Genomic DNA, 144,179 nt, shown 5'->3' with positions numbered 1-144,179 from the left:
ACAGATTTCGACCAATCAGAGACCCGGAATTCCGGTGCGAATGCGAGGATAATCTTTTTAAACTCGACGCTAGACATGTCTCTGAATTTTGCTAGTTCCTGACCCGTATTGAAATGAAGATGGGAAAACGTGCCCTTATTGTGATACTATATACTTTAGCGGACATAGTCTTTACCATATTTTAGAGGGGCATGAAAGATTTCAGGTTAGTTTTTTGGTGTCAAACGTGAAGGAATATTTTTGAATACAATACCGAACTTCGAGAGGGATTTTGATATTCTATATTCTTCTTTTCCGTTTATTTTTATCATGAGCATATTTGCTTATGTTTTCTCTTTCAGTCGATACTAAAAGTGTCGAAAACTGACGAGAAATACTCGTTCTACATGGATTTATTCATGACCATGTATCTGCTCATTACGTATGCAAGCACCGCTCAGCCGTGCATACGACTTGAATAAATACGTGCGTTTTCGCTCGCGCTGCGGACTGACTGTGTATGAATAGAACAATGGTGGTGGTGGTGGGGGTCTGGGTGTAAGGTGTGTGTCCAGCTTGCTTTCCCTCATGTTCTAAAAATAAAACTTATGTCATGGCATTTCCATTCACGCTGTCTGGCTCGAGTCAGTGGAAAATATACAACATACTACAATGTAGTACTTGGTGTTGAGCAAAGTGCTTGCACTATATACATGCTGTTGATGGAGACTGTATTTAAACTTCTATTTGTGAGTGGTAGCATTTCTTCTCAGCAGTTCTCTTTCATTTGAAAAAAAAATGGTAGTGTGGCTATTAAAAAGAGTCTTATAGGACTTTGATTAAATCCTTCCATAATGTAAATCATGCTGTACAATGTACATACCGTAGTACAGAGTTTTTGTCCAAAGTCCATACAACCTCCACAGCTAGTGGAAATTTGTGGGGCAGTTACAAGGAACTGTGTCTGGTGTTACATTCAGCGGTTGACTGTTACTTCGATATTGTCATTTCTGTGATGTGAATCAAAAGGTCATTTCCTTGTTCCTGTGACCTTATAGGTAAAGCCAGAATGCTAATTCATCTATACACATGAAGAGAATGGAAATTTGATAACTCATCCACTACTATAGCCACACAGATTTAGTTCATGGACTTTGGCATTCATGCATATCCTTTCTTCGTTCATGTATACATGTTTTGATTACTTGTATGATTGTGTATTTATACATTTTTTTTCATTGAATTGCAGATATTTTTTTTTTCATTTATCTATTTTTGAATTTGTTTATTTTTTATTGTAGATATGTAACAGCTGAACAGCTCAGCTCTGGAGCTTTGTAGCTTTTATTCACATACCCCCTCAGAGAGTATCTTTCTCATGAATATCAATGTTTCAAAGTGCATTGGCCACGCTTTTTTAATTTCTTGAGTGCATTGTTTGATTGCATTGAGGTTTTAGTCATTACTAGCTCTGTTGTGTTTCATATTGCTGCGTTTACACCATGTTCCTGGCAGCCACAGCAGTCCCATTTGCCCAAAACATGATGCGCCATGAGTAGATGGACACTCTCCTGTTATCCCCTCTTAGTATTCTAGTCTTGTTTGTTCCAGTCCTTGCTACAGTGAATATTTAGCTATCAGATGCAGTTCTCATGGCATCTGGTCAGGCTAGACTATCAATATGTCCGTCATGGCCTGGAGTGGACTGCCTCCAAGTTTTGTTATGGCCTATTACGCGTACGTGCTGTCGTGTGTGGTTGCGTTAATTCCATTTTATCACTGCATACAAGGTTTCTCATTAGCACCTGGGCTGTGGCAAATCTTTGGACAGTTTAAAATTCTGACACGGCATCCAAGGCAAGCACGGCCTGTCACGTTTACCTATCCTGTCTCACCGCATTGCCTCACATCCATCCCGTTTTGTTCATGGTGGCCTGAAATGTGACTGCCATGGCTGCCAGGAACGTGGTTTTAATGCAGTATACGAGTCAGTAGAGGGTGTGAGAGTTCAAGTAGACATGGACGAGGAGCTGGATGTTGCTTTCTTTTTAGATTTGATACCTTTAAGAAGTACACTGTAACCCTCCTTTGTTGGCCTTCTAATACATGTATCTGCTGGACATAGTTCATTGAAAATTCTAGTTGGTCTCAGAATTGCTTGGAGGTACTGCTCAGACTACAATTGCTGCCTGTACAAACTATTACTTCTCCCTCCTTTCATTATTTACCTTCCTCCCCCCCCCCCAACAAAGGCTGAAAGGGGTATGTTGGAATCAGCATGTGATCAGGCAAGCGTTCAGTCTGTTTCAGATATTTGTGGATCCAACTACCAGTATCTTTAGTTTTCACATGATTAAAACAATATTTATTTGGCACACATGTTGAGCTCAATATGAAGTTGTGCATGACACCTTTTTCAGCAGTAATGGAAAGTGCATTGCCATGGTAGCAGAACATAATGATCCTCAAATTACATAAAATGCATCCTGGGTATTGATATTCTTCTAAAATGCGGCACACATAAGGACTGTGATATGTTGGGTAGGACATTTTTAAGGGTAGCATATTAAAGTGTTTTGCCATGTTAGCAGCGCATTATGGCACCAAAATGTTTCTTTTAGACCTCTTGTAACACCATTCTTTAAAACCTGCAAGGGAGATTCTGTGATTTACTGACAAATTGTTTTTGGCAAACATCACAAAACATAGCATTCTTTATGACTGTGCATTATGTAAACACATAGCAAAGCTATGAAACCAAAGTAGAGATTGACATTTCTCAGGTATTCATGCAATGTTTTCAACATTTTTACCAGTCCAGACTTGCCTTTTCAGATATTAATGATGTGTGTAGAGTCTACTTTGATTGAATTAAACAAGGTATGAGCACACAGATTCTAATCTTCTGTTTAAGTAGGCATCATTATTGTACTGTGAGATGACTGTGAGTGATATAGAACATTATTTTTTGTGAGCACTGTCAGGTATATGCTATTGAATTACAATGTGTATTTTACAAATATTGTTTTTGGATAATTGTCAAACATAGGGGGTATTTACAGAATTTGAAATGGTCTTAACTCTCTTTGCCAAGTTTTCTTTGTTCCTTCCAATTTCTACCAGTCCTGTGTTTTTATACAGGAACTAGTTTCTAAAATCGGGGTGTAATTCTCCTGTGGTTATTTCCATGTAGAATCAAGCTCAGTGTGGTGAGCATTATTCTTACATCTACATGAAAGAATCTAGTTTGCATATATGCTGTATACCTACATGTAATTCTGATCAATACAAACCAGAGAAAAGTTGTGAATTTTCAAATTCAGTGATGTTCTGAACTGTTCATCTGGTTTTGAATGAAATTTTCACTGTGTGATGGGTAATTTAATGCTACTGTTTAAATAGTATAGTATAATTATGTTTATCAAAGTCAACATGGAATGGACTAAAGGTTCTTTGTTCATGACTAGCATTTATAGATTTTTGTAGGAGTTTATAAGCTCAAGTGAGAAAGCAATGCATGGGAAATGTTGTCTGCACACTCGCCAATCCACTAGAATAGCAGTGATGATTGAGGGAAAAAGTATCTCATGCATTGGTCAAATGAACACATAAACATCCATCAGCTTGGTAGGTATCGTTCAGTGCCAGAGCCTGGTATGCTAAGGGTTAAATGGGAAAACAATTTGCTATGGATAGGGCGGTTGCATATTACAAGACCAGACTTGTTTTTCTTTACCAAGTACAGGGTTTTCTGTGGTTAAAAGCGTGTTGACTTTTATTCATTGGGCCAGGAAGATGGAAGGCAAAGGAAGAAAGATAAAATAAGATAAGATTTAAAGTATAAGTGTGATTGATCCAATTCAGCTGCTCAGTGTGGTACTATAAAAGTGGAATTTTATTGCAAGTAATTTTGATGAAGATTAATTTTTGCATGTTTTTGATCAAGGAGAATCGAGATATAGATTACTATTTGATATAACGGGAAAAATTGTGTGCTTTTATTTTTTTTGCATTTCATGTTGCATAAAAATGCATGAAAATTTCCACTTTTGCAGTAAGTAAATATATAATGCATCAATTTTCTATTGCAGTGGCAGGACATACATAAGGTATTTTGCTTAAGCAAATTGTTGGACATGATATTTTGAGGACTAAGGCAAATCATATTGTTCGTAATGTGGTCATATATCATACCATTTGAACTTATCTGCCAGATGGATATTGAAGACTTCTGTCTTGAGAACAAAAAAAGACAAGAAACCTTGGTATGTTGCTGCCTGCACAATATGTGACCGTGCACCTCAAAACGAACATAAAGTCGCACACCCTGATTTTGCGTGAGGACTGAAAATAAGTGAAATGGGTCAACCTAGCCGAACTTGACTTTTTCATATTTTCTGAAAGAGCGGCCTTCTTTTACATTATGCTAAAATTTGGTATCATAAAACAGGCAAGAAAGTGTGTTTTTTTAGCAGTTTATCTCGAACATTTTTGGTAGAATAGTGTGATTAGGTGTGTCTTTAGAATCCCTTTTTCATTTCTGAAAAACCTTGTCCACACTCTTCACTTTCAACTCTAATAACTTTTGAAAGGATAGTGCTACTGCTTTGAAAGTTGACAGTAATTATGGACAGAATGGTCCGAATTCACGAAGGTGGTCTAAATTTAAACCATGGTTTATGCAAAATTTTACTGCGTAGATATGATTGATAGATTGCGTACGCTAACAGGCATCCAGTAAAAATACGGGCATTGATGCGCGCATGTATTGGTACGCCTATTTAACGCTTATTTTAGACCATGGTCTAAATTTGTGCCATGGTTTAAGTTTAAACCACCTTCGTGAATTCGGGCCAATGTGTTAATGAGGCATGCTTAATTTCAGTTTAATCTGATTATCCCTTCATTGTTGTTACTCTGGTGGTTTACTTCCTGTTTTTTTTTTTGTCCCATTCATCGCACAGCCAGCACGGTTTGGTGAAGATGAAGCACTTGCATAGACACTGTACTTCAGAGCCTCTTTCTCAGTTCACACTTTTCCTGAGTTTGTGCTTTCTTTCCAATATTTAGATAGGTTAGGAGAGTCCATTTGATTGGAGTTATACATCATTTTAAAGCTTAAAGTCTGCTCTTTCAGAATATGGTCTTAACTAAAAATTAATGTCTGGCGACTTTTTGTTTGTTTTGAGGTGCAGGGTCACATATACTGGTAAAGCTCATTCATTAGTTTGCCCTGAAAAAAGAACACGTTGTTTAGAAACCAATTTCGACAGTATAAATTTCAAAGAATTTCCGGGGGAGGGCTTACAACAGAAAAAAGCTCAATGTACCATTAACTGCCTGCACTCAGCATATCACAAGAAAAATATACCATAGAAATGTTCACAAATCATTGAGGAAAACATACAGATCTGACTGAACTCTTTACTTCAACATTCTTATTCTGCAACCCAAAGCTATTCAAGGGCAATCACTCCCCCCCCCCCCCTCTTACTATACAAATGTAGCCTTGTGAAATCTTCATGTTGCCTTGTGCATAGGAAGTATCTGTTGTGGATAGGTTTTGAAGGTTGTAGTGAAGCATGAAGGATTTTGACCCTGGGCGGTACTTCATGGCACATTTTTAGGTGAGTGTGATAATACTGATTGTGCTCAATTAATGACCCTAGAATTATTGTTATTCTTTGCATTGGTGACAGACCTGGCATGCTTATTTCAGAGTGCATAACTTTGGTGCATATTGAACAACTTGTCATTGTACAATAGTTAACCCATCGAGGACGAGTCCCGAGTATACTCTCCCGAGTACACTCGGGCAGGTGTCTATGGGAAATGCATGTTGTAACAAAATCAGTCTGTCCTCAACGGGTTAATAATCTTTGCCAGAATACCACCACATAATGCTATTTGAGAAATGAATGTAAGTTTGTGTGGTGCTTCAATGCCAAAGGCAGACTAAAATATTGTGTTTGAATGACAAAAAAAAAAATAATAATGATAATCATGATAAATAAACCCTACTCTAGTTCTTGGATTAAGATGATGAAATACTGTTATCAAAATTTTTAGCATGATTTTTGTTTGACACTGCATATTTTTACCATAAGAGCTAACATGATAATGATGAATACGTTCTGGCTGTTTTAAATGTTATGCTCTGCAGTATACATCGTTGCATTGATCATTGATTGCGATCATTTTTACATGTACAACCGCTATTAAACAAAGCAACATATTTCATGATGAATAAATAAATTTGAATTGCAATTAAGCCCATGTGGCTGACAGAACTTGAAATTATTCTATGAATACAAGTGTATTTTGTATTCATGAGTTTCATAGAACAGATTTTTAAAGTATATTTCTTTTTCTGAAATTGGCAGTTTGGGATCATCAAAACTACAATGCACTTGCTCTCAAACTGGCTAATTGTGAAATTCCTTTCTCACATTGTGCCGATTGAATGAAGTAATAGCTAGTACTATCTGATTTGTTTGTAATACAGCCAACTCCCATTAGAATGGTGAAGGTAATTGTGGCAGAACAAATAACGTACATTGTATATAAAAGATGTACATTGTAGATTTATGATTTGGGGACCTGCATTATACATAATTACCTCCAAATGAAAAGGTTATGTTTTCATCAACATTTGTTTGTATGTTAGTGTGTCTGTGTGGCAAAATAACTCAAAAAGCTGTTAATGGATTTGGATGAAACATACAACTAAAGGTTAAGAATGACACAAGAAACAGCTGATTAAATTTGGTGGTGATCCCGGAATTTTTATGGATTTTATGAAGGATTTGCGATATTTTGGCAGGTAGGGTCAAATGAACTTATCTTTGTATGAGTTTAAGCTGCACATCTTTTGAGGTTTGCATATACATGCACTTGTAAAAGTGCATGCTTTTAATACAGTAGTATGATAGTATTTTGATCTTCTTGGTCATTGCACAGCATTGCTGAAATATACTTTAAGGATCAGGAAGAGGTGACTTTCAGATTCTCAGTACAGTTGAACCTCTATTATCCGGCCTCCCTTTATCCGGATCTCTCTATTATCCGGACGCAATCTCGCCGTGATTTTTTTTATCTTTTTTTAAGAATTACGGGAGGAAAGGGGGATTCCCAACTCCTTGAGAACTCCTACACAAACACACATGAATAACATATACTTGATACATTTCTTAATAATTATTTAGGTAAATCATCCCAAGAATTTATAAAAGAAAATGATTTCATTCTTGCAAACACGAACCTCTATTTTGGGGTCTGTTACTGAGTGTAACAATGAAAAGGTTGCGGTATACACATTACTACATGTGGTACTACAATGGGCTACATCAGTACATGTGTACATGTATAAAGCATTGAGTCTCCCGTATCCGGCCAAATCCCTTATCCGGATGAGCCCTGGTCCCGACTTGTCCGGATACGAGAGGTTCAACTGTATTTGAGAATACGAGACTTTGCTATGCAGATTGTATCAACAGGAAGAATAAAAGGATCAGAAAAAAAAAATGAAGGGTGTCTAATGGGGATTTTGATTTGTCAACAACAGACTGGTATGCCATTGATATCAACCTTAATATTAAAAAAAGTGAAATATAGACATAAAGTGCTGACTGTAAGAACTACACTGTAAAGTGTAGAACCAAATGCTATGAAGATTAAATAACTTAAACACATGTGTTTTAATGCATTTGCTAAGCTATGACATCTCTTGATGAATGTTTTTCAGTGATAAAAAGGACTACAACCAATAGCTGTGGTTGCAACTCCCCTCTTCATTTCTAATCTATCAATTAAATGACATAATTTGTAATAAAAAAGGTCTGCTATGATTTTGAAGCTGCAAACACACTTTACTGACAAGTCTGTGAAGCATAACTTCTCATGATGAGTACCATAAAACATGATATATTCGCGGCGTGAAATTTTCGCGAATTGCCAATGGCATTCAATGCATGTATTGTAGACAAAAACTTTCGCGTGCATTTTAATTTCGCGAATTTTGGCGCTCATGAAATTCGCGAAATTAAAATGCATGCGAAAATTCCTTGTTTTACAGTACTGTACATGCTATATATTTCGCGAGTTTAAATTTTTGCGAATCGGCACTTCCCGACATTTTTGCAAGTGGTTAAATTCGCAATCAGGGAGTCCTGTACGTACTGAACTGAGAAATGCGCGTACGTCACATTCATATTGGCTTTATAGAGTCAATATTTTTGTGTGTTTTTAATTTCGCAAATAGGAGTTGACTCGCAAAATATTTGGTCAGTATTCCAAAATGTCCTTTATTTACCTTCTAAAAGGTAGCTGAGTCTACTTCATGAAGTAAATGTGAACATGGAAACATGATTTTAAATGTTGCCCAGATTTCAACATCTTACTTATTCTTAGCCATTACTTTCAGCCACTAATGAGCCCTACACATTACCTGCAAAATCCTTCCTACAGTAAGTTGAAAAGGCACCCATATTCAGGGCCATTACTCTGCCATACAATGATTATGAATGCATACCAACAATGATTAGCTGTTACCCACTGTGTTTGGATAGTTGAATGTTGCAAAACACTCAAAGCAGGCAGTTCATTTGTTCTCTTTGTTTCACACACACACACACACACACCAATACCACAAGACAGGAGAAAATTGATCTTAGACCCCAAACAACATCAACATCAACAACAGTAGAAAGCTTATCTTGCCCATTCCAAAGTTCAGAATGGATATCAGCTATTGATAATCCAGTTTTAGCATGCATACAGTTACCTTATCTGAACAGGATTTGTTTGAATGACTACATTGTCTGGCTCTGCTCTTTGTTTTTTTAGGGGATTTCCCTTTAACTGTATGGTCCTGTCCTTGCACAGCACTCTATATTGATTCACTTGTAAGCTGCTGCTACTTTATGGTGCCCTGTACAAGCTGACAGTAAGGCCAAAAAAAAAAAATTGTTGCATTGGCGTAACATGAGATTTTCAAATAGGGTCGGTCGGGCGGATTTTTTTTTTTTTTTTTTTTTTGCTACCTGCATTTTACGTGTAAAACTCGTGCTCAGCTCAGTAAACAGTTACAACTGCTGCACCGAATGTGCTGTGTTCATCTATTCTACAAATCATTTATGAGGCCGATATTACTGGAATTATACCCCTTCACAGAATTTAAAGATGTTGAAATCCCTATCCTGAATGTATTCACTTCATATTTTACTATTTTGACTTAGATAAGATAGATGCAAATTGACCCATATGTACGATCTTTTCATCGCACACGGCGATCTCTATTACAGTCCCACATATACAGATACACATATACAGATACAGTTCTCCACACAAGAAACCTATGGCAAAACTGTACACAATACATCGCAGTCTGAATGCTACGTATACACTGAATAAATCTTGTTAGAGTACGTGTCCGTGTTGGAAACACATGCGAGGCGCTAGATCTCTCCCTCGTACATCCGATATCCCCAGAGCCGTTTCCACTTCCGGGTTTGTGCGATCGCGATCGCAATCAACAAGATATTTGATATCGATAGCAAAAAAAATAATAAAAAAACATGGGGTCGGCGGAATTTTTAGGGTCGGGCGGGTTACGCCAATGCAACAATTTTTTTTTTTTGGCCTAAGGTTGGATTTATTCATATACTTATTTTGTATGGTATTGAGTCTGCAGCATACTTCCTCAAATTTAGCTAGACAGCTTGAATGAAAAAATTGCATGACGCACCCTATCAAAACTGAATGTGTGACTGTCCAGCTGGAATGCTAATCTCAACACAATCAGGCATGGAAAACTGGTATGATTAATACACAGAGCACATGACTGATTACAAAACTTCTTTGCATTGAATAGGATACAGATGGTTGTGAATCAACAGACTGTAGAAAATTCAATTTTAAACAGAAATACTGAATTATATGTCTGGTTATATAGGTTGTACAACTGTAGGTTATAGTAGGTTGAGTGTTTTAGTATACTTTCAGAATTTCTTGTATCATCTGAACATGGATAAAATCTTTACACCTCTAGCAGCTAACATCTTTACACCCCTAAAAGCCGGCAGACTCTGTGTGTCTGCATGTCAATAAAACATGATCATGTGGCACATTGTTATTCATACCATCATGCATCCATATAAGCTTTAGAAAATGCCTTTGATATCGGGCTCAGAACTTTGCTGTAGATACCTGTAGCCATTGATCAGGATACTGTAATTTGTATTCTCCACAGGTGAATGATATTTAAACCAAATAGTGCATGAAGTTCATTGTAATTTCATCAAGCAATACATGCAGCATGTAATTAGAAATGGTATGGTTCACACCACTTGACTCTTTCTCTTTATCTCTCTCTCGCTGTTTATTCCAGTCTTTTTTTTTTCCAAGTAGACAATATCTTAGTGGTGCAAATTAATAGGTGTTGTGTTTTGTAGTAATCGTTTTAGTGCTGAATAGCTCCAATGAACCAATGTGAATAGCATCAGAGTGTTTTTTTGATCGATGACTTCCTCTTATATTTGAATAGGATTTCTCTTACTTCAAATGAGTCACGAACAGTAATGTGCTTTGTACGTATAGCCTGAGGGTAATTGTTGAAACTGAGAATGTGTCTGCAAGCAGTGAGGTAAATGTTATGGTGGAATTTGATGAAGTTATAGAATGAAGATGTGATACCCCTCTGTCTATTGTTTTTTCAGTTTTTGTTGTGCTTTTTTTGTGCCTTGATCTGTTTGCGTAGAATGACTAGTCACTTGCAATGTCTACAATGTACATGTAACATGAAAAAAAAATCCTGATTAAGTACTGCAAATTAAATGTGCGAAGTGTTACTCAACTCATGTACAGCAACAAAAATCTTCCTTGTAATATCTGGCTTGTTTCTAATAATATTCAATTAGCAGGATATGCATTCTGATATTTAATTTCATGGTTGACTTCCCTCTTCATTCAGTGAAAATCCACTTGTTATGTGGGCGTAATCAATTCTAGGAAGAATGAAATGTGGAATTGAATATACTTCAGTTTTGTCATTCTCCCCATAAATTTACATAAAAGAATGCTAAAGCATTTCAGATCCTTGATTTGGAAGTGGATTCATATTTCATTTGCTTGGAATGTTGTTTTGCTCTCCATCACACTAATCTTGCATTTGTTTGTTCTGATTAAAATCTCAATTCCTCACTATATTATGCACAATTATGCAAAAATAAAAACAAAAATACAAGGCCAACAAAATGGTAGATGTTTTATGAAAGCTTGAAATATTATGGATTATTCAGGTTTCACATGTCTTTACAGACACAGTGAAGCATTTATTGGTTGCAACCATATATACCAAGTGGCTTTTGAATGGGGGATGATGTGACCAAAATGCAACTCTCCAGTTGGTTTAAAATGTAAACTACACCACACAATTCATGCTGTTGGTCATTGACATAGCAACTGCACAATCCTTTTTCATCCTGAAAATTATTGATAAGCCATTGCTATACAACAAGGTATGTATGTGAAGAATACTTGTTTTTCTCTTTGATTTTATGGCAAACAGAAATTTAGTGACAACAATATGCAGGGTAATGTGAAACTGGTCATGCCACTAAGTTGTTACACAATTGGATCATTATTTTGTTACTTTTTGAAAACATGAACATTGTTGACATGTTTCCCACATTGTGTATTAGCATACATTTTCCCCATAACACTTTCTTTGAGTTATTTCTGTGGCTTTTTTTTTTGTGTGTGTCTTTCAGCTTGAACCTGTGACAAGTCTTCTAGTGGAGGAAAGGCCATATGAGCTGTGAAACTGGAAAGGGAGATGAGGAAAAGCAGCTGAGTAGACTGATAGTTTCCAGCCATGGTGACAACATTAAGTGACATGATACTGTGGCTGACAAAAGAAAAGTCAAGAAAATTAGAATAACTTAAGCATCTCATTGCTTTGCGGTCATGATTATGATGGACTTTAATACAGCATGATAGTTCATTATAACTGCCTCACACATTCAGCTATTGTAAATGTGCAACTGGCATATCTTGCATTTTTTTGTAATTTAATGGCAGTGACTTTTGGTTATATTTGATATCATTTGATTGCTCTGGCGCTGGTCCAAGTAGGCTCATCATTATTCTTTTATATTGGTCTTCTATCTGTTTGTGGGTTTCAAATCTTGTTCATGCAGGGACTCAAATACAAAAGTACTAGGGACATTCATGTTTTCATCAATATAACTGAGGTATAGTTTGACGGGTAAATGATGTGATAAGTTTTTTTTTTTTTTTTTAAACCAACAAAAGTCCAGCAAATAGCACATTCACTTTGAAAGATTTCATTGTTTACATACTGACAGCTATCAAGCAGAATCTGGGTAGAGTGCAATTTTCTTCCACAGATTGACTCAGATACACATTTTGGATAAAATAATATAGAATAGAATAAGAAAGCAAAGTATAGTTGAACATTATGATATATAGGCTGTATACTTTTATTTTATATATTTTCATGAATTAGCAATTTAAATCCCAACAGTTTTGACATTAGGTGAAATCTTCATCTCACAAGTCACATATTGAATTGCATTGCAGGTCTTACCTTCATTCCCCCCTTTTTTTTTAAATGAAAGGATGGAATGGTATTCTGTATCCTTCACATCAAATGATTGAAGTTTGGTTTGGTTTGGTTTGGTATGGTTTATTAAATGAAATGTTCTCGCAGCCAAAAGGCTGAATTGCAACATTTGTTCACACAATACATAGTTGATTAAAAAAAGAAAGTATTTACAATTTTCAAATCATTCATCACTATTTAAAGAATAACAATTAACATCATTTACAACATTATTCATTATAAAGTATACATACATTCACTACATTCAACACACTGTACGTGACGAATAAACATAAACTGATTACATGGGACCCATGCGGTTACTTCCTTTCCTTACATTGTGTTCACATCTTTCCCCTCCCTCTCTCTCACAAACGCACACGCACGCGCAGACACAGGTACACTCATAAACACATACACACAATCATCTCTTCATCACATCCAATAAGTGACTCTCACACACATAAACATATACAGACACTACAAATTCTCATTCTCCCACCACACGGCATTACTGATTATAAGTGTACATTCGTCACACTTAAACTGCGTTTTGATCACATAATGTTTACAAACAGTCAAATGTACAATGTAATAAATGTTTACAAATATTGATCGGAGTACAACAAAATTATAGATTCTGCATCACAAGTGTTATGATAACCTAGCGATTCATGATTTTTTTTTTTTTTTGGGGGGGGGTAGGGGCTTGAGAAGCAGAATCAGTGAATAGAAACAAAATAATTTTGTACACCAACCACAGAAACTCTGAGACAATATCATCATCACCTCATGTGATTTGCATTACCGTGGTTCTAAGCTGCAACTTTGTACATGCGTATATCCAAATTTTATGAAAATGTGAAATTTCAAACTTTCTTGTATAAAGTCAGATCAGACTCCTATCACTCTGTATATTTTAACCCATACAAACATGAACAAATTCAATTTCAGCCTGAATTGACCTTGCACTTAGATTTGTAACATCAAACTTCATCAAACCACCTAAGAAAATCAGTTGCAGATAAACAGTTCAGAAATACTGACATAGTCTCCCCCCCCCCCACCACACTTGAAAATGTGTGAAATATACGTAGCTTGGTATGTGAAGGTACACTTACATATTGGACAAGAGTAAATAAGACACTAGTACTATTGCAGAATTTTCTCTTTTTTTGTGAATAGATATACTGAAGTAAGTTAGAATTATTGTAATGAATGCAATTGATTAGAAAAGAAAAAGAAAAAAAGAAAGAAAGAGAATGACGACTGTTGACTTTCCACCATTATATTTCTGCCTGTAGCATACCATATTGTGTATGTTGTAGCTTATTTGTGCAGTCATGTCATGCAGACAAAGGAACATAGTTTACATTACTTTTTTCATTAGTCAAAGGGATGGAATTGTATTTGCTCAGGTGAGGATTTAGATTTTAACTTTTTTGTGAGATGCCTATAAACCACTCTGTTAGAGGTTAAAGATGATACAATTGTAAAAGGAATTTGAAGTCTAATCGATGAAAATCGGTTTTGAAATGGCTGAGATATCACAAAAAGAAGAAGAGAGTAAATCAGAGCAATTCTAATAAAAGATGGGAAGGAAAGAGTAAAACAAAGTGATTCTAATAAAAGATGGGAAGAAAAGAGTAAAACAAAGCGATTCTAATAAAAGGTAGGTCATACCTTATATTAGGATTGCTTTGTTTTGGGTATCTCAGCCATTTCAAAAATCAATTTTCATCAAGTATACTTTGAATTCCTCTTAGAATTATATGCTTTTTCATATTTCATTTTAAGTTTCTCTTTATCTCACAACAAAAAGTTGGACCCCAAATCCCCATTTCAACCAAAACTGTACATCCCTGAACATGATTTTATGAAGATCATTATAGAAATGACTGATGCTTCCTTTGTACACCTGTAAGTTTAATAGAAATTACATGTTAAACATCTAAACATTCCGTGCTAATAATACTGTTACCATGACAGAGCAGCAATTTATTGAAATTATTTTGTTAGTTTCCAGTGCTTTTATTACTATTAAAGGTATTGTTTACCATTGGGAGCAGAGATTTAAAAAAGCGTTCAAGTCATCAAATTTGATACATATATGTAGGTCAATTGCATCACAAAACATCCTACCATGATATGAAATTTCTTAATGAAGTCTAAACTTTAATGAGATACCACTATTTTTCTTAATAAACCATAACTGTAGTTGATTATAGAAGCAATATTTATTATAACTGTTGTTGAAATTTGTATATTTAACAATACTTAACAATAACCATACAGAATGACATTTTTACATTACCTGGTAGTTGTTTCTGTCCCTAAGTCACATTTAGAAGTATTTTGAAGCACTAAAGCTGGGTTTTTGTTTCATCTGGATATGGTATATTATGCCTTTAATATTATTACGATTCCTAAATTCTTAAATTTTGTATAGCAAATCCTAAAGGCTCTCTGTTCATTTTATTCATTTTAAACTTGTCATAGTTTGATCCTTTCATGTGAGGGGAACATATTCAGAATACTTCTCTGTACTATTAACTGCACTATGCAACCAAAGTAAAATTAATTTTGAAATACATTGCACCACTTTTGTATGAGTTTTATTCTAATGCAATTGTCATCTTAAATATGCTTGATTTTTATTGTAGGTAAATTTGGTAAAATATGTGTATTCATTGAATTGTTTTTTTTAAACATTTAATCTAGTGATGGTACAAAATGTATAGATATATACAATGCAAGAGATGAGTTTTGAAGGTGGATGTTGAAAACAGGCAGGCCCTTGTTACCATGATAATATGAACTCATATTAGAGAATAAATGATACCATGTCGAAGAAAGTTTGTATTTGTGGTCATCAATATGAGATCAAAAGGTCGAGTGATTGCTGACTTGTGGGTGATTTGTGTGATAGTGTATTATCATGTAAGATTAAGCTACAAAATAGCCCTTTGTTTTAAAAGACATACCTCAGGAGAGACAATCTGATAAGTATTTTGAAGTTATGATTACATGAATTCCTAAAGTCCTGTTACAACAGACCAAAAGTTGTGACACAATTTTTCATAGAATTTGATTTGTGTTTTCATACACAGGTGGTTTGACAATCAATAATGACCTATTTTGACAAAAAAAATAAGAATAATAAATTATGATTTCTTATTTTCCCCAGTGTCACATCGTAAAAAGAAAACATACACTCTTCTTATTAGCGAAGTAATGAAATGCATGCCAAGTAATTGTATGAGTGAAAAAATAAGTCTTTACAGAATGATATGACAGCCACGTGTCTGAGATGATTACCTTGACCAGTTCCCTACAAGATTGTGAAACCTCCAGACTTTATATAGTATCCATGAGGTTCCAATAATGCATTTAGTAAATATGATTCATACATTCACCTAAATAATTTTGTTTTAATGTTTTTAACTTTTGACATTTACTTCATTTATTACCTGGGAAAAGTCTTAATTCTATTCATTCCATTTAATTTTTCCATGGCCAGAAGTTTCCTTGAATGAAATACATTACTATGTATCTGGGGATAGATTTCACATATTTTTGTCTCTTTTTTTAAATCTTCAATCTTTCTATCTCTACCTATCTATCTATCTATCTATCTATCTATCTATCCGCCTATCTGTCCCCTCACTGTCTGTCTGTCTGTCTGTCTCTCTGTATACATATTTTTTATCTATCTATCTATCTATCTATCTATCTACGTATCTATCTATCTATCTATCTATCTATCTATCTATTTATCTAGCTATCTATCTATCTATACCTACATGTATGCATTGAACCATATACACTGTAATAATACTTGTCTCAGACACAGTGCTACATCCAAAAAAGTAAAGAGCTTTGACAATGCCATTCTCACGAATATCCCACCAATGTTTTCTGTGAAAAAAAACAAACAAACAAAGCAGCAACACCACTTTTGTTTTCATCGTAGCCTGGACATAATTATTTCCCATGGCATGCTGTCCATCTTCCACTTACAAACTTGCAGAGGATGTACATGAAGGGCACTGTGTAAAACAATCTTGAGTGCCTTGCTCACCAAATTACATGCGTGTTTGTGTTTTTGAAGCTCCTTGATGTGTGATAGCTTCATTATAGATTGTTGATTTTGCAAAAAAAAAAAAAAAAAAAAATAGCACCAAGATTATATGCTCCAAAAATGGTCTGAAACGCATTGCAATTTATGTTGTGGGAGGGGCGGGGTCATGTCATGGCTCTAAAAATATTTGACTTGTTGATATAAGGCACTGCATAGGATTGGTAGTTGAAGATTTGGAAAGGGGGATCAAGGCTAGGATTGAATTTCAAAAGAGCACTGAATGACCTCGACTTGAAGCTACAGATTTATATTGTCAAATACATACCTGGTACTTGCAGCTCCAATTATCAAAGGCTCATCATGTGGATTTTTGGTCATTTTCCCCCTCTTTCTCGCAACGTCCCATGAGCGAATAGTGGTTTGGGAAGATGAAGGCTAGTCTTTGGGAGGTGTTGGTGTGCCATGTAGGGCAGTGGAAGTTTTATAATGGCCTCTAACTGACCCAGAATAGCAAATTAATGTCTCACAACTCAACTACCCTCCTCTAATATTGTAAACAAACAATAAGAAAATAAAACTCAAGCCAGAAGAACAAAAAACAAACTCATAAACAAACATGAACCCAAATCTCCCTATGCTTTCAATTCATAGCCAATATTTCTCTAGCTCTATGATTCTATTGGTAATGAGTGATTAACAGAAAATGTTCTGATTGGTGGTTCTTTTGGTCCCAGGAAGGGGATGGAGTGATTAACTGGGGTGCAAACAGCTAGAAATAGCTCAGGTGTTATTGTCCTCCAAGAAGGACTTCAATTGTTTAGAACTGACAATTTATATGCATAAGGAGTGCATTTTGGGATGATTTTTAGAAAGTCAGAGAAGGTCAAAACAAACATAACGTATCTATCACCAGATTTACAGCTTGGAGCTATATATAGCTCCTTACCATACAGGGGGAAACCCCTTCTCCCACACCCACCCCCCCCCCCCCTCCAAAAAAAATCCCCCAAATCACACACCTTTCTGCTTTGCTACTCTGCTATAATATGAGAGTGAAATGAATTTTCAAATTGTTGAAGCCGTAATATACAGACAAAAATAAATGTGTAGGCCTAAGGCGAAGTACAGTAGATACTGTATAGTGTAACATGACCATGGGTACTTGTCACCTCCCTGGTACTTGTACACAATGTAGGTGCCATGCCGACTGTAGGCCTACTGCATTTATCGACCATTTTGATAACTTGTTCAGCTTGAGCGGTCCGTCTTCACCTCCCAAAATTGTTTGCGGACTATTTCATTGTATGAGGGGTGAGGTGAACATCTCTTTAAAATGTAGAGAACAATTTACGTGACTCTGATCTAAGAATAATCATAAATGACAGAAGAATGTCGCATTTTTATCACATTTCATGGAGATAATTCATAGAAAGATAATGACAGTGTCCACAAGCGCCTCACTCGGAGACCACCCCTTGTCACGAATCGATGCGCCCAAACAAGGAAGTGCTAACTTTTTACACCCTCTTCCACACGGCAAAATCCCTGGCCCTGATGCGGACTCAGCTCAGTGGCGTTATCTGTATCCATGACCATAAATTGAGTGCGTGAGGGAAACTAGGAAATACTATGTGGTAAAAGACGACTTGAGCTTGTCACCGAATGTTCCCCATGCCTGGATGTTGTTAACTCGACTTTATTTGACGCTCTGCTTTTATAAACGCGAAGACCACCAGACTACCAACGTGACCAAGGACAATTTTCGCCATCCGAACTTTCAAGAGTGAACCATCTCGCTGGCGCTGCTGCAGCACTCAGCTCTCATATACCTCAGCTCTCTTATGATACGCAGACCAGCAAGGTGAGGAAGGGCGGCCACCACAGTAATTATGCAAGCACAAGCAGACGACTTTTCCTAACTCACACTGAACCTCCTGCTGTTGGAAACTACGGGATTATTTCCTTAAGATCATCTCGGCCGTGAATATATAAATACGTAAGTTTTGTTAGCGAAATTCAAAAAGGATGGTGCGGTACCGAAATGTCCTCCCGTAATTTCTTATCCCTATGCACCGGCATTTTGCACCTGAGCCTCCCCGGTCCTTGCGGCGTGGTGGTGGCGACTGGTGAGGGATCAGCTAGGAGCTCTGGGGTGCGGCTGATAAAGTCAGCCTGTTCTGCCGTGTCACACTGAGCTGCGCGAGTGGTCCAGCCATTTTAAACTCTGTTCGATTATGTGCCATGGTGTAAACCCCCTGTGTGCCACATTATTCTCAGATAGCAATGTAGTCATGCTTTGGGGAAATATCTGTTTTTCAAATCTAGATTTCATTATCCTGTTGACATATATTATAAGAGCAGAGTTGCAGATAAAATGGCTAACTTTTAATACCATACTTTGAGTTTTAAAACTGTGATGACAAATCTATGGACTTGTTTTTCTTTCAAAAAGACCAATAGCTATATTATTGTAGAGGCATAAGTTTTGCACACAAAACAGTGACTGAAAATTAGAATTTTTTGTTGTAAATTCATTAGGGAACACCGCTTGAATATATTAATTTTATAATCACTACCTGGCATTTAAAATGCAAGCATCGATATGTGCGACAGGAATATGGAATCGCGAACAATGCGTTCATTGTGCTGTTATAGTGGCATATAGTACACTCCCATTATAACGAACACGGTTGTAACGAAATTCCGGTTATAACGAAGTAAAAAATTGGGCTGCAATGTCATCCACTCTATGTATTTCTATTGTTTATTTATTCGGTTATGACAAAATTCCGATATAACGAAAGAAAACTGCCGGTCCCGAGGACTTCATATATAACGGGAGTCCACTGTGATTGGTGATATATCGATCGGTTTGGTTGGGATTGTGTGTTTGAGCAGCATATGAGAACTTGGCATGCGCCTTCAACTAAGTCGGGCATGCGAGCATGGCACATATTTATAAAAGTTAAGCGCTGGCAGGCGCCATGGTCAGGGAGGTACTGTGAAGGCCCCCTTCCTGTCCACAAGTCATGATGGTACACGTTACCTTGGACATTTACCTTGTACTGTAGTACTCGGTAATTAACTTTTGTTAGCTACCTCATTGTAATACAGTAGGGCATACTGGTATCAATTTAGTCACTTTATTATTCCTTGCAGTTATACATAATTCAGGAAACTTTTTTCAATGGCTAACTACGACATTGCCAGGTTACATACTTTCTTGAAGTAGCTAGCGGAGTGCGCTCTCAGTACTGTACTGGTACTAAACTTTTCCCATCTGCTACGACAATGAGGGGAACCAACATGTGCTACAATGTATGAGCTCCACTCAAAGTCACATATTTTTTTTGTTTTGGTGAACAGCGTGTACCCACTCTACAAAATTCATCTTGCAATGTGGAATTTCAGTACAAATAGAAGAAAAGCTAATAGTAACTGGTTAGCTTAAAGTATACTAGTAAATGGACAAATCTAAATTGGTAAGATTATAATGATAGTTATTCGGTTGATGAAATTCTCGCATCAAGTTCTTTTTATTGCAACTGATTGAAGATTTGCCCTTCATCAACGCAAACCCCTGTATTAATCCTTTTTTTTTTCTAGTAGTATACATAGCAATGCGCACAACGAAAGGAGTGAGGCTCTATCCAATGTACCGATATGCCAGGTGATTTCTTTTGTCATGGCTACTACTAAATCACTGATCAGGGCTTACTTATGTAGATATTTATATTGGGCAATTTGTCAATCAGTTCAAATAAATATTAGTTATTAGTGATTGTCGAAGATCTGATGACTCAGAAGTGCCACATGCACAGTAGTGTATATACATATGCCTGACCTATATGTCTGTCATTTAACAGAGGAATTATATATATATATAATAACAAAGCAAATATAAACCTTTAAATATTGTTATCGTATGAATTCATGTCAAGCTGAACAGAAACTTTTTTTTCTCTCTCTCTAGACAGTGCATGTCGTCTATTCAGCCCCTGGGTTCTAACTTTGAAATTTTGGTGAGCCCAAAATAAAATGATGCAGCATTAAAAACAAACAAACAATCTTAATATTAGTATATATTCGAGCCACTACAAGACAACCTTTTTGGAAGTTTGTTAGATGAGACCAAACATAAATTTTAGTGACCTGACTGTAGAGCCACAGCTTAACTGGAAAGTGTAGATGGAGCTATGTACAAAAATAGTATGTACATAATATGTACCAATATTCTACACTCTCACGCACACATAATTTATCATATGGGTACATTATATATTTTTGAAAAGCATATCTCAGAATTGCACCCACATCTGAAATATGAAATCACTCTCCCTGTTCTGCACTGAGTTTTTTGCCATGCAGTCTTCAATGAACTTCCCATTAAAACATTTGCTCTTGTTCGTCAGATAACAATTAATTGAGCAGTTTTATTTTTGCTTATCTCAAACCATTTATTCTCATGTTAGATTTATAGGCCCATGCTTAATTTGCTCGAGTGTGCTAATACCCCAGTGCCTGTTTAAATTTTGTTTTTTATTTTTGTTTGTTTCCATGACTCACAATATACATGTGCAAGTCAATTTATCACAGCCATATAATGTACAGTACATAGCCAAACATGTTCTTTTGGCAATTTGAATTGACTATACAAACTTCCCTGCAGAAGAATCATTAGTTTAAGACTTTGCATACGTTGTACAGTGGCCACATTTTCCATTTACAATATCATGGGCATTTAGATTGTATTGAACAAGAACATTGTTCACCAAGACTGGAAATGTATGTTTACTCATAGAGTGCTCATAATTGTGTACCGGATTCCAGGCTGTTACCATGGATGGTTTACTTTGGCACTAATATTTTATGCTGAAGTTTCTGGTTTGTTTGTTTGTTTTGTTTTGTTTTTGTTAGTTTTGGTAGCCTTTTGAGCACCAACCAAATTTACTATCAGAGTAAAAAAAAGTTACAAATCACCTTCTGTTTGCTGCACTCATTTACATGTCTTGCTGAAATGCAGTCAGTAAATCATCCAAACGCTCTTGGAATAATGTGATGTCTGCATGTTTTAACATATGTTATAGGCCAAATGTTGATCTGATGGTATCATACTGGCTGCCAACCTATCCATAGCAATTGTTCATTTACAGGGGACGTATTTCATGTTTCCAGTCAATGACCACTTTATGCAAGTCTGACTCGTCTCCATGTTAAGAGGTGTACCAAATCAAATAACATATCATCACAGACAGTATGAACAGTAACTCATACCCAGTCTATATTATAGTCATTAATAACTTTAATTGATAATGATTCAGTGTAGTACATATTCTACTTTTTTTTTTTCTCTCTCTCTTTCTAGAGGTTTCATCAGATTCAGAACAGGAGATAGAATGGAGATGACACAACATTCATCAGAGACGACACTGAGATGGCTCCTCTGCCACTTGGCCATCCTTACACTGGTGCTTCAGGTGGTGTCCTCAGCTCCAGTCTCCTCCTATGAGGTGTCATCCTTCGACAGTCCCAAACCCAGGCTGCCTTTCAGACTCTTGGCTGTAGATAACACTACTGGTGATGTCTACATTGGAGCTGAGGAGGAGATTTACCACCTTGGATCAGATTTCATCTTGAGGGAGACTGTTGAGGTTGGAGTATGCAATATACAGGGATCTGACTATATTGGTGAACAGGACAAGAACAGACTGCTTGTCATCGCACCTGCACCTACAGATAGACTCATTACATGTGGAAGATGTGATGGTTATTGTGAAATGAGGAAGCTATCCAATATCACTGATGCAGAAACATTCTATACTGAGAGTGGGCAGATAGTAGTCAAAAGAGAGGATGTGCCATTTGTAGGACTGGTACAAACCGTTGATGTCAATTCTGAAATGACTCAGTACCTCTACACTGGTATTAGTCACACTGAAATATCAGTCAATACATATGTTTCAAAGTTCGACTTCAAGAAATTTATTTCAACACAAAATGTACAATCCACCTCCATAACTCCTGCACCTCCTGCAGGTCCTATATATGTGCAAGTTCTTCATACTCCTGCTCATATCTATTATATAATACAACAGAAAGCATCAGCACCAATGACATCTGTTATAGGTCGCCTTTGCACAGACACAGTTGATCCAGACTTTGAGTCCTATACGCATATTCAAATAGAATGCAAGGACCAGACAGGAGCAAACTACAACGTGATCCAAGCAGCTCACATTGGTCCTGCAGGATCCCAGCTAGCTGACTCCTTGAGTATCAATAGTAATGATGATGTCATGTATGCTGTGTTTACCAAGGAGAACTCATCACCTGTACAGTCTGCTCTGTGTCTCTACGAGATGAGTGATATCCAGGAGGGATTCACACAAGCTGTAGATGACTGCGTCAGATGTGCAGTAACGAATGACTGTGATGGAAGATCAGTTGACTACTTGCGAGAAAATAAATGTGGTGTGGTAAGTTCGAATTCGCTAGTATCATCATGCATTCTGTATTTACGTACTTGTTATATGGGAGGGATTAGCATGGTATGAATTGGGGCTATGGGTCTTCAGTTTGATGTGAAGTACAGTAGTGAATGAGATACCAGAAATCAAACACATATTCCAGAAATAATCAATGATATTTCTGCCAACAATCAACACATAATTGTGTAATAACTCATTGTATCAGCACATCGGCCTATAAATAAAAACTTATCATAGAACCGTCAAATGGTCTACGGAGACTCCAACTCTCCTGCTTTCGACGAGAGATCTCCTGCCGAAAGCCCACTTTTTCAAAATCTCCCGTTCTCCCGCTTGAGATTTAGTTTCTTCCGCCCTGGCTCTGTGTCTCCCGTTTGAAATGATTTCTTACTATTTGTCTTCGTATGTTGAAAAATATGCCTTAGATAGCACGAGAGAGCATCAAGAACCCTAATTATTAGACCCCAGCCACAAGGAACTTTGCGCTCGTGGTATATGCGCTTCGCACACATCAAGTTGGAGTCTCCCGTTTGCTAGAGGTTTCAGGCGGGAGAATCTCATGATCAGAAGGTGCCTAGGGTTGGAGTCTCTGGGTCTATCAATGTCAAGGAATAACTTTTAGGGGTTTTGATTATGATTTTTGTTGAGCCCACCGGAGGTGAGGGATGACTAAGGGATTGCATGCAGCGTCTGTCTGTGTCCGTCTGTCCGTCTGTAACGCTACAAAAACTTGAATAACTCTCTTACTAAGGACTTTAATTTCAATCAGACTTGGAGGGACGAGTGGCAACTATACATAAGTTCAACATTTTACCAAACACGAAGGTCACCTCAAGGTCAAAGGTCACAGGTAGGGGTCAATGAACTTTAGGGCGCATTTCAATTATGGCTCGTAACTTTTGATGTATATACAAAATAAGTCCATTTGTGACCAAACTTGGATGGTAGATGGCCCTTGGGGAGTTGAAGGTCACCACAAGGCCAAAGGTCACAGACAGGGATCAACAAACTTTTAGGGTCCAATGTTCAAGTTTTTTACGGTGCATTTTGATTATACTAGTATGTCTCAAAACTTTTGATCTTGATCTGTTTGTGACCAAACTTGGCTGGTAGATGTCCCTGGGGGAGTTCAAGGTCACCACAAGGTCAAAGGTCACAGACGGGGGTCAACAAACTATGTAGGACCCAATGATAATTTTTTATGGGGCGTTATGATAGGCCTTATGGCTTATAACTTTCGATCCCTATGTCCGTTTGTGACCAAACTTGGACGATAGATGTCCCTTGGGGAGTTCATTTCATTTCATTTCATTTTCATTTTATTTCAACACGGTAAGGAAACTTCCTCAGCCATCGGCTGTTATTCTGCAAGTCCGTGCATGTATACAATATAACAGGACGAAAACATGGATTCAGTAACAGCATATAACAATGATTTTATAAGAAAAAAAAAATCACAAAGAAAGAGAAAAGTATATCTACATATAACAGCACATGAAAAAAAATACAGACATTGACAAGAGATTCACATAAAACAAATGTCAATAGTACTCATTGTGTGACATAATAGGAAACATTATGATAATTGATATAATGTAATATGACAGTGGATATCAAACTACAGCCACTGCTGCTGTTTCAAATGAAACCTGAAACTCATAATCTTGATATTATCTGGGAGATATTCAACACTTTACATCCCCTGTATTGTAAACTAGAGTTGAAAGTCATCACAAGGTCAAAGGTTACAGACGTGGGTCAACGAACTTTTAGGGCCCAATGCTAAAGGCGAATGGTCCAGGTGGTTTAGTCAAATGCGTACGCATACGCATGCGCAAGTTTCTTATAGAGACCTACAGTAGTATACGCTATCGACTCCTCGAGTCCGAAGAAGTCTGATCCACTGTAGTCATGCAGTGGTCCGATCACAGTTCGGCTCATAATTTGGCTGAGGGATGGTACAGCTTTACTCTTGTAATGCCATAATAAGAAGCACATGCAAGCACCATGTCGACTGCGTGATGTGCAGAGAAGACAACGAAGGCAACGTTACCTAAAACAACACCTACACGCTTTACTCTTGATGACAGCTCAACTTTGGCAATCTTCGTACACTGTATCAATGCCAAAGGTGATCGGCAGTATCATCAACAGTGCCCTCTACACCACTGGGACTCTATAAATGCGCACTTACGGCGCGTTTCACTTTTATGGCTCATAACTTATGGAGTTAAAGGTCACCACAAGGTCAAAAGTCATCATGGACGTCTTTGGGCAATCCCTGCACACCTCACCGGGCAAGCCTTGCTTGTGACTTGCAGGGGACAATTTTTGCTACCACCCGGAAGTCGATCCTCACAGATAGCATGCATCCGACAGTATCTAGCTAGCATGTACGTCTGGGGACCGTTTCATGAAACTTTTTGTCAGTGATTTACACTGACAACTGTTAAAAGCTACTGAAATCCTTGCGTCTGATTGGCTGATAGCAAATTTGTTGGTGAAAACCTCCGACGAACTCGTTGATGAAACGCCCCCCAGATCGCCCTTAGTTGCCAGGAGGTGCACACACAAGTCCAATTTACCTGCAGCCATGTTTGAGATGCTCAAAACTTGTTCCATGTGTGTCGTAGGGATTACCAGCAGATCTCTAGAGGTCCATGCAGACAACACCAGTAGGTAGCCTGTAGCTACCTCAAGTCACAGGCAGTTAACCTGCTTGAAGTTACGAGTAGTAAGTTGAACGACTCGATAACTTGTCATATGTGTGGACATTCTACAAGCATAATGCAGGTGTTTTACTGGCAAAGGTGGTGCCGATCGATATATACTGTTATAAAATGGGTTCAAGAATGTAGCCAATAGGAAGCGCTGAAATGAGACACACCTCCTTCCTTTACTTCAGTACAATTGCACTGCCTGTAATCCTATGGTAGATTGCCGATCGTCTGTGCGCGCGGCGGCTCCTTTGATGAATTGCGTGCATACGCGCTGTCAATCCTGTAAACAACTTCTAGTTCGGGCTGCCGGCCGGCCGGCCTGTCTTCCCTTGTGCATAACATGTGTGGCGTACGTACGTATACTCTACACTTTGTACAGTACAGTAGACCAAGCGTTATGGGACCGGACGCGTACATGGAGTCACTTTGAAGAGCAAATCCAACGATTTAGCAGGTTAATTCTCACGCGGTTTTCAGAGTATATTGTCTAGTAGGCCTATATGAGGAGTCTATATCAAGTCTTTAAGGTAAAGGGTGCATATTCTATGTAAAATAAGTAAGTTTTCATGCGGGAACTTAAGTGTCCGGAAACCCAACCCCCCATTATACTTATACTGTATGTGCGGGACTTCCACGAGTGCGACGTGCGTAAATGTTTGGGACGAACATCTTCGGACGTCTTGACACACAAAGGTACTTGAAAAACGCTGAAAAATGATGTTAGTTTTCGAATTTTCGACCCATTTTATAAAACAAATGATGCACAGGATTATTTCGTGGTGTTAGTGGAGGCGTAGCTCACTCTCGGGTATTTACAATGTAGTGCAACATGCACTCGGCACCACGCCTACACTAACACACTCTATCCTGTGCATCATTTGTATACTAACATCCGTGTAGCTGCATGGTCAGTTCAGCAAGCTCTACGAGCAAATTGTGTGCATGACATGCTGAAGGTCAGTTACTGCCTACAACTTACAAGTTCTGCTGGTTAGTGGTTGAGAGCCAGCTGCGGCCAAGATAATTCTTCGGGACCTCTGCCATATAAAAGTTCTTCATGCACCACCCATGCATGTGCGTGATACGCAGGTCACACAGAATGCAATTAATGCACGCTTGTGAGAATTTAGAATGTATTAGTAGCACATGTCCAGCAGGTAGGACCCATGTGAAACATGCCCAAATCCTAATGTCCACTGGTCAGCAAATACAGTATTGTCCTTACCTTGGCTGCGGGTAAACAGGACCTGCATGCGCAACTCTGGGCAACTACCAGTAATAATTGTATGTGAGGTACTGTACGTCATGTGCGGCCCAACTGCGGGGGCCACCGGGTAGCAAAAAAATTGTACATGTACTTCGCAAGTTACACGTACACAAGGCTTGCCTGGAAAAGGTGCGACAGGGCCTTAACACATCTTAGGGGGGTCATCCCATGAGCTGGATACGGTACCGATTAAACAGGCCCAGTACATTGTAGCTGCAGACACTATTGAAATGAAGAGTTTAATTGTTCGCAAAAACTGATAAATCCATTTTTTTCAATTATTTTAAATCACAATAAATTCATTACACTCCATTGGTGTAGAACACAAAAGATGTAGAGATCATGTTATGAATGTTGGTTACCTACCTGCGTAACATTGAAGGTCTAATCTTTAGAAATCTGAGCAAAGAGGACAATTAGAAATGTTGTACTTTTCAATGTGTTTTGCGGCAAAAACCGATATGTCCACTTCTCATTTTGTTGCAAAAGCTGATAAGTCCATCTCCCATGAAAAAAAAATTGGTGCATTGCAAGTCTTTTCAAGTTTTTAGCAATGCTCATGAAGTTTAAAACACACACATTGGCTTTGAGATTGAGATGTGCAAAACATTTCATTTTTATGCCTCCGCCACGAAGTGGTGCCGGAGGCATCATTTTCGAATGTACTGAGTTGCACGTTGGCCTTTGGCAAATGTGCAAGTCACGTACATTCTTTCATGGCTCAAAAACTGTTGCCATGGTAACAGCATATTATGATGATTGATCGGGAAAATATTAAGCCTACGGATCGAAAAAGTTCCTCATTTATCGAGCGAAATGCGTACAAAGCTGGGCACACAGATATCAGTGTCAGGATGAAGATGTGCAAGACATTTTTCAAAATCCTGGAAACTGCATTGCCATGGTAACAACACATTATGTTAATATGTAAATGGCATATTATGACAAATCGGGAAAATATTGTGGATCCAGAATTTCCTCATTTCTTCAAGCAAAATGCTTACAAACTGTAGTACACACACATTGGTGTGATGGTTGTTGAGCCCACCAGAGGTGCGGGGAGACTAAGGGTGGGATTTCACGGAGCACGCGAACGATTTGCGAAGGACGCGAATGACAAAATCCAACATTCGGAAAAGTTTTTCTCCGAATGTTTTCCGACAATGAAGCCGAAAATTATTCTTGCGCAATTTGTGCGAAGTTCCCACGACGTATGTGCGACTGTCGTGTGTATCATTGCTAAAGTACAGCATGTTACGTACACGAAGAACACGCGACGGAAATGCGAACAATGAAACATTTTCAATAATCATGGGAGAAAATGTATCAAGGAGAGGTGGAAGCAAGAAAAAAATCAACTCAAAACAGCTTTCTTGAGTTGATTTTTTTTTTCTTTCCTGTATTTCTCCTTTCTTTTTCTCTCATTTCTCTATCGTGTGTTTGCCTACATTTTTCCCCCCTAGGACGTATCTCCACTAGTAAAGCATTTGATTTTTTTTTTTTGCAGTTCCTCCAACACATAATCTCTATAGTTCAAATGAAATTTACATACTTAAGATTGATTTTAAGTGTATTCTGCAATTTTTTTTTGTATATCAAATATTCTTTCTCTTTGCTAGTCTTTAATTTCTTTTGTTACTATACAGTCAACCTCGGATACCTCGAATTCGTCGGGACTGAAGAAAATGGTTCGACGTACGCGAATTTCGAGGTACGCGTACGTCGAATTTTCTTCGACTTATCCGATGTTTATCGATGTTCAACATGGTGTCTGTTATAGTGCCTACTGATTGTTTGCATGCTTGTCAATTGGAATTGAATCAACTTTTATATGAATGAATTGAGTGAAAATCGGAAATGAAATCAAAATTTCAGAAATAAAGATTTTGGTGGCCCGATCGCGCCACACACACACACACACAAAAAGTTCGATGTTTGCCTTTACTTTTGAAAATGAACAGCGGTAACAATCGGCTCCGTAAGATGCTAAAATAAATGTCAGAGGTTTGCGTTTAATTGTGGAAATGAATTACGGTAATATTCGACTCGGTATGATACTAAAATAAATGTCGGATGTTTGCTCATACTTTTGGAAATGAATAACGATAAGACTCAGCTCCGTATGGTGCTAAAACTAATGTCAGATATTTGATTTTGCGAAATGAATAAGGCTAACATTCGGCTCCGGAAGACGCTGAAATAAATGTCGAATTTTTGCTATGACGTTCGGAAATGAAAAACAATAACATTAAACTCCGTACGATGGTTAAATAGATGTCGGATGTTTCCTTATACTTTTGAAGGGAAATAGCAATAGCATTCGGCTCCGGAAGATGCTAAAATAGATGTCAGACGATCGTTTTTATGTTCGGAAGTGAATAGCAGTAATATTCTGCTCCATCGTGTCCATACGGCGATGCTAAAATAACTGTCTGATGTTTGCTTTTAAATTTCGAAATGAATAACAGTAACATTCAGCTGCGTTTAATGGTAAAATTAATGTTTGATGTTTGCTTTGACATTCGGAAAAGAGTAACAATAATATTCAACTCCTTACGATGATAAAATAAATGCTGGATGTTTGCTTTTACGTTCGAAAGAAAATTGCAATAACATTTAGCTCCGGAAGATGCTAAAATAAATGTCGAATGTTTGCTTTGATGTTCTGAAATGAATAACAATAATATTCAACTCCGTACGCTGATAAAATAAATGCCGGATGTGTGCTTTTACTATCGAAAGTAAATGTCAATAAAATTCAGCTCCGGAGACGCTAAAATACATGTCGAATGATTGCTTTTACGTTTGGCATGTTTGGAAGTGAATAGCAGTAACATTCTGCCCCATACGATGATATAAATATTGGATATTTGCTATGGTACATTTCGAAATAAATATCAGTAACATTCAGCTATACGTTTGATGGTCCAAAATGTCTGATGTCTGCCTTGACGTTCAAAAATGAAAAACAGTAACATTCGGCTCCGTGCGATGATAAAATAATTGTCAGATGATTCATTTCACTTTCGGAAGTGGACAGTAGTAACATTCGGCTCCGTTCGATAATGAAATAAATGTCGGATGTTTGAAATGAATAACGGTAATATTCTGCTCCGTACGATGCAAAAATAAATAACAGATTGTTGCTTTAGCATTTGGAAATGATTAATGGTATTAATCCGCTCAGTTAGATGCTAAAACAAATAGCGGATGTTTGCTTTCACGTTTGGAAATGGATTAGGACAGCATTCAGCTCCGTAAGACTCTAAAATGAATGTCGGTTGTTTGCTTTTACATTTAAAAATGAATAACGGTAACTTTCGGCTTTTTACAATGCTAAAACAAATGTCGGATGCTAACAAATGTCAGCAAATGCTCCCATTTTCTCATTTCAAACGTATGTTTTGACCTCCTAAATATATAGGCATCAACTTTTATAATAATCTCTACGCCTATTTGTCAAATCTTAAAACACAGAGTGAGATGATTGAATTTTCTATTCATTTGTTTTAGACATGGGCATCTGTATCACTTCAATGATTTTTCTATGTTTAGTAGGACCGATTTAGTTTTTCTAATGTTTTTCCTGATTTTTTTTTTTGTGTGTCACCAGATTTTACTTTCGACCACCAGAAAATAAAAATCAATGATATTGGTGGCCCGATAAAAGTTAGTGCGGAGCCCTGTGTATTCTATTCTTCATTGTGATCGGCGTATACTTCCAGATTTTCATAATCGCATTGCTGAAAAAAAAAAGAAAGTTTCAGCGCTTGCGTTCTCGGGGAAGAATAAATGAAACAAACTTCGTGAAAGGCAAAAAAAAACAAGTTTTAAAAAAAGGCACTATGCCGGAGATTGATGTTTTGACAGTGGAGCGTGATTAATGGCAAAGATATAACTGTCAACGTAAGCAGGTGCGCCACGACGGTTGAGAAATCTACGCGCACGGTATGGGTATATCTCGATCAAAAATCAGAACACAGTGGTTAGAGAAAAGCAGATGATGGGGCAGCGCGTAGTGCTATCGTAAGCACTCCATTGGCACGGGTGCTATGTGCATACCATGTACGTGTGTTGGTAGGTGTTGGGGATTTTTCTTGTCAGCTGTGTATCGGGTATTTCTTAATTGGTCGCGCGATTGTTCTGGTCTCAGAATATTTACAATCGAGGGTAAAAACATTTGTGACATGTCTTCGCTGTCCACGCGCGCTTAATCGGAGATGCTGAGTGATGTTTGCAATTTCGATTCGAGCAACATGCTGGGGAAAAACAATAAGTTAATTAAGATCGGGACAGTAGATTTCCCTTCGAGGTAACCGAACTTCGAGTTATCTTTTTCGAGCTACGCGAATTTTAATACACGGAAGCTCCGTAGGAACAATCGGGACTTTCATTTTGCCCCCGAGGTAAGTGATATTCGGCTTATCCGACGTCGAGGTATCCGAGTTTGACTGTAGTTGTTAATAATTGTTTTATGTTTAGATGTATGCTACGATTTTTATTTGTAGAAAACATACAGGGCATACACTGTACATCCCCCAAACGTGCGCTAAACGTTTGCGAGAATGTCTCAAAAGGTACGTGAACAGTTTGCTATTATGTCGTAAAATGATCGGAAAAACTTTGCAGATTTCGCGTAACATACGCGAGACATTCTCCGAAGTTTCGGAGTCTGTTTGGGGTTTCACAAACATTTTGCGAACATCGCGCGTGTCTTGCGAAGGTCTTGCGCATATGACGAAGCTTTAAAGACACTTTCCAGAACAAATCACGAGCAAATCCCGACTAAGTGTGCGGAAAAGGTTCGCAAAAAATTTCAAACTTTTTTGAAATTCTCGCCGAAGTAAAAACGACATTCGCGAACAATTGACGACGCTTCCGAACCCTCACGTTTGTTTGGCGATCTTTTGCAGACTAAAATGCGAATGCTGGATTTTGCCATTCGCGTCATTCGCAAATCGTTCGCGTGCTCCGTGAAATCCCACCCTTAGGGATCGCCTGCGGCATCTGTCCGTCTGTCGTCCGTCCGCCGGTTGTCCGTCTGTAACATCACTGCAAAAGCTTGAATAATTCTCTACTGAGGACTTTCATTTCAATCAAACTTGGAGGGAAGAGTGGTTATACAGAGTTACACAATTTACTGAACATGAAGGTCACCTCAAGGTCAAAGGTCACAGTTAGGGGTCAATGAACTTTAGGGCACAATATTGAGTTTTTACGGCGCATTTCGATTAAATATGGCTCATAACTTTTGATGTATATATGTCTGTTTGTGACCAACTTGGATGGTTGATGTCCCTTGGAGGGTTAAAGGTCACCACAAGGTCAAAGGTCACAGACAGGGGTCAACAAACTTTTAGGACCCAATGTTAAGTTTTTATGGCGCGTTTCGATTATGGCTCATAACTTTTGATTCCTATGTCTGTTTGTGACCAATCTTGGATGGAAGGCCTTGGTACCTTAGATATCCCTTGGGGAAATGAAGTTCATCACAAGGTTAAAGTTCTAAAAACTTCACAGACAATGGTCAACGAACTTTTAGGGCCCAATGTTAAGTTTTTACAGCGCGTTTCGATTATGGCTCATAACTTTTGATCCGTAGTTATGTCCGTTTGTGACCAAACTTGGCTGGTAAATGTCCCTTGGGGAGTTGAAGGGGTTAGGGTTATAGGGTTAGGGAAGCAGGGCACCATGTTTTGAATGTGTGGAAACTGCGTTGCCATAGTAACAGTATATTTTATTTCTTGCTGTCTCATTTTCGTCCTGGGTTGGATGAAAGCTGGGCAGCCTCTAGAAGCTTACTGTCATACAAGATTATTTAGATAGCACACAGTAACCACGATGATGGCGCTGCAGCCTGCATGCTTATAGTGAAATCTGTATCGTGTGTGTACAGTATGTAGTCCTACATAGTTACTGTACAGCGTGCATGACACAGCATAATTAATGAAATCACCTGACACATATCAATTTATGACATGCTGATTGGTTAATTACTGTAGTGTGGATTTATCAGCTTTTGCAACAAAACAAGAAGTGGACTTATCAATTTTTTTTTTGCCACAAACCACTGATTTTTAGACTGAAATAATCCATAAGTTATATTGCATTTTGTTATAAACTGATTTTCTTCAGATTGTTCCCACAATTCCTTAAATCACAGCATATGATACGTCAACTGATTTTCATGAAAAATGGACTTTATCGGTTTTTGCAAACAAACTCTTCAAATTCTCTTGAGCTAGACAATAGGCAAATGAAGACCACTTGCTCGATATCAGGCAAAAAAGAAAGAAGAAAGGTCCATGAGCTCGATGCTAAGCAAATAAGGCAGTTTCCACTTCAGTGATCCCTCGCATTTATCCCCAAGTTGAGTTATTCTTCGGGTTTATGCCAGGTTCAAGTGTATACGTGTGTGTCGTAACACAAAAACACACTGCTACAGCTTCAGACCATTCGAGCATCAGGGTGATAACAGTAACAGGTAATATAAGGGCAAGTCCAAGATAACGCGCACGTTACGTATGGGACATTCAGAGACTTTTATGACCTGAAAAATAGTGTTAATGGCCTTTGATCATATTGAACTTCATCATGGTGATTGATATCTAGGAGAAGTATAATCATGTAAAAAATTGAGAAAAATTACCTTGACAATTATATTCTAGAAGAGAAAATATGTGCCGTTACGTATGGGACCAGAAAATTTTTGTTTTTTTGAACATTTTTTTCAACCTCAAAACTCTCTGAAAGTATATCATTCTACAACTTGTAACTCACTGTGATGAAAGTCACAACACTCAAAATTATCACAGGTAAGTTTCATGTAATTAGGCAAAAAGCTCTAATTACAGGTTCTAATTAAAGACAGACATGACACGTTACGTATGGGACAGTTATGTATTGGACAGTTTGCCCCCCATTCATTTCGTGTGTAAAGAACCATGTTTATGGGTATTTTGCATAATTATTGAAGTAAAATCAGTTGAAACTACTCAAATACTGATCCAGATTGTCAAGGAAACAATATTCCCCAAATATTCACCATCATAATCATATTCAATCATATTTTTATATATTTATGACCAACTGGGGTATGCATGCCCTTTGTCCCCCATTCGTTTAGTGTGTGGAGAACCATGTTTATGGGTATTTTGCAAAATAATTTTGCAAAATACCCATAAACAAATTTTTGCATAATTATGTATTGAGGTGGAATCAGTTGAAATTACTCAAATACTGATCTAGATTGACAAGGAAACAATATTCCCCAGATATTTACCATCATATATGAGCGTGAGCATGCACCCGCACATGCTCCTGAACACCTGCTAAATTTTTGTCGAAACTCAACATTAAGCCAGTCAAATCTGTGGACATTGGGCTAGTGACATATACGTTAACCCTCTTGGAATATATTGAAGCTGATTTTGGACCACCATCTCGAATTTTGAGGTATATTTTGGAACCTTCCCAATCCTGTCACGATGGTTTGGACCCGAGCAACCGCCCCTACGGACCCTAACCCTAATCCGGACCGACTCACTGGGGGAAACACGAAGAACATCGACAGCACCAACAGCACGTCCTCTTCTGGTCCGCCATTGCTGACCACTGGTGCAAGACCAGACATTCAACCTATTGTGGAAGCTATCATTTCAGCTTTCACTGACCAGCGGCTGATGGAAGAGCGATTAGCACCTGCCCTGGGCCCCGCTCTTGCCCCAGCCTTACACAGTTGCTTCATGATAGAGCTTGAAAAGAGAGACAGCCAGATCAAACAGCTTGAGAAGAATCTCAGCATTGCCGAATCCCGCATCGAGGAACTTGAGCAATACTCAAGACGAAACTGCCTTGTCATCCACGGAGTCAAGGAAACAACCGGCGAACGCACTGACCAACTGATCTGCGATCTCGCGAAGGGGAAGCTGAACGTCGACATCAAACCGGAGGACATCGACCGATCGCATAGGATAGGTGAGCGAGGAAGGAATGACAGAAAAGGACGGCCACTTCATCGCCCGATCATCGTCAAGTTCTGCGGCTACGGACCGAGGTCGTCAGTCTACGCCTCGAGATCCAAACTGAGGTCTACTGGCATCTACATTCACGAGAATCTGACAAGTGAACGACAGAGTCTCCTGAGAAAGGTGAAGATGAAATACAACCAACATGATCACAAGGTATGGACCCAAGACGGAAAAATCAAAGTCAAAACAACCAACAGACTGTTCACGATAGCATCACATTCCGACTGGAAAGAACACTGCGAACGGTTTTTGAAGTAACTCACGCGACCCGTATTACCATTTCTATGTTTCCTTACTCCGGCCTAATTTTAACTTTAATTTATTCGATGTAAACATAGGAGGCTGTTGAGAATCCAGGCAAGTGAACTTTTGAACTCCTCTTGAACTTTTCTCTCTGTTATTCTTTTCAATTCTGCCTGCCTCAAATTCCGCAGGCGCGCTTGTGGTCACGGTGTTATGTAAGCATTTATTGTTATATATGTTGTAATGAAGTGTTGTGTCTGTCTCTCCTGTGTACGATGGAATCAAATCAAACTAGTATGTTCATGTGGTAGGCAGTGTCATGTAAAATGTTCTGGCATTAACCTGGACTTGCACTCTATCCATTTTATGGACCAACCTTAGTATGTACTGTATGCCCTATTTTCATCAGGATAGTTACTACTGAAAAATTGAATAGTTAAGTGTTTACTTCCATTGATGAAGGGCAGTTTGCCATTCAGTTTCAATAAAAAACAACTTGACACAAGAAATATCAAGTTTAATAAATAAGCAATACCTGCTGCGTGGAACCCCAGTGATCGAGTAGATATGTGATGTCTGTCTGGCAGTCGGGTCATTGATTCGAGTCACACCTCAGTATGTATACCCATGAATTTTGTCGTGGCTACTATTGAAAACTGAATAAGGACAATTTGTGTATCACTTGCAATAAATAAAAAATCATTTTACTTTATTTTTATATATATATATATCACAACCATTTCAAATTGGAACTCCATCACATAAACTTTGAATTCCTCTAGTCTTAAGATTGTATGCTCTTAAGTAATTCATATAATTGGTTTCCAATCATCTCATTAAATGTCGAAAACTGAATCCTCATTTCTACAAAAAACTATACCATCCCTTTCATGCTGATTTTTCATTGTGTATTTTGCCATTTTCCCCTCCCCCTTTCTGAAAATTGTTCAGTCAAGTTCATGTATTGTTTCAAGTGTCTATAACTCAAAAAGTAGCTGCAATGTTGGGATGCTTCCTTCAGGATGATTGACCATTTGTGTACTGAGAGACCTTCCCAGCTAGCTACATGCATTCACATGCAATATGTATGAGAATGTCCCATACGTAACGCATTTGTCCCATACGTAACATTATTTCAATGCCTAATAAAAAATGTTTCTTTTACTTTTTTTTCTTTTTTCTCTGGTATTTAATTTCTCTAAACAATAAATTAGAACTTTCCAAAAGGGCATTAAAATAACCTTAAGCAATTTCAGAAAAAACCTAAAAAAATGACCTCATTTTGTTACGTATGGGACATCTCGTGATAGGACACGAGCTAATTTGCATAATCATTTGCATAATCCCTAAATTTTCATACCAAGTTAAACTATGTGATGAACTTCTTATGTCCACATATTAATCAAATATCGGAGGGCGCCCTTGATGTCGAGCTAGAGAGGACGCAAAATTTGGAGCTGCGCTTCAACCATTATTTTTGACGGCCTAATTTCATCTTGACCAAGTTTTAACAGTTTTTTTCTTTCCTGAAAGTAAAGAGCCATGCTTAGTTTCAAACGTCTCCGTGTGTCGAGTTCTGAGGATAAATCAGGAGAAGCGGACCAAGAGAAAACAGCAAGTGAAAGTGCCACTCCCATATCACCTTCCATTGCTGAGGTACGTACGGAAAATACCGAGTCTCTACTACGTAACATTCTAGAAAAGGTGTCGATGCTCGATGGTATGTGCAAAAAAATTGATGTTATCTCCGAAAAAGTCACGAAGATAGAGGGAAACATTGAAAGCCTAGACACTAGAATATCTGACCTTGAACATGGAGCGTCATATATGGAGACAGAAATGGGAGAAATCAAGCAAGATCTTGGGGAAATTCGCAAAGTAAAGGCCGACCTTGAGTATGTAAATGAGCTACGCAGGAATGTTGTTGACCTTGTCAACCGCAGCAAGCAGAACAACGTCATACTACATGGGATTCCAGAAGGGGAAGAATCTTCGAATGGATCGCAGGATTGCGTAACCTACGCCCGCGACTTCTTGGCGACTCATCTGAATATGCGTGAGGTGGAGATTGAGATCGCACACCACGTGTACACCGCCCTACTGGGAACGAAGGTAGCCGCTCGAGACCACGCCCCATCCATATCAAGCTGCTGCGTTTCACTGATCGCGAAACGATTCTGAAGCGTAGTTCCGTTCTGAAAGGTGTCATCATTCGCGGATCCAAAGTGGGCGTGAGCGACGATGTACACAAAGACACGCGGATGGAACACAAGCAGCTCATGGTCAAAGTGAAAAAGCTCAGGGAGGAAAACAAGTTCGCTTTCATCCCGAACTCGGTACCAAGACTTATCAAGTACAAAGATGGCCCTAAAGATTCCCCCGGTTCTCTGAAAACACTGAGGTTGTCAGATTTGCATTTAAAGTGTAGGTCGTACAGTCTTTAGTGCATTGAATGATGTTCTATGGAGGTAGCTATTCTGTCCATCACGTCTATTATAAAATGTATGTTTAGAATAAAAGACAACATTGCTATCACAGAGATGTAACTATTATAAACGACACTAAAGACCTTTTGCTCGAGATAACAAAGTCAAATAATGTGAGTTATTTTATTTCATGCTGCTTTAGAAGGCCAAAAATACTCAAATGACGAGCTCCTCTTCGCACGCCATGGAAATGTATGCTGGCGGAAAAACGAAAATCGCAAATCAGCAATTTTCATTTTTTACGGTTTCTTTTGGGTGGTGGTGGTTTTTGTTTTGTTTCACTTCAAATCTGCCTACAAATCTAGGCCAAAAACTCAATTCACATCACTTGTTCATACTGTGCCTTTTGAGTCTCGGAATGAAAATACATGCCAATTTCCTTCTCATATATTGTCTGTACAATCCGTATAATACTGTGAGAATGTTTTACGTACGTTATGAGTGAGCCAATTGATATCAAGCTCTGTTCTTTGAATGTGAGGGGACTTGGAAACCCCTTTAAAAGACGATGCGTTTTTAATTGGATAAGAAACTCAGATTATCATGTGATTTTCTTACAAGAAACACATTCTTCACCAGATTCAGAAAAAAGATGGTGTCAAGAATGGGGGTATAAAATCATATTCAATCATGGTCGATCTGACAGTGCAGGAGTATGTATGCTTCTGAAACCTTCAGCAACTTTTGAAATAGTAAACACTGTTAGAGATGAAAATGGTAGAATATTGTTGGTCATCCTGAAATTAAATGCAAATTTGTAAACACTCGTTAATATTTACGGCCCCAATAATGACAACGATAGTTTTTTTGCTGATCTGCATAAGCTACTTGCAATGCACGGGGAAGAACCATAGATGCAATCGGTGGTGATTTTAACACAATTTTAGATGCTACATGTAAGTTGGATAAATTTCCGAATTTGATTCAAAATCATCCACGATGCTTTAAGGCCATAACTGATATAATGTTAGATTTTGATTTGATTGATATATGGAGATCCTTTAATTTATCAAAATTGAAATACACTTGGATGTCTCATGACAGCAAGATAGGAAGTCGTATTGATTATTTTTTGATATCCCAAAGCTTAACCACTTCAGTTGAAAAATGTGATATCCGCTTTGGATATAAAACGGACCATTCTTTGATTTCTTTGATGTTAATGAAGTCCGTTGCAAAGCGGGGGCCGGGATTTTGGAAACTCAACACATCTATTTTAGCTTCGGCAAAAAACGTGGAAAAGATACAAAGTGTAGTAGATTTAGTTTTGACTGAAAACAAAGATTCAAACCCAATAAAGACTTGGGAATATTCGAAATATAAGGTAAGACAAAAGTGTATTCAAATTTCAAAAGAAAATAAAAGTGTTCGTCAGAAAAGATTGAGTAAATTAGAATCAGAAATTAATAAATTGCGTAATATAGATGAATGAGAACAATGCGTTATTGAATGATCTCAAAAGGAAAGAAAGGGAATATGAAGAATTACAGGAAGAAGTCGTGCGTGGTATAATTGTCCGCACCAAAGCTAAAGGGATTGCTGAAGGTGAACGTAATACTAAGTATTTTTTTTAATTTGGAAAAGAGAAATTTTCAACAGAAGTGTATTTCTCGATTATCTACAAACAATGGCATGTTAACCGATGCAACTGATATTCTTGAAGAAGAAAGGTTATTGTCCCCGCCGAACGAGTTCGAGCAGGGGACTATGAAACGGGCTCCGTACGTGTGTGTGTCCGTGTGTCCGTGTGTCCGTCCGTCCGTGTGTCCGTCCGTGTGTGCGTCCGTGTGTGATCAAAATGTTCAAAATGCTACTCCTTCGCCATTTCTAACCCGATTTGATTCTGTTTGCTTTATATGATAGCACTACATGGGAGCTTTGAAACTTGTATACAGAATTTCAATTGTGACCTTTGACCTTGACCTTTGACCTATATTGTACATTTTGCTTCAAAATGCTACTCCTTCGCCATTTCTAACCCGATTTTGATTCCGTTTGCTTTATATGATGGCACTAGGTGAGGGCTTCAAAACTTCTACACAGAATTTTGACCTTTGACTTCTTTGACCTTTGACCTTGATTTTTTACCTTTATTGTACATTTTGCTACAAAATGCTACTCCTTCGCCATTTGTAACTCGATTTCAATTCCGTTTGCTTTAAGTGATGGCACTAGGTGAGGGCTTCAAAACTTCTACACAGAATTTTGACCTTTGACTTCTTTGACCTTTGACCTTGATTTTTGACCTATATTGTACATTGCCTACAAAATGCTACTCCTTCGCCATTTCTAACCCGATTTTGATTCCGTTTGCTTTATGTGATGGCACTAGGTGAGGGCTTCAAAACTTCTACACAGAATTTTGACCTTTGACTTCTTTGACCTTCGACCTTGATTTTTGACCTATATTGTACATTTTGCTACAAAATGCTACTCCTTTGCCATTTGTAACCCGATTTCAATTCCGTTTGCTTTAAGTGATGGCACTAGGTGAGGGCTTCAAAACTTCTACACAGAATTTTGACCTTTGACTTCTTTGACCTTTGACCTTGATTTTTTTACCTATATTGTACATTGGCCACAAAATGCTACTCCGCCATTTCTAACCCGATTTCGATTCTGTTTGCTTTATGTGATGGCACTAGGTGAGGGCTTCAAAACTTCTACATAGAATTTTGACCTTTGACTTCTTTGACCTTTGACCTTCATCTTTTTACCTATATTGTACATTTTGCTACTAAATGCTACTTCCGGCGGGGACATATATTACGCACCGCGTAATTTCTACTTTTCCTTGTTTTATCTCCGGTTATATACCAAAGACAATCTGAAAAGGCTAGATGTTGATCCCATTAAAAATTTGGTGTTACCTACACTGCATCAGAATGAAGAACGATTCATTGGGGGAAAGATTTTAGAGAAAGAATGTTATGAAACTATAATGTCGTTTGCAAACGATAAAACACCGGGATCTGATGGTTTACCCATTGAGTTTTACAAAATATTTTGGTTTCAGATTAGAGATTTGTTATGTTCTATGTATAATAAATGTTTTGAGGAAAAATCTCTTCCACATTCAATGCGAAGAAGCATTATAACTTTGATTCCGAAAAAAGGTAAAGACCTGTTACTTTTAAAGAACTGGCGTCCAATATCACTTCTTAATAGTGACTACAAGATTTTGGCAAAAATTCTCTCTCAAAGAATTAAAAAGGTTTTACCTTATGTAATAAGTAGGGATCAATATGGTTTCCTGAAAGGTAGATACATAGGAGAAATTATACGGTTGTTCATTGATATAAAACATTATTGTGAAATGCACAATATGGAAGGTATTGCTTTAAGCATTGATTTTGAAAAAGCCTTTGATATGTTAGATTGGGATTTCTTATATTATGCTCTTTATACCTTTGGTTTTGATCAGTCTTTTATTCAGTGGGTCAAATTGTTATACTGCAAAATTGAGGGTTGCGTAATAAATAATGGGTTTTCTTCGAAATCTTTTGATATACAACGTGGAGTGAGACAAGGTTGTCCTTTATCTCCATATCTTTTTATAATTGCAGTGGAGTTACTTGGCTGTTTAATGCGACAAAATGAGGAAATCAAGGGATTAAGAATATACGATATATAAATGTGAAAATATGTCAATATGCAGACGACACAATTATGTTTTTAAAGCCGAATGAATCGAATCTAAAATGAAACGGGCTCCGTACGTGTGTGTGTCCGTGTGTCCGTGTGTCCGTCCGTCCGTGTGTCCGTCCGTGTGTGCGTCCGTGTGTGATCAAAATGTTCAAAATGCTACTCCTTCGCCATTTCTAACCCGATTTGATTCTGTTTGCTTTATATGATAGCACTACATGGGAGCTTTGAAACTTGTATACAGAATTTCAATTGTGACCTTTGACCTTGACCTTTGACCTATATTGTACATTTTGCTTCAAAATGCTACTCCTTCGCCATTTCTAACCCGATTTTGATTCCGTTTGCTTTATATGATGGCACTAGGTGAGGGCTTCAAAACTTCTACACAGAATTTTGACCTTTGACTTCTTTGACCTTTGACCTTGATTTTTTACCTTTATTGTACATTTTGCTACAAAATGCTACTCCTTCGCCATTTGTAACTCGATTTCAATTCCGTTTGCTTTAAGTGATGGCACTAGGTGAGGGCTTCAAAACTTCTACACAGAATTTTGACCTTTGACTTCTTTGACCTTTGACCTTGATTTTTGACCTATATTGTACATTGCCTACAAAATGCTACTCCTTCGCCATTTCTAACCCGATTTTGATTCCGTTTGCTTTATGTGATGGCACTAGGTGAGGGCTTCAAAACTTCTACACAGAATTTTGACCTTTGACTTCTTTGACCTTCGACCTTGATTTTTGACCTATATTGTACATTTTGCTACAAAATGCTACTCCTTTGCCATTTGTAACCCGATTTCAATTCCGTTTGCTTTAAGTGATGGCACTAGGTGAGGGCTTCAAAACTTCTACACAGAATTTTGACCTTTGACTTCTTTGACCTTTGACCTTGATTTTTTTACCTATATTGTACATTGGCCACAAAATGCTACTCCGCCATTTCTAACCCGATTTCGATTCTGTTTGCTTTATGTGATGGCACTAGGTGAGGGCTTCAAAACTTCTACATAGAATTTTGACCTTTGACTTCTTTGACCTTTGACCTTCATCTTTTTACCTATATTGTACATTTTGCTACTAAATGCTACTTCCGGCGGGGACATATATTACGCACCGCGTAATTTCTACTTTTCCTTGTTTTATCTCCGGTTATATACCAAAGACAATCTGAAAAGGCTAGATGTTGATCCCATTAAAAATTTGGTGTTACCTACACTGCATCAGAATGAAGAACGATTCATTGGGGGAAAGATTTTAGAGAAAGAATGTTATGAAACTATAATGTCGTTTGCAAACGATAAAACACCGGGATCTGATGGTTTACCCATTGAGTTTTACAAAATATTTTGGTTTCAGATTAGAGATTTGTTATGTTCTATGTATAATAAATGTTTTGAGGAAAAATCTCTTCCACATTCAATGCGAAGAAGCATTATAACTTTGATTCCGAAAAAAGGTAAAGACCTGTTACTTTTAAAGAACTGGCGTCCAATATCACTTCTTAATAGTGACTACAAGATTTTGGCAAAAATTCTCTCTCAAAGAATTAAAAAGGTTTTACCTTATGTAATAAGTAGGGATCAATATGGTTTCCTGAAAGGTAGATACATAGGAGAAATTATACGGTTGTTCATTGATATAAAACATTATTGTGAAATGCACAATATGGAAGGTATTGCTTTAAGCATTGATTTTGAAAAAGCCTTTGATATGTTAGATTGGGATTTCTTATATTATGCTCTTTATACCTTTGGTTTTGATCAGTCTTTTATTCAGTGGGTCAAATTGTTATACTGCAAAATTGAGGGTTGCGTAATAAATAATGGGTTTTCTTCGAAATCTTTTGATATACAACGTGGAGTGAGACAAGGTTGTCCTTTATCTCCATATCTTTTTATAATTGCAGTGGAGTTACTTGGCTGTTTAATGCGACAAAATGAGGAAATCAAGGGATTAAGAATATACGATATATAAATGTGAAAATATGTCAATATGCAGACGACACAATTATGTTTTTAAAGCCGAATGAATCGAATCTAAGAAAATGTCTTGGAGTGTTGGATAGTTTCAGAGAAATGTCAGGCCTAAAAATAAACCTTGAGAAATGTAATATAGTCAGACTTGGAGGTTTTTCAGAAATATTGTGTCGAGACATTCCATTTATTTGGCCAACAGATCTGTTTATGTATCTAGGAATAAAGATTCCCCTCTCTGATTGTATAAACGATTATGATTTGAATTTCAAACCTAAAATTGCAGAAATAAGAGCACTTTTGAATTTGTGGAATTGTAGATCTTTGACACTGTATGGAAAAATTGTTATTATAAAATCTTTGGTAATTCCAAAATTGATTTATCCTTTAAGTATATTGCCAAATCCTCCTCCATCTTTCTTTGATGAGGTTCAAAAATTATTCTTTGGGTTTTTATGGAGTTATAAGAACGATAAGATAAAACGTTCTTTGTTGTATAATGATTATGATGAGGGTGGTCTGAAAATGTCGCATCTGCAATCTTTTACCTCTGGTATGAAAATAACTTGGGTAAAGAGGTACCTTGATAAAGAAAATGAGAGTAAACACAAAGTTTTTCTTAGAATGTATGTAAAAACTATGGGCGGTGATATATGTTCTTTAAATTGAATCTTTCACCTCGGCACCTTATTCTAAATGATAATATTGATAGTTTTTGGTACGATGTTCTTTTTGCATGGTGTCATTACAAGTACTACAATCCAGTTAAATTCAAGGAAATTGTTTCACAGCCATTATGGTTTAATTCCCATATTTTAGTTGATGGTCAGCCTATTTATTCTAGAAATTTGTTTGAATCAAACATGACTTACATAGGAGATATTATTAACCCTGATGGTTCCTTCATGAATTATGACCAAATATTACAGAAATTTAAACCACGGTCATTCCTGATTTATTTTTCAATAGTATATGCAATTCCTCAAGAATGGAAATTCACCATAAAACAAAATATGGATTGTCAAAGTGTTGTATTACTTTCGAATCCTTGTGATCTTCTACTGAACAATTTTCTTAAATCCAAAAGAGTTTCAAATTTTTGTTACTCCTACTTTGTAAAGAATCATAAAACCACACTTTCAGAGACAGACCATCAAGTAAAATGGGAAACTGATTTACTGTTGAACTTACAAGATTCTTTGTTATGGAAGTCTCGATTTTCTTTGATCTATAGATCATCGATAGAGAACAGAATTCGTAATTTTCAATTTAAGTTCGTACATAGAAAAATCGCTACTCAATAATAGGTATCAGTGATTCTGCAATTTGTAATTTTTGTGACTCTCATCCACAGACATTAATACATTTATTTCTGAAATGTACCCATGTATCATCCTTCTGGTATGAAGTATTTTTTTGGCTCAAAGCTAAAAACGTCCGCAATGTTATGTTGTTGTTGTTGTTTTAAAGAACGAAAGAAGAGAGAGAGAGAAATGGGGCCCTATACAAATAATTTGCCCCAAAATGTTTGCCCCAAAATGCAATGTTACATGTATGTTCACAGATGAAGAAATCTGTTTTGGAACTTTGCATGTTGAAAGGGGACATTTCGTGAATACAATTATCTATTAAATATTATGCAAAATATTTTATATTTTCTTGTAAAATCAAAAATATCATTCCAACCCTAAGTCCCTTTTTGTTTTCTATGAAGCATTTGGAAAATTCAGAACGCATCATAGCTATGAAAAAGAATCGTCTAGATTTTCATGTGAGCAAATGGCAAGCTCTTATACCATAGTTTTCTATGTTATATGTTTTTTCCATAATGTATTATTCATTATTTTGCATGTATTTGGTATATGAAGCAGCATGTAAATTGGGAAAATAAAGTTGGAAAAAAAAATTAATCAAATATCATTTGCTTTCCTTTGAATTAATATGAATTTTTGTAAATGTCCCATACGTAACGCTGTGTTTCACATTTATGCAAATGAAGCTTTGAAATTTGCATAAATTTACATATCATTTTTTCCTCCATGGAAATCAAAACTTCAACTCATAAGCTTCAAAATGATACCAAACATGTCAATATTGAGTAAAGATGAAATTTTGCCTTCTGAGGGGACCTTATCTTGGACTTGCCCATAATTTGGGTAATAACATGACCACGATTAAATATTTGGTCTTAGTCAAATACACTGTACATGTATCTGGGCGATCCGGTAATATTGGTAGTCCGTATTAGTCCCCAGTGGGAAGTAACTCCCTACCTCGAAAATTGGAAAAATAAAAATAGCTCAGAACGCATCTATAGGGAAAACCTCAGACGACACAAGCTAAAAATAGATCGACTTGACGAATGCTTCTGCACATGCTCATAACCTGTTTTTATGCCTTCGCAATGAAGTGTCGCTGGAGGCATTATGTTTTTGGGTTGTTTGTCCTTCCGTCTGTCCGTAAGTCTGTCCGTCCGTTCGTCCATCCGTAATCAATTTTGGAACATGTGGACAGCATAACGAAACAACTGTTTGAAGTATCCCTATGAAACTGGGCAGGTGTATGTATGAGGGGGTGAAGTTGTGCCTAGATATTTCAACTTTTGGGCACAGATGCTCAAGGTCAAAGGTCAAGGTCAAATGCTCAAAATTTCACTATTTCCCTCATATCTATGCAATGTCTAAAGATATTTTCATGAAACTATTACCCAATAGAGATTCGCTATTGAGAGTTTCTGGTCCCAAAGTTCAAATATTTTTTTCCATATCAGAAATTGTTCAAGGTATCTTCATGGAAGATATTACGTATGCATGTACTGACTGGCAGTGATTTTCTAGGAAACCGTGGGGTCATGAGGTCAACGATCAGGGGTCAAAGGTCAAGATCAACTCGCTTGAAATGGAAATTTCACTTTTTCTATCATGTATGCAATGCCTGCAGGATTTTTCTTGAAACGTAGTGAATACATGTTTTAGCCAATAGAGATTTTATGGGAAGTTTTTGGCCAAAAAGGACAAAGGTCAAAAGGTCAAAAGTCAAGTGAAAGTGCTAAATTTTACTTCATCCTCTTTATCTTTGGCAGTAGCTCAAGGTATCATCATGAAACTAATATTTATGCATGTTCTGCCTGACTGTGATTATCTTGGGAATTCTAAGGTCATTAGGTCAAGGGTCAAAGGCCAGGTCAAAATGCTAATAATTTACGATTTAATACAGATATTACACTTTTTCTATATACCTTGAAAATTACTCAATGCATAGACTTGTACAATGGTCATAAGTCCTCACATCCCCAAATACAGTGTACGTATGCTCTCTTCGAACATGTAGCCATTCATCCAACTAAACCTATTTCAAGGAAAGTGAACACTTATAACATGTCATTTCGATATTTTGCCAGTAAGATGAAACTGTTATCACACATTATCAAGACGTACTATAGACCTATTAGGAGAATCATACATTATCATCTATAGAGGAACTTGTATATATGTTATAGTGTTACTTTTCTGTTGTTTATATACCTTCTGCAGATTGTCAACATTGCTGACGTATGAGTCGAGCAATTAGAACCACGACTCGAATGAGCAAAGAGTCAAAGACTTATTTATGTTGACAATCATAGACTGAGGTTTACCCACGACAATGAGTGCCATCCCTTGCCCAGCACCCAGCTGCACAACCACATGGCCAGATACGACGCCAGCCGAGGTATTGACCCGTCTGATTGACCTCCATGCTCGGATGGCCTACCCCACCACCCCTGCCGGGCCCACAGCTCCCGCATCTGTCAAGGCAGAAAAGGTGAAGAGGCCAACCATAGCAGCAGCCGGGTCCAGCGAGGAATGGGCTTATTTCCTCCTGCGTTGGTCAGACTACAAGGCTGCTACCCACCTCACAGGGCCCGACATTATATACCAACTGCTTGAATGCTGTGATGACAACCTCAGAATGGACCTCACAAGGACCTTTGGGGCGCTTGCTTCCGAGGACGAATCGACCGTCCTCTCCCGCATGAAGACACTCGCCGTCCGCCAGGAGAACATCATGGTCGCACGTACGCAACTGCACCAGATGCGCCAGGACAGGGACGAGCCAATACGGGCATTTGCAGCCCGTCTCCGTGGCCAAGCGAGCATTTGCAACTACCAGGTCACCTGCCCCTGCAGCAAAGAGGTGGACTACAGCCACACCATGATCCGGGATGCCCTCATCCGAGGGCTGGCAGACGAGGATATACGCTTGGACATTTTAGGTGAGACTAGACAGGATATGACCCTTGAGGATGTGCTCACCTTCGTTGAGGCCAAGGAGAGCGGCAAAAGATCTGCTGGCCGCATCCGTGGGGAGACCCCCCTTGCCACTGCCTCTGCTGCCGCAACAAACTCCTATCGCCGCCATGTAAAGGGCCACACCCCGGGCCCCCCTATTGATCCTCCCTCGCCCACACTCCCATGTGGGCACTGTGGTCGGCCAGGCCATGGTCCCACCAGACTGGAACGGCAAAAGGAATGTCCAGCCTACAACCACCAGTGCTCCAAGTGTGGCATCCTCCACCATTTTGAGTCAGTGTGCCGCCAGGCTAACCGTAAGCGCCAACCGCCGAAGGCCACCCCTTCTGCCAACGCCACACCAACCAATGCTGCCACTGCAGTTTTCAACTCCCTTTGCTCCCTTACCAGCCCTCCCCCTCCTCCCTCCAGTGACCTGCGGCTTGACCATCACATGTACAATGAACTCTCTCAAGTATGGGAGAAGCGTGCCTCGGACCCACAGCCCACTGTCACCGTCTGCATCCGGGCCATCCCATCAGACATTCGAGCCCTTGGGTTCCCAGCACGCTTCCTCCGTCCTACACCCGTTGTCCACTACCTTGCAATGGCTGACACTGGCTGCCAATCCTGCCTTGCTCCCACCTCTCTCCTGCGGACTCTTGGCCTGACAAAGCGCCACCTGCTCCCTGTCACCCTCCACATGACTGCTGCCAATGAGAACAAGATTGACATTGTTGGTGCCCTGGTGCTCAGGGTGTCCAGCACCTCCCCATCAGGGCAGATTGTCGAAACCCGCCAGATTGTCTATTTCAGCGATGCTGCCACCCGCCTTTTCCTCTCCCGGCAAGCTTGTGTTGCCATGGGGCTGGTCCCGAAGGACTTCCCGACGATCCACGAGCGGCAGGAACCCACCGCAGGGACCACGGCCTCTTTGTCCACCCCAGCGTCCTCCACGCCCACTCCGTGCCAATGCCCAACACGCACCGCACCACCCCCACCTCCTTCTACGTTGCCGTTCCCAGCCACCGAGGAAAACCGTGGGAAGCTCGAGGACTGGCTACGGGAGTACTACGCCAGTAGCTCCTTCAATGTTTGTGAGCACCAGCCACTCCCCATGATGTCAGGCCCACCAATGCGTCTCATGGTGGACCATAATGCCCAGCCCGTGGCCTTCCACACCCCGATACCCGTCCCGATCCACTGGTAGGTCAAAGCGGGCCTCGACCAGGACGTTCGACTCGGAGTGATTGAACCGGTCCCCATTGGCACACCTGTCACCTGGTGTCACAGGATGGTGGTCTGCCCCAAGAAGTCAGGCAAGCCAAGACGCACAGTTGACTTCCAGCCGTTGAACCAGCATGCTGTTCGCGAGACCCACCACACCCAATCACCCTTTCATCAGGCCAGAATCATTCCACCACACACCCGCAAGACTGTGTTTGATGCATGGAATGGCTATCACAGCATAGCTCTTGATGAGCGCGACCGGGACCTCACGACCTTCATCACCCCCTGGGGTCGCTACAGATATTGTGTTGCCCCCCCAGGGATACATTGCATCTGGTGATGGTTACAGCCGACGTTTTGATGAGGTTGTTGCCGACATCCCAAGGAAGACAAAATGCGTGGATGACACCCTCATATGGTCCGACTCTATTGAAGAGGCATTCTTCCAGGCCGCGAATTGGCTCGACACCTGTGGGCGCAATGGTATCACACTCAACCCCTCCAAGTTTGTGTTTGCGCAACAAACAGTGGAATTCGCAGGCTTTGAAATCACCCCAACTGCCGTTCGACCTTGTCCTCAATTCTTGAGGGCCATTCGCGATTTTCCTACCCCTACAAGCATCACCGACATCCGTAGTTGGTTTGGCTTGATCAACCAGGTATCCTATGCTTTCGCTTCGGCAGAGCGCATGTTGCCATTCCGTGCCCTGCTGAAACCTGACACACCCTTCGTTTGGACCACACAGCTGAATTCCTTGTTTGAGGAATCCAAACGCCTGATCATCGCTGAGATTCACAATGGAGTGGAAATCTTCGACAAGGGTCGTTCCACCTGCCTTGCAACTGATTGGAGTAAAGATGGGATCGGCTTTTGGCTCCTCCAGAAACACTGCTCATGCTCATCCACCAGGCCAGTCTGTTGCAAAACTGGCTGGAAGACCACCCTGGTGGGTAGTCGCTTCACGTCTCATGCAGAGTCTCGCTATGCCCCGATAGAAGGCGAGGCTCTTGCTGTCATCGATGCTTTAGACAAGGCTCGCCACTTCGTCATCGGATGCTCTGACCTCATCGTGGCCGTTGATCACAAACCCCTGCTCAAAACCTTTGGCGATCGTTCCCTTAATGACATCCCGAACCCCCGTCTTCGCAACTTGAAAGAAAAGTCGCTACGCTATCGTTTCCGGATGGTCCATGTCCCAGGTGTCCGCCACGCAGCAGCCGATGCCGTCTCCCGCCACCCTGTCGGGAAACCATAGCAATTGTCTCTCCCCGACGACATTGCAGCCCTTCAGGACCCTGCTGCGACTCATGCCCCACCTCCACTACCTCCAGGATTCCTGCTTGACTTACACACCCCTGCTGAGGCCACTTCCCAGACCTGCACAGCAAGTGCTTCTGCCCCTACAGAGATTGTCAAATCTGTCACTTGGGATGCTGTGCGCCTAGCCATGACAAGTGATCCATCCATGTCCCTGCTGCTGGAGGCTATCGAACAGGGCTTTCCCGAGAACCGCAATGACCTCCCGCCTGACCCTCGCCAGTTTCACCAGTTCAGAGACTCCCTCTCCCATTTTGACGGTGTGGCATTGTATCGTGATCGTGTAGTCATCCCCCCTTCCCTCCGTGGCCGCGTGCTGCAGGCCTTACACGCGGCACATCAGGGTATCACACAAATGTGCTCACGGGCTGAATCGTCCATATTTTGGCCTGGCATGACCCCCGCAATCACTGAGATGCGCACATGGTGTTCCTCCTGCAATCGCATGGCACCATCCCAGCCAGCTGCACCCCCTACTCCACCCGCATCTCCAGCCTACCCTTTCCAGTGCATTGCCGCTGACTATTTCCACTTTCAGGGCCATAACTACCTCGTCATTGTGGATAGGTACAGCAATTGGCCCATTGTCGAGGAGGCCGCCACTGGAGCTGATGGACTCATTATTGCCCTACGGCGCATTTTCGTCACATACGGCATCAGTGACGAGCTGTCTTCTGATGGAGGGCCTGAACTCGTTAGGGTCAATATTGCACTCATCTTCGATTCGTGCAATATTGGCCCGAACTCGTGCAATATTCCCTGGTATCCCATTTATAGCCATCCAATATAATATAATTATGGCGGAGGCTTACCAGTCACCATAGCGACATTTCTAGTTTTTTCCTCTGAACGTCCCCATCGCGAAAATCTAAAGCTCCCTATTGACAAACTGTACAAAAGAACTAAATTTACCTCACTTACCCAATCATAGAATTTCAGATTTGATAAAAATAAAAGATATCAATTTGGTCAATTTTGGAGGTGAGTGTATTGATGATTATGATTATATCCTTTAAACATGTATGTATTTATGTGGTCATTAGATAGAAGGAAATGGTAGGAGATACATTAGTATTTGGCTTCTACTTAAAAGACAAAAAGAATAAATTTGTGAAATCATATTGTAGATATGAACTCAAATTATTCATCATAATACCATAGGCCTACATTTAACATTGTGCTGAATTATGTTTAATGTATTTATCATGATGGTAGGTCCAATTTAACTTACCAAGTCCGGAAAGTGTGGAGTGCAATGCTGTTACACCAGATGGCACTTACTACACCTATGCCAATGGAGTGAACCCTGTGAATGCTTCACCAGTACTTACCTTCTCTGATGTGGAGCCTACGTCTATCATCACTACTACAGAGAGAGACTACACTGTGGCTTTCATTGGAACTAGTGACGGTGACTTGTTGAAGGTATGAGTGAAATCAGCACAGGCAGGGAAATTTTAAAGACCCGGTAGTGTGGGGAATCATTAGTGACCTGATTCATTTCCTGTCCACCAGGTTACATTCCCAAACATTTTTTGAATATATCCATGCTGGGCCAGCCTTCCAACTCCACGGTATATCCCCACACTAACAGGTCTTAAAGGACAAGTTCACCTTCATAAACATAAGGATTGAGAAAATGCAACAATACTAGTAGAACACATCAGTGAAAGTTTGAGGAAAATTGGACAATCGATGCAAAAGTTATGAATTTTTTAAATTTTTGTGTTGGAACCGCTGGATGAGGAGACTACTACAGCTTGTGAGTCATATGCGTACAACAGTATAAAGAAAATGTAAAAGAAAATTCAACATATTTTCACTTTTTTCGCATAATAAAAGAGCACTTGACTTGCCTCTTTCTAAAGGCAGGGGGAATAATATTACCCATAACATTTGTCGGTAACAAGTCAGGGGAATGTGTACTTTTTTCAAAAGATGGAATTTTGTGAAATTCTCTTTATATTTTCCTTATATTGTTGTACGCATGTGACATCTAAGTTATTCATACACTGCAGTAGTCTTCTCATCCAGCGGGTACTGCACAAAAACTTCAAAAATTCATAACTGTTGAACGGATTGTCTGATTTTCCTCAAACTTTCAATGATGTGTTCTACTAATATTGCTACATTCTCTCAATCCTTATCTTTATGAAGGTGAACTTGTCCTTTAAATAGAAGTGGTACAAAATACAAGATTTACAGTGCATATTGCATAATATTAGATGGCTTAGACAGTTTCTGGTATGTGATTGGTCGAGAGCTCATCCCGTGATGCTGTTTGCGAAGATCACAAATGTTATTTTTTCCCAGCTCGTTATATTGACCAACATGGTCAAATGAATATATTTTTTTCCATGTGTGTCGCCCTCTTATGGTTGAAATACAAACAATTACACCAATATAAGGGTGTGGGACCACGTCGGTAACTGGGAGCAAACAATTACTATCGATAACGCTGCAGTCTGGATCGATATAATCTGTCCCCACTCACCCCCCCCCCACCACACACACACACACACACACACACACACGATACGTGAAAGAGTAGACGGCACTGCGCGGCGTGGAGTAGCGTCATGCGCCAGGCCTGCCTACTGGATGGAATTCGGGAAGCTAAACATTACGTACAGTGTACCGTAGGCCCTACCCAATGTACCGTTTACGTATACACGTATCATTTGGCCCGCGAAGTTTGGATTCACACTTCAAAATGGAACCCCGTTTTGTATATAATATTAACGACAACGAATTCGATAAGATTTTGGAGGATAAGGATTCTAACTCCACTAAACATGGCCTAAAACAAGCGAGTTAATAGTCTAGAGACATTTTGTTCAGTTCAGTTCTTTCAACGAGGGCAATTCATCATGCATCTTGTATTAACGTTGGTTAGGCCTAGAGTTTAATAGACTAACGTTAGATCCAGGCCAATACATTACATCGAACAAACCACAAGTGGACCTAGAGTTTTAGACGCTATAGACTTAAAGGGGGTTTCACACCGGGCTTTGCGTACAGTTGCGTAGAGTTGCGTAGCGTCTACGCCGAAATTACCTGCGTACTCGTGAAAAATAATCCTGATGCTACGCGTAGGACTGGCGTAGTCCCGGCGTAGTCCAGGCGTAGAGTTACGTATGGTTGCGTAGGAAGCACGTATCCGCGTAGCGTATTTTGCGTATAGCGGGCGTACAGTTGCGTATATATACGTAGGCCGGGCGTACAGACCGCGTAGAGTTGCTTGCAGTTGCGTAGAGTTGCGTACCGCCGATTTATTTGCTTGATTTTGTTTGATAGATACTTTATTTTCTGCAAATCAACATACATAAGTAGATTTAAAATACAGTCGTTTGACTTGCATTAACAACGATATGATAGGAAATTAATGAAATAATATACAGTAGCATGTCTATGCTGCAGGGATTACAATAACAATTGTAATTAAGAAGCGATTATAACAATCGTAATTAAGAAGCGATTATAACAATTGTAATTAAGAATCGATTTATCAACAAATTAATGAAACTGCGGGGCTACTTCAGCACATTAGCCTTCTGCTTTTTAGTTCACTCTTGCATGCTGTTCGAATACGTAGCAAAATATCATGGGGAAGGTTGTATCTTTAATTCCTCAGCATTTTGGACGCCCTACAGATTCGCATCGCAGAATGCGAACGTTTTCAAGAACGGAAAAAGAGAAGAAAACGAGCTGTTGCAACAATGAGAAGGAGAGTGTGGATCAAACCTTGGATCCGGCGTTGATCCATACATCGGCAATATGAACAACTGATGAAAGAACTGCATGCTGAAGATTTTTCTTCATTAAGATAATCAATTTTATGCGGATGGCGCCACAGGTATTCAATTAACTCCTGACACGAATTGCACTGAGAATTACAAAATAAGATGCCACCTTCTGGAATCTTTGGAACCTGAAACCTGCCGTAACTTTAAGGTTTACAATACCTACAAGACCCTACAATATGGATTTCGATTTGCTTATAAACATGCTGTCATCAAGAAACCTGCAAAGACCTGAAATTTGTTTTATAATTTCAAAGGTTTCTTCTCGATTAAAAGGGATGGCTAGTAACTGATCAGTGGGAATCAGTGGGAATGCTAGGGGATGATTGTTCAAATCCTTGTGGGATTCGTTTAATAGAACATTGTATCTGTTGTTGTGTGAAAATTATTTGCTTCAGAATGGTCTCATACTCAAGTAATGTGCAGTTTGATATTTCCAGGTTAGCATGCCTGGACAGTAACGGGGCGATCGTTAACGGGCCGTTAACGATCGCCCCGTGTTCAACTAGAGCCCTTTCAAGACAGCCAGTAAGCCATCAAACTGAACCTCCCTGCAGCAGACCCTCTGCCCCATGATGACCATGCAGCCATTTGACTACTTCCTTGTGGGAGATGATGCTCTTACGCTGAGGACTTGGCTGATGAAGCCTCTGTCATTTTGTGGCATAACTCGCCAGCAGCGAGTCTACAAGTATAGGCTTTCACGAACCAGACGGGTTGAAGAAAATGCGTTTGGGTCTACTCGTGCTGGCGAATTGTCTGCATTTTGATCACTAGAGGCATGTATAATGAGCAGGAGAATTCTTGTTCCTACCACACCTTTTGTTCTTCCTTTTCGGCATTTTACAATTATTACGCCTACAGAAGAGAAATAGTTAAGTACAAGTCTCGAAGAGCACAGGTAAGTAGGCTATACATTCACCAGCAATTCAGAGTCCAATGGAATGAATGATATCAAGCAGTTTTCTAAAATGGGTCAGGCATTTGAATGCCAAATCTGCACCTATAATAATAGGCTACGCAACTGTAAGCAACACTACGCAAATGTATGCCAGGCCTACGCAAGTCTACGAAAATGTACGCCAAGTCAACGCAAGTCTACGCAAATGTCTACGTAACAGTACGCAACACTACGCCATGTCATACGCGAGCACAAAAAGTGCTCTGGTGTGAAAGGGGTTCGGTGGCGTACTGTTGCGTATAGATGGCGCACAGTTGCGTAGTGTTGCGTAGACTTGCGTAAAACCTGCGTATCAGAGCTCTACGCGGAGGGTACGCGAAAAAATTAAACATGTTTAATTTTTTGCGTACATCTTGCGTACCTATTTTGCGTCCCTCGGCGTCCTCTTACGTAGAGTTGCGTTCTCACAGCGTATAGTGGCGTAGTGTTGCGTAGTCACTACGCAACACTACGTAACACTACGTAACTCTACGTAAAGCTTGGTGTGAAACCCCCTGAAGTAACGTTAGACCGTGTAACATGTTAGATTCTGACGTCAAAACTCCCTAACGTTAGATCTAAATTAGGACTAACGTTGGAATAGAGTCTATCTAGTAGGCCCTGCATGAGCTCACAACATTTAACAAACATTAGAATCTAACGTTAGACATACACATAGGTTCTAGGGCCTACAACCAAATGTACCTGTAGATTAATACTGAAACAAATGTCAAATGATAAAAATTGCCCAGTAGGCCATTAAACGTTCAGGCCTAAAGTTAGATTTGTTTTGTGAGTAGACCCTAGAACATCTGCTGATCTTTTGGACCTGAGCCTGATTTAACTAAAGGGCCCTAAAGCGTCGTTACTTGACTTGAGCCTAATGTTAACGTTAGGGCCTACTGTCGTTAGAGGACATGAGCCTACACAGTACTAGCAACTACGGTACATTGTATACAGTCCAGTCGCCGCTGTACAACTACAAAATCGCGACAGCGCGCACACAGCGTCTGGTGGGGCTAACATGAGCGTATAAATGGTTAGGCTATGCATCGTTAGTGTAGGCTCTTCTGTAAAGCACAATCAAGGACAAAGCCATCTAACAGATATCGACTGGTAGGGGGTGGAATGTAACAATCTCTGGAATGCCAGGGAGTTATATTTTCCCTCGTGATCACATTTTCCCTCAGCGCTGTGCGCTTCGGGAAAATATAATCCCTTGGGAAAATATAACTCTCTGGCGGTCCAAAGAATGTTATATTCCACCCCGTACCAGTCAATATCTGTATACAACTGCATATAGACCTATCATTCTGCCACCTTATTACACTGTGTGTCATTTTGTTCTATCAATGTCATCCCATATTGAAAGGACTTCGATAAAGATTTAAGTGAAAATGAAGAAGCTTTAGACATTGAATGAGTAGACTTTAACTTTTAGAGTCCTCATATTTTTGTTGACTACTAATTGTAAGTTGCAACCATCCACTAATTCAAACTATTGGAGAAGCTAAATGCCTCACAGTTTTCCCTTTATTACACAAGTATGTACATAATTATTGAAAATATTGAAATCATGGTCTGGCTCAGTGACTTAGCATCAACACTCCACACCTTATTAAGGGTCGTTATCACAAGATTATTACAAGTCTGTAATGTGACTGATATATATCTTGTGTAAGGATCTAATTCAAAGAAAGTAAATCTGGTAAAAATTTATCTACAAGTCTGTAAGAGACATTAGAAGTAGGTGAAAACTCATGACATGTATGTGAAGACTGAATTTTATGAAAAAAAAAAAAACATTTGGAATTTAAGACTTCCATGTGTCTTCATCTGTCTTGAATGAAATTTCTGCCCTATTCTATTATAGTCAATTGGAGATGGAGTGGAGTTTCTGTTTGATAAACCATGATCTGTACCATACATGTTGTGACGTACATGTATGCAAGTTCATCAATTTTCTTTTTTATTATTACATGATTATCATTCGGTATTGAACTATGAATAGCTTTGGATATATGTTCAACTAATGCAACAACATGACTGTAGTGACTGAGTGATTACTTTACTACGTGAACTTTGAATAGCATGGATTTTGTCACAATCATGTCTTCTTTTTATTACATGTGTATTTAAATAGGTTCATATACTGAATGATTCATCCGCCTACCAGTATGAAAATGTTTCTCTTGGACAAGGATCTGTTCTACGAGATGTGTTTCTGGATGAGGACAAGGAGCAAATCATACTGGCAACTGGTTCTGAGGAAGGTTCACAGGTACATGTAGTGAATGACAATGATATGAAGAAGAGAATTACATTTCTAGAATCATTTATTACAAAAAGAGCAATCTTTAATACACATAATTGTTTTTAGCATTTCATTCCTTGGGTCTGGACTGACAGTTTTTATGCCTCCACCAGGAAGTGTCGCTGGAGGCATTATGTTTTTGGGTTGTCCGTCCGTCTGTCTGTCAGTCCTTCCATTCATCCTTCTGTCTGTCTGCCTGTCTGTCAGTCCTTCCGTCTGTCCTTCCATCCTTCAGTCCTTCAGACCGTAATCAATTTTGTGGACATTGTAACTAAAAGACCGTTTGAGGTATCATAATGAAACTTGTCATGTATACAGTATGATTAGGCGAAAGTGTGCCTGTCAACTTTTGGGTGCCTATGCTCAAGGTCAAAGGTCAAAAGGTCAAGGTCAAATGCTCAAAATTTCACTATTTTCCCCATATCTATGCAATGCCTGAAGGTAATACCACATAAAGATTTCCCAGAGAGAGTTTGGGGTCATGAGGTCAAAGTTCAAAGGTCACATGATAATGTTAAAATTTCACTTTTTTTCTCCATATCTTTCCAATGGTTCAAGATATCTTCATGCAACTTGGTACATATGCATGTACCGATTGGCAGTGATTATCTAAGGAATTTGGAGTCAGGGTCAAAGGTCAGGGGGTCAAAGGTCAAGGTCAACCCCTCAAAATTTCACTGTTTCGATCATATTTATGGAATTCCAGCAGGATTTTTCTTCAAACTTGATGTATACATGTATTACCTAATAGAGATTCTCTTGAAAGTTTCTTGCCCAAAGGTCAAAGGTGAAAAGGTCACAGCTCAAGTGGAAGAGCTAAATTTCTCTTCATCCATATCTCGAAAGTGACTCATTGTATCATTATGAAACTAAGTACATTATTACAAATTTAAGTATTAATGCATGTTCTAACTGACATTGATTCTCTTGGGAATTCAAGGGTCATAGGGTCAAAGGCCAGGGTAAAATGCAAATGATATACTGAAATTACACTTTTTCTCCATACCTTGAAAATTACTCAATGCAAAAATGTATAAAAGGATCAAAAGTCAAGTAAAAATCCTCAAATCCTCAAATACATGCACCTGCACTCTAAGACAATATAGAAAACCTAGGTGTAGTTCAAGGAAAGTGAACATTCAACACATTTGTGACAAACCTGTCTTTTCAATATTTTGCCAATTTGTATGTGAAACTGTCATCCCACATTGTCAAGACATTGTACTATAGACCTATTAAGAGAACCATGCATTATGGTGGAGGCATAGCAGTCGCCATAGTGACATTTCTAGTTTATTGTTGTTGTTTTTTTCCTTTGTAGATCTACCTGTAATTTATGCACAAAAGGCAATCCAGTCAAATGTGCAACTACACTTTCTTCATGAGGAATAAACCTGCTATTTCAGTTCTGTTCTATTCAATAAACATTGGCATCCAATCTTCTAAATCAAATTCGTCAAGCTGTCAGTAGCATGGGAGCAGTTATTAGGTGATACGCTATCAGCGTATCACCTATTGTGATTGTCAAAATTTCTCTTTTTTTTTATTCTTCTTTCTTTCTGCCACATTTTGTGTCGTCAATATCTCAACAATGACATTACGGAATGACATGACATTTTCAGTCAACATGTCTCATAACAATATCTAGCCACAATAAGGTTTTCGTGACAGTAACATATCTATGACGTCATCTAGGCGCCATTTTGTGATTTTCGGACCTTGTCACATGATCGATCATAACTTCATAACTAGATATCATTTCTGTATCATTTTCGGTGGACATAAAGTTCAGGTCACGCTCTATCTTGCTTTTTAACGCTAGTTATCCAGGTCTTCATTACGCGCGCGTCAAAATTTTAAAAGGCTCAAAACGACTTCCCAATGGGAAATCTCGAAGTTTCAGACAATTTTAAGCGTTTCAAACATTTTTTCGCGTGCGCGTCCGTCCGCGCAATTTCGCGCGCAGAGGGCGTAACCAACATGAAAATGCAATTTTTTTTGACTGATTTGGATTTCTGATACTTTGAGTAACAATATCCATTGATATCCCATCGATTTTGACCTATAACAAAGGAATGCACTGGCATCAAAGTTGAAATTCCGCGCGCGCGTTTTTCTGCAAATATAGTGAAAAAACATGTTTTTGTTTATGTCGCCATAGCTCTTTAAATCGTCCTGTGACCCTATATTTCTATTGCATATTACAAAAGCATATGAATTGGAAATAACGTTTCAAGTACCAATATTGCCAGGAAAACTCATGACGTCATCATATCATCATCTGAAATCAAAAAAGTGGAATTAATTTTTTTGAGGTACTGTTTCTGACATTCATTTGCTCGTATCTCTGTTGTTTTAGCTCAATATTATCCCAAATTCAGATATGTTGTACTTTGAACATTTGCCTCTCAAGTCCATGTAATGATTTTGAAATATGATGACGTCATCATACTAGAAATTGTGATTAAAGGTAAAGACTCAAAATCAGACAAGTTTACGTGTTATGTCTATGGGAGGTGATTTTTTTTTCAAACCATGCATTGACTTGACAACGTTTAAGCACCTTTACCTCATCTAATTTTGTTTCATTTCCTCTGAAACATAAATATGTTGTAGCTGAGACAATAAGCTTTAGTAATCATGCATTTTATGTTTTCAAATCTCCTCATCAGGTTGATAATTTTGTAGTTTAAATCTGAAAATGAGAATACAATCTGTACGGAACGATTCCCAATTTTTCTTTGCAACTATATATTGATCGAATCCACGCTGCCACTTGTGGGAAGTTGAATAGCGCCATCACAAGGCAACACACTCACGATGGTATTTAGATTTAAGTTTCGCACTCGATCTTCAGGACAGCCATGTGGCATAATCGGTTAGCGCGCTGGTTGTTCATAACGCCATACCGCAAGGCGAGAGGTTCGACTCCCGCAGGACTTTCATCCGTTCTTTCTTTTTTTCTCTTTTTTTCGGCAGTTCAGCTTTACTCCGATATCATTCATCGTATTATTTTATCAAGTGTACGTAACCCGTGAACACGGCTGCTCTATTTCCCTTGTTTTGTATTGGAGTTTGGAGATTGGGTTTGCTTCATTAATTTTGTCACACTTAATGTTGTAAATTGCCCCCTGTTACAGTGTCCCGCTTACCACCTTTTGTTTGCTCTTTCCTTTTCTCTTCATTGGTTATTGTTATACTGTAACAGGATAGGTGGTAGGAACATGTACGTTTAAATAACTGGCAGGAATGGGAGCTGAATTGATTAACTCTAGTCCAGGTGTATGGCGTCTCGCTCATCTCTTTGAAATTCCAGGTTGTTATTGTTTGACCCAATAACGGAGTTGTAGACAGGTTTTATGTTGCTATAGAGGTATCTTGTGCAACATGAATAGAAGGCATCACTGTTTAGTAGTAGTAATGAACTTTTTCATGTTGTAAATGATATAAAGATATGAATTTCATATCTAATCTTCGGGACAGCCGTGTGGCTTTATAGTCGCTTAGCGCGCTGCATGGTCATTATGCACTACCTTAGGACGAGATGTTCGGGACCCGCAGGACGCTATTATTTTTTTTCTCTCTCTCTTTCTTTGTTTTTCTTGTGGCAGTTCAGCTTCATTCCGATGTCATTACCCCACGACACACAGTCACTCAGGTTCCCTTTTTTTGTCGGAGGCTGGAGGTTGGATTTGCTTCATTTATCATACGTAATGTTGTAAAGTGCCCTTGGTATACAGTGCCCCGCTTGCCACCTTTCGTTTTCTCTTTCCTTTTCTCAACGTTTGTTCCTGTTACACTGCACAAGACAGGTCGGAAAATAATTTACATAACTCAACTGGAGCAGGAATGGCAACTGAATAAATTAATTCTAGGCCAGGTGTATGGCGTCTCGCTCGTCTCTTTGAAATTCCAGGTTGTTATTGTTTGACCCAATAACGGAATTGTAGACAGGTTTTATATTGCTATAGAGGTATCTTGTGCCACATGAGGAGAAAGCATCACTGTTTAGTAGTAGTAATGAACTTTTCCATGTCCCTCCATGTCAGTTATAGTGTGTTCAAAGGGGTTGTGTGTCTATCTGCCGAAGAAAAGGAAAACCTTATTTTAGTCATGGCTGTTTCTCTATACGTAGACGTAGGTAATGAGTGTTGTTGGTATCTGAGCAGTGAATAACACAGCATCAGGCTAAAATCCCCCTTAGTTATACGCGCTAAGCGTTCAATTTGATATATCTTTATTATTTTATGTAGTCAATCACTGCTAATGGAGTTACAGAATTATGTTATGACACCTTTCACTGAAAGTTTGTAAAGCAAAGTTTATGGACAAGGCAAGCAATTGTACATGAATAATACCAATTATTTCAGAGGGAAATTATGGTATACCTAAATGTAAGGGTATCATTGCTTTGGAATTGCTGAGACAATAATCTAGGCACGAGGGCTTCCACTTCTAATAACTGATCCCTTTGAAGATGTGTCGGTCACGAGTGATCGTCATGATTCATCTTTCACGTAGAAGCTTCCGTTCCACACTCTTGGTTCGAGAAGACTTACACCATCATACTTCAAATTGTTATTAAAGGTAAAGACTCAAAATCGGACAAGTTTACGTGTATTGTCTATGGGAGGTGATTTTTTTAAAACCATGCATTGACTTAACAACGTTTAAGCACCTTTATCTCAACTGATTTTGCTTCATTTCCTCTGAAACTTTAGTATGTTGTAGCTGAGACAATAAGCTGCAGTAATCATGCATTTTATTCTTTGAAATCTCCTCATCAGTTTGACAATTTTGCAGCTTAAACCTGAAAATGAAAATGGAATGTGGACAAAACGATTCCTCATGTATCTTTCACATACATAAGTTTACGTTCCCCATATTTTCTCGTCGAGACGTATGGCCGAGTGGATAAAGGCGACGTCTCAGAGACTTGAGGTTGCGGGTTCGAACCCCACAAAATCACGAAACAAAATACTTAGCTATTTTACTTTTTTTTTCTTCAATTTTGTATTACATATTCGTCCATGTAGAAATCACGTTCGTATATAAACGCACCTACACACACACACAGACACACACACACGCCATATCCCTCTTTTTTGTGTGTTGGAGACCACATTGCTTCGACTGCAGCAAAATTTTGCAGGTTGACTTTGTCAAACCGATCATAGTATGTAATGACGACGACTGAGGTGTTGTACTTTGAACAATTGTCTTTCAAGACGATGTCATTGTTTTGTAATTTGATGACGTCATTACACTGAAAATTGTGATTAAAGGCAAGGTATCAAAACCAGCCGATTATAGGTTTTATGTCTGCGGGACGTATTTTTCCCAAGTTGCCAGAAATGGCATAGCGACCTCAGTCGTTACAAGGCCGCTTTTCCGTCTAGCAATGCAATAGATGTTCACATGGCCACGTTAGTTGAGTGGGCACTGACTTTCCCCCTGTTATATCTATACATTGTTGTTGTTTTTTTCTTACCATTTCCGTGGATGACCCGTGGCCGAGTGGTTACAGAAACGGTTTCGCATGCACGCTCAATATAACTTCAAGGTGCCTATATCACATTCTTTCTTGTCGATCACAGATGACCGTCATCTGATGACCACAAGCGTATCACCTAACTCGTCCTCAATGTGACGAGTTTTCATGTCTCGTTTTCTTTTCAAATTGAGCTGTCCCATAGTTTTGCAATAAAAATGGAAACTATTGATCCCAGGGTTTGAATTGCCCTTTGCCTCATGGAATATATTGTATTATATGAAATTTATTTTTCTGCTTTAATATGCAAAGGTAGTCGTGGTCTTATGTGTCCAAACTGTTTTTCATTGTAATTCATTGCTTGTTGTGTAATTAGAGGTTGGTGATCACAGCAGGATATATTAATTGTTGCTTGTATCAAGATAGATTTCTTGTTTAAAAAAGTAAAGGAAGATCATCAAATGACTTGTGCTGTGCTCTTCTCTGAAAGCCAGCAACTCATAGCTTACAAGCATGACATTGATTTTTACTTCAGGTTCTTCTATCTGTCCCTCCATCCTCCTCCATCCTCTCTTTCTCTTTGACTGTCTCAGTCTGTCTAGATAGTGGAAATATCCAGGTTATAAGTAAAAATAAAACACATAGTAACTAGACTTGGAATTTGTCAACACTGACAAATTAGGTGATCCGATCTATTCGGAAATCAATGATTTGAGTCCTGATCCCAATAGGCATGACCATACCAGTTTCATTTGTGTTGAGGGGACATTGGCCGTGTGATGTTTGGATTCTCATTTAGAAAAGGGAGTCGGAGCTACCATCTTTGGTACCAAATTCCGTATACACTGTAACGAAGATACATAATAAAGTATATTTGACCTTTGACCCACCTTTGCACTCCCAAGATAGCATCTGAGGAAAAAGTGGTTATTTTGTGAAATGATTCTTGCGACATCGTCTATATGTGTGCAAAATATGGCAAAGGTAGGACAGGTATTCACCAAGATACAGAATGAAACATTTATGACCTTTGACCCTAATTTACATACCCAAGATGGTGTCCGATGAAGTAGTTGTTGTTTTATGAAATAATGCATGTGACATGAACTAAACATGTGCAAAGTATGGGGGTGATAGGGGCTGTTTTTCTTGAGTTATTGCAAAGAAAGTTGCAGAAAGAAAGAAAGAAATATCTCAATACATCGAAGATAAACTTAAATTTCAACCGAGTTTTTTGATGTGATGTCGATGTCGTATGAAAAAATGGAGGTTAAGATAAAATAGCCCAAAGTCTCAGCTACAACATATTCGAATCTGAGAGAAATTCACCGAAGGATAAGTGAGCTACAGTGTAGTGCTTGATAAAGATAGTCATCGGTGTCAATTTTCATTTCCAGAAAAACTGCACTCCCATAGAGATAACACGCAAACTGGTCAAATTTGACAAGGTTAAGTTCAATCCATTTTTACGAGTTGAATTCGTCATCCAATCAAAATTTTGTTAGTATGCTTATGAAAGAGCATTAAATAAGCTACAACATACTGAAATCTGGGTGAAAATCAGCAAAGGATAAGTGAGATATGCTCGAGTGAACTTGAAATTCGATGACGTCATTTTGAAAATTTGTTTTTTTTTATTTCATTAAGAAAGTTGATATCTTTTAATCATTTTTTCAGCATCGCCAACCCATGAAATGATATGTACAACTCATCAGCTTTCAGAATATGTACAGAAAATGGGGGGTCACCATCCATCCTGACGAGTAAAATCGGATTTAAAATAGACGTTTTTTTGGCATACATGTAGTTGCACTGTATATCGACATTGACGCGCGCGCGGAATTTCAACTTTGACGGGCCTGTATGACATCATATTGAGTCGGATTGACTTTAAACTTTGTAGAAATTTTCCTTGACATTTCAGACATCCGATCCGTGTGAAAAAACGGGAAATTTCTATTGCATATGAGCTGTGTGTGCATATATGTGCGCGCGCGTACGCATCCATCCAATTTTTTTCAATTTTTCAAAAAATGGTCTGAAACGTTTGCAAAAAAAATTTGAGCTCGATTGGAGCATGTAAATATTTCAACGTGCGCGTAGGGTGGAGATGAAATTTGAGAATATGAGCATAAAGCGCTTGACTTGAACTATATATGACACGTAAATTTAATTGAGAAATTCCATTCCATTAATGAGATAAGAATGAAAATGTGATTTCATGTAATGATGTCATAGTGACGTCACGGTCGACCAATCACAATCTGATACATTAGATCTGTCATCTGTATAAGTTTGAAATTGATAGTCTGAGAACTTTCTGAGTTAACCTCTGCACAACTTTTGTCCGGAAATAAAGAAAGAAGAAGAAGAAAAACAAAGAATCAGTACAGATACAGAAGGTGATCCGAGAGGATAATCGGATCACCTAATGAATTCTGACAATATAACCAGACCAGGGTGTTCATACATGTACATATCAAACATATTTGATTTCATCAATGTGAATGGTCAGGGAGTAAACCTTCCTTTGCAATCTGCCTTTATAACTAGATCTTGTGTATGATGTCTAATTTTTATAGGGCATTAAATCAGTTAATATTATTATTTAGAGGTTTGATCTTATTATTTCTGTGAACTTTAATACAGGTGTTGAAGCTGTCCTTGGCAAACTGCAGTAATTACCAGACCTGTGATGAATGCATCGGAGGAAATGGTGGTGATGATGGAGACCCTTACTGTGGATGGTGCACTCTTGAAGCCAGGTAAGATTACCATGGCTTATAGACCCTGAGGGGGGAAAACATTCAAAGGAAATAAAAACCCAAAGAGAAATGTGAATTGAATGAAAACAGCAACATTAGTAGAACACATCAGTGAAGGTTTGAGGTAATTGAAGTAATTAAAATTTTGGTGTAGTATTCACTGGATAAGGACATTACTTTAGTTTATGATGTCATGTTTCCACAACAATATGAAGAAAATTTAAAGAAAATTCAACATGCTTTCACTTTTCTAGCTTAATAAAAGAGCTCTTGACTTTCATGCACCTCTTTTAGAAAGCAGGGGGAATAATATAACATATGTCAGTAACAAGATGATGGAATATGTGATTTTCATGAAAATTAATTTTTGTCAAATTCTCCCTATATTTACCCACGCTGATGGAAATTGGCAGGGGGTTATGTGAAGGGATCTGTATGTTTGTTTGTTTGTTTGTGTACAAGATAACAAGAGAGCGGGTAAATGGATTTGCACGAAACGTTCAGGGAATGTTTGGATAATGACAGGAAAGAATCATTTAGATTTTGGTGATAATTGGTTGACCCTTGAAAATTCTCTGTGACCTTGAAGTTTTGACCCCATGGAGTGACCCTCGGAACATTTCTCGTTTCTTACTTATGAAAACATAACTCCCAAACGATCCAACTTTGCTGCTCAAATGTTCGTAAGAATTCTGAAATTTATGTTTATTTGAGGGACTATGTCCTTCTGGATTTATGAAAGTTCGTTCTCCGTCATCACAAATTGGCCCGTATTTGGTGATTTTTCAAATTAACATTGTTTTTTTCGTTGGAGGATCATTCCTCAATCATGGAAAAATTTTGCTCGGTCCCAGTCACACTGCACGATATGCCCGCTCAATGTCAGTGCATGTTCAAGGCCGCTGAAAATGCATCACGTTCTACCCTGTTGCCGCAAAATTGCATTTGGAACGTTGCGGCGCTCCTTGGTGACCGAATACTGGTGCAGTCCAGACATTTGCATTCAACTCTTGCATTGAATAATTGCCGTAAGGGTAATTGCCCAGGGGGTACGTTAATTTTGTTTTTCTTTTGTGCTTTTGTGGATACCATCAAAGATTGTACACTCATACGACCTTTGATACCATCACACTCTTGGCTTGCTATAAGCAAAATATCCCACAAGAAAACGGCGTATTTCTCGACTTTTAGCGCTTTTTCGGCAACCCGCATGTAGACCCTACTCTTAAAACTGGACTTAATTCGTGCGTGCTTGGAAAAGTTCCGATTCTGCACTTTTGACGGTGGAATTTGGGGTTTTTGATGGATTTTTGGAGGAGACTAAAGGACTTTCTTGTTGTGAATGAGTGTTCCAGTATGTGAAATGATGTGATTTGCATGTGATGTGACTATAGAACCAAAGATCGTACTCTGAAGTGTACGATCTTTGGTAGAACTCACTGGCTGGTGATAAGTGACACTGGTAAGTGACCGAATTCTGGTAGATGACCGAATGCACCGTATGTTTACCCCGACTCTGTAGCGCCACTAAAGACGTGGGTCTGCTGCCTTTGACAACCCCTCTAGTTTCGTTATATTATTGTCCATATATGACATTGACTCTAGTTTTCTTCTATGCCTGGGGATGACAGTGTTAAAACTTTGTGAAAATTCCTCACTTTTGAATGAATTGTCTGATTTTCTTCAAACTTTCAGAGATGTGTTCTACTAGTAAAGCTGCTTTCACTCAAACCTCATTTATATTTAGGTTTTGGTTTTCTTTAAGATCCACTATATTGGAAAAATTCAAAAACAAATTGAAATATTTTCTTTAATCTTTAACTAGATTAACACTCAGAGAGCCCATATCTCTGCCATGCCGGCAATTCATTGCCACCCATACATGCATTTTGACATCATCTGCATGTTCTTTCAATAGTGGACTTATGTGAACCTCTAGTATGCACAGCATGAACTCTAAGTTCATTGACCTTTTATTCCAAAAGATTTAAAAAAAAATCCTTCAAAAAACACTACCAGAATATGATTGCCTACTCCTTGTATCATTTTCAACTTTTCCTGTAAGTTTCATGTAAATCCATTCACAACTTTCTGAGTTATTTTGTAAACAGACAAACCAACACTGGTGATCACTTGTAACCTCCATTCCTTGGCAGAGGTAACAAGCTATCTCAGCAACCTTTTACCCATTTTGGCCATATAGGGTGATGAATAATCGTAGTTTGCTTTAATGACCAAGATGGAAGGTAGATTGGCTATTTCTTTTTTTTTTCTTTAATTTTTCAGATATGATGCTTCTCCAATGTGACCTTACATCTTATTCATCTCTCTCTTTTTCTCTTTTAGTTTCTCTTTCTATATAGATCTGTATAAATATATGTATATCTAGATATTATTATATATTGTTACCTCCGCCAAGGGAGGAGGTAATGTTTTCGTTACGGTTGGTTTGTTCGTTAGTTCGTTTGTCTGTGCGCAAAATAACTATAACGGATTGGGATGAAACTTGCAGGAAAGGATGAGAATGACACAAGTAACAAACGATTAACTTTTGTTAGTGATCCGAGAATTTTTTTTTTGATTTATGAAGGATTTTTGATATTTTGACATGTAGGGTCAATGAACTTGGGAGTTCAGGCTGCAAGTGCTCTAGTTTCTGCTTGGGAGAGGCGTGCCGCGCATTTGAGGGTTTATGACACGACAAAGGCTTTTTATATTGGGAAATTGGGCGATTTTTCAGTGGGTGAAAATCACTAATCTCTATGGAAGAGCAAGATAATCAGTGGAAAGTAACTGCTTGGCAGAGGTCTGCGCTCTCGGAGTGCTTTTCTAGTTATCATATGTGACCGTGCACCTCAAAACAAACATAAAGTCGCACACACTGATTTTGCGTGAGGACTGAAAATAAGTGAAATGGGTCAACCTAGCCGAACTTAGACTTTTTCATATTTTCTGAAAGAGCGGGTCTTCTTTTACATTATGCTATAGTTTGGTATCATAAAACGGCCAGGAAAGTGTGGTTTTTAGCAGTTTATCTCGAACATTTTTGGTAGAATAGTGTGATTAGGTGTGTCTTTAGAATCCCTTTTTCATTTGTGAAAAACTTTGTCCACACTCTTCACTTTCAACTCTAATAACTTTTGAAAGGATAGTGCTACTGCTTTGAAAGTTATTATTGATTATGGACAGAATGTGTTAATGAGGCATGCTTAATTTCAGTTTAATCTGATAATCCCTTCATTGTTGTTACTCTGGTGGTTTACTTCCTGTTTTTTGTCCCATTCATCGCACAGCCAGCACAGTTTGCAATAAAAGATTAAGCGCTTGAATAGACACTGTACTTCAGAGCCTCTTTTCTCAGTTCACACTTTTCCTGAGTTTGTGCTTTCTTTCCAATATTTAGATAGGTTTAATAGGAGAGTCCATTTGATTTGAGTTATACATCATTTTAAAGCTTAAAGTCTGCTCTTTCAGAAGATGGTCTTAACTAAAACTTAATATCTGGCGACATTTTGTTTGTTTTGAGGTGCAGGGTCACATACAGCTGTATATTTTTAGTGCGAGAGATAATTCCCTTCCCTTTTATTATATATCATTACATGTATATACATAATTAATAGTAATGTGTGATTATATGTACCGTACATGACATAATCATTTTAGCTACATATACATCTATTAGGTTTGTACATATTCTATGTTAAATGCCACACTTTTACATGTATGCTTTAAATAGTGAATTCTGCTTTTGCAGGGGCTCAGAATTGACAGAATTGACTGAATTTGATACAATAGATAAGAATGTAAAAATTGATTTCAAGGCATACATTTTCATTGATATTGTATCTGTCAGATGTACAAGATACATGGACTGTGCTCGGAGCGATGAATCCACTCGGTGGTTGTCCTACAATGCTGTACAGTGTGTGAGCATCTCTGACATTCAGCCTTCAGACAGCATTAGACATGACCTGAGTGAACAGCAAGTAAGTTCTGTGTCTGTCTGTAAACTTACATGTATATGACCCTGCATTACAAAACCAACATGAAGTCACTGGACATGGGTTTGTAGTTAAGAGTAGATTCTGAAAGAGCAGAACCCAAGCTGTAAATTTTGTTTAACTCAACACAAATGGACTTTTCGAACCTATGTAGTATATGTGCCGAATATTTCGTGAGTTTTTTATTTTCGTAAAGTTAATGATTCAGGTGCTCTTCGCGTAATTAAAAACATGCAAAAATATTGACTCTGATCCCAATATGAAAGTGATGTATGCATAAGTTTCTCCATTAAAGAAGAAATTTATAGGAAATAATATCATATAAATTGACTGTTTTTCATCATTTAATGTTATTTTGATTAATTTCTGACATAAATCATGCAATAAAGTTGTCTCTGCTTTGAATATAAGAATCTTTATTTTTACCAAATTTGAGCACTGGAAAAAGTTTGATGCGGGCTACGAAAAGTGCCAAATCTGCGACGTCACTACATGTGTATACAACCCAGTGGGATTTATGTATCTATAGGCAAACTGTGTGCACTTTTCAGGAAATTGATGTGTAATTTGTTGTCAATCTAGAATAAATCGTCCGCCAAAACTATATATTCACGTCGTGAAATTGTTTGTTTATTTGCGTTCATTGGAATCATTTTTTACACCCATAAATTTACGGAAAAACAAAGTTTTAAAAGCACAAAAAACCTATCGTCAGCTCAAGATTCACGATTGCCGTGATCAGCTGTTCCTTCGTACAGCCACAATTTGCTGTTATTATTGACACAACAAATCCATCATTGTGGGGGAATTGCGTATAGCTGAGGTAATCTTACATGCTCGTGAAGGATGATAACTATTAAGTCAAAGAGCTGTAATTGATTGGAAATCATTTTTACACCCATAAATTTACGGAAATACTACGTTTGAAAAGCACAAAACCTACCGTAATTGGCTCAAGATTCGCGATTGCGTGATCAGGTGTACGCACAACAGTACCAGCAGAATCGGCAGTGAAGAGGTATTCCTTGATGCCATGATTTCAGCAGGGAGGTGCTAGAGAAGAAGAGACAACTACTGCTCTCCTTTGAAGTCATGCGCGGCACCGCCGAGAAGTTATGCGTTCAACTAGAGGTGTTACCCATGTGCTTTGACATCTAGAAATACTTGCCCCTACTGCAATTTGCTCTCTCTCTTTCAATGTGATGGCAACAATGAATTTGTGTACCTTGAATTGGAGCAGCGAATCAAAATGCAGTGTAAAACTGACAATTTTAACAGCAAATAGTTGAAAAGCACACTGGAACACGATTTAGCGGAGTACTTTATTTGAAAGATCAAAATATACCAGATTAAAAGATAAAAAACTGACATGCGGAAATGTGCGCATTATAGAAAAATATTAGGTTTTTAAGGTGGCCTAATTGTCATTTCATTTCGATTTGCGCATTACGAAGAAACTAGGAATACATGTTTACAATATTGAATTCTTTCCTAAACTATTCTAAATCAATTCGAGTATTTCATTTAAAATTTTACGGTATAATAAAGCTTGTAATTCAACGAAAGGTGAAATGCGTTCTTCGTCTCCGAATTTCGTCTTGCAACTATAGAGCGGTACCGAGCATGACTTCAAAGTGTAGTGGAATGCTTGACATCCCATTGTAACGCCTTGAACCCAAACATGTGTTTGCATGAATTACGAAGAGTTACCACTCCATCTCTGTAACACCTCCCTGATTTCAGCTTGATTCTTCTTCGAAATGGCATGATGAAGGTTTGTTAGATAAATGTGACCTTCTTTTTCTCTTGTGTGTTGGTTTAAATTCTAATTTCTACCTCAACTTGCTAAAAAAACAGTCTAACAAAGCGGGAAACTGCAACATTTCTGTGCTGAGCAGCAGTCACGATACACGTGTTGCATGCACATGCACCGCTGCTGCAGCAATCCCCATAGTATAACACCTACAGTGTAGGTTGCTTGTAAACACGGGGGTCCTCGGCGCAGTTGACCAATCGTGAACACGTATTTCGATCACGTGTCTTGGTAAGCAACAAGGCTGTTTACGCGTCTGGGAGACGATTTGCATAAACTTACGTGCGCTTAAAAACGTCAGTATGAAGCGCCATATAAATGCAATTATTATTATTAATTATTATTATTACGCATGTTTCAGACAAATTTATGAATGAAAGTGAGTAGCATGACATCATGCCATGACCATATTTGGAATAAGCAGAGGTAGAGCTTTCTGTAGGTACTTGTACCAAATGTGTCGGGGTTCAACGCAGAATATCTTAAGACACGATCGCCAAAAGAACAGTCATTTTTGCCGTAAGCGAAGGCGATTTGGTCTTTAGATGTAAGATTTTGGCCAACTTTTGAGATTGACATCCCACATTTCTCTTCAAAATTCCACATTTTGTAGGTTGAATTTGGAAATGTTGTTGATATCAATCAGAAACTAGAAAATTTCCCCTACAACGTGATACCAAAATGTCAATTTGGTCCCTGAGGTAGGTCATTTCTTTACCTTTTTCGGGCTGTAGCGCGAAATCACATTTGCCAAGAAGTTTCAGGTTTTGCCAGAGCGGGTCTCATATAGCCGTACGGCAAATCAGCTCATGCACATTTAGTGACATCGCTCAAATCCGATGTTTCTTGTAGTGAACGGAGCTACGTGGTCATGGAAATTGGGTGTTTTTTCAATCTCAAAAACAGTTTGGGGGTAAAGTTACATCGTCTATTAAGATATCCAGGTTTGTTAACTAGCTTCTTAGCTTTCCGTAGATATCAAACTTGTCATATTTCTAGATTCTCTATAAATTTCTGCTTTAAGTGTAGGACTCCATGATCATGAATTCAACTACTCGCGTAATAGTTGAGAAGTCCTGATTCGCAAAAATTTAGCTTCATTAAATGTATGTTGTATACAGTAAATAACAGAAAGAAAGTACACACAGTGGAAAAGTATTTACTGAGAAAAGAGGCTGTAAAGAAAGGTTGTATTTATAGTGCACACCAAGCAGTGCTTTGTACAGTGAATGAGACAAAAAACAGGAAGTAAACCTCCATATAGCAACCACAATGAAGGGATTATTAGATTATAAGCTGAAATTTAGCCCCCTTAATGAGGACATCATATTCATGACTAATACTATTAATAACTTTCAATGCAGTAGCAGCATTCCTACATGACTAACCGAGTTGAAAGTGAAGTGTATGTAAAGTTTTTTTTTAATTGAATATCAGCCTGTCAGACAAACCTAATCAAGAAATTCTGCAAAAATGTGTTTAAGAAACACTGTAACACACAAACACACACACACACACACACACACATAAACAATTTTCTGTTTGTCTTATGACCCCAATCATAAGGATAATGTAGAAGAAGAATAGCTCTATCAGGAAGTATAAAAACAAAAAATGGACTAGTGTGACCAATTCCATCTCTTTTCTGTCCAAACATGAAATCAGGATTTGCAACTTTCTGTTGGTTTTGTGATGCATGGTCACTTTTGACCATGTCTTTATCTGTGAGTAGATATATCATAAGAACTTATTTAAGTTGGCACAAGTGGCAAGTTCAGGGCAAAAAGTTATTAATTTATACAATCATGCAATGGACGTAGTAGGACCTATGTTTTAGAGATAAATTGCCACTTAAATAGTCTAATGCTCATTTGGTCTCATTTCATGTGATCTAATGCTGCATAGAGAGAGTGGTAACCGCTTTAGTTGTATTCTGTATTAGTGTTTTCATAGATGATCTGGGAATTAGACCAACTGATATTATACCAGATGGCAGTATTCACTTATGAATATAACTGTCCCATCTGTAGAGATGCGACTGTCATTTATGATCAATTTCTGCTTGGATTGAAAATAAAGAATTGAAATGTTTCTCATACAGTGGTTTTAAATGAACACTTGATATTCCTTTATGATTCATAGGTATCATTTTGTAGCTGCATTAAATTTTATGGTAACTCTCTTTGTTGTTTCTCACTTTTCATAATGTATTTGATTTCCTCAAGAATTTTGATCCAAGCAATATTATGGATTCTGTAATATTACAGTAAAATTTATGACATGCCATTTATCATATGAGGGAACAATGTATAGGTGTTTGCTTGTCTTCGGCAAACCTGTTACTCTGTGTGTCCCGTATTTTGGTTTAAATGTGCAATTGGTTGCTTATATTCGAGAGACTGCATGGTTATTCTAGTAGAGCAGTTAAGAAGAATTGTGCAAAATTTGACTAAAGCATGAAACTTTCACCATTGTTAGTACATGCTATAAGATTAATTTTAAAGGACAAGTTCACCTTCATAAACATAAGGATTGAGAGAATGTAGCAATATTAGTAGAACACATCATTGAATTTTTGAGGAAAATCGGACAATCCGTTCAAAAGTTATGAATTTTTGAAGTTTTTGTGCAGTAACCACTGGATGAGAAGACTATTAGTCTAGCGGATATAGGGCACATATAGGGTGAATCATGCACATTATGGTAAAAGCACCATATTTGGTACACATGTATATGATGCCAATACAAGTCATTTCTGATATGGAAGCCACTCTGATTCTGCCTGTGGCGGCCGTGGCGGCCATTTTTCAAAATGGCCGCCATGTGATATAGCAATGCTGTGTATTTTGGAAACTATAAGTCCGATTGTCGTGATTCTTGTACCAAAGTATAGGTTTTGAGGGTCAAGGATTCCAATAATATGATTTTTAAGAGGATAAAACCATGGCAACCTACTTATTGGCGGCCATTTTGAAAAATATGGCCACCATGCTAGATATAACATATCCTTAAAACGTATGGACAAAGGGCCATGACTCTGATACCAACTTATATGTTTTTGGCGTCAAGGACTCCGATAAATTGAACTGTAAGTGAATATGAATCGTTTCATCCTACGTTTTGGCGGCCATTTTAATAAATATGGCTGCCATACAACGGATAATGAATATTGTATATCTTCGAACTCAATGAATATATAATCACGATTCAAGTGTAAAAGTATAGATTTGGGGTGAAGGTTTTCAATATAATGATGTTTTAGCAAAGTGTATAGGTTCATCACATCTTTTGTTTTGGCGGCCATTTAATAAATATGGCCTCACTCCAGTTAAACATGGCTGCCGCTCTGCATCTATTCATATATCTTTAAAAGCAATGGATGCATCTTCATGATTCTGGTGCAAAAACATGTTTTTGAGGTTCAATTATGGATACATCTTTTCGTTTATACAACCATTACATCCTATGTTTTGGCTGCCATTTTAAAATATGGCCACGGCAATATATACTATACTGTACGTCTTTGAAACTAATTGGGGTCAATGATTTTAAACAAGCATTTGTTGATGAATAGAACTAACACATTTCGTTTTCATGTCCATTTTGATAAATATGACTGCCGCACTACATAGAGTATGCACACACACACACACACACACACGCACACACACACACATTATATAGGCCTACAGTGTGGCCTTGAATTAACGGAAACGCGAGTTTTCGCAAATATCTGCACATTTGCATTACTTGGATGCCAAAATGAATGACAGAGTTGTAGAGAATTTATCTAGAAGAAGAATGACACCAAAATCATCCATCATTCTACAGATGTTTTTTTAACGACGGGTCAAGCGTAAATATCTTAGCTCAATTTAACAAATTTCAGCATCGAACAAAAGCCACTTGGGAGACTAACAAAGAATTGAGGCCGCACATCACAATGTGGAATGCTTGAATAGATTATTGTCGAAAATTGACCTTCAATTGTTGGGTATAGTCTCCGTTGCTGAGCTTTGATAAAATAAAGTAAGAAATTAATGATTAACAAAAACATGTCTAGAAAGAAAAGTACTCAACAAAATTGGACAATTTCGTTTTGGTTTTGGAAAAATATTCGTTTCCATTTTCTGAGGGGCCACCCTGTATGCAGGGCTCGACACTAACGGTGGCCCGGTGGCCCGGGGCCTCCGAAAATGAAAGTCAGGCCACCAAATTTCAAAAAAGGGCAAATTTGGTGGCCCGCCTCGGGCCACCAAAATTTTTTTGAAAAGTATGTCGATAAATTCGTAACTTTTTGCGCCGGAAATTAGAAGTTAAATTTGTTTAAAGGATGGACGAAAAGGACTGAATGAGTGCCCAAGAGTGAGTGTTGCAAGTTTGTTGAAGTTTATTTATGAGTAGATGTCCAACTTCTAATTCTTACTATCATAAAACTTAAATATTTGAGTCATTAAAAAAAAGTACTTTTAATGTTTTTCATTGTTTCTTTTTTCGGGACACCAAATTTTTCTCTCGGGCCACCAAAAATTTGAAATTTAGGATTTTGGTGGCCCCATCTGGCCACTAAACAAAAAAGTTAGTGTCGAGCCATGCTGTATGTATTATATATACACCCTCACTTGCCATATGTATTGTCCCATTGACAAGAATCGTTCACCTATCATTGGTAAATGAACCTCCTATGTCGTTGCGGTGTTTAGATCTTTATTGTTCATTGATTGTTGTTGATTGACCATACCTCTATCACATTCACTATTCAAGTAGGTATTGAACATCACATAAGTGCAATTGTTGCATACGCGGAATACTAAAGATAATTACGTTGAATATCAAAGGTAGAATAAAATGGTGAGAATGGAATAGAAGACTTTTCCCCAATTTTGGATGCATAGACAGGAGAGTACAATTAGTGTACTGTCATAGTTTCCAGCCACAAAGACATGATTAGTATTGCAGTCTTATAAGACCTACTGATTTCTAAAGTTTGTTTTCAGTTCTTGTTCATTATTTCATAGTATGACCTTGTCAAAACTGTTATACAAAATTATAAGGAATCATATGAAGGAATCGAATTAGCTCTGACAATCCGAAACAATTATTGTTCCTGATCATCCATTGCTAAGCGGTGATGAACGTGAATGCATATATAGATGCAGGTGCGCTTTAGAGAACGTCTTCGGTATTTCTACTGATGCCGGTAAGTAAGATCGATTTACTGAATATTTTATTCTCCAGTTTAATCTTCCAATAATTATGAACCTAAAAATGTGTATTTCTTTGAGGTTTTCCTTAAATTCATAAATTAGCATAATTTTTCTTGTAGTTTATATTTTGCTAGTAGACTCATGTGGACCTGCAAATGACAATTAGATGTAAACCTATAAAGATGTATTGTATAATACCTATTATATTTGCCGGAGAGATGATGAACTACAACACCTTACCGCCTCAGGGGTTCCGCTCCGGATTTGGATAAGGTTTACTCCCTAGCCTTTGATTAACCAAAAAACTGCCCGCAAGGAAGCGGGAGACTCGTGGAGGGCGGGGACGTCTTTCTACCCGTACAGGACCAGAAGGACCTGCCCACTGCCACTATTTACTTTATCGTTTGATGTATAAGATTCAGTGTAGTTATAAGTATCAGAACAGCCTGGTCAATCATGGATTTTATAGACATACACATAGTGTGTTTACATTTGATGTAAGTGACCCAAGAAGTTTTAGAAGTTTTCTCACACTTAGTGTCATTTTTCCAAAGAAAACAGATGTACTAATTGGTTGGAAAGTATGATTTTCATTCCATAGTCCAGGGACCAGAGAAAGCGAGAGTCTATATTTCTAGAAAATATATAATCTTGATTAATATGTACTTCAGACATGAAATTGTGAAGATCATGTTTTTGACATACACTGTACACAAAGAAATCCTATAAAGGAAGTTGAGCATATTTCCCAAAATGCTTACAAAGTTAACTATGCCCAGATGTCCCACATTAGAATACTAAAAATGAGTGAACAAGTAATTGTTGACCCCTAAAACAAATGATTTTCATTCCATAGTCCAGGGACCAGAGAAAGCGAGAGTCTATATTTCTAGAAAATATATAATCTTGATTAATATGTACTTCAGACATGAAATTGTGAAGATCATGTTTTTGACATACACTGTACACAAAGAAATCCTATAAAGGAAGTTGAGCATATTTTCCAAAATGCTTACAAAGTTAACTATGCCCAGATGTCCCACATTAGAATACTAAAAATGAGTGAACAAGTAATTGTTGACCCCTAAAACAAACGTTTACACCAGAATCAATCCACAATGGGCATCCCGCTTTCATAACACTCGTACGCTATTTATTAAATGGCCGCCAAAACAAAGGATGTGATGAACCTATTCACTTTGCTAAAACATCATTATATTGAAAACCTTCACCCAAAAGCTATACTTTTACACTTGAATCGTGATTATATATCTTTTGAGTTCGAAGATATACAATATTCATCATGTGTTGTATGGCAGCCATATTTATTAAAATGGCCGCCAAAACGTAGGATGAAACGATTCATATTCACTTGCAGTTGAATTTATCAGAATCCTTGACCCAAAAACATATAGATTGGTACCAGAGTCATGACCCTTTGTCCATACGTTTTAAGGATATGTTATATCTAGCATGGTGGCCATATTTTTTCAAAATGGCCGCCAATAAGTAGGTTGCCATGGTTTTATCCTCTCAAAAAATATTTTATTGGAATCCTTGACCCTCAAAACCTATACTTTGGTACAAAAATCACGACAATCGGACTTATAGTTTCCAAAATACACAGCATTGCTACATCACATGGCGGCCATTTTGGAAAATGGCCGCCATGGCCGCCAAAGGGAGAATCAGAGTGGCTTCCATATCAGAAATGACTTGTATTGGCATCATGTACATGTGTACCAAATATGGTGCTTTTACCATTAAGTGCATGATTTTTTCTATATCCGCTGGACTATATTGCAGTGTGTGAATAACTTAGATGTCATATGCGTACAACAATATAAGGAAAATATAAAGAGAATTTCACAAAATTTCATCTTTTGAAAAAAGTACACGTTCCCCAGACTAGTTACCGATAAATGTTCTGAGTAATATTATTCCCCCTGCCTTTAGAAAGAGGCAAGTCAAGTGCTCTTTTATTATGCGAAAAAAGTGAAAATATGTTGAATTTTCTTTACATTTTCTTTATACTGTTGTACGCATATGACTCACAAGCTGTAGTAGTCTCCTCATCCAGCGGTTCCAACACAAAAATTTTAAAGATTCATAACTTTTCCATCGATTGTCCAATTTTCCTCAAACTTTCACTGATGTGTTCTACTAATATTGTTGCATTTTCTCAATCCTTATGTTTATGAAGGTGAACTTGTCCTTTAAGATTGGGAGTTAAGTCTGAATTGACCTCTGATGACCTCCACAGGTCACCAGAGGTCAATGACCTCAAAATGTAAGAAAATTGATATTTTGCATCGATGGTTAATGATAAACACAGTAATGATGGACTAAAACTTAATTCTTATCACAGTGAAATTGTCTTCATGTTCAGCAGAGCCTTGACAGGTTTCTACCTTTGACCTCTGATAACCTCCAGAGGTCAATGACCTTAAAATGTCAGAAAATTGGTATTTTGCATCATTGGTTAATGATTAACATGGTAATAGTGTATTAAACCTAATTTTTGTAGTATTGTCCTCATGTTCCACAGAGCCCTGACAGGTTTCTACTTTTGACCTCTGATAACCTGCAGAGGTCAATGACCTCAAAATGTCAGAAAATTGATATTTTAATGCGTCACTCATTACTGAAACACGGTAATTGTCCCCGCCGAATGAGTTCGAGCAGGGGACTATGAAACGGGCTCCGTACGTGTGTGTGTCTGTGTGTCCGTCTGTCTGTCCGTCTGTCCGTCCGTCCGTCCGTCTGTGTGTGATCAAAGTGTTCAATTTGCTACTTCTCTGTCATTTATGAGCCAATTTTGATTCTGTTTGCTTTATATGATAGCACTACATGGGAGCTTTGAAACTTCTACACAGAATTTCAGTTGTGACCTTTGACCTTGACCTTTGACCTATATTGTACATTTTGCTTCAAAATGCTACTCCTTCGCCATTTCTAACCCGATTTTGATTCTGTTTGCTTTATATGATAGCACTACATGGGAGCTTTGAAACTTCTACACAGAATTTCAGTTGTGACCTTTGACCTTGACCTTTGACCTGTATTGTACATTTTGCTTCAAAATGCTACTCCTTCGCCATTTCTAACCCGATTTTGATTCTGTATGCTTTATGTGATGGCACTAGGTGAGGGCTTCAAAACTGCTACACAGAATTTTGACCTTTGACCGCTTTGACCTTTGACCTTGATTTTTGACCTATATTGTACATTGGCTACAAAATGCTACTCCTTCACCATTTGTAACCCGATTTCAATTCCGTTTGCTTTAAGTGATGGCACTAGGTGAGGGCTTCAAAACTTGTACATAGAATTTTGACCTTTGACTTCTTTGACCTCTGACCTTGATTTTTGACCTGTATTGTACATTTTGTTACCAAATGCTACTCCTCCATTTCTAACCCGATTTCGATTCCATTTGCTTTATGTGATGGCACTAGGTGAGGGCTTCAAAACTTCTACACAGAATTTTGACCTTTGACTTCTTTGACCTTTGACCTTGAATTTTGACCTATATTGTACATTGGCTACAAAATGCTACTCCTTCGCCATTTCTAACCCGATTTCGATTCCGTTTGCTTTATGTGATGGCACTAGGTGAGGGCTTCAAAACTTCTACACAGAATTTTGACCTTTGACTTCTTTGACCTTTGACCTTGATCTTTTTACCTATATTGTACATTTTGCTACTAAATGCTACTTCCGGCGGGGACATATATTACATTGTACGCACCGCGTAATTTCTACTTTTCCTTGTTATGTACTAAAATCTGATTTTCGTAAAAGTGGAATTGCTTCAATATTCCACAGAGCCTTTTAAGTCAGGTTTCTACCTCTGATGACCTCAGATGACCTACTAGTATCATGAGGTCAATGACCTGAAAATATCAGAACATTGATATTTAGTGCAATTGGTTGATGATAAACATGATTAAGATGTCACATTCATTTGTATTACAATTGAATTGTTTTCCTTTTCCACAGAGCAAGAGAAATTACTCATGTGTCTCAACCTTTGACCTCTGAGGACTGTGACAGGACAATTACCTCAAAATATCAGAATATTTTATGTATAGTCAATGGTCAACTTATACCCAATGTACAATCATGCATTATGCTATTAGCATTTATGCTATAATAGGATTCAGATTCAGATTCAGATTCAGATTTATTCAACCCTTTCAGTAAAAACAAACAAACAGGAGAATACAGAAAATTGACACCATAATAACAAGAAAGGAATGATCACAATAAGCATCAGTACGAAAATACAATACATTTGAAAGTGTTTCGAGACAGACAGAAAGGCTATGCCTTATATAAAAGTCCTGTCCCCATACTATTTCATTCATAAAATATTAAAATATTGAATGAGTACATATCTTTATGAGTTAATACACACATACATATGCGCGCGCACACACACACACACTGACATATTTTACAAGAAAAAAGTTTATCACACCATTTCGGCATTCTGATTTAAAACATGCAATCTTAATTTTCTTTTAAACACATTCAGCGATGAACTCTGTCTTATTTCGACCGGAATAGCATTCCAAATTTTGGGTCCATTATAAAATATAGAATTATATGATGGCATAGTTCTGGCATAAGGCAATGTAAATCCATCTTTGATTCTCATATCATATCTTCTATTATCACTCAATTGAAAATAGTTCATCAAACATTTTGGAAGCATCTTCCTAAAGCATAAGTACATAAAAATTGCACTTTGATAATAATATATATCATTAGATTTTAAAATCTTCAGATTAAAAAATATAGGCGATGTATGGGCAAGAAAATCACAGTGATGAATAATACGGACCAACTTTTTCTGCAATAAAAACAATCTCCTGTCATTGGTCACACCTTAGTTTGCCAAAGCTATTGCACAGTAGTTTAAATGAAGTAATACGAGAGTATTATAAAGAAGAAGCAACACCTTTCTTGACAGAAATCGCAATTTATAAAATATCCCTACATTTTTTGGCAATCTATTGCAGACGACACCAGTATGTTCGTTCCAATTAAGTTTGTTATCAATTGTGACACCAAGGAATTTGATTGAACAAACTTGATCAAAATGCAAATCTTTAACTTCAATCTTAATTTCGTTGATATCTATCTGTCTTTTTGTGAATACCATATGATTTGTTTTCTTTGCATTAAGAGCAAGTTTATTACAGTCTATCCAATCAAAAAATTGCAGAAATTCTTTATTAAAATCATTTTGAAGTACAACTGGATCTCTACCCTTCATGAACATACTGGTGTCGACCGCAAACATTATCAACTGCAAAGAATCTGACACATTACAAATTATTATATATAACAAAAAAAGCAAAGGACCAAGGATAGATCCTTGTGGCACACCACATCTTATTGTCGTCATATCAGATTCAATATCATCATACACAACATATTGCTTTCTTCCACTTAAATAACTATCAAACCATTGTAGGTTCACTCCTCTTACACCATACAAATTAAGCTTTTGCAATAAAATTGAATGGTTTAATGAATCAAAGGCTTTACTCAAATCGAAAAAAAGACCAATCAATATTTCTTTATCATCAAAAGCATCAGCGACCTTGTGTATAAATTCAACAATGGCAGAAGATGTAGAATGTCCAGCTCGGAAGCCAAATTGCTTATTACTATTTTATATTGCACTTTTCCACAAAAAACAAAACAAAACAGATAAACGATTATACCCACATTTTTCTAATATCTTTGAGAAAAGAGGAAGAATAGATATAGGGCGATAATTACTAACTTCTTCTTTTGACACTCCCTTGTAAATTGGAATGACCTTTTTAGCAATTTTCGTTTGATCCGGAACAATGCCCGACGTAAAAGATAAATTAATAATTGAACTCAGTGGATAACATAAAATATGAATAACTTTTTTCAATATCGTAACATTAACATTATCAAAACCAGGACTCTTATTATTCTTGAATTTAGAAACAATGTCAATAACTTCTTTCGGAGTACATGGCAAAAAGAAAAGAGTAGATTGATTTTTGTTGACATACCGCAAAAAATTACCAGTGCCTCGACATTTTGCGGCTAAACTTGGACCAACATTAATAAAAAAATCATTAAAAATATTACTTATTGCATACTCTTCAGTAAAAATACTGTTATTGCACTTGATTGAGGTTGGTAAAGAAAGTTTTCTTTGACCCAGAGCCTAGTATCCCATGTATGATATTCCATGTCATCTTCATATTTCCTGCAGCACCTTCAAATTTCTTTACAAAATACAATCTTTTAGCTTCTTTAATTTTCTGTGTCACTTTATTTCTCAATATCTTATACCTATCATACATATCTTTACTATATTTTTTCTTACATCTTTTATACAAACAATATTTCTTATTACATAATTTTCTTAATGATTTATCAAATCATGGTTTATTTCTAAACTTCTTTTTCAGGACTCTCGTAGTTGAAAAACACGAATCAGAAATATACATGAACTTTTCCAAAAAAGCATTATAAAATACATTCACATCATTATCATGGACATTCCGAGAATTCTGCATCTCAGTAATAAAACGAGCAATATTTTCTTCATTCATAACACGTTTCATCTTAATATCAGGCTTCTCATTTTGGCGTAAAGATACATTGGATATTGCAAAAATCGCGAAATGATCACTAATGTCTGCTACAATGATACCTGAGAAGACATCTTCAAGGTCATTTGTTAAAATGTTATCTATCAAAGTAGCTGAATTACTGGTGATGCGTGTGGGACTATGGATCAAAGGATGAATACAATTTGTCATACAAATATCAAGAAAATTATTTACATTCTGAGAAAATGAAAGATAATAGAAGATAAAATAATTTCTTTTCTTTATTTACAACTCTCAAAATTTCTTCTAAAACATCATTAAATAATTGCACAGATTGATCAGGTGGACGGTATACAATACCAACTATTATATTTCTATCAGTATTCTGTATCTCAACAAATACAGATTCCATGTACAAACGAACACGGACTTTTTTTAAAAACTTTTTTGATAGAATATAAATTATCCGAACATTTCACCTATAGTATGCACCAGATTGGAAAGCAAAATTTCTTACTATCGCTTTACTTCTCTCGCTATATCAACCTCCACTCCATGCATTGATTATGGCTACACATTTGGTGATGGACATTTTTTATTTTGAAATGGTAGTTCAACCAAGAGAGGCACATTGAATTGCAAAACAAAAGAATGCAAATGCTACATAATGTGGGAGGGGGATACCTCCACCCACATCCTTCCCTCGATTGGTCTCCCTCCATAGATGACTGACTTACTACACCTCTCTGATACAAATTTCGAGATATTCCTTCAAAAGTGCATGTGTGCCAGATCGTTGAATCTCATTTCTCAAAATACAAGAGCTCTCTCAAAAGGGAGTGGAATACCCTACCTTCTCCAACGCTGCCCTTGCTGGGTTCCCATCCATATAGACTTGGTACACTATGGCGATCCATAATTTTCCAAATATTCCACAAAATGTATGCATCAGATTCTAAAAATGGAAAAACTTTATCTTCGGGGGGGGGGGGGGGGGGGGGGGGGGGGAGGGTGAGATGCGCCCACACCCCATCAACTTCCATATAAGTGATGACGCAGACGTTTAACAAGAGCTGCGCTAAATCACTGATTTCAGGTCTAAAACTGCAAAAATCCAATCCCCCACCCCCACCCTCCCCCTCCGCTGCACTCCTTTGCACCATGGACTTATGCTTACACATATTTTCAAGTCCCCCCCCCCCACGTGAAAACAGATTGGCACCCCTTGCTCTGTGCACATACCCGATGTAGATAATTACCTGAAAAGTTTTGCGGATTGAGTAGCCACTTTTTGGCAAGAGAAATGCATGGTTTGTGTGCCCTACATTTTGAACAATTAACTACAGTGCATTCCTGTTATAACGAAATGCTCGGGACCAGTAGTTTTCTTTCGTTATAACCGAACAAATACAATATAACGAAAACAAGCAAACCACGCATACAGTCAAACTCGGATACCTCGACGTCGGATAAGCCGAATATCACTTACCTCGGGGGCAAAATGAAAGTCCCGATTGTTCCTATGGAGTTTCCGTGTATTAAAATTTGCGTAGCTCGAAAAAGATAACTCGAAGTTCGGTTACCTCGAAGGGAAAGCTAATGTCCCGATCTTAATTAACTTATTGTTTTTCCCAGCATGTTGCTCGAATCAAAATTGTAAACATCACTCAGCATCTCCGATTAAGCGCGCGTGGACAGCGAAGACATGTCACAAATGTTTTCACACTCATTGCAAATATTCTGAGACCGGAACAATCGCGCGCCCAAGAAGAAATACCCGATACACAGCTGACAAGGAAAATCCCCAAAACCTACCAACACACGTACATGGTATGCACATAGCACCCGTGCCAATGGAGTGCTTTACGATAGCACTACGCGCTGCCCCATCATTTGCTTTTCTTTAACCACTGTGTTTTGATATTTGATCGAGACAGTCATACCGTGCGCGTAGATTTCTCAACCGTCGGGGTGCACCTGCTTACGTTGACAGTTATATCTTTGCCATTAATCACGCTCCACTGTCAAAACATCAATCTCCCTCGTAGTGCCTTTTTTAAAACTATTCTTTTTTTGCCTTTCACGAAGTTTACTTCCCCGAGAACGCACGCACTGAAACTTTTTTTTCCAGCAATGCGATTATGAAAATCTGGAAGTACAGGCCGATCACAATGAAGAATAGAATACACAGGGCTCCGCACTAAGTTTTATCGGGCCACCAATATCATTGAATTTTATTTTGTGGTGGTCGAAAGTAAAATCTGGTTACAAAAAAAAAAAAAAAAAAAATCAGGAAAAACATTAGAAAAACTAAATCGGTCCTACTAAACATAGACAAATTAATATTAAGCATTATTGAAGTGATACAGATGTCCATGTCTAAAACAAATGAATAGAAAATTCAATCATCTTACTCTGTGTTTAAAGATTTGACAAATAGGCGTAGCGAAAAGTTGATGCCCATATATTGAGGTCAAAACTTACGTTTGAAATGAGAAAATGGGAGCATTTGCTGACATTTGTTAGCATCCGACATTTGTTTTAGCATTGTAAAAAGCCGAAAGTTACCATTTTTAAATGTAAAAGCAAACAACCGACATTCATTTTAGAATCTTACGGAGCTGAATACTATCCTAATCCATTTCCAAACGTGAAAGCAAACATCCGCTATTTGTTTTAGCATCTAACTGAGCGGATTAATACCATTAATCATTTCCAAATGTTAAAGCAACAATCTGTTATTTATTTTTGCATCGTACGGAGCAGAATATTACCGTTATTCATTTCAAACATCCGACATTTATTTCATTATCGAACGGAGCCGAATGTTACTGCTGTCCACTTCCGAAAGTGAAATGAATCATCTGACAATTATTTTATCATCGCACGGAGCCGAATGTTACTGTTTTTCATTTTTGAACGTCAAGGCAGACATCAGACATTTTGGACCATGAAACGTATAGCTGAATGTTACTGATATTTATTTTGAAATGTACCGTAGCAAATAACCAATATTTTTTTATCATCGTATGGGGCAGAATGTTACTGCTGTTCACTTCCAAACATGCCAACGTAAAAGCAATCATTCGACATGTATTTTAGCATCTTCCGGAGCTGAATGCTATTGACATTTACTTTCGAACGTAAAAGCACACATCCGGCGTTTATTTTATCGGCGTTTATTTTATCAGCGTACGGAGTTGAATATTATTGTTATTCACTTCAGAACATCAAAGCAAACATTCGACATTTATTTTAGCATCTTCCGGAGCTAAATGTTATTGCAATTTACTTTCGAACACAAAAGCAAACATCCAGCATTTATTTCATCATTGTCAGGAGTTGAATATTATTGTTACTCTTTTCCGAACGTCAAAGCAAACATCAAACATTGATTTTACCATTAAACACAGCTGAATGTTACTGTTATTCATTTCGAAATTTAAAAGCAAACATCAGACAGTTATTTTAGCATCATATGGACATGATGGAGCAGAATATTACTGCTATTTTCTTCCGAACATAAAAACGATCATCTGACATCTATTTTAGCATCTTCCGGAGCCGAATGCTATTGCTATTTACTTTCGAAAGTATAAGGAAACATCCGACATTTATTTAACCATCGTACGGAGTTGAATGTTATTGTTTTTCATTTCCGAACGTCATAGCAAAAATTCGACATTTATTTCAGCGTCTTCCGGAGCCGAATGTTATCCTTATTCATTTCCGAACGCAAAATCAAATATCTAACATTAGTTTTAGCACCATACGGAGCTGAGTCTTATCGTTATTCATTTCCAAAAGTATGAGCAAACATCCGACATTTATTTTCGTATCATACCGAGTCGAATATTACCGTCATTCATTTCCACAATTAAACGCAAAACTCTGACATTTATTTTAGCATCTTACGTAGCCGATAGTTACCGCTGTTCATTTTCAAAAGTAAAGGCAAACATCCGACTCTTTTTTTTTTGGTGGCGCGATCGGGCCACCAAAATCTTTATTTCTGAAATTTTGATTTCATTTCCGATTTTCACTCAATTCATTCATATAAAAGCTGATTCAATTCAAATTGAAAAGCATGCAAACAATCAGTAGGCACTATAACAGACACCATGTTGAACATCGATAAACGTTGAACATCGATAAACATCGGATAAGTCGAAGAAAATTCGACGTACGCATACCTCGAAATTCGCGTACGTCGAACCATTTTCTTCAGTCCCGACGAATTTGAGGTATCCGAGTTTGACTGTATATCATATAATGTTTGTTGAATACTCATCACATACACTGGAAAGTTATGTGAGGTGGGATGCTACCTTTTTAATTTTATTGAATATTACACTTAAAAGAGAACATATAAAGTTTTTTTTTGTATTGTCACACCCATATAGAAAATGAAAATTCGCTATGGCAACTGTTCGTTTTTTTTTTTACACAAAAGTTCGTTACTTTGAAGGCTCCATATTCCGAAGTTTTGCCATTCCCGGGATTCCGAAGGTTTGTTCATTTGAAGCTTCGCTCTTCCGAAGATTCGTTATTCCGAAAGTTCATAATTTAGATATCAATATACTGTTCGTTTTCCGAAGGCTCATTGATCGGAAAATGAAATGATGTTCGTCATTCGAAGGTTTGTAAATCATGAAATAAGAAAAGTTCACACTCCGAAGATTCGTTGTTTCGAAAGATTTTCGATCCAAACATGATAATAAAAGGTTCGCTATTCCGAAGAAGGCTTGTTAATCACAAAATTGGGAAAGATTAGTTATTTCGAAGTTTCGGTTATCTTTTAAAGACAATTCCTAAGTTTTGTTGGTGGAGTCACCTTTTTCACTTTTGGATAAACGGGACCTTTTTTTTAATGTTCCAATTAACGAACGCTTGGAATTCCTATATCACTCGGATTAACGAACCGTCGTAATAAGAACCCTATGTCATTTTCGGATTAACGAACTTTTCATGAACAACGAACCTTTGGTATAATGCCAACATGTTCGTAATAACAAACTTTATTACATTTCCGAACTAACAGACATTGAGGTGTATCAGAACCTTTTTTTTTCTTTTTTTTTTAAATAAGAACCTTCGGAACAATAAAACGAACCTTATTCAATTTCAGATTATTGTATTACAATAACGCAAGTTCCGGAGCGAACACACAGTACAGATGTAATTGAATCGTTCGCCCATAGATGCTGGAAATGCTTGTTCCGCTCCGCATTTACGAAAGCGATCCGCATCGTTATAACGGAGCACATTTCTTTTGTTTTTCTTTGTCGTTGGTGCTCGGAAAAGACTTCGTTATATCGAAAATATCGCTACATCTGTGTTCATTATAAGCGAATTTTTTACCATAGACTTATGTGGCAATAATTTTGGGACAGGAAGTTTTACTTTGTTATAACAAAATTTCCCTATAACCGTGTTCTTATAACGGGAGTGCACTATATTAACTATCGCAATATTAAATATCATCGCATTTCATTGGAGGTCTTTGACCTTGTGTGATTTTCGTAGGTGAAAGGTAATGGCTCATTAATAAGCAGGGCCTACGAATGCTCTCTAGAACAAAATCATGTTTACCAGTAATGATGCCAAAATATTCTGATACTTTGAGGTCATTGACCTCTCCAGACCATCAGAGGAAAAAGGCAGAAACTCGTCTGTGCCTTGGAATATGAAGGCAATGTCATTGTAAAACAGATATGCTTGTTTTGTACACCTTTACCATGTTTATCACCAGCCAATGGTGTCATAGTTCAATATTCTGATATTCTGAGGTCATTGACCTGTCAAGGTCATCAGAGGTCAAAGGTAGAAACCTGTCTGCTCTTTAGAATATGAAGACAATTTCAAGACAGATATGCTTGTTTTGTACATCTTAACAATGTTTACCATTAACCAATGACATCACAGATCAATATTATGACATTTTGAGGTCATTGACCTGTAAAGGTCATCAGAGGTCAAAGGTATAAACCTGTCGATGTTCTGTGGAATCAGAAAATGGTTTCCCTGAAGTATGATGCATGTTTAGTGCATCAAAACCACATTATATCATTCACAAATGTCTTGAAACATCGATATTCTGATATTTAAAGTTCATTGACCTGTGGAGGTCATCAGAGGTCAAAGGTAAACACCTGTCAATGCTCTGTTGAATCAGAAAATAATTTATCTGCAGTATAAATGCATGTTTAGTGCAACATAACCACATCTATCATTCACAAATGTCTCCAAACATCAATATTCTGATATCTAAACTTCATTGACCTCTGGAGGTCATCAGAGGTTAAATCAGACTTACCTCCCGATCTTAAAATAAATCTTATGGTATGTACTAACACTGGTGAAAGTTTCATGCTTTAGTCAAATTTTGCACAATATCCGTGATTTTGAGGGCTTAACCGCTCTACTATTCCATGTTCAACTGATATTATAGATCTTTGGCAGTATTCTTTTCTATTACTTGACATACATGTAAGCTCTTGCTTTTGTCTCCTTTGCTTATCCAACATTAATGTGGTGTCTATTACTTATACCAAGGAGGTTTAAGAGTTGGAGTTCCAACTGGCTGTAATTATTCAAGCGGTTGTCAGATTTCTATTGATGCACAAAAGAATTTCACAGGTGCATTTGTGCCTTGATGATCGATGTTCGAAGTTACCATCTTGGTGAGCAATCTGAAGATTCATTTTGAACGTTGACATTAGTATTGGCCAAATTTTGCGTATGTATTTATTTAATGAAATGACATTTCACTTAATGATAACTTAAAGCATGTAAAACAAAAATCAATCCCGTGCAGAAATTTGTGCAAAAGTGTAAATCAGAGCTGTATCATGTGAAAATGTTTAAAACTGTACCATCCTGGAAAGCCGGTTTTATCACTTTTCTGCTTAATTCCGACAAATAAAACTGACCTAGATTTATCTTAAAAAATAATACTCTATATTGATAGGTATATCAAATTAGTGCCCTGGTATGCCCAGTCGAGTAATTTTCATCTATATTTCAGCATTTTTTGCGCAATTTCTATTTGCACATCCTTGTGTCTGTACCACGTACCTTGCATAAGAAGGGATAGCGAAAAGTGATTACCATCACAAAGACATATCTTTCTTAGAAAGTGGCTGGTGATTATGCAATGAGACACAAGTCAATTGTCTTCCTATCTGCATGGCAGATCCTGTTTGGCACCTGCTTCAAATATTTTTGAGCGGCGGCATCGAACATCTAGCAAAGAAAATTCTTAAATTATGCAAATAATATTATGAAGTATAATTGGAATTCTATTAGTAATAACGAAGTACAAGTAGACGAGGGTTAGCATATTCCACGTGTTCAGGCAGTGCATCACACAAAGGAAATTCAAAGTAGTTAAGATTCCAGTGTGTGGAGTGTGAGGTGTTCACGGCTATAAAGGAGTGTGTTTGTAAGGAGTGTTCATCTTTCAAAGATAAGTGTAAATGTACCAGTAGACTGCACGATTACTGACTTATTCTTCCTAGGCAGATATAAGGTACTCCTTAAATTAAAGAAGATGCTCAAAGCATGAATATCTTTCTTTAAAGACAGACAAGATGTTTGTGGATTTTTAAATTTGAATATGGCAGTAATCGTGTTGAATATTAAGAGGGCTGTATACAGATTCATTCCTGCACATGCGGATGCATCCACTACAAGCAGTACAATAGGCACAGCACAATCAATCATTGATACCAGGCACACAAGGCACGTCAACTTCTGTGAAACACGCGGGTGGGTAAAGGAGTTGAAAACGGGTGGGACCCTCGTCTACTTGTACTTCGTTATTATTAATAGAATTCCAATTATACTTCATAATATTATTTGCATAATTTAAGAATTCTATTACATAACACTCGTACAAGTATTCCGAGGGTTAGCATGTTCGAAGCAATTGACCGAAGTTGATGTGCATGGATAAGACGTAATAACACAGGCGCAAGACACACCAGCTGTCTGATTCGTATATCTGACTTTATTACCGAGATGCAGGACATTTTGTCCCTTGTAGTCTTTTGACTCAACATTATCCCAAACGATAATACAAAGGCAGTTGTCATTCAGATTATCTAGAATACATGCAAAGGAGTACTTTCTCTTTAAAATCATATACTGGCGGTTCTAAAAAAAATTGACCTTTCGCCGCCAGAAAAAACCACGACTGCCATCCTTCTACTACCTTCTCCTCTTAACAGTCGGACCGCTAGAGACGGTCGTCATCACCGAGAATTACGCAGTAGAATTAAGGACAGCCGAATGATAAGAACCGTCAACAATTGGTTTATGATAAAAATCTCTGAATGTAGTCATGCGAGACCAATTAGCGATTGACATTATATCCTTTAGGGTCGCCCCGTGAGCATAGGCGGATGAGGCTGATGCGCTTCGAAAACTATGCGCTTGAAATACTGAGGTATCTATTCCTGACAATTTTAGGGTATCTTTCATCCAACGTGCCAAAGTACAGGTGGTCACTCGAGTGTGTGGCCTCCTGCTGGAAACAAAAAGCCTAGTCTCATTGTTATGTTCACGGAGAGGGGCGGTACGTTTAATGTACTCATTGAGGGTTCTTATCACACACATTTTATTGTTCGGAGTGTATGACTTAAACTTAACCGATTGACTTTTCAGAGTATTCTTAACCGAAGTAGTTTTTAACAAATCTGTCATGAAAAAGGTAGCGTGATCTTCAGAAATGGTACATGAAGAAATATCGAGATTAGACAAAGTTTGTGACCTCTGGGCGGAAACGAGCGCCATCAAAGACACTAATTTCTTACTCAATTGTTACAGGGACAAATCTTTATCATCTGGTAAACCAGCGATATAGTTTAGAACAATAGAAACGTCCCATGTGCTACAGTATTTCGGTTTGGGTGGATTTTGATTGAAAATGCCTTTCATTAATCGAACGACATCAGGATGTTGGCTTATTGGCTGACCATTAATTCGTGGAATCGCAGATGATAAGGCAGATCTGTAAGAATTAATTGTAGAGTAAGACTTGCCTTGGGAATGTTTGAAGGCAAGGAAATTAACAATGTCAGCTAAAGTAGGCGTGAGTGGATTGGTCTTTTGTTTATGACACCAATCAGTCCACTGTTTCCAGGCTGAATCGTATTGCTTACTAGTCCCGCTGCGCCAGGAGAGAGCGAGGAGATGGGAAGCTTCTCTCGAAAAACCTGCTGCATCCCAGCGTCTGCTGAGATAGTCCATGTGGCTAGCCTCATTTTTGGTATCGGATGAACAACAGGGCGTAGGCAGTCCATCGGTAGAAGAAGGGGCGGGGCAACTGTCATGCGAAGAATGGCGGGGAACCAAGGTTGGGTTTTCCATATCGGGGCTATGATGAGTGCTATTCATGTGTTGTCCGTTTGTAGCTTGTTGAGGACTCTAGAAAAGAGGCAAAACGGGGGGAAAATGTACGGAGTTAGACATTTCCATGAGATTGAAAAAGCATCGATAACTTTCGCATTTGGATCATATTTCCACGACGCATACGATGGCAGTTGCTTATTATTACCCGACGCAAACAAATCGATGTCTGGGTCAAAGGTAGAGGCAACCACGCGAGAAAAGACATTTGGACGCAAACTTAATTCTTTATTCATGTCCCTTCTGGACAAAACATCCGCTTCTTTGTTTGCTTCACCGGCAACATGAGATGCCGAAATCCAAATTCTTCTTTCTATACACCAAGACCAAATGCGGAATGCGATCTCATTAATTTTCTGTACATTACCGCCCATCTTATTAATGTAGGCCACTGACGTAGTATTGTCTGTTTGAATATGGATGTGTTTATTGCGGAACTCGCTACAGAGGGTAAGCAATGCTTGCTCTATTGCTAGAAGCTCAAGGGCATTAATATGCATGTACCTTAGCTCTGGGCGCCAGACGCCTTGAGAGAAAGAATTGTCATTATGACAGACGGCTCCCCAACCTGTGTTACTAGCATCTGTTGACACTGTGATTGAGACCGGGGGTTCATGAATTGGGGTTGTAAAATTCTCCGGTGCTTGACTAAGCCACCATCCAATTTCCTCACGTAACATTGTATTAAGAGAAACAGAAGAACTATAGTCGTCATTTGAATCGTAAAAAGCTTTTGTCTTTGCCCATTCGAGGGGTCTGAAGTGCATTTTCCCGCAGGGAAACGCTAAAAACGAAGAAATAATTGAACCAATGAAGCTGGCAAGGTCGCGAATTGAAACTCGATCGGATTTTAGTAATTCGTCACCCTTGGATTGAATTTTTTGGACTTTTTCTGTTGGCAACTGAAAAGACATTTTGCGGGTATCGATTTGGAACCCGAGAAAGAGCGCCGAATTCGTCGGCGTCATGACCGACTTTTCACGGTTTACAATAAAACCTAAATTAGACAAAAGATGAAACACATAGTTTGTGTGCTCCATGCTTTCTCGAAGTGAGTGAGCAAGAATCAAAATATCGTCCAGGTAAATGATGATTCTAATTCCTCTGCTGCGAATAGCAGCAATCACAGGTTTCATTATTTTGGTAAAAACGCGGGGCGCCGAACTGAGACCAAATGGAAGACATTGGAAGGAATAAAATTTTCCTTCCCAGAAAAGGGATAGATATCCCCAGTGCTCAGGATGAATTGGGACCGAAAAATATGCGTCCTTTAAATCGAGAGAAGTTAGGAAATCATTATGCTGAACCAAATCTTTAACAAACGTAATATTTTCCATTTTAAAATGGTCATATTTTACAAAAACGTTCAAGTTTTTGAGATTGATAACTGGTCTCAAATCTCCCATTTTCTTCCGAATTGTGAAGATAGTGGAAACAAATTTGCAGTCTTCTCTACGACTTTCTACTATTGCATTTTTTTTCCAGAAGTGTATTAATCTCTGCTGAAACGGCTTTCTTTTCGTCCGCACAAAGAGGTATATTATGTGGCCTGGAAAATTGACAGGGCGTTCTTACAAAGTCAATTTTGTAACCTGAAATAGCATTTAAAATCCATGTATCGGATGTTATGTGAGACCAATTATCCACAAAAAACTTGAGTCTCCCGGCTTGGGGAATTAACTCACTCTTAGTTTTTTGCGTCAGGCTTGGCTGGGGTGTACGAGGCCCTATAGGGACGGGTGAATGGTCGACCGTAGGCTGGGGCCTGGGGACCAGCTGGTGGCGGCCGGGAAGCGGTCGCTGGAGGCCTGGGTCGTCGAAAAACATCCCTTCGCCACACGGCTTCACGTTGATAGGGGCCACCGTCTCTGCGACGGCGTTGATGGTCGCGATAGGAAATCGGCTTGCCGGGCGCTACCTTACGACCCACGTTGAAAGCTTCCGAGACGTTTTTTAACGTCGTAGGCAGATTGCTCCCAAACAGGGAGTCCGTAATTGGCACAGACTTTGCACACAGGCCCTGGTAACGGGGATTGAGATGTTGTTTGATGTCCTCCCGACGTTTCATACTCGTCTGGTAGCTGGCATAGCCGGCTAGCGTAAGGCCATCGACGGCCAGCCGCTGTAGCTTCTCGATGTCCACGGTCTTTTTGCCTTTCCCGACTTCTTTGAGATATGCTAACATTTCCACAAATGGAAGCAGAGCTTTCACGATATTGAGTTGTAACTTTTGCGACTGGGCATCTGTGGCCCTTGCCCTTGGGGGAAGGGAGTTCCAGATCTCGTGGTCCACGCGCGGCACACAGGCTGCCGCGGCGTTGGCCGGAGGCTTGTATTTTTCTTGTATCTTCTGTATAGCGTCTTTCTGAGGGGGTAGAGTTACCGCCTTGGTGACTCGATCCGCTAAACCGTCATATACAGGCGGAGAGACCTTGTTGGCCTCCTCATAAATTGTATCCACGTCCGCCTCCCAAACATCAACCCCTCCTCCGGGGTTGGAAGCTAAAGTGGCTAGTGGGTCATACATCTGACCCGCGGGCGCCTCCGACTGGGAGATAAAATCACTCCCTGCGATGATACTCAAGAGATCGTCGTCAGCCTCGTGGTCCGGGCCGGGAGAAGATATTGGATACCGGGTGTTCGGTTCGTGGCCATGCTGCTGGCCCTGGACAGAGCCGGACTCTGCTAGGCGAGAAACTATCTCCGAGAGCCGCCTAATCTCCGCGGCCTGAGATGTTAGTTGGGTCTCTACGCCTTCCTTACTGGGTTGCTGCTCGTCGCTCGACATTCCTGTTACACTGCCGGTCACACATGAAAAAGATGAACACTCCTTACAAACACACTCCTTTATAGCCGTGAACACCTCACACTCCACACACTGGAATCTTAACTACTTTGAATTTCCTTTGTGTGATGCACTGCCTGAACACGTGGAATATGCTAACCCTCGGAATACTTGTACGAGTGTTATGTAATAGAATAAGACAGTTGTGACTCCATTCTCTTGAACCTCCTTGCTTATACACACTTGCAAACTGTTTTTTTTTTTTTTTTACTTTTGGTATTTTATAGCTCTGTTTTAATTTTTTGTCTTTGATATGCGTAATAGTAGATTGTGATTATTTTGACTATATCATCATAGAACAAAGATTAAACATCATGTTATGCAGATGAACAAAAGGAGATTTCCATTTCTGAATTGTGAAATGTGATACAACTGTGCCATGTGATATTAATGTATTAAATAATGTAATGTAACATGAGTATAAAGTGAGGGGACTGCACTATACAAGTTTGCTTTTTAGCAGCCCCTCAATTTTCATTTCCACCAAGTCCTTTATGAAACAAGATGTATTATAATTATGTTACAAGATATGTTATCATTTGATGTTTGTATTACCTACATGTATATTGATTGGAAATGAAAATAAAACATGAATGAATAAATGAATGAATGAATAAATGAATGAATGAAAAATCACTGATGGACATGTTTTTAGACTGAGCTTTAATATTTTGATGCATGTACTTTGATGTTACAGATTGCAACTTTCCATCTTTTCTTCTTTCATTTTTACAGTTGACCATCACAGTACAGCAGCTGCCTGCTTTAACAAATAGTTTCGAATACATGTGTGTGTTTGACTCTTATGAAGTGTCAGCTGCTACTTCTGGAAATACAGTCAACTGTACTACGCCACCTTCAAGCTCTGTACCACCAATACCTGAAGGAGGTTTGTAGTAATGACAGTACTTTACAATTCATATCTTATAAGCTGCTGTGTTTAAGATGTGTTATATGTAATAAAGACATTTTACAGAGGTTCCTAACAGAATAGATCCATTTTCACTGCAAAATATGACATACAAAACCTTAGGAGCTTTCCATTCATGTTATCACTGCACTACATTTGTATAACAAATCGTAAAGTTAGAAATGTGACATTTTTTCTTTCTCGCTTGGTGGTTTGACGTTCTGCAACTGACTGCACTTGTGTTTTTGGTCACAGGGATGAATTGATGTATTTGACAGAAGTCACATAACAGATCTCACAGTCTCTATTTTGAGGAGCACTTGAAGTTAGAAGAATGACAGTGCTTGTGATTTTTCTAGCAATGTTTTACGTAGAATTTTACATCCAGATGTTGCTAATTCTCTAATTTTGCAAATTTTCACATAATATTATGGTGTTAACCCGTTCCTTACGGGAACCTGGTTTACCAGGTTCCCGTGTGGGCAACTGATATACGGGAACCTGGTTTACCAGGTTCCCAAAATGAAGACAAGGGTGCCTGCTTCAGTGGCCTAAATTCATGTTTCTTTGTGTTAAAATGCTCAGAAAAGTGGGTTTGATAAAAAGATCAGAATTTATTCTATCAGGATTTGTTCTCCTGCTGTTTAAAAAAAGGGGGTTTTACAGTATTATGTACCTTTTCCTGATTTAGTTTTTTGCTTGTTCTGCTGTAAACTCGTACGAACATGTACATAATGATCAAGGCTGAGATCAGTTAGAAATGCGGGTTCGCTGACTCCAGTCACTTCATTCAGGTACCTGGTTTTGTGTAAAACAAAAGATTCTGAGAGCTCATCAGCGCACGATCTATTCATACCTCGCACCCGATCGATATTTCCATTGTTCACGGGCACATGTAGTTGACCGTAGAAAGGGGGACACAATGAACCGCTTGACTGCCTTCACACAGCTGGATTACCAACCTGTGTGCCTCTCTGTCGACGGGCGAAAAGAATCTCGTTTGGGGGCATTAAAGGCACTCAGAGAATTGCGGAAGGAACGGGTTAATTGCCTTCAAGATTTTTTTTTTTTTTTTGTAACAAAACACGCAGGGCATAACATACAATGTATATTACTTGTAGTACAAATATCATGTTTTGTGGGAACTTGAAAACAAGACATTTCATGATAAAACCATGCAATGTTGTACATACCAGTTCTTCTTGAGAAACAGTCTGCTGTGCTGGTGTGAGCCATGGCCTCAGATACGGTTATTTTTTTATTATTTTTTATTATTTTTTTTTTGCATTTGCTGACATGATGTGATGTATGTTCTGAAATTAAAAATCAATGTATCACTCTCACTATGGTTTTGTGTTTGTCTAAACCTGCTTTCTTTGTCAAATCACCAGAGAATACTGCCCAAGTTAGGAAGATAATATGTATCCCAGGTGTGTCACACAAAATATACAATTCCTTTGCAAGACATGCTTAAATTCTCAACCAATAGCAAAATGATATGTTTCATCAGTATCTTCTGACATAATGTCAAACAATTACCTTTCTTGTTAATGTCTTCCTCCTTACAGCTGACAATGTGGCTGTGCCTCTCTCAATTAAGTCGACTGAAAGTGGAGTGAACTTTGTTGAGAGAGATTTCTTCTTTTTTGACTGCACTCGTATCTCATCGTAAGTCTTGTCTATTGCAATCCCAGACTAGATACTACTTTGGTTGAATTACCTTAATTAAAGGTTTAAGTTACTTTGGAATTAGATATCAATGGATTATGTTTATTTGTTTGTCCCTTTCATATGTTTATGAATCTTTCTCAATTTGAATTATTTCAAGTGGAGTTTCTTATATCTGCACTATGTTGTATCAAATGAGGGCAATTCGATAGATTTCTCTAATGATCATATATTTCTCAATCGAAGCTGATGATGCCAGTGGAATTCTCACTGCTTAACCAAATTTGACGTACTCCATCTCAAATATGATACACCCAAACCAAAGAAAAAGAAAGAAAGTGTTTACAAAGTGATCTTTTGAAACATGCAACCCCATCTGACATTATAATTAGTGTAACTTACTCTGAACAATGTTCTCGCCCTATTTGTAGTTGTTCATCTTGTGTGACTAGCCGGTGGCCTTGTGACTGGTGTGTGTATGAAAACAGGTGTACACACGACAGCTCATCATGTGTAGATGACATCATTGTTTATAATGGAGATAATGTGAGTCTACCTTCTACATCTCATATAAACCATATGTGAATATGTCTATCTTTAAATCATTAGAAGTAGTGACTACATACAATGTATCTGTTATGTAATATATACATGTATGTGTACCATTTCTGAGGATCTTGTTACAAAGAAATTAATTTGTTATTATCATGCTGCATAATCCATACTGTGCTTTTAATTGTTTGCTTCATTTTTTTTTTCAGAGGGCACAAACCTGTGATCATTGTTTCCATGTGCTGGAGTGTGATGTCACAAAATTGGATTTTGATAACAGTATGGTGTTATCTATTAATATACACCCAGGGTAGCCTTGTCAGTGCCAAGCTTTGCCAGAGGGCCCTTCCATTATTATTAATGCCCAAGCACTGCCAGGTAGGGACCTACCCACTTAAAATCTTGCATCAAGACAGAGATTTCATGGGTAAAAATGATTTGTCTTGGATAATCGAATGCACCAAGCAGGACTCAAACCTAAGACATTCTGATTACAAATACTTGCTCTTATCCACTGTAACACTGTGCTTCCGTAAATAGCATGACTAATGAGTAAAAACTATGATTAAGTTGGCTAATTTAAATACTTATATCATCACAACAAACAGATGCCAGGTCAGACAGGCAGAAGAGGGCAGGGATATTGCCCTCAGCTCCTCGGTGTGCCAGAAGAAACCCTGATACCAGTCAATATTGCAGCTGGTTACAGCATCATGGCATCCAATCTACCAACTGATCCAACCAAGGTAGGAAAACCATCATGGTTGTTCAAAACAAAATTTCTTGCTTGTCATAGACATCTGACAATAGATGGATTGTGACAAACTTAAAGGACAAGTCCACCTTCATGGACATGTGGATTGAGTAAATGCAGCAATATTAGTAGAACACATCAGTGAGGGTTTGAGGAAAATTGGACAACCTGTTTTAAAAAGTTATAAATTCTCAGAAGTTTCTGCTCAGTCACTGCTGGATGAAAAGACTACCCAGCCTGTGATGTCATATGTGTACAATGATATAAAGAAAACACAGAAAATTCAACATATTTTCACTTTTCTTGCATTGTGAAAGAATTCTTGACTTGCCTCTTTCAGAAGGCAGGGCTAATAATATTACCCTTAATGTACATCAGCGACAAGTCGAGGAAAAGTGTACTTTTTTTTTTCAAAAAAAAAAATGTATTCAAATTCTCTTTATATTTTCCGTATATATTTGTATGCATGTGACATCATACACTATAGTAGTCTTATCCAGCAGCGACTACACAGACACTTTAAGAATTCGTAACTTGTGAATGAATTGCACAATTTTCTCCAAACTTTCACTGATGTGTTGGAATAATAGTGCTGCAGTCACTCGTTCCACATGTGCATGAAGGTGAAAGTGTCCTTGTTAAAAGGGTAATAAGAAATTATGAGGCTACAGTTTCAAAGCATCTCTCTCCATACCACAAGTTGTAGATACCCATACAGTCCCTATGCAATGTATCATGCACAGGACTTTCTTAGTACTGCCCCATTCACAGTTGCCTTAATTACCTCTGCCAAGGGGGGAGGTTAGGTTTTCGTTACCGTTGGTTTGTGTGTTTGTTCGTTCGTTAGTTAGTTAGTTTGTCCGTGTGCAAAGTAACTCAAAAGTAGTTAACAGATTGGGATGAAACTTGCAGGAAAGGTTGAGAGTGACACAAGTACCAAACGATTAACTTTTGGTAGTGATCCGAGAATTTTGGGGGAATTTGTGAAGGATTTTTGATATTTTGGCAGGTAGGGTCAATGAACTTGGGAGTTCAGGCTGCGCGTATTTGAGGTTTGCATGCGTGCACTAAAGTGCTTGCTCTTGTTTCCGCTAGGGCGAGGTGCGCCGAGCAGCTGAGGGTTTATGATGTAACAAAGGCTTCTATATTGGGAAATCAGGCGATTTTTCAGTGGTTGAAAATCACTAATCTCTATGGAAGAGCAAGATATCAGTTGAAAGTAACTGCTTGGCAGAGGTCTGTGCTCTCTGAGTGCTTTTCTAGTTACCATTTAAAATGTATATGAATGATCTTTGCTGCAAGGAGGAAATAACAGCTTGACTATGAGCATGCCAAGTTCCCATTTCCTACTATGAATATTTTATTGCAAGTAGTGTCATACAATTTGTGTTTCAATACAGTGTGTGAAATCCCTGATTCGATTACACTCATTATCTTAATTAGTGAAGAATGACATGATGTTCTCCCCTGCCTAGTATTAATGTCTGCTGTGAGAATGCTAAGTATGATTGATATCTAAAGAAGAACACAGTAATAGGAAGTCAAATGACAAGGTCACTTTTTTTTTAAAGTGAAAATTTGCTTGTTTGTTTGTTTGTTTTTTTGTCAGCAGCATTAAGTTATTCAATTCTCTATCTCAAGAAATATGGGACATAATCCCAATTCTTCTCTCAAAAGCTAAACTCTCGAGATAAACTTATTCAGAAAGTCAACTAATAGCTGACTGTGTTATTTGTTATTTCTTCTCAGGTTAAGGTAAGAAAGCCTCACTAGCATTTATTTGTATTTGATGCATAACGCGTTACCCCGGGGTACCGTAGCACCCCGGATTACCGCTTTGTGTAGCGCCACCTCACGTCCGCTCGAGGACAGCCGTAGAGAAATGCATGCACTGTGTGTGCTTGTACATTGTCGCTCCCATGCCACTGCATGTTATACGATGCATGCATGGCACACTGTGGTAGCAATAGCGTGACTGTGCTTCAGTACACTGCAGTGTAGTGGCTAGTGCCGCTAGCTCCAGCACCAAAATAATTTCCACTTTTTGGCAACCCCAGGGTACAGCCTTTAAAAAAAAAAATAATTCAATAAAAGGACTGATTTTCATTTGGTACCCCGGGATGAAATCACTGGCTTTTTATATCCTTTCCTCTTCTCGTAAATTACAAACTTATTTCAGTCAAATTGTTTGCTTGTTTGTTTGCTATTGATTGTACTTCAAATGTTTCACAAATTATGAAATGTTATAATAAGTAGAATGTTAATTCCCAACGTACTGTCATCTAAATTGCATATATTTTTTGTTAATCTTAATTATGTTGTGTTAATTTCATGTACACTCGTGTTAATCCTCCTCCTGGTCTCTTTTTATGTATTTGTTTGCCTTTAATGAATTTTGCCAAACATTTGATTTTACATATACCCACCTTGTATATATTATTTTGTGCTCCTTTTACACATTATGTAGCCGAACTTTGTTCTTAAAATCATATCCGTCCATTCATGACTCATGACTTTTACTTGAAATATTTTTTTATTTTGATCTTCATTAAATAGTGAACTCATTTTTACCATTTCTAATGACAAAGTTGGTTTAATTTTGAAAAATATTTTTTGATTTAATTGCATGACTAAATGTGACCGTGCACCTCAAAACGAACGTAAAGTCGCACACACTGATTTTGCGTGAGGACTGAAAATAGGTGAAATGGGTCAACCTAGCCGGACTTGACTTTTTCATATTTTCTGAAAGAGCGGGTCTTTTTTTCCATTATGCTAAAATTTGGTATCACAAAACGGGCAGAAAAGTGGGTTTTTTTAGCAGTTTATCTCGAACATTTTTGGTAGAATAGTGTGATTAGGTGTGTCTTTAGAATCCCCTTTTCATTTCTGAAAAACCTTGCCCACTTTCTTCGCTTTCAACTCTAATAACTTTTGAAAGGATAGTGCTACTGCTTTGAAAGTTGGCATTAATTATGGACAGAATGTGTTAATGAGGCATGCTAAATTTTAGTTTAATCTGATAATCCCTTCATTGTTGTTACTCTGGTGGTTTACTTCCTGTTTTTTGTCCCATTCATCGCACAGCCAGCACGGTTTGGTAAAGATTAAGCACTTGAATAGACACTGTACTTCAGAGCCTCTTTTCTCAGTTCACACTTTTCCTGAGTTTGTGCATTCTTTCCAATATTTAGATAGGTTAGGAGAGTCCATTTGATTTGAGTTATACATCATTTAAAGCTTAAAGTCTGCTCTTCTAGAATATGGTCTTAACTAAAAATTCATGTCTGGCGACTTTTTGTTTTTTTGAGGTGCAGGGTCACAAATACTATTTTATGTAGTCTTTTTCACTAATTATTGTTTTATCCTCTGTTAAAACCATTCCTTTTCAATATCTGTGGATGTATTTGATAATATGTAACTTGCACAGTGTTTTGTATTTAACTTCATATGTTTCCTTCATCATATTTTACATTGTTCATTTTATTTGTTAATAAGATAATTTTGATTGAATTTTGATTGATTTTACCCTCAATAGACATGATTTTATTGAATTGGATGATTCAGTATAATATTTAGAAAAAAACTTTTTTTTTTCATAAATATGCTATATTGTTAAACTATATTTGATTTACAATTTGCAAACTATTGGATAATTTATTTCTCCATTTAAAGTTTCATATACTTTAGTCTTACGTCTACGTCAAATGATCTTTTTGTTCCTTTTTTTATTTGACCACTGTACAAAATAATATACAATTTGTTTTTGTTATAAAAATGATGTTATGTATAGATTTAGTTACATCTGTATTTGTTCATTGTTTGTATACGCTATATCTTTACCTGTATGTGGACCCCTTTGGAAATCAGCCTTGAGCTGAAAGGGCTATCCACCCTATGAATGGAAAGGAATAAATGAAATAAATGAATTTAAAAATGTCGGTGTTAGACAATGTGTTCCCACGAAAGCAGTATTTTTAGAAATATATATATATATATATATATATATATGTATATATATATATACATGTATTACCAGTGTTTTGCTCTCTCCATTGGTTGGGTTTATGCATTGAGATTTGGGTAAGGATGTTCAGTTTTAAATGAGCAGAAGATGTTTTTGATCATCGTTGGGCAACCTGCTGCCATGGTACTATAATAATACAATTGTTTGTTTGGTTTTTCTTTTGAAAGAATATGAAATAACCAGTTTTGGTGGATGAGCTAACACCTTCAGGTCAGGGTGGGGCATCTGTTGTATACAGTGATAGTTTTAGTTATATTTGAGATTGCATTCAGTGCATTTTTGTGTAATAATGTATTGTTTTATAATGTTTGTAACTGTTTTACATTTATATAGCTGATTCTGGGTGCATGTACTGGGTGGGGAGGAAGGCCTTGAGCCTCGGTGATTGAGTTTGCCTTTTCCTCCCCTGGCAACCAGGGGCATGCACCTGGAATCACCACAATTTTTATATCATGTAATGCAATTTTATGTTTGTATTCTATGTGCGCTTGTATTGTGTGTTGAATTGCCGAATAGATAAATAAATGAATAAATGAATAAATAAATAAATGAATAAATAAATAAATAAATAAATGAATGACAATAATAATAATAATAATAATAATAATGGTAATGACAACAATATTGATACTGATAATAATAACAATAATAAGAATCATAATAATACATGTAGTTGAGACCTATCTTCAGATTTCCAGCATTTTTGGTGAGATAATGAGAAACCTCTCATGAATGTGAAAGAGCACACAATTCCAAGAGGAATTCAACTTTTATTTGATGAAAACTGGTTTTGAAATGGCTGAGATATCCAAAACAGAGCAACCCTAATAAAAAGTGGGACCCACCTTTTATTATGATTGCTTTGTTTCACTTTGCTTTTGGATGTCTCAGCCATTCCAAAACCGATTTTCATCAAATAAACTTTGAATTCCTCTTTAATAGAATGGTGTGCTCAGTACTATTTCATAGACCAGTGGTTTCTTGGTATCTTGCAAAAATTTAAAAGCTATAAATCCTAATCTCCATCAATAATATAATATACCTTTAAAAGAGGTCATCCGACTCGATGTAGTATTAGCCCATGGCACTTTGAATGGTTTTTGATGAAAAATGTATTCTATAAGACTTTCTGTCATCAAGTAACACCCCAAGAATGTAAAGTAACATCATCTGAATCAATAGAATTGGGAGAGTACCAGGTATAACACACAACTTTGTAGGTCAAGTGTATCGACACAAATAGATTGTGGGATAAAAACATGCAACCTTATAATTATAAATACCCATCCCCCATGGGAGATATAGAAACCTTTCAAATGTGATATTCCATTCAATCAATTTGTGTATTAGAATGATGCAGATGGCAAAACATTTTATCTTAAAATGAATGTGATGATGAACCATCTAAGTGAATATAATGCTGAGATGACAAGGTGTATATTCTGACTATTTATATTTATCATCATAAAGATTTTGTTAATTCTCTTTCTCTGCCAGTAGGCCTATAGGTCCTTATCTTGGTCAAATAGAATAAATCCAATATGTCTTGCTGCAGTAGGCCTACACAGCTATTGAAGGAAACTGAAATTTGAAATGAGACTGTACTAAAGGACTGAGAAATAAGATGTTCATTGCATTAGTGTTTGCAATCTTCTTCATCTCAAATCAAAACAGAAAGTTCATTCTTGCATAGAACTACAAGTCTTCAGTGTAAAAGTCAAGTGGCTGCATCCACTTCAAAAGAGTACATTAGAAAGGATGAGACAGATACAATGTACTTTGTATGTGACAAGGCATTGATATCTAAATGTTACAACCTTTTCAGGATCATTTGCAGGAAGACGGCTCCACTTTCATCGAGCAAGAACAGACACAGCCTTGTAGTAAAGCCAGTTGTAGAATATAATTGGAAATCAGAGATTTTATGAGTGAGGAAGAATCAAGTCCGCACTTCCATATTTTTCTGCGTTGTTCTGCTCTACAGGTCACTGTGTATGAATGTGTCATGCATGTAGATGGAAGTGAACAGACTGTAGCAGTAACATACTTCAATGAGACTTTTGTCAACTGTCCTGCTCGACAGGTGAGATATTGTTGACAGTGACTACAAACCTCACATGTATGCTTCGGTTTACATGAATATGCACACTACTCTTCATATAATGATATGACTGGAATAATGTGACCACTAACCATACGAAAGTTTATTGAATTGTTATATACCAATTATGATATTGGAAAATGGGGTATTAAGGTGTTTTGTGGAAACACAAAGCAGATTATGTTGTCTATCCAGGACCTGACACAAATCTTTTCTCCAGTGGTCTGCTCTGCCCACTAAAATCTCTAAATCTGAAATTTTGGTTGCTCAAAAGAGGTGTTTAGCAAACATAACAAGCCCTTTTGAATCTTTAATAGTAGATCAGTTGGGCCACCAAAAGATAATCTTACTGGAAATTTGGTGACCCAACATAAATTCTGAGTAGCCCCGGGAAACTTGGTCACCATTAGTGTTGAGCCCTGGTATAGCCATATTAGAGCTCTGTCCATTAGCACATACTTTAGAGTAGACTTAGCATACTACATTGTATGTCCACATACTAATACTATAATGAAGAACTTTTATGTAAATGCACAACATAGTTTTCATGGATATCAGTTTGTAACGTTATACCTCACATAATGCACCGTGAGTCCGTAATTCAGTTATGAGTGAATGACATTCCATGTTGACGTTACGGCTTAAATGGATATCTTGTTGTCCAGGAAACCTTCCTGAAAGTATGCAGTTTCATTTTTTTCCATTTAGCACAGATATCATTATTGTATAAAGTGTGCATAAAATAGGGATCATAAAATCCAATAGATCCAGATTTTATCCCAGTGGCCTTTCATGTGGAAGTGACATATTGGTTTATTGGCTCTGATGTCTGTAATTATTCTGGGATTCAGAATAACTGACTTTTCAAAGATTTAGGTAACAGTGTAGCTGTAAATTACATTCTGCAGTCAAAACTTTTTAGTTCAGTTTGATAAATAACTTCCAGTTTGTGTAAAAACATAGTGATTGAAATGTGCTTACCACTGTAAATTTTCTCCATTTACTGTCTGGAAAGGAATGAGCAAAACGAGCGATGGCATCATAGTTTTGCTGTCCAGTGAATGGTCATTCTCTCATTTATTACAAAGTAGGTGTAGTAGCATGAAGTTTGCTTTAATCTTGTACAGTATAAGTTGCTGCACATGCATTTATGAAATTGAACTCAATATGTAATAGCATGCACTGTATACATTTTGCACTACACCTTGGTTGTTTAGAATGTAGAGGAAATAAACATGGAATTGGTATTCGTTTAGATATGGACTTGATTTTCACGTTCCTCATAATATGCACAAATTGTAATCTTGACACCCACAGTACACGTACAGCAGTGAAGTCCTCCAAACCATTGTGAGTGTGTCTGTCCGCTGGAATTCCCAAAACGTCATTGACGACTTGACGGGATCTGAAGGTTTGCACAAGTTACATACATGAAGTACACCATATTACTTTGTGCATTCCATTTTAATTCTTATTTCCATCATGAAATAGTAAACTAAAGGCATTTTGTTTTATATTGTCTACCTGTCTGATGAGCTTGAGTTGAGTTTGAGTGGAGTTTATTATTAAACAATAGTATGCCAAGAACTAAGAGCAAATACTAGCCTTCCAGTTTATTATATCAGAAACGAAAGAGATATTGAATTCGAATGAGAATACACATGAATACATACCTGTATTTGATAGATGCAATAGCTGGATGATGGCTAAATTTATTGGAATGAGATTTTTTGATTTATCAAAGTTCAAGTGAAAATGAAGACACAAGATGTGAGGGACACAAGATAAAAGGTGAAGGTCAATGTGTGAAGTTTATCTTACATTTCACTAATGACTCAAGAAGCACTGTATGATATTCAGTCCAATGATGGCACAAAAGTATATACTGTAATTCCCCTCTTCATGTCAGTGATTTGAGTGATGTTTACCTCCTGGCTAACATCAGTCGCTTGCGTGGTTTCATGAAATATGTCACTTTCTGGTTTTTTGTGTTTGTGTAAATGTCACCATACATTTATTAAACCCAATCGTATTTTGCTAATCTTAATCAGGTTTACACCAAATCAATAATTTGTATATTTCATGATTGGATTAAATTGCTACTTCATCATAAAATGACCCAAATTGAAGAGAATGTGAACCCATAAGTGAGTTTATGGATAGCATATTGTCACTTACATTGAATACAAATGTATGTGTATGGGCATGTGTATGGTACATTGTATGTATGTTAGAAACTGTTAAAGGTACTAGTAGTTTGTCTACCGAGCTAAAAATACAAATCTGCAAAACCCTCCTGTATATTTTTGTATCACAGAGCTTAAAAAAAGAAATCCATGCTGTTTCCAAGAAGTTCAGAAATTTGTAGTCATTCACTATTATTTGTTTAATATAAACTGAGGCATCTCTGTTTGATTTCATGTGGAATTACTATTTTATATGGTACATTTAGGCCTCACACGAGCAATAGTAGCAATCGATATCACACTTGATGGTGTGATATGTAGTGTTTTAGCTTGATTCAATACATTATAAAGATAACACTAACACCAACACTAACACTAGCAACAAACTTGAAACCACTCACCTGGTGAATAGGTGAACTTCAGTTTCATGATAATTGTAGCTTGTAATGTTATACTTTTAAAAAATTAAGAAGTCATAGGCCCTACATGTATATCAGGGGAGGACCTTATTGATGAATTTGAGGCAAACTACTGTAAACACAGAAATTTTCGCGTATTTCACGCTTCTCAGGAGTATGGCTAGCGTGAATTCTAAAACCCATGAAAATACATTCACAATTTTCTCTGCACGTTTTGAATGGGTTAACAATTGCACAGGCTGAATTCAGGAACCAATGATTATGTTTTTAAGCCACCCAACGTGAAAAAATAATTGCGCGAAAATATAAACATTTACAGTAAAATAGTGATCTCCTGTTCGTGTGGAGTCATTCATCTCAGACCAGCGGTATGCACCTAGAATCTCCACAATCTTTTTATCGTGTAATATGATTTTCCGTTTGTATTTTATACTGAAATGCCAAATTGCACTATCTTGTAAAATTACTTCTTCATGTTTTTTTAATAGTGACACTCTACAAGTGTTCAGTGAATAGCGGAAGCTGCAGTCGCTGTCTATCACCCGTGTCGACGCCTACAAAACTAGAATGTCTGTGGTGTGGTGATGACTGCAATGTCCAAGAGAGCGAAGTCTGCCAGGAGAATACTCCCCTCGATCAAAGCCAATATCTGCAATGTAATCCCCCTGAAATAACTGGTGTAAGTACATTATCAGACTTAATATTCATTGACCTGTGATGATGTTGATATTAGAATGTCCTTGATTGGGAAGTCATGATGCAGTTCAGCCTGTTACGGAGATATTGTTTTGGATAGGGATATGACAACAGTGATTAAAAACAGTGTAGTCAATGAATACTTTGAATAATTCTGTTTTTGAACTTGTTCCGTGCTTTTTGAAACATCATATTTTGTATAATACAACAAAGTACATTGTGTACAGGACTGGTCATGTGTATTGTGCAGATTACATGTTTGTAATGCTAACATGTTTTAAAATTGTGTGTTCTTGACGTAAGGGTTGCAATTCTGTATATGTGACCGTGCACCACAAAACGAACAAAAAGTTGCACACACTGATTTTATGTGAGGACTGAAAATAGGTGAAATGGGTCAACCTATCCGATCTTGACTTTTTCATATTTTCTGAATGAGCAAGTCCTCTTCTACATTTTGCTAAAATTTGGGATCATAAAACGGGCAGGAAAGTGTGTTTTTTTAGCAATTTATCTTGAACATCTTTTGGTAGAATAGTGTGATTAGGTGTGTTTTTAGAGTCCCCTTTTCATTTCTTAAAAACCTTGTACACACTCTTCACTTTCAACTCTAATGACTTTTGAAAGGATGATGCTACTGCTTTGAAAGTTAGCATCAGTTATGAACAACATGCGTTTATTAGGCACGCTCAATTTCAGTTTAATCTGATAATCCCTTCATTGTTGTTACTCTGGTGGTTTATATCCTGTTTTTGTCCCATTCGTTGCACAGCCAGCGTGGCTTGGTAAAAATTTAGCACTTAAATAGACACTGCACTTCAGAACCTCTTTTCTCAGTTCACACTTTTCCTGAGTGTGTGTTTTCTTTCCAATATTTAGATAGGTTTGGAGAGTCCATTTGATTTGAATCATGCATCATTTTAAAGCTTAACGTCTGCTGTTGTAGATTATTTTCTTAACTAACATTTCTTGTCTGGCGACTTTCTGTGCGTTTTGTGATGCAGGGTCACATACACATTGTATATACTCTTGTTATGCATGTAGGTTCACTAAATGTGACTCAAATTCAGATTATAGGAATTTATGCCATATGCATTATTAAAGAAACTTTAGTCTGTTTCTTCTTTGTAGGTGTTGGTTTTTGTTTTTTGTTTTTGGAAAATTGACAAGCAGTGGGTGTGTGACATTTTGCAAAAGTAGTTTAAGAAATTTTAGTAACTGTCAATAGAAAGCACATGTTCCTTTTCAGTTCTGTGGGTGATACATGATCAATAGCATGTGATAATTATAGTTTTTCCTCTCTGAAATTCTCTGATAGTTCTACCCTGCAATTGGACCAGTAGATGGAGGAACAAGATTAGAAGTTTTTGGAACTGACCTTGGAGTGAACTTTGAGGATATCTCCAATATCACAGTGGCAGGGATTGAATGTGATCTAAATGACATGGAAGAGTTCTATGAGCCTGGGCAAAGGTTTGTATTCAGAGGCACAACCGTAAGCCAACCAAAGCATTTGGGGTAGTGATTGTATTAAAAAAAAAAAGAGAAGGAAAGAATGCAGAACCATCTTGTTACCAATTTCTCTAATAGGGTCAGATATTATGAACATATCATAAAGCTGTAACCAATTCAAAAGAAACATTGCGCAAGATCAGCTCTATTTAGGGTTCTGCAAGAATTTTGTACAAGAACTGCAGCAAATATTATTGCCATGATGAAAGCACATCATGGCTCCAAAATGAAGTAAAGAGCTTTGCAAGTCATACTACTCAGTCTGATATTCTTCAATTTTTAGAGAAAGTCACAAGAAAATTGGCACACTTAAAAAACTGGATCCAGGATGTGGAATTGTGCAAGATACAGTTTGAAGAGAACAGAAAAGTTCCTATAAAGTTGGTACAATTTGTAACTGCACACTATGGCTCTCAAAGTAGGAATAAGCTTTATAGTATACTAGTACAATATATCATAAAATGTTACAAACACGTATCCATCGTTCTTGGCAGTGTACAAACACAGAATTGTTATGTGGAGTATTAATCACCTTCATTGATATTTCTCATTAATTCTTTCGACCTCAGCCAACTCGCATGCAATTGTCTGGAAATTTATATGATCTGTATTAATGGGGATAAAATTTGATTCATATGTTTGTGATAGCATTATGAGAATTACATCACATTTTAATTTACATTCTTTTCAAGTTCAAGTCCAAAAGGCTGACATGGAATTATACAAATAAGAATGAGAGAGTGAAGGAAACAAACATTTTTTGTAAAAGTTTTTAAATAAAAAGTATGTTCCCGTTTTCCTGAGGAGTCCTTTGATCGTGTCAAATAGTGAATGAAAAATGTATTTGTTTTAAAGTGTGAAAGTAGACATAAATAGAAGTGGGCTTATTGCACAAAACAGATTCATTGCATATTTGGTGTACAAGACAACAGCAGTGACATTTCCTGTTCTGAAATTACACCAAAACATTCGCTGTTGCATTCCAAAAAATGGTTTATTATTAAGACACTGTTCTGTACCTGCCATGTAGCTCTCTCTGTCTCCATATCTTTTTATGCAGCAAAAGAGAAAAGCAGTACAAAGTGCTTGTCAAGGATTGTTTTCATTATATATTTGTGTAAAATTGGAGTCCTCCAAGTTTAAAAACACCTATGTTACACCATACCATTCTGTCATTTTTGGTGTTTTTGCAAGCATTTTGCATACTCCCATTCAAGTAATCTTGCCTGGGCACCTTGTTTTGGATTAAAACAAAAAAGAGAGAAAAAAAAAGAGGAAAAACGATTTGCTATTTATAGCCAATACATCCTTTTCATGAAGAAAAGTGAGACAGCAAGGTGACCTTACACTCATTATACCCCCGCCAAACGAAGTTTGAAGGGGGTATATAGGAATCAGCGGACGGTCGGGCGGTCGGGCGGTCGGTCGGGCAGTCGGTCCGTTGCAAATCTTGCGTCGCGAACTACTTCCTCAGTTTTCAACCGATTCCCATAAAACTTGGCACAGATGTGTGCCTTGGGTTGTAGATGTGCAAGACGTATTTTTTGACAGTACCCAAAAGTACGTTGCCATGGTAACGGCATATTATGGGCAAAAATGGGTACAAATCTTGCGTCGCGAACTCCTCCCACAGTTTTTGATCAATTTTTATGAAATTAGGTACAGATGTTCATCTGAATATGTTAATGTGCAAGACACATATTTCCGCAGTGGCAAAAAGTGCGTTGCCATGGTAACGGCATGTTATTGGTAAAATATAGGGCAAAATGCTTCATGGCAAAACTGCTTCATCAGTGTTCTTCCAATTCTCATGGAATTCATATTGAATGTTTGTCTTAGGATATAGGTCAGCATGACACATTTCTTGACAGTGACAAAATGTATGTTGCCATGGTAACAGCTCACATATTATGAGCCAAAATGATGGAAAATTTTGTGTTGCAAACTACTTCCTCAGTTTTTGCCCAATTTCCATGAAACTTGGTACAGATGTGTGCCTTTGGTTGTAGATGTGCAAGACGCATTTTTTGACAGTACCCGAAAGTACGTTGCCATGGTAACGGCATATTAATGGCAGAAGATCAAGGAAAGATCTTGCGGATTTAACTACTTCCTCAGTTTTTTGACCAAAGCTTATGAAATGTGGCACACACCTTGATCTTGGTGGGAAGATGTGGAAGACATATTTTTTGGACGTGTCAGAAGCTGCGTTGCCATGGTTACGGCATATAAATGGCAGAAGATCAAGGAAAGATCTTGCGGATTTAACTACTTCCTCTGTATTCGACTGAAGCTCATGAAATGTGGCACACACATTGGTCTTGGTGGGAAGATGTGCAAGACATATTTTTTGGACGTGTCGGAAGCTGCGTTGCCATGGTAACGGCATATGGCGGAAGATCAAGGAAAGATCTTGTGGATTGAACTACTTCCTCAGTTTTTGACAAAAGCTTATGAAATGTGGCACACACAATAGTCTTGGTGGGAAGATGTGCAAGACATATTTTTCGGACGTGTCGGAAGCTGCGTTGCCATGGTAACGGCATTTAAATGGCAGAAGATCAAGGAAAGATCATTTCTTGGGTAAGACTGTCGTCACGGGGCGGGGGTATTAATCACCTTCAGTGATATTTTAATATATGAATTGTTCAAACATACCATTTATATTGTGTACCTTGATTTGGGCCAAAAAAAAAAGCATTTAAGATGACAGTATACTTACCTCAACAAGGCACCCATAGGAGAGTTTTAGCTAGGCATTTCTTTTTTTTATTTTTTATTTTTAGGCTGCCTAAGTTTCAGTGCATGCAGTGCATTAATTCCACATATTGATTGTTTTGTTGTGTTTTGTTTTGTTTCTTGTTTCTTGTTAGTGTCAGCTGTTTGACGGGAGGAGCAGGTCAAATAGTGGAGGGACAAATTGACCTCACAGTCACTCTGGATAATCAAACGAGAGAGGCAAACAGTGAAGAGGAGTTTCTCTACAGAGTAAGTGTATTCTGTGAGACTGATATTTACCCCATTTACTCCTTCAAGGACCCATAAAGTGAACTTGAAAATACAGCTGTGTATTCTTAGCTCTGATTCTCTTAACTCATCCAGAGGAGAATGATGTAGCACACCTCAATTTATTAAAAGTGATGAAAAGAGCCAAAGTGTAGAAGTCATTTTTGCTGATAGGGGATGAAACTGTATTCCACTATATTCACACGATAGGTGCCTTCAAATAGTATATTAAAGTACAGTATACAGTCTAGTAGCTTTACATGTACATGTAGCTGCAAAGTGCTGAAATGAACACTTTGAGACTGATCAGACACATACATTGTTTACCCGTTGTTCATGTGTGTTCTACCAAGGATCCCATGATAAGTGGATTCACTCCGACAGAGGGACCAGCGGCAGGTGGAACCAGAGTCACGATTTCTGGAGATTTCCTCACTTCTGGAAGGAATGTAATAGCCCGATTCGGAGATGAAGAATGTATTGATATGTGAGTTGACATTAGAAAGCTGCATGTGGGTAGGCTTACATTTTATTAGCTGGTAGACAAGTCATTTGACTCGTAAACAGGGATGTGACCCATTTGCTGATTATGACTTGACTGGTTACCCCTGCAATTCTCTGAGAGCCTTTAATACCCCTAAACGAGATTCTTTTTGCCAGTCAACAAAAAACAGACAGGTTAATAATAGTCTGTCTATGTAAAACCAGTCAAGCAGCACATGTATCCCCTCTCCATAATCTACTAGATGTACAATGCAAAATATTGATCACACTTGAGATTTAGTAGAGCGTGCACGCGGCTCATATGTCATACACTATGGCACTGGTGTGGTCAGCGAAAGTCAAAATCTACTGGGCTCACTATTGATTGCTACGCAGGTATTTGTATGAGTTTTATAGCAAAACAAGCATACTATTGCATTGTGATAGGTTAATTAGACAAAAATACACAGACAGTTTTGACAGAAAAAGAACAGATATTGATAGGAGAAACTGTAATTTTTTAATTAAAAAAGTAATTTTTCTGGCCAGCATATCGCAAATACACACAACTTTAAGTCTCAACTGCAGGCACTTTGGTCTACATTTTTAGAACCTGGTATGCCAGGTTGACATATAAGGAACTGGTTCATAATATTAGTATTCAGACTGACCTACTCTATGTTTGAGCTCTTATACAAGGGCCTGTATTTCAAAATAGCGTGGAATACATGTACTAAAGTTTCCGAATGCAGCATATGAGTGACCTTGAAGAATAAGAGGCTTTAAAGCATGTGCCGTTGATTTTTTAATTCTGTCTGTTTACATTGAGAAGTATTGCAAACTCTATTCAGATGAGAAAAGCTTGCGTGAGCGTATGTATATTATGCTCTTGATGATGTTTTATAGGATTGCATGCATATCTGTACACCATACAAGAAAATATAGCATTTTGAATGAGCTTGGAGACTGACTCATATGTGATTGTGAAACCATTATCAATGTTTTGTGCAGTTTCACTCCTGGTTAATAATCATCTAATTTCAATTACAGGAGAGGACTTTTTTGTCCCCCCCCCCCCCCCCCCCACACACACACACAGAGTAAGCAATTATAGATGTATGGCAATGAGCAACTTATTCAGACTTCATTATGACACTCTCATGAGTAAAAGCATAACAAACAGAACAAAGATCTGTCCATTGCACTCTTTGAAAAAAAAAAAGTATGTAATTCATCAAACAACATGTCACCCTAAAGACTGAGGTGTTTTCAGAGAGATGTACTGAAGAGAATGAAGAAAAAAATGAGATATTAAAAGAATTGGGTGTTTGCTCCAAATTCATTACATCACTGTTATGAACTGGCTTCCACTTTTTGGCAGGGTTTTAGCCCGGTAAAGCAGAAACTGATGGTTTCAAATTCCAAGCCATTGTTTCAAATTCTTTTTCATTTGGTCTAGTATAAATAATATATTGTAATGTAGTTTCATGGAGGGATACAGTGAAAAACAAAGAAGAAATGCATGTATACATGTATTTTCTGTTTTCCACAGTGCTCGTAGTCCAAATGAAACATCGTGTACAACCGCAAAATCTTCAGTGGGTAGTTACGCTCTGACTATGACCTTTGATGGAACACAGCTGACAACAGCCGATGAGTTTACCTTCCAGCCCAACCCAGTTATCACTGGCTTGGACAGGACACAGTCGATTATGTCGTAAGTCAGACTTTAACCGTATATCAAGTGGACATAATGGATCAACATGGTGGAATCGTCAATTTCAACAGGAGACTCTTGGAAGAGATTTCTTGAGTTTAACAAACCCGTTCTTTAAAAAGTCACTGTATTCATTCTTCTTGTTACTAAATAGTATGTAGTACTTCACTGGTAATGCCATGCCAATTTACCTTCTGTAAGTGTGGCACAAAATGAGTCAATGCCTTTGCAAGCATATGTCCTCCATACTTAAATTGCAAATCACAGTAAGTACAACCATAATATTACAGTGTATATGTCAATTGAAGCTGATTAGCTGTATCTATGGTAACTACAGTTGAGCCTCTATTATCCGGCCTCCCTTTATCCGGATCTCTCTATTATACGGACGCAATCTCGCCGTGAATTTTTTTTTTTTAAATAAAGCCATACGGGAGGAAAGGGGGATTCCCAACTCCTTGAGACTCCTACACAAAGACACATGAATTACATATTACTTCCAACATGATTGACATACATATTACATCAAATTTCCTTCCAAATTGCTTACCTTCAGACATTTTAACATCCCCAAACATCCCCAAATGTAACAATGAAAAGGTTGCAGTATACACATTACTACATGTGGTACTACAATGGGCTACATCAGTACATGTGTATGTATATGTACATGTATAAAGCATTGAGTCTCCCGTGTGCGGCCAAATCCCTTATCCGGATGAGCCCCGGTCCCGACTTGTCCGGATACGAGAGGTTCAACTGTACATAGCTATTCTGATGTTTCATTTAGAAATACTCTTTGTATAATAGGACCAAGATTGGTTTTAAATCAGTGTGAATATTATTTTAGTCAGGATTTTTTTACCTAACATCATCACATATGTAATATACTAATACTTGATTTTGCCATTTCAGGGGAGGTCTTGATATAATTGTCACTGGAGAAAGATTTGACTTGATTCAGATGCCAGTTATCAAGGCAATATCACAAACTTCTGGAGCAGAGACGTCAGAGGTCTGTACATGGTTTTTATTGCTTATGTTTTATCTACACCATATGTCTGCAGTTAATTCTTCAAATTACCCCGATATATGATTCCAAAGAGCAAGTATTTATATTGTATAAGAGGAATTCTTACAAGTTATGATTACCGGTAAATGTACTGTGAAAGGTCTCCCAATTATCCTGAAATTTTGTGTTGTTTGAAGTTTTCCTGAAATTTATAAGTGCTGGTATTCATAAACGTGAAATGCTATCTCACATTAGTACCAACATTATTAATAGCTCATATTATTCAGGATATCAAACAGAGACTCCAACCCCAAGCACCTTCTGATCTGGATATTCTCCCGCCTGAAACCTACGGCAAACGGGAGACTCCGCCAACTTGATGTGCGCGAAGTTCCTTTTGACTGGGGTCTAGGGCTCTATAGCTCTAGGGTTCTTGATGCTCTCTCGTGCTATCTAAGGCTTATTTTTCAAAATACGATGACAATAAGTAAATCATTTCAAGCGGGAGACACAGAGCCAGGGCGAGAGAAATAAGCGGGAGAACGGGAGATACTGCAAAAATGAGCTTTTGGCGGGAGATCTCCCGTCAAAAGCGGGAGAGTTGGAGTCTCTGCATCAAATGAGACTTCATTGAAATTAAGAACTTGATGAGGCCAACCAGTGTGGAGTGATTGACAGAAATATGAGGAGTCAGTGCGTTTTCCTGTTGTTAGCATGTGACACATGCTATAATTCAGAATTCAGACCAACAAAGCCTGTGATATACAATGTATTCTGAAAGAATATTTAGGTGACAGAATATATGTCATAATATTTATCTGTCTCTCTCTCTCTCTCTCTCTCTCTCTCTCTTTTCATTACCTCTACCAAGGAAGGAGATTAAGTGATCATCAGTGTTGGTTTCTCTTTTAACAAAATAAATAATAAAAGTTGTGAATGGATTTGAATGAAACTTGCAGGAAAAGTTGATGAAGACACAAGGAACAGATGATTAAGTTTTGGTAGTGATCCAAGAATTTTTATAGATCTTTGAAGGTTTTTTTGTTCTTTTGGCATATGAGCTTGGGAGTTCAAGCTGCACATACTGGAGGTTTTCCTGCACCCATGCACTGAAAGCGTGTGCTGTGCTTGGGCAAGCCACTGCACAGCTGGAAACTGATGACGTAAACAAAAGGATTTTTTTAATTGGGAAAGAGTATATCTATTATGTGTATGGTTAGAAATGATTTGCTGTCTTGGCGGTGGTCTGCGCTCTCTGAGTGCATTTCTAGTGTCATTTTCAAATTAATGATGTCATTTCTGATTCATGTAAAAGCAACAACCATAAGGAAAGAACTTCTCTCAAGCACGTTTCATGCATTAAGACCGGAATATAAAGGGGCAAACTTTTGTAGAACTGATACTTTTGTATAAAAAATTGTTGTGTTGTAGACTAATGTTGAAATATAAATTCTTAACATTGAATTCTTTACTTCTATCTGCCTTTATTTTCAGATTTGTAATGGCAATGGAAGTGCCACCGTTCTTACTTGTCCCTCGCCAACCTATCCTGGGGACACGGCATCACGGAGGAGAAGACAAACTGAGGATGGTCTTACGGCTTCCTTACAATTTGACTTTGATGGTTTTGTCATCGACTGGAATGAAATCATCACATACTTCCCAGATCCAGTTTACTACAATTTTGAGGGACCAGATTCAATTTTCAATCTGCCTGAAAGCAACTTGCTAGAACTTAATGTGAGATTTGCTATTAAAATGAAAGTGGAATCAGTGAAAATGTCATACGCCAATTATATCCATCTACATGTAATCTATGTAATGCTTGAGAAGGAAATTGTATTGTATCCTTTCATATTCAAGATTCATCTCTGAAATTCCTTCCATTAGGTTAACCCAGTAAAGTTGAATGTTAGGGGAAGTGTGGTTCTAATATACCAAGACACTGCTAAAAAAATTCAAGTTTCAAGTTTATTTCCACAAGTTCAGGTAAAAACATATAAATATACAATCAATCAGTTCCAACACATACATATACAAACCAAAAATTATTTTGGATAAGTACATAATCACAGTTAAAAATTAAAAAGTGTGTGTTCAAGATTGACATAACAATTAAAATAAATGGTGGAGGAAATCAGCAGTAGGCCATTGGCCTTTCGAGGCTGATCCCATGAGCAAATATACAATATTAAAACTGTATGTCATTATACACTGTTTCATAAATCATAAGTGGCATAAAAAAGAACTGGATTTGCAATAAATAGGGACAAAGAAAAAAAAATAACCGTCTGAATCCAGATAACTATTCAATTTTTTTGAAAGACTATCATTGGTAAATGGGGCAAAAACAGAGAGGAATTCAAGCTGCATATATTTGAGGTGTGTATGCATGCACTGAGTGCGCACTTGAAGCGCAGTGTGCACTAACCTGACTGATGAGGTACACAGGTGTAGACACAACGGAAAGGCTTCTTTATCATTGGGAAATAGTTTGATTTTCAACATGCATGTACAGAGCATGTAGAGCGTGTGGAGGTGAAGAAGACAACTATTGATATAGAGGGCAACAAAAAGGAATTAAAAGGGGGATCAAAACCATAAGATGTGTGACGAAGAACAATCCTATACATTTACATGAAGACAGACAGATATGTATGATTACAAAAAAAAAAGAATTATATATATGTACATATATTTATTTATATATTGAACTACTTCTGAGTTTGAATTCTGAAAGTATAATGGGTGTAAAAATGATATGTCTGACACGTAATATAAATCAATGGCAGTTGCCTGCCTGCTTCTTGCTGGTGTTAATGGACTAGTGATGAGCCACCTTCTCAAGCAGAGATCTTTAACATGCTTAAGGATTGTCTCTATACAAATTTCTTGTTGAATGTGCTGTATGCAATTAGTATTATGGCAATTGTCATACATAGAAATGTGATGCCATTTTTAAAAGGTATTGTGGGTGTATTTTTGCTACTGAAGAACATGAGATACACAGGACTACTGTGGTAATTATAATACGCTGTGTTCAAAGTGCATAAAATCCTGAAAAGCTAACCACCTATCCTAAAAATTTCCATTTAAATCCTTGTTGGTGTTTTCCTCTGTGTACATAGCTTTTTTCAACTCACAATTGCCATGTTTTCTCTTATCTCTTTCATGTCCATCCACATTTCATATTTTTTAGGGAAGTAATCTCGACCTGGCTAGCAAAGAAGGTGATGTGCAGGTCTTTGTCGGCGGAGATGGTATATGTGCAATCCAAATCTTGGAAAGCGAAAAGCTGATCTGCAAGATGCCAGAAAAGGCACCATCGGCAGGATTTAATAATGGTTCATTAGGGGAAGGTCCGACAAGAAATCTTCCAGCAGTCCATGTAAGCATGGTTGTCTTTTGTAGATATTAAAGTAGTGAATTATGCCATTGATCGATTGATTTTGTTCTTTCTCCATTAAATTGTTTTTAAAGTTCTTCAGTCATCTTATTTGGCTGTTCTATTTCTATTCTTGTTTTAATAACTGACAAATGTCAGTGGGACGCATCCTTTTATTCAAATGCGTCCATGTTGGAGAAATAATTTTACATTCTAGGTTTAGATTTCAACTTAGAAATATGTCTAAGCAGTTTGTAACATTTCTCTGTGAAATGGAGAAAACAATGAGAAGATACAGTTTCTTTAAAGGACAGAAAACCTCTGTAGTTGTGTAGAGTCCACTATGTTTCTTGACATTTTACACATATTGTGATCAGTAGGTAGGCCTATTGTGTGCATAAGGGAAATTATGATATTGTTTTTTTTTATAACCATGTGGTATAGTCAAATGAGTTTAGACTGTATTCCATAGTAACCACATGCACACTATTCCTTTTGATGCCCCTGAAGAAATTTGCATCATCTGTTCTTGAAGTCGGTAGAAATATATATATATTTTTTTTTGCCAGAAATCCATTGTATAATGAACAATGCTTTGCAGAATTTATTTGATGCATTTTCTTTTAACATTTTTGAATTAACAAAATTGTAAGCACCAAAACTTATTGAATTAACACAAATACGAAGAATTTGCTAACTCTTGCTTGTTATTACTTAATCGTTATGTATATCATGCACATTCATACAGACACAGAATTGTTTGGTGGTATAAAAAGTGGGTATATGCTGTTAAAATTGTATATTCATAGCTGGTGGAAATATGCTTTGATTGCTGTATTGACTGAAAGCCTTAGAGACATTGAAGATTTAACCCCAAATGTTGTTAAGTATATGCTGTTGGGAATATGCTGTTAGAATAAGTATATCAATAGCAGGTGAAAATATGCTTTCATTGCTCTATTGACTGAAAGCATAAGAGACATTAAAGATTTAACCCCAAATGTGGTTAGGTATGAAATTACCATGATCACAAGACACAAATGAACATTTAATGGACATTGGTTACATGTAAGTACTGTAAGTTGGCATGTTATAATGTACTAAGAACTTGGTCTCTTGTGTTAAGATGGACCATGGACCAATATCATTCATTGTGAGCTACAGCAAATAATAAACATCCATATCTGCACTCATTTCACAAATACAAATAATTTCCCTATTCATGTAACATGCTTGACTCATCTTACTGTTGTCACTTTGCAGGTGAGTCAAGGCAACCTTGGCTTTTCTGTTGGCTATGTGCAGTACCCAACAGGTTTACCTTTGGGCGCCATCATCGGTGGTGCTTGTGGCGGTGCTGTGCTGATCATCATTGTGATGGTGCTGGTTGGCTTCGGACTGTACCGTAGGAGTTACGAGAACTTGGACAAGCAGGCGCAGGAACTTGAGTTGGTTGAAAAGAAAATCCAACAGAAAGTCGAAGCTGGTATGGAAAAATTTCAGTCATTGGTAGATCTTTGTCACTTGTTTCTTCAATATAACATAAGATCCAATAGGTCCCCTTCATATACTGCCTTGACAAAGGTGCACTCGTACAGATAAGATTATGTTTAAATTAGGTGATATGGGATTTTTTTTTTGTGTGCAAATATACTGCAAGGGAAATTAATATGGTAATTATGATTTTGTAATATTTTGATTTCTTTTTCTGGATGTGATGTCATAGGGTCATGTCGTAGGGTCATTAGTTAGACTGAACATGACAGAACAAGAGTGCTGTATGTTGATTATATTTCTTATTATTTCAAGATTTTACCATTGGTACAGGCCTGTATGAACTATGGTCTACAGGATATACACTAGGAGATGTTTCCTTTAGTTTTTGACATTTTCTAGGTAAAGATGAGGGACAAAGATGGGGTAGGGTTGTGATTGGAAATCATATTTGTGCTAGTCATCACATGCAACTTACATTATTTTGGTCTATGTATCTACTTTTGTCTTTTTAATCATTTTTTTTTTCTTGGTGTAAATGTGTGTTACTAGTACCTTACTACACATGTTGCAAAGAGTACATGTAGATATTTTGTAGCTTATTAGCTCACCTGAGCCAAAGGCTCAAGTGAGCTATTGCGATCGCCCTTCGTCCGGCGTCCGTCGTGCGTCGTGCGTCGTCCGTCGTGCGTCGTCCGTCGTCCGTCGTGCGTAAACTTTTTACATTTTCATCTTCTTCTTGAAAACCCCAAGACCGATTTTCATCAAACTTGGCAGGTAGCATCCCTAGGGGGTTAGGAACTCAATTTGTTAAAATGGGCACCATGCCCCACCCAGGGGGCCCCCAGGGGGGCCCAAACCCCCCCAAATTAAGGAATCTGTAAAAATCTTCTTCTCTAGAACCAGAAGTGATAGCGCTAAGTTAATACAATGAGTTAGTACATTGATGACTGTAGTTTCAAGTTTGTTTATGGCAGAATCAGGGGTGCCCCCCTTGGGACCCAGGGGAGGGGGGTGGGGAGGGGTTCTAATGGGGCCTAAATTGTACATTTTCATCTTCTTCTTGAGAACCCCATGACCCATTTTCACCAAACTTGGCAGGTAGCATCCCTAGGGGGTTAGGAACTTAATTTGTTAAGATGGGCACCGTGCCCCACCCAGGGGGCCCCTAGGGGGGCCCAAACCCCCCAAAATTAAGGAATCTGTAAAAATCTTCTTCTCTAGAACCAGAAGTGATAGAGCTAAGTTAATACTATGAGTTAGTACATTGATGACTGTAGTTTCAAGTTTGTTCATGGCAGAATCAGGGGTGCCCCCCTTGTGACCCAGGGGAGGGGGGTGAGGAGGGGTCCTAATGGGGCCTAAATTGTACATTTTTATCTTCTTCTTGAGAACCCCATTACCTATTTTCACCAAACTTGGCAGGTAGCATCCCTAAGGGATTAGGATCTCAATTTGTTAAAATGGGCACCATGCCCCACCCAGGGGGCCCCCAGGGGGCCCAAACTCCCAAAATGAAAGAATCTTTAAAAATCTTCTCTAGAATTAGAAGTTATAGAGCTAAGATGAAATACTATGAGTGAGTTCATTAATGACTGTAGTTTCAAGTTTGTTCATAGGAGATCCAGGGGTGCCCATTTGGGGGGCAGGGGTGGGTGGTTGGGAAGGTCCAAATGGGGGCCTGAATTGTACATTTTCATCTTCTTCCTGAAAACCTCATAATGGATTTTCGTCAAACTTGGCAGGTAGCATCCCTAGGGGGTCAGGATCTCAATTTATCAAAATGGGCACCATGCCCCACCCAGAGGGCCCCAGGGGACCCCAATCCCCCCAAATTAAGGAATCTTAAAAAATTTGGCCCTTATTGTACATTTTCATCTTCTACTTGAGAATGCCTGGTCAAATTTTGGTAGAGCTGTGAATAATTTAGATTAGTGACCGCGTGAAAGGTGAACTTGCGATACTCAGGTGAGCGCTAGACCCGCGGGTCTCTTATGTAAAGATACTACTACTACTACTACTACTAAAGATATAGCCATATGTGCAATTCTTGTATTATATTAATCCTCTTTCAGAAAACTGTGGAGGTTCACACTGTGCCATTTAGAAAAGAAATAGCATGCAACTTTATGGCATAATTTTTCATAATTTAAAAGAGGTATTCTGGAGTGAAAATGACCTAATATTTTTTACTATGCATCTTTTGAACAGCATTCCATGACCTCCAGGCTGACATGTCAGAAGTAGAGGAACAGGTCAAAGGTCTAGGCATTCCCTTTGTCAACACCCAGGACTACACACGAAACATGCTCTTCTCCGGGCTCGATGTCCTTCCTGCCACGTCAGATCCCGAAGTAAGTCCAATTCATAAAGTCACAAAAAATGCATTTTCGAAACTCTTCAACCATAACTTTGCCCTTGTGGTTACTGACTCTTTCATTGCTCTTCATAGAAGGCCAGGGCCCCATTTCATTAAAAAAACAAAAACAAAACAAAACAAACCAAAAGAAAAAAAAAATATATATAATAGCAACTCTTGCTGGAATGGCAATTGTCGTGGTAATGACAAGAATCGGGCTTCCTGATTGGCTGTTGCTATTGGAAGTTACTCTTCTAGCAAGAGTTGCTATCTTAATTTTTTTGTTAATGAAATGGGGCCCAGAATTGACAATCATTGCCACTGCTGATAATGGGCTATCCTCCTTTTGTATTTTCTCCATTTTTTCTTGAGCTTTATTTGTAAAACTTTTACTTTATTGTATGGAATACATTGATTTTTGCTATGAAAAAAATACAAACAAACAAACACAGCTGAGGTAGCCATCAAGTCACGAATTCTGTCAAGAATTTGTTGTAGTTCCATGTACAAAAATATAATGAGGTGAAATAGCTGCAGCGCTGGATGAAACAGTGAGCATTTTGCAATTTTTTTGTAATTCTATTACTAATGCAGTATTTGGATGCTGATCTGGAAAGGGATGTATAAAGTAGTTGTTATTACATGTCAGTGAAAAAAAAGGATAGGGTATAGTCATTTGCATGATATTTCAGACAGGTCTTGTTGAATATATGCTTTGTATGCTCCAATTATTTTCCACACTGGAGCCAATGTACATTGTCATGTACATTGTATACACATGTAATGTATTTATGCTTCCTTGTATATGATGGTACTTTACCGGCCAGTTTGTAGAGAGAGAGAGAGAGAAAACAAAACAAAAACAGATCAACTGGTTATTTTAGTGTTAGATGTAAGCTACCAGTAATTTTTGCCTACAGGAAATATTTGAAGGAATGGAAATATATTATCAGAATATTCATGTACATTGTATGTATTTACATGTCCATTTAACTTTTACACATGGATGTAATCTTTCCCTTACGACACTTTCATAGCACAGCATATGTTAGTGAAAAGAGAAAAGGGAACAATATTTGAAGGTCTTAACTGATGCCAGTGATTTGTTTATCTGAATAAATGTGCTTTTGATTTCATTTGTTCAGATTGTGACATAAACGTCAGCCTCATACTTTTTGTATCTCCATGTTTCAGAGTCAACATTGCCTCACTAATCACAGTCATTCTTGTGTCAGAGGGAAAATTTGAATACTTCACAAAGTGAGTTGTAATCAGTACAGAGAATTAAATTCTGACTTTAAGAAGCACATTTTAACATGGTGGCAGTGATATAGAACATGCAAAATGTAGCAATGAGCATATGATTTGCTGAATCGGTTCGTTTGAATTCTCATACAACATAATAACATAAATGCTTTGTTTCCTAGTTTGCCACAAGATTGAAAAATCCTTGTAGATGTTACAGAGGACCCACCAACTCCAAAAACTGTTAAGTTTTGAAAACCATGATTCATTTGGTTGTCAGCTTTCTTACCATGACGGTCAATTGAAGGCTGTAGAAATGAAGTTGGACAAAGTATAATCACATTATTTCAAAGTTTGTAGTCTGCATAATTCTTTGTATGAAATCTGTGCTAACAACTTTAAAAATGTAATCAATTTTATTAGGCTTTATGGGTTGCCCACTACATTATAACTGTTATATTAAAGCTGGTATCCAAAATATATAATTGAAACATTTTATAGTACATCCATATCAGAGCTTAAGCAGTCATGTCTTGCATGCGCTGTGTTATCGTGTTGATTGCATAGACTCACTTGTGCTTGATGAAGTGTGACTTGAAATAGACACGAGGAAACCTAGTTTCTTATAAATTTTCCGTGAAGTCAGTACAGTTTACTTCGATTTTTGTAAATTTACCATCTTACTTTATACCCATGATCACAAAATTACTGCAAATATCTAATTTTCTAATTTATCTCTCACCTCTAAATGCCAGGATTTTGCTGACTCTTCTTGAGGAGAAAATTGCAGACAGTGCCGATACTGGTAACATGAGGTCACTTTTCAGAAGGTATGACTTGTGCACAATTATGCTCAGCTGATGAACAAACCTGCTTCTTAGAGTAGAAGCTCATCTGTATTGGAAATTCAACTGAAATTGGCTTGGTCTGTTTGGTATTATAAAGCTAATGAATGGTTATGCTATGTTTTGTGATTATGGAAACTATGCACATAATTTCATCAGGGATACTGTATATATATCCTTTAGTATTCATCAACAGGCTTTTTTTTTGTGTCATGGCTTTACTGGTAGCTCTAAGTGTGGTACAAACTTCTGTAACATATTCTAATGCTGCTCCATTCATTGAGTTGGATTATGCCGATTAATTCAGTACTGTTGCACCAGTTCCATACTTTAATCTGTTGAGGACGGACTGATTTTGCTACAACATGCATTTCCCATGGACACCTGCACAAGTATGCTCAGGACTAGTCCTCAACGGGTTAAACTCTTGGTTATGTCATTTGTTCTGTCATAAGCTCCCCAGCATTGGTACTCTATTCTCTTCCACTATATATTTCTGTGTCTCGGCTTGCAATGTTTCTTCTCCATACACAGAATATCAATGTGAAATGTATGCACATATTACATTTTATTTGCAGTGATGCAACTGTCAAAGAATGATAATTATGTTAAGAGTGTCATGGTATGACTAGATGCTGGACAACAGCAAATTCATAACTTTTCTGGTACTGGTGACATTTCTTTTGTCTCATTTATGTTCATAGTCAACAATTTTTCTTGCCTATTTTTTCTCTCATCATTTCTGTGCATCAAACAGACTGAGACTATTTTGGAGAAGCTCTTGTCAAATTGGCTTTCTCTCTGCATGTTTGAGCTTCTTGAAGGTTGGTGTCAATCATCTCTCCATTTTTTAATGACTTTCAGATTTGCATGCATTTTTTCTAATCAAAGCATCAATGGATTTGAAAATGATCATTCTAAGTTTGTTGTACACTTTCAGGGGCAGATCCAGGAATTCCGTGAAGAGGGGGGGTGCCTTTCTACAATATTAAAGGGGGGGGGGGGGGTGGGGGCGCCAAGCAGCATCAATTTAAACTCATATTTTCTCTTTGCTGAAATATTAATTATAAAGTCACTCAGGTTATGCAATACATTAAAAAAAAAAATACAATTATCATTTTTCCACTGCTGCATTTATTTGTATCTTTTCCTGAGCTGTGCACCCCATTAAAGTCATTCTAATCAGATCGTTCCATCATAATTTTTCATGTTTGTAGAAAACACGTTGCCCCAGTCTCTGTACTTGCTGTACCTAGTCCATCAAGATCCAGTGTGAGAAAGGACCGGTAGACATCGTCACCGCGGGCAGTCATACTTCTCCCCTCAACTTTGACTGTCTCCTGGAGGAGGATGTGGAATTCCAGGAAGTGGTAGGAACGGACAATTGTCTGTCCATAATTGTTGCTGACTCTTTTGCATGAGTGAGGTGTAGCAGTAATGCCAGACAAGCCAGATTGAAAGCTTTAAACCTTTGACTGCTACAGTGGTGACTGCAAGATATTCGAGAAGGTTGCTCAGCAGGAAAGCCAGTATAAGATATACTATGGTCAGCCCAGGCTACAGAAATAGTTGTTATATGTATAACTACTTATAACAGCTTTTCATCATTTTGAAATATGGATATGGAAATAATCAGCATTTACCTTTAGGATAACAAAAGCAAATTACCTGTGTGAAAGAAACACTTGTGGTAGATTTGTTCATTTTAGAAGAATTTAATATTTAGATATGATAGGTAGGGAGGACTGAAAATTGTATTGTCAACTGCTTATTAGTACTGCCTCATGTTCTTTTAGGTTGGCCATATTCTGGTTTGTAACGATTTCGTGTATACTTTAGATTTTCTTCTCTCAGATAAGGAGTATTCCTCTCCTCTAGTGATTACAGTCGTCTGACTGTGTTGGAAATATTGACGTTTTCCATCATAACACCATGCCATTCAGGCAACAATTTCTTCTCACCTGATTCTATCAATGTTACTTTATACCTCTTGAAGCATCTGTAACTTTCACATGAATAATTCAGCTCTGTGTAATACCCATCCCTACAACCCTCCTCAAGAACAGTTGGCCTATTTCATTTTGTTTTGTTTTATTGACATTATTGACATTGACCAAGCTTTAAATCCATTATTTTACCATTTGCAGATGGAACAAAAACCCAGCATTACTGCTTCAAAATAGTTCAAAAATGTGAGTTAGGGATAGAAGCAAACCAATGTAAAAAATTTGAAACAGTATAATCTAATGTTAGATATTGCTACATATACAAAATGTGAACAATAGATATAATAAAAATGTTTCCAAACTAAACCGTCTACAGTTATGATGTAATGAGAAAAATAGTGATGTCTCTTTATATTTTAGGCTTTGTTGCAAAAATTGTATAAGGTATGATGTTTTGTGATACACAACTGACCTACACATATGCATCAAAAGTGATATCATTTCTAAAATCTCTGCTCCTCCAAAGGTAAACAGGACCTTTAAATTAATCTCTTCTTTCATTCAGAATCTATCTGTGGTGGGCAGCAGCGGGGAAACACGAGTATTATGTCAAGGTCCTGGCATGTTGACAGTATCACCCAAGCCAAGCAAAAGATCCTTGATGCGGCGTACCGGAGGCGGCACGTTGTCAATCAGAAGAGAGCCCATGAGATGGATTTGAGTATGTAATGTCGTACAGCCAGTTTGTTTCAGCTATATTTTCACACAAGTAATTTTTAACGCATGACTAGGTAAGAATGATTTAGTGTGTTTCTCATCCTGTGGAATTACGGTTATTAATTACTGGAAAGTATGGCAGAGCAAAAGATTGGCATGCCTTTCCTTTGAGCAACGTGCCTTCTGGTGTGCGAAATGTGCAAAAAAATCCCACTTTTATAGAATCATGAACTTTTTTTTGTGCTTGGAAGTACAGGCTTTGATGTTAAAAACACACTTAATTACTGACTTGCTGGCTCTCCAAATATATGTAAAATCCATTGTGACCATATTTGTTATGCCCAAGCACAAGTGACTAAAATGTATGTTAAACTCAATGAGAGTGTAACAAACAGCTACAGTTTGTGTTTTTAATAGCTCTAAATAGATCATTTTAACCATGTGTTCTTTTCCCTATTTTGCTTAAAGTGTGGTACCATCCAGGAGGAGAGCAGAGACTTTTGAGGGACCAAGACGATTTCAACAACCCCGGCTGACAGCAGCAAGCCTGTCCAGGTCAACCACTATAGAGACCATGGGGGTATGTTATCACATACCGTATATATCAAACACTTGGAATATATTTGTATAATCATATGTTTGTATATCTCAAGGTTGATTATACATACACAAAACCCCAGAAAAATTACAAAATGTTTTGAAGTCAGTTATGACTGAAATATGACTGAAAGGTCTAAATCTAAATGATAAACCTGTTCAATTCTGAATTTTGAAATCCACATAGACTTGATAAACAGGCCACCAGGTTCTCGTATGGAACGGCGTGACACTTGAAACTTCTCTTCTTTTCTGAAGTGTGTTCCAATAGCATCTTGAATTGACCCTTCATGTCCATTTATGGAAGCCTGTAGTGTTTGAATGCCTAAATCCAGCGCACTTTGCTGTGTTTACCAATGTATAATACTGATTTACTAAAAATGTTTGCATTTGAACATAAGATTTGTCATTATTTCTTTACTATACAGTGGAGGAAAAGATGTATGTTGGTCAATTTTGTAAGCTTTCATAGTGACAGATCAAGTGTAAACATGAATATTTCATACTGAACAGCCATAGTCATAAGCCATTTGCATGTCAGATGCACTCTATTTACAATGTCAAAGTTGTTTTGAAAGTATCCACAAAGGGACAATGATATATCTTAAATACCTCCTGCTGAACTCAGGCAAGTCTCTAGTAGATGCCTAGCTTAGATTATCACCTTCAAAGACCTTTATAAAATCAAGTACTAGTATGAGATTGGATTATACTTTGAAAATGATCTGTCTGGAAGGAAAGAACATTTTTATAATCATCCTTAAACCCATTGAGGAAGAGTCGTGAGTATACTCAAGCAAGTGTCTATTGGAAATTAATGTTGTAGCAACAGTATGCTCAGGCACAGTATACTCAGGCAAGTGTCTATGGGAAATGCATGTTGTAGTAAAATCAGCCTGTCCTCAATGGGTTAATGTATCTGAATTACATCACACTGTATAGTACTCAACTCATATCATCCTCCCATACTCTTTTTTTTTTGGCACTGCTCTTAAAAGTGATTAAGTCTGCAAATTACCAGCACTTCAATTTTAATGGACAGAAAGTGAAATAGGTTAGAATATTTGCTCAAATTTTTCACCGTAAAATATATTTGCTTAATTTTATGTGCCATAGTTTTAGTTATTATATTCATGAATTTCAATCAAGTGGTCACTTATACATTGATTCCTTGGCAACATACATTATGTACTTGAATGAAGTTTAGTTACACTGTTGTATGTGTTGATTGAAAGAAAACAATAGACTGTATGTTGTTCCCATCTATGGTAGGTTACTGATAACAACCGTGTGGCATTGATTGAGAAAGTTGCTTCCATTGAAAACCGGAGTGGAAACTACCAGCCAGTGTCAGTGGATACCCTAATGTTTCATATCTGTGAGTTTTAGCCTTATAAAATATTACATACAACTGTAACATTCATGCTGATAAATTTACCGGTACTGTATATTATGCAATATCTTTTTTTTTTTTTTAAGTTTGTTTTTTGTTTTTTTAATTTTGTCGAATTTTGTGAGTCTGTTGCTATTAACAAATTTTACAAGATGCTATTAAAATATCACTCTGACCCTACAAAAGTGTAACATGCATGCATACATGTACATGTTCTGGTTCACAGGACACAGTACATGTACATATATGCGCATGTGCATGCACCCCCCCCCCCCCCTTTAATTTTGTAATGGCGTCTTCCCTTTACGGAATTCCTGGATCCGCCCCTGAAGAAAATTGAATATTTGACATACAATATCATGTTTGAATGCTTTGTATTCAGCAAATCTACTGCATCTAATCTTGAAGGCTGATATAAAAAAAAAAAACATGTTAAATGTCAATTTCATAGAGTGACCTTCTGTGTATTCTGTAGTTTGATGTATTAGGTATCATTGCAAAGCTTACAATTTGTCAGAATGTGAGAGGTGTCAAACTTAGAAATTTGAAGACAGTCAACTTTATTAGGCTTTGAAGTAAGCTTTATTTGCCAAGGAAAGACGGAGGAGGTGGTGAGGATATTAACTTTTCTGTTTTCTTTATCCTAAGATGATGGCCAGGGACAAAATGATGCGAGGATTAGAGACTACACCAAGATTCAGACACGTGAAGGAGGCTATCGCTTGTGGCATCTAGTGAGTGATTCTGTCTACCAATAATGTCAACTGCAATAATGAATTATTTTATTGAAGAAAATGATGAGATGACGAGGATAAAGGGAAAGAAATTAAATGTTTTAAAATGTAATAAATGCATATAAAAGTGGCAATGATAAAACTTTAACTCATCATTATCATTTGAGTATCTTGCTGACCTATACATTGCAAGAGGTGTTAGTTTGTTTTCAAATTAATATTAGCATCTATGTATATTATAGGTATAGCTGAGCTTTAAGTGGTGGCGTGACGACCAGGAGTCACTGAAGATTGATGCTGGGCCACCAAATAGCCTGGGAGATTAACTGTATGTTGCCCACTGGGGCAACTGAGATTCAAATTGCTTTTTTTATGTTTCCTTTTTTTGGCCACTAAAATTTCAAAATTTGAGTGTCCCAAACAAGCCACCAGACTGGAGCCCTGCTATTGGAGACCATTAATACAACATACTACATGATCTAGTATTAAATGAAGTATAGGAATATTACATGGGTGTCTGGAGCCCTCATCGGGCTCATACATTGTACTGCATAATGTGTAAATTTTTGATGGTGAAGATCATTTTATATCTAGATAGATACCTTTTGACACTAGATAGAATACAATAGTCCTGAATTTTTTATGTTTTGTTTTGGTGATTGGGCTGGAATAAAACTTCAGATTTGTTGATTGTCTTTTGTAAGGTTCCAGAGGAGCAGATGAACACAGATGCCCCTCAGTCCAGGACCAAGCTGGACAAGGAGTTCTCTGCTCCCCATCTCTTGGTTACCAAGGTACATATGATGGGAAATGTCCCCTGGTCTCAGTACTTACTAATATTAAAACCAACTTAATCACTCCTTATTTCTATGAATTACATTATCAAATAAAGCTGTTTTGATATTAAAGTAAATGCTAAGCTGTTTTCATATTAAGGTACACTTGTAAATGTTAATATCGTTGTCTAAGGGATATTTCTGTGCAATTTTCTGTTTTTAATACTTATCAAAAATCTCTTGATAGCTTTATTTTCGAAACATTCATACACAGTAATGTTGTAAGAAAATGTCATGTTATTTAATGCGTAAAGTATACACACATTAGATCTTTTAACTGTCATTGTATACAGTGTACTTCATTACTACAGAACAGTTTTATGTACTGCCTTGCTTGAAATTTGATCAGAATCTGAAAAATGAAATAGATATATAAATGACATTCTTTGTGTGTGTGTGTTTGTTTTCATTTTGTTTTGTTTTTCTTGGTCATGCCCTTATTCACTATCAATACTAAATTAGAGATCTAACTGGCTATTACATGATTTTGGTACAGAAAACAATCGAGCACTTCTTGAACAACTTCCTTTCCACCATCTTGAATAAACCTGAGGAGACGCCGGTCACTATCAAATACCTGTTTGACTTCTTTGACGAGATGGCTGGTCAGCATTGTGGTGGGAATGAGAAAATTGGAGAATGTGCTGAGGCTTGGAAGAGCAACAGGTGAGAATTTAGAATTGCTGAATAATTTGCAAAGAAAACAATGTCATTATGATGTATTTTTATGTATAGAAAAATAGCCTAGGATAGTATACAAGGCCAAGGCATCTCATTGAATAGACTATGTGACTCTCTGCAGTATAAGTGTTTCAGCAAACTGTGAATTTTAATTGAGTTCATGATCTTTTTTCAAAGTTTCTATTTAAATGAAATTTTGATCATTTTAGCATTTTACTATTTGATAGTATTAGAATTTACAGTAAGTTTATGGCTAGGAATCTACTTCTACATGTGTTTATCTGTTAAAGCAGTTTCAGGGGGACAAATCACATCATCATGTTGAAATGTGAAATTTTGAGTTTCCTTCTGTCTTGACTTTGAAAAAAAAATGGAAGAAAAAGTGAATGTTATTCTTTCTTTTGATAGATCAAATGTATCTGGATACATATGCATGTTTCTTTCTCCTTTTGAAGTGTTCCACACCACTAATTGATTCACACACTGCTATCACTGTTCTAGAGAAAAATATCTTTTGGTATGTGTGAACATGCTTTGGTTATGCTGTGCTGACCAATACGTTGTAGTGGATTGTTCATTGTCACTATTATATTCTTATCTTTTTGTCAAATCTATCACTAAAAGTCTTCCTCTACACTACTGGGTGACCACCTTGACCCATCCCTCCTACGTGTTTGACATGCGCCAGTCTCGTTGTGCTGACCAGAGTGTCTCGGTCCTGGCCAACATGCTGGACAACGCCTTCAAGAAGGTCATCCCTGAGAAGAAAGAGGTATGCACTGATCACTACTCATGCAGTTGACCAAGAAAAAAGCCAATCTCCAACAGCAAATAACATGAGACATATGTCTATAGATGAGGTTGATTTAGTACATGTACCTGATGTTTTGTTGGCTCATCTGAAAGATTGAAACTGCATTTATTTTGTCCTGAAAATGGAATTTGTTGCTGAGAAACGCTTTGTCTGTGTTTTTGTTTTTTTTCTCTTGACCATGCATGTATGAACATAAACATTGAACTTGGGCATTGAATACTGATGTGGAATGTTGAAGCTGATGTACACTTCTCTATCATTTTACTTGTAATATTATTGTTACTGCAACTACAAAAATTTTCCAAACCTTGGAAATGCCACTTTGCTCATGACTGCAAAGCTTATGCAACGGTGCTTGGTTATTATGAGGGAAAACTATTCATTTCCAATTTGAAGGCACATTTACAAATGTTAGCAGTTTACAAATATCAAAATCCCACAATGTGTTAAATGATAAGATCATCAAATCCAAACAAGAAGCTTGTTTGAAATGATCCCTTATGAGTATTATTACATTTTATCAAGGGCAAATATCGAACAAATTCATGTGAAACTATAACAAGGATTGAAGATACCAGGTCTTATTCTGGAGAAAAGAAGAAACAGAGGAGACATAGTATATACCCATTTTAGGCTTTACTTCTGGTACATTCCATCAAAGAGGAATTGTTTATAAAACCTTCTCATTCTTACTGTTTTTAGTTGATAGAAGAAGTGTATTCCAAAGGATAGGGTCATTGTAAAATATGGAAGATTAAGTGTGTGTGTGTGTGTGTGTGTGTGTTTTAATCTGGTTTAATGGGGTATGGATATTTGAAGAATGGAAGAATTCACATTGCATATGAAATAGTTGAGGAGTGTTGGCTTCATATTAATAATTTTGAAATTTCAAATGACATTGATATGATAATGCCAAAGTGAGAAAGTAGAGTTTTAACAAATAGTGCAAGTAATCAGAAATTAGAATCAATCGGTTAAATTACATACTGATGATACTTCAAGTATCATTGATAAATGAATACTCTCTACCTCATACTAATAGTTTGTAGTGTCGAGAAGGCTTGATTATTTGCCATCTGAATTTTTTGCTTTGATTGCCCATTTGCAGACAAATCACAATGCCAATGTATTTTTGTTTACTGTACAATCACTGGTCTGCCCAAAGTCTGGACACTGATTTGTCAACATGGATATTTTGATCACCAAAACTCTCCAAAGGTTGTGATGATAAACCCTTATTATTCCCTTTTAATTCCCACACTGCAGGATTCCTCCCTGAATCGTGTCCTCTTTGTAAAAGATCTTCCTGGCTACATCAAAACCATCAGCGAGTATTATCGGAACATTGCCAGCCGGTTTACCCCAACAGACAGGGAAATGCATGTGGAGTATGACAGGATTGGACAGGCATGTAGCTTTATACTTACTTGGTTGACCTGGCAGCTGCATTTTCAATTATTTATTTATTCTTTTTTTTTATTTGGGGGGTCAGTTCATGTATTGACTTTAGTGAGCTATGTATCAACCTCAATTTCTTAAAGCCATGCATGTGGCAGCTGATAATAGTTTGTTACCTTGATTGTCAATCCCAAAAAATGTTACTACCTCATGTAAGTTGGTATTGCAGTTATCATTGCGCACCCTTTTTGTAGCCTAAGGTATGATAAAGTATACACGTTATCAGGAAGAATTTTTAGATTTGGAAATATGCCAATTTGAGAGAGAAAGAAAAAAAAACAGGGCCTTCATTCTTCTGAAATCTGATGGCAATTCAAGATTCTGTTATCAAAGTTTAGCAATGTAGAGGCTTTTGAATATTCTGCGAGCAAACGAATGATACACATACAGCAGCAGCCTCAAATAAGATTCTATAGTATTATTTTATAAAACACTCATTATAAATTGGTAGGAGAGACATGCCGCACTAAAGCACAAATATGGTGTCAAGAACTTCCTATTCATTGATTACTAGTTTCAGGACGTCTACAATAATCTTTTTTGCAGAAGTCACCTCTAACTAGAAGTACCAGTGGCGGATCCAGAGGGGGGCGCAACCGACGCACGCCCCCCCTTTAATTTTCGGAAAAAACAAAAGAAATAAAAAGAAAAACAATGAAATGAAACCCTGAAGTGGCGCTAGAAATATTAGTCACGCCCCCCCCCCCCCCCCCTTTACAGAATTCCTGGATCCGCCCCTGAGTACTGTCTTGAGAGGACCGAGCAGTTAAGTTAAAGGAAATTATTTATTTCACCTAAATCTAACCGTCAGGAATTCGCCGGTCTGTTCAGCCGAGTTGGGACCCTGAAGCAGCTGTATGAATTCACCTGTAACGACACAGCTGAACTAGTGAGTGGCTGCACGTGAAGCAATCTTGGGATTTGGGTTTACCTCGTCTCATTCATTCATGCAATCTCTGCCTAGAATAACAATTCAGAGGTATCAAAAAGTAGTTCTTGGTAATATTATTTGCATTTTAGCCTTTGTTGTGATAGTGATTATGAAGCACCCTTTTATCACCATAACTCTGCCATCTCTAACTTTGCTAACCATTGCTAACTCAATTATCACAGCAATATTTGTTGTTGTTCCAAGAGTATCCCATCAATGTTTTTTTTTTTTAATGTGTCATTGCTTTTTATAGTACTTCAAATAACAAGCCTTCTGGATGATTGTGTAGGTTGGAGGTGCTGGGAAATAATATCAAATTTGGTCAAAATTCCCCCTTGTCATGCCTTTGAAACTACAAGAGAAAGTGATTTTAATAAAAGTAACTAATAACTTCATCTTTGTTTTAGATATTTAAATTTGATATGTGTCTCTGTGAATGTATAACACATACATTCACCTGTCTTCTAATTTGCCAGTTTTGGAAAGCTTTGCAGCTCAAGTACATCTTGATATGTATGTGTCACATTATGTTAACATGTTCTACACTTTCATATTTAACTTTGATATCCGTGCAAGAGAATATGTGACCATGCATCACAAAACCAACAAAAAGTCGCACCCCTAGATTTTATGTGAGGGCTCAAAACAGGTGAAACAGATCAACCGAGTCAATCTTTAGTTTTTCATATTTTCTGAAAGAGCTGTTGTTTGTCTACATTATTCTTAGATTTGGGATCATAAGATGAATGGGAAAGTGTGTTTTCAGCAGTTTTCTACAACCCTTTTTTTTGTGGAGTACATGTAGTGTCATCAGGTGTTTTCACTTTCAACTCCAATTACTTTTGAAAAGACAATGCTACTGCTTTTAAAGTTGGCATTAATCATGGACAGAAATGTATTAATAGAGCATGCTCAATTTCAGCTTAATCTGATTATACCTAATTGTTGTTGCTACAGTGGGTTACATCCTGCTTTTTGTCTCATTCATCGCACAGCTAGCATGGCTTGGTAAAGATTAAGCGCTTGAATAGACCCTGCAGTTCAGAGCTTCTTTTCTCAGTTCACTCTTTTCCAGAGTGTGTGCTTTCTTTCCAATATTTAGATAGGTTAGGAGAGTCCATTTGTTTTGAATTATGCATCGTTTTAAAGGTTAGAGTGTGCTCTTTCTGAATCTGCCCCTAACTAAAGATTCATGTCTGGCGACTTTTTGTGTGGTTTTGTGATGCAGGGTCACATATGAAAGCCTCTCTGCTTTAGGAATGACATTAACCCCAAATGCAATGTATCTGCCCGTCAGCTTTATGGAACATCCCCTGATTTTGATATGCGACTCTTTACAGTATTGAAATTGAAACAAGCCCTGGATTTGAGTCAAAACGATAATACATTTTACCTGATGCTCCACCTCACATTTTCTTTGTTTTGTGCTAATGTGATCTTATGATTTCTTCCATTGTATGGTGTGTTGATTTCTTTAAATGTGTCATATGTGATTTATACTATAAACACTGATTCTTAAAATTTCAGTGAACATCTATTGTACTTTAAGCAGCCCATTGTTTTTCATATTTACACACATAAATAGCAGGAATCTTGTAATTTGATATAAAGGAAAGTATAGTAGTGCATAAGGCAATTTAAACCTGAACCGACAGATCCACTTTTTTTTTTCTGATTCTGAACTCTCCCATGAAATCCTAGTTATGAGCCTGAATTATACTATGTATATCATCTATTGTTATCAGTTTCATGCATTACTGTTAAATGACAAGTAGCTCAAAAATTGACCAGACACTATGGATATTTCTAGCAGGTAATATTAACCTACGCATGTATACTGAGGGCCATGGTGGAGGTGCATAATAATTCACTCATTTGCATCTTATGTACGCATGTCGTTTTTTAGTTTTTTGTTTTTTGTCATTTTTTTTTCTCTTTTTTTTTGGGGGGGGGGGGGGTGTGTGTGTATGACATGACAACAATTTTTCATAACAATGATCACTTAGAGTGATTTTAAGGGTGATGACATTTCTACAGCAATTCTGATAAACAGATTTCTCCATGCAAAGTCAATGTCAGGGGAGACTGAACAGAATGCATTGTATTTTGTCTGGTTAGGAGGTGTAAGATGTACTAAGACCATTTGGGAATTCTATATTATTTTTTTCTTTCTTTCTATTACCCCCTTTGAACAAAATGACCATACTCTACATAATATGTGTATATGTATATATGTGTGTGTGTATATAAATGTAATTCAAATATATATTCATTCATTCATGTTTTTATTTTCATTTCCAATCAATATACGTGTAATACAAACGTCACATGATAACATATCTTGTAACATGATTATAATACATCTTGTTTCATTAAGGACTTGGTAGAAATGAAAATTGAGGGGCTGCCAAGAAAAAGCGAACTTGTATTGTGCAGTCCCCTCACTTTATTACTAACATTATGTTACTACAAAACATTAATACATAGCTTACAAAACTACAATACATGTACCGTACAAGTTAACCATTGGAAGTATACACTTTTCATTACATCTATGGTAACATGAGGCATACGCTTGCATACGTGTATGTATGTATGCATGCATGTATGTATGTATATGTATATGTATATGTATATGTATATATTTATCTTTTTTTTTAGGGGGGAGGACAGCAAATGAATGGTGGAAGCTGTTTGTTATTAAAGCATAGGATCCAAATTCAAATTTTTTGGTAGATGCAGATTACTGGTAACATTGTCTTTCCCATTCTTATCCCTTCCTCAGCTTGATTCCATCACAGAACTGATGCCATAATTCGCACCGGACAATCTTTGGGCAACACCTTGCAAAGAATTTCAAACCGTCATGATGGAATGAAAGTAATGATTTCAGACAAGGAGGCTTTGATTATCAGTAGTTCTTGTGGATCAGTGGCATGTAATCGTAATATACCATTTCTGGACCAGTATTCTGCTTGATTTGTACATTTTTCTCATGAAATGAATCTTAATACATACGTATTTAGAAGACATTCCGACTTAGTGTTGTTTTAACATGTTTTATGTACCAGACATATTTTAAGATGGAGGCATTATTATAAACATTTACTATCAGATGATGATGCTGTGTAATCAGAGGTAAAAAGGTATATATTATGTTCTTCACTGTAAATTCGCCTGACAAAAATCTGAAGTGGTTTGCGTTTGTGAAACATATCATTCTTTACATCATAGTATTGGCTTAGACAGAGATCATAAATACTTTCTTTGGAGATACAGTATTTGTCCAATGTAGTGTGAATTATGACAGATTTTAATGGTACCTGTATATACTTTTGAGTAGATTTGATAACCAGAGTTGTGTCACATACACACACACAGAATATGATTTATAGTCAACCTGGCGTCTTAAGATAGACTTTCAGAAAGTTGACTAATTCAGCAAAGTACGTGATCCATGAGGGGCTCAGTTCCATGTTTCAAAAAAGTTTGGTTCAAGTTCTAGTACTAAGTGACAATAGATGTGCAAAATGAGCACTGCGGATTGGTTGCTGCCTTGCTGTTGCCAAAGGAACATGACAAATCCAATGACTATGACATTCCTCATAGTATTCTTTTTAAATTGTCTTTAATCTTGTACTATGCTATTAATGCTAAATTCATGTGTAAATAAAGATTTTTTATCAGAGGTGTTTTTTTTTTAAGTCTCTAAATCCATTGGGATAAAAAAAGAAATATTTGTGAAAAGTCTGGAACAATTTTGTGTAATTTTCCTTGTGCAAAATGTTATTGGTGGGGTCGATATGGTTTAGTGCTGTGGTACATGTATGATGCTGTAAAGTGTACTTGCACCACAGTGTGGTGAAAAAAAGGAAGTACTATTTGAAAATAATTATGACTTACTTGCCTTCAGTACTTTATTGCAATGCAAATACTTTGCTAACTTTGTACTTATTAATGGTCATGTGCCTAACCCACCTTCATGTTTCTTCATTCCTTTTTCATATAAAGGCAAAGATAATGTTCGAATATATGTCCATATTACACAGCTTCGGAAGTATATGATATTTTCTTTATGTCATATGAAGTTAAATCTAGATTTTATTCAGTAGATCAAAAGGCATTATCAAAAACTCCAGGAAGGAACACCTAAGCATTATATGAAAAATGATGGTTGCTATACCAGAAAATTGATATTAAATTCTGGCACAAGTATTTCTTCAGGTAGTGATCTGACAGGTATGCCCTTGCCATGTTTGTAGTTGAAATAATTGGTGTATGCATTTTTATCATGAGAATACTATTGCTTATGCAGTGCTGTGACATAGTGGACAGTAGTTCCATCGTGCTTTTTGGCTCTTTGGTATTGCTTAGTTTATGGTTTGTTCTGATCCTTCTGTGTATATTTCTCTTCTGCTCTTTGCCACATGACTTCTGAAGATGTAGACATTGACTGTAATGCACAAAACGTACGGTACTGTTCATTCATGTTTGTCATTGGAAGATAGCTGCAAGCATTCCGTACATGGTGACTGTGTAAAAACAATGAAGATTTCGTATCTCCTTATGTGTGACTGATTTTCATGAGCAAAAGCTTCAGAGAAGATTTTTTTCTCTCATCGTCCAATTTATTTTTCCTCATTATTGCAGCTTGTGTGACACTGCTACAAGGTAGAGAGTAGGCCTACTGCTTGCATATTATGATATATTTTATATCTTTACAGGCTTATATAAACATTATATTTTGACTTCTTTGCCTGGGTGTTTGCAGTAAATGCCCAGCGTGAATCTATGAACATGTTTACATAATGTTTGCTTGTAATGTGGTGAAATTCAGTTTGTGATAATGAACAACATTTCTGACACGCCCTCTAGCCAGTATACATATATTTCAAATGATGTTCATTGCTCAACTTCAGCCAGCTTGCATTACACGTAGCTTGTTGCATGAAAAACGTATCTGATTGTTCTGGGCTGTGTGCAGAGAAAAAAGATGGTGTTATTAGAGTTCATGCGTCTCCACTAAAGAATCCAAAATCAATCTGTTTGCTGTCGTAAAAAAAAAAAAAATAGTGTGGAAAGCATTCCAATATATACATATCATATTTGTATTGTTAGGAACATAGTGAGTGGGGGTTGGACAGGATATTTGCGGCAAAGTTGGATAATATTTTTGTTTAATATATTGAAAGATCAAGGCAGTGCAGATGTAAAATCGTGTGTGTGTGTGTGTGTGTGTGTGTGTGTGTGTGTTTTAGTTTTTCAGTACGAATACAGTCTGAATTACGAAACGATGGCATAAAAGGAGAATTGCTTGGGAGAAATGTGAACCCAAAATAATGAAGAGTATTCAAGACTTATCGCAACTGACATTGCATGACAATGCTCAACAGCTTGCCAGTCAAATACATTGTAGTGTGATACAGTGCAGGCACTGTATGCTGAACAGGAAACTTACAGGTCGTTGAAAGAAAGCAGGGTTTAGCAAGTCGTAAAGAGATTAAACACTCCAAAAGACGTGAGAATTGACGTCAATGGTAAACTATCTTCATCACCTTGGTTTGCTTACTTTGCCTTACGTGATGACTATGTTTGATTAGGGGTTTGTGCTTTAAAAAAAGCAGGGTTTAGCAAGTCGTAAAGAGATTAAACACTCCAAAAGACGTGAGAATTGACGTCAATGGTAAACTATCGTTATCACCTTGGTTTGCTCACTTTGCCTTACGTGATGACTATGTTTGATTAGGGGTTTGTGCTTTCCGTTACGTGATTCGAATGTAACATCTTATGAATGTTTGTCTATTAAAGGAATTGTATAGTATTGGTTGGGATTAGTATTCAGCTTTTGACTTTTTGCGAGATACATAGACACCACTTTATGAAATGTTAAAGAGCATACAATTCTAAAAGAAATTCAAAATTTATTTGATGGAAATTAGTTTTGAAATGGCTGATATATCCTAAAACAAGAGCGATCCTAAAAAAGAGTGTCCCACCTTTTCCATATGAAAACCAATTTTCATCAATAAATTTTCAATTCCTATAAGAATTGTATGCTCGTTCATATTTTTTTTAAATGAGGTTTCTCATTATCTCGAAAAATCGTCATAAAAAAACCCTGGAAACCTGAAGCCGCGTCTGAACCAAAACTATATCATTCATTTAAGTTCTCGACAGACAAGACATTTTTCTGCCAAGGGCAAGTTTCATGTATGGACAGGTGCGCAAATCTATTGTACTCATGCGAAGTTTGCCTCAGGACACTCTCGAAGAGTAACCTCATGTAACACATTTAAATGGCTAGTATTGTTTGCTGTGATAAAAATTTGAATAATGCGACTTGCAGATTTTATGATATTGTATAGAGAGCGAAACAGTCGTTTTAAGATGAATAAAAGGAAGAGACGTCTTCCCTTATAGTACAGTGTATTGGCTGGATTATTGGCAGGGTTGCAAGCTCAAACGTTGGCAAGAAAGGGTAATGACTCACAAATGTAAGAAACCAGTCGTATTAAAAGCTATTTGAAGCTTTCATGTATCCCCAGAACTTGTAATATTCAGTTTGCTTTTGTGACATGAATATTGTCTTTATTCTTTTAGAAGCTTTCTTTTTTACATGTTTATTTGACTTAAAAAAACAAAAAAACAAAACAAACATATATAATATAATTATGCAGATAAGATATATTATATGATATATTGTTAACGTACCAAAATGAGGGTGGCAGTTAATGCGTTTAAAGGGCCAGGCTTTGTTGAGACGTTTGCTGTATGTTTAAGTTCCGAGGAAACAGAATTTTGCGCTTATCTTCAGGTATCAGAAGGCCTATTGTAGTCCTATTTTGTACATTGTATCAGTCACAGAACAATATTGCTGCAAGTTTGTTTTCCCAACAAATAATTGTTTGCTTATATTCTTTTAATGTTGTGGTTCATAATTTTAGTGTAGAACTGTACAATCTGAAGAACATGTTTATGCATGTGATGCATGTAATTTTATACAGTTTTATATGAAAATCATGGAGGTGCCTATCTGACAGACAATTAGTCGGTTTATGATTCATGAATTTACTTGGCATTCAGTCGATTTGTTGTGCTTCCCATTTTGTATGACAAAACAAGATACATGTAATGTAATTGTCGGAGAAATGTCTGAGTCCAATTTTAGAACCATTCTAGATAAGTAAATAACATAAAGATAAGGATCGTGATAATAGGTTGTAAACGTGCGTACAATGCTCCGTTACGATATGGGAAGAGGCAACGCACCTTGAGCTGAAAAACCATAATATAATCATTTTTTTCTTCTTTTTTTTAAACAAACATTTCCGTGTGATGCATAATTTTCTTTTTGTATCGTGACATGAATAGGACACAATCTTCTGACGTGATTGAGGTCAGGTTTAATGAAGACTTTCGAGTTATAAGCTGTTGTCGCCACTATCTACTGCTCGTAATTTACCACTTTTTAGCTCACCTGAGCCAAAGGCTCAAGTGAGCTATTGCGATCGCCCTTCGTCCGGCGTCCGTCGTCCGTTGTCCGTCGTCCGTCGTCCGTCGTGCGTCGTGCGTCGTGCGTCGTGCGTAAACTTTTTACATTTTCATCTTCTTCTTGAAAACCCCATGACCGATTTTCATCAAACTTGGCAGGTAGCATCCCTAGGGGGTTAGGAACTCAATTTGTTAAAATGGGCACCATGCCCCACCCAGGGGGCCCCCAGGGGGGCCCAAACCCCCCAAAATTAAGGAATCTGTAAAAATCTTCTTCTCTAGAACCAGAAGTGATAGAGCTAAGTTAATGCTATGACTTAGTACATTGATGACTGTAGTTGCAAGTTTGTTCATGGCAGAATCAGGGGTGCCCCCCTTGGGACCCAGGGGAGGGGGGTGGGAGAGGGTTCTAATGGGGCCTAAATTGTACATTTTCATCTTCTTCTTGAGAACTCCATGACCCATTTTCACCAAACTTGGCAGGTAGCATCCCTAGGGGGTTAGGAACTCCATTTGTTAAAATGGGCACCATGACCCACCCAGGGGGCCCCCAGGGGGCCCAAACCCCCCAAAATTAAGGAATCCGCAAAAATCGTCTTCTCTAGAACCAGAAGTGATAGAGCTAGGTTAATACTATGAGTTAGCAC

The 144,179-nt window shown here is 37.7% G+C and overlaps 1 protein-coding gene across 1 annotated transcript; it reads left to right on the top strand.

Annotated features, from left to right (window-relative positions):
* The first annotated feature begins 49,292 nt into the window (after positions 1 to 49,292).
* Positions 49,293 to 136,017, top strand: LOC139734031 (plexin-A4-like). Its single transcript, XM_071644838.1, has 30 exons — positions 49,293 to 50,244; positions 50,329 to 51,056; positions 51,578 to 51,787; positions 57,249 to 57,386; positions 65,560 to 65,675; positions 69,529 to 69,661; positions 96,299 to 96,452; positions 98,042 to 98,141; positions 98,573 to 98,687; positions 99,302 to 99,439; positions 105,459 to 105,557; positions 110,195 to 110,349; positions 113,262 to 113,376; positions 113,748 to 113,881; positions 115,430 to 115,594; positions 116,510 to 116,609; positions 118,101 to 118,346; positions 119,806 to 119,994; positions 121,255 to 121,477; positions 123,697 to 123,839; positions 127,191 to 127,304; positions 128,466 to 128,605; positions 129,066 to 129,177; positions 130,467 to 130,572; positions 131,236 to 131,321; positions 132,026 to 132,115; positions 132,654 to 132,823; positions 133,463 to 133,610; positions 134,919 to 135,059; positions 135,922 to 136,017. The coding sequence occupies exons 1-30, from the start codon at positions 49,293 to 49,295 to the stop codon at positions 136,015 to 136,017; spliced, it is 5,556 nt and encodes a 1,851-aa protein (XP_071500939.1).
* The last annotated feature ends 8,162 nt before the right edge of the window (positions 136,018 to 144,179 follow it).

This window comes from Diadema antillarum, unplaced genomic scaffold (genome assembly GCF_040938485.1).
Source record: "Diadema antillarum isolate AM-2024a unplaced genomic scaffold, OU_Dant_1.0 seq00000507_RagTag, whole genome shotgun sequence".
In the NCBI taxonomy this organism is placed as follows: domain Eukaryota; kingdom Metazoa; phylum Echinodermata; class Echinoidea; order Diadematoida; family Diadematidae; genus Diadema; species Diadema antillarum.
This window is presented reverse-complemented; position numbering and strand designations above follow the sequence as displayed.

Bases quoted from the DNA above. Each gene is read 5' to 3' on its own strand.
- LOC139734031 (XM_071644838.1), top strand. From the start codon at position 49,293: ATGAGCGCGACCGGGACCTCACGACCTTCATCACCCCCTGGGGTCGCT. The intron at 57,387-65,559 runs GTACATGTAGTG...ACTTTAATACAG, and splicing joins GTTCTGAGGAAGGTTCACAG to GTGTTGAAGCTGTCCTTGGC. The intron at 132,824-133,462 runs GTGAGAATTTAG...TATCACTAAAAG, and splicing joins GAGGCTTGGAAGAGCAACAG to TCTTCCTCTACACTACTGGG.